General features: G+C 41.0%; 8 protein-coding genes and 3 long non-coding RNA genes across 14 annotated transcripts in view; 8 read left to right on the top strand and 3 right to left on the bottom strand.

The window, feature by feature from the left end:
- rab5c (RAB5C, member RAS oncogene family) overlaps nt 1–19,008 on the top strand; it is a 19,295-nt gene extending 287 nt beyond the window's left edge. Inside the window, exons 2-6 of the mRNA XM_076264968.1 lie at nt 10,627–11,024; nt 13,206–13,357; nt 15,572–15,694; nt 15,836–15,929; nt 17,110–19,008. Coding sequence (XP_076121083.1) covers nt 10,859–11,024; nt 13,206–13,357; nt 15,572–15,694; nt 15,836–15,929; nt 17,110–17,237 — 663 coding nt within the window. The 5' untranslated portion in view covers nt 10,627–10,858 and the 3' untranslated portion in view covers nt 17,238–19,008. The remainder of the gene's footprint in view (nt 1–10,626; nt 11,025–13,205; nt 13,358–15,571; nt 15,695–15,835; nt 15,930–17,109) is intronic.
- LOC143102992 (uncharacterized) lies at nt 3,721–5,589 on the top strand. Its single transcript, XR_012982681.1, has 2 exons — nt 3,721–4,223; nt 4,634–5,589. It is a non-coding gene; the product is annotated as an uncharacterized LOC143102992 (long non-coding RNA).
- Nucleotides 5,637–7,181, bottom strand: LOC143102993 (uncharacterized). Its single transcript, XR_012982682.1, has 2 exons — nt 6,739–7,181; nt 5,637–6,225 (listed from the first exon to the last, which is right to left on the bottom strand). It is a non-coding gene; the product is annotated as an uncharacterized LOC143102993 (long non-coding RNA).
- Nucleotides 19,009–20,830: 1,822 nt separating the features above from the next.
- kat2a (K(lysine) acetyltransferase 2A) lies at nt 20,831–33,803 on the top strand. The gene is made up of 18 exons (XM_076264967.1): nt 20,831–21,152; nt 21,949–22,072; nt 22,403–22,548; nt 22,743–22,832; nt 23,021–23,202; nt 25,577–25,768; nt 26,055–26,161; nt 26,421–26,534; nt 26,760–26,896; nt 27,134–27,342; nt 27,886–28,012; nt 28,339–28,449; nt 29,084–29,227; nt 29,585–29,699; nt 32,233–32,266; nt 32,494–32,557; nt 32,874–32,958; nt 33,572–33,803. Exons 1-18 carry the CDS (start codon nt 20,928–20,930, stop codon nt 33,763–33,765), a joined length of 2,400 nt encoding a protein of 799 aa, XP_076121082.1. The 5' UTR covers nt 20,831–20,927; the 3' UTR covers nt 33,766–33,803.
- A 4,868-nt stretch (nt 33,804–38,671) lies between these two features.
- Nucleotides 38,672–45,644, top strand: dhx58 (DEXH (Asp-Glu-X-His) box polypeptide 58). Its single transcript, XM_076264966.1, has 12 exons — nt 38,672–38,781; nt 39,941–40,117; nt 40,294–40,495; nt 40,956–41,146; nt 41,260–41,373; nt 41,665–41,797; nt 41,905–42,090; nt 42,258–42,547; nt 42,826–43,146; nt 43,357–43,544; nt 43,717–43,810; nt 44,452–45,644. The coding sequence occupies exons 2-12, from the start codon at nt 39,941–39,943 to the stop codon at nt 44,653–44,655; spliced, it is 2,100 nt and encodes a 699-aa protein (XP_076121081.1). The 5' UTR covers nt 38,672–38,781; the 3' UTR covers nt 44,656–45,644.
- A 3,021-nt stretch (nt 45,645–48,665) lies between these two features.
- Nucleotides 48,666–59,823, bottom strand: nsmce1 (NSE1 component of SMC5/6 complex). Of its 4 annotated transcripts, none has more exons than XM_076264964.1 (8): nt 59,729–59,823; nt 58,068–58,156; nt 57,769–57,890; nt 57,597–57,674; nt 57,329–57,475; nt 57,106–57,222; nt 51,246–51,372; nt 48,666–49,115 (listed from the first exon to the last, which is right to left on the bottom strand). In XM_076264964.1, the coding sequence occupies exons 2-8, from the start codon at nt 58,120–58,122 to the stop codon at nt 49,003–49,005; spliced, it is 759 nt and encodes a 252-aa protein (XP_076121079.1). In that variant the 5' UTR covers nt 58,123–58,156; nt 59,729–59,823; the 3' UTR covers nt 48,666–49,002. The 4 variants fall into 4 exon arrangements, with proteins under 4 accessions (XP_076121079.1, XP_076121076.1, XP_076121077.1 ...); XM_076264961.1 differs by lacking the exon at nt 59,729–59,823 and adding an exon at nt 59,081–59,192 and having other exon boundaries at nt 57,982–58,156; XM_076264962.1 differs by lacking the exon at nt 59,729–59,823 and adding an exon at nt 59,081–59,192.
- Nucleotides 59,824–80,381: 20,558 nt separating this feature from the next.
- On the top strand, nt 80,382–89,223 carry il4r.1 (interleukin 4 receptor, tandem duplicate 1). Its single transcript, XM_076264960.1, has 10 exons — nt 80,382–80,555; nt 80,678–80,723; nt 80,828–80,969; nt 81,062–81,213; nt 81,377–81,525; nt 82,906–83,059; nt 83,169–83,259; nt 86,960–87,044; nt 87,202–87,287; nt 87,565–89,223. The coding sequence occupies exons 2-10, from the start codon at nt 80,678–80,680 to the stop codon at nt 88,310–88,312; spliced, it is 1,653 nt and encodes a 550-aa protein (XP_076121075.1). The 5' UTR covers nt 80,382–80,555; the 3' UTR covers nt 88,313–89,223.
- Nucleotides 89,224–90,897: 1,674 nt separating this feature from the next.
- On the bottom strand, nt 90,898–108,389 carry LOC143101763 (UNC93-like protein MFSD11). The gene is made up of 13 exons (XM_076264958.1): nt 107,576–108,389; nt 104,722–104,777; nt 102,289–102,396; nt 102,031–102,110; nt 101,325–101,421; nt 99,502–99,560; nt 99,202–99,346; nt 96,180–96,229; nt 95,653–95,718; nt 95,442–95,567; nt 92,969–93,143; nt 92,615–92,750; nt 90,898–92,076 (listed from the first exon to the last, which is right to left on the bottom strand). Exons 1-13 carry the CDS (start codon nt 107,663–107,665, stop codon nt 91,930–91,932), a joined length of 1,335 nt encoding a protein of 444 aa, XP_076121073.1. The 5' UTR covers nt 107,666–108,389; the 3' UTR covers nt 90,898–91,929.
- Nucleotides 108,390–108,496: 107 nt separating this feature from the next.
- Nucleotides 108,497–112,037, top strand: ubfd1 (ubiquitin family domain containing 1). The gene is made up of 7 exons (XM_076264959.1): nt 108,497–108,585; nt 109,447–109,728; nt 109,876–110,084; nt 110,194–110,259; nt 110,682–110,787; nt 110,894–110,976; nt 111,172–112,037. The coding sequence occupies exons 1-7, from the start codon at nt 108,570–108,572 to the stop codon at nt 111,280–111,282; spliced, it is 873 nt and encodes a 290-aa protein (XP_076121074.1). The 5' UTR covers nt 108,497–108,569; the 3' UTR covers nt 111,283–112,037.
- A 3,081-nt stretch (nt 112,038–115,118) lies between these two features.
- LOC143101762 (uncharacterized) lies at nt 115,119–116,686 on the top strand. The gene is made up of 6 exons (XR_012982520.1): nt 115,119–115,262; nt 115,855–115,952; nt 116,097–116,125; nt 116,352–116,384; nt 116,541–116,565; nt 116,676–116,686. It is a non-coding gene; the product is annotated as an uncharacterized LOC143101762 (long non-coding RNA).
- On the top strand, nt 116,681–136,550 carry mslna (mesothelin a). Its single transcript, XM_076264957.1, has 41 exons — nt 116,681–116,685; nt 116,803–116,911; nt 117,105–117,307; nt 117,567–117,667; nt 117,850–117,962; nt 118,045–118,209; nt 118,869–118,925; nt 120,827–120,901; nt 121,120–121,379; nt 121,894–121,981; nt 122,227–122,358; nt 123,895–124,091; nt 124,516–124,613; nt 124,714–124,832; nt 124,969–125,124; nt 125,351–125,556; nt 125,748–125,833; nt 125,962–126,089; nt 126,348–126,473; nt 126,973–127,163; nt 127,628–127,719; nt 127,916–128,046; nt 128,155–128,279; nt 128,412–128,532; nt 128,647–128,859; nt 129,131–129,301; nt 129,457–129,597; nt 129,815–129,864; nt 130,463–130,595; nt 130,962–131,044; nt 131,203–131,332; nt 131,426–131,616; nt 132,620–132,710; nt 132,806–132,926; nt 133,375–133,562; nt 133,666–133,821; nt 133,941–134,077; nt 134,515–134,660; nt 134,779–134,873; nt 135,006–135,267; nt 135,884–136,550. Exons 2-41 carry the CDS (start codon nt 116,831–116,833, stop codon nt 135,955–135,957), a joined length of 5,433 nt encoding a protein of 1,810 aa, XP_076121072.1. The 5' UTR covers nt 116,681–116,685; nt 116,803–116,830; the 3' UTR covers nt 135,958–136,550.
- Nucleotides 136,551–143,274: the final 6,724 nt, after the last annotated feature.

The following is a 143,274-nucleotide window of genomic DNA, read 5'->3' as shown; positions in this document are numbered from 1 at the left end:
GTCAAGCAAAACTTCGATTTATTTTCGGTAGGAAAACGAGTAGATGTGAAAATCAGATGACAGATATTCTCAGAATATCGGTCTTTGGAAAGTGAAACAGATTGCATTGGAGCTCGTGAATGAAACTGGACCCATTACTGAATTGTCTTAGAATATTGAGTGTAGAGAGCAGGAATTGCTAGCCAATGTTAGTTTAGCTGGTGGCCACTGGCCTGCTAATGCTCGCAATAGTTATTGCAGTTTCGATGGTGAAGGCTTTTGGTGTCCTTATCTGATCTGAGTTTTCTTATTAAAGGATTATCTTAAGGTAGTGAGTATTGCCTATTTTGTTGTACAAGGCTCAATGAGTTGTCCCTGAATTATGCGCAGCGGTAGCGTTGACGTTAACGTTTAGATAGGCGAAAGCCTCCCTAACATTAACAAATGTTAGCTCTAAGTTACCTACGTTTACGTTTGATGTATGTGATGCTTTCCAGTTGATTAAATAATGATAACTGTGTCAGTGCTCAACGGACTTTAACATAAAAGACATGTTGCATTTTGTAAGCTTATATGTCACATATCTGTCCCATTGTGTTAATGATAGCTAGCACTGACCTGTCCATAAATGGGTTTGGCACACCAGGTAGGAATGACTTTACCACCGCTTTAGGCAGTCTACATCATAGTTATCAATTTAGAAAGTGATCCATTGGCTACGATAGTCGTGTGTTCATGTTATGATCATAATCACTCTTATCTTGATATAGCTACATTATATGTGTCGTGGACGGCGTAACGTTAGCCAGTTAGGTAGACTACAAATTTTATGGAAGCTTGCAAACTAGTTGACTGTCAGGTGATGTCGATGTCAGCAATCTTAAAACTTTACACTTGTACTCAAGCCGTTAACTTTACTTTGAACTTGGGCAAGGCACGTTGTCCAAACATTACAATACGCGTCTTTGACTGACATATTCCTTAACGTTATCATATTCAAGTTTCTTACAAATTCGGAAGAGCTTACCTTTGTTAACCATTTTTATTGTTATGAGTAAGTCTTGACAGCGGGATACATTATTACACGTTTTCATCATTAGATTAAGCGTTCGTTATGAAAAGGGTTTACGTCAATGTGGGTGAGAAACCTGTCACATCACGCCACTTTTCAAGCGAAACTATTCCACATTCCCGTTAACGTTAGCAGTTGGTTGCGTGCATTCTCACACAGCTTAGTCATCGGCCGGGTTTTCTCTGATTTTTGTAGATGGGATAATTCAAACTATTGAAACATCTCTCGTTCACAGTAGTGGGGGGACATTTCCGAAATGTATGGCAGACTGTAGGCCTTATATATATATATATATACATATATATATATATATATATATATATATATATATATATATATATTTTTTTTTTTTTTTTTTTTTTTTTTCCATAGCTCGTGTGAAAATATGAGAATTTGTGTCTATAGGTTTATCCTAAGTTTAACCTTTGAGATGAAAAGGTTTTGTAAAGCATGAACCTCAACTGCCTCAGACAGAGGACTGACTGTGTTGGACTTTGGCCTAGAGAAATAATTGCTCCGCAAGTTACAAGCATGAGCAAGAGGCTAGCAAGAGAACGGTGTGGTCAATATGCGCTCCGTGATGATGGACAGCATTATCTCACTTTTCCCAACTCTCGTGGTTCTTTCCAGCTTCCATTTTCTTCCTCTGTCGTTTCCTCTCGGTAGTACGTCCAGTGTCAGCAGGCCAGGCAGGGACGTTCAGAGGTGAGTCAGAGCTGGAGTGAATGGAGCCTGAATGGGAAAGCTACTGAACTAGCGCAATCGTCATCTGTGAATCATAAAGATAGCATTGGGACTCCAATGTGTGGGAAAGGTAGCTTAAAACATTTGAGTGCTAAGTATGATTAAATGGTAGCAAAAGGTGTAAGATCTATCTGTTAAGGTTATGAATTTAGCAGAGGGTCTATAAGAGTATAATAGTGACAACAAATACAGTGTGTGCAGTAAAATAGAAAAGTAGATGAGAAACAAAAAAATCTAATCTACTTTGCGTGCCTATGCATGTGTGCATATATGGCCGCATCTGCCAGATTAATGCTGCTGCTCATGTTCCATAGAATTGTAGTTAAAAGTACCTGCAACTGAGTTGAGTTACTTGTTAATGATCTGAGCTTGGCAAGCATCCTCTTTTTATCACTTGCTATCTTTTGCATGCACACACTGACAGACAGGCAGGCACACACACACACTCCTATGATGGAGCCAAAGTGGACATTTAATGACCACTTTGTTTTCGATTATGTTCTGTGACTTTAGGGTCAGGCTGCACGTTTACATGCCTTTCCGACTGAGATAAACAGATAGGGTGACCATTTTCAGAAACAGGAAATATCAAAAATAATCTTGTATAGCAGTCAGCTAGACAGACAACACCATAGAAACCTCACCGCTGCTTTAATATCCTTATTGAGTCAGATAATAGATACATGGCAGAAGCGCCTTCATTCTTTTAATAATAGCCTTAAGCCCAGCAGAGACCACACCCTGACTTGGCGGTTTGTGTGTGTGTGAGTGACTAATGCCACGCAGACCATTTTTGATCCTTGAAGATGCATTCTCTTATCACCTTGAGCCAAGCCTGTGTGTTACCAGATATAATTTAAGCCACTCTCTCTTTCACTAACTCACGTGTATGTACACACACACACACACACACACAAAGGAAATATTTTCTTCTGTACTTTCCCCCCCTGGCTCAACCTTTGCCAGCAATGGCATTTTTTTGGATATCTAAAATATATATATATTTTACTGTTTTCTGCCTGGCTCAAAAAGAGGGGGAAGGCCTCAAGAAGCAGTACCCAGACCAGTTTTACCACAATCTACTGAGCATTTTAACTGGGGTTTAGAGACCACAATAACGATCATTTTGTGTGGTTTACGTTATTCCAACCAACCTTTAATTGAACACCTATTCTACACACTTGCAGAGTACGTGTGTTGAAATTGGTCATCCTAGTTGGTTGGACTATGGAAATCTGCATTGTTGTGATGTCTATTCCCAGTTCAAATACTCCCCAGCAGGCCTATATCACTTGCAATGCTGGCTGCACCTCTGCATCTTTTGATTTCAGATAATTGCTGGCAGGGTTTTTGCTTTCTGTCACTCTTCGCTGTACTATCTGATTGAAGGTCAAAAGCCCAAAACTATACTTTAAAAAAGTAATTGTATTATCGGATTCGGCAGATATGAACATTTCTAGTGCTGCCACTAACGGCTAATTTTCTAACGACTAATTTTTCGATTAGACCTAATTTCGACCTAATACTGACCTTATACGGACGTATGTGTGAACGACATACACGCACATTACAGAATCTGTGTGGTTGTCGAGTGAGGGGTGGGGGCTTGTAGAGTTCACAAGATGCGAGATATGACGCAGAATATATGCGGCCGCTGCCTGTCACAGCTGAATTTTGTTTACAAAGTGTAGCCTATGCATTATGTAGGCTAAAGAAGAGAAATCTATTGTGTGTAGGCTAATACTTGAAGTAGGCTAGTCAAGTAAGCAAACAGTATTTGTATGTGTGCTTCGAATAAACACATTTATCTGTTTTCAACGTGTTATTGTCGTCAACGACGTCGGTGTAGGCTACTGCCTTTTCAGTAGCCTGGGTGCCATTCCGAACTTAGTCCCGCCCACAACGTTTGAGGTCGGGAAGTTCGGTCTGGCATTGATCAATAGTGGCACGAGTATGCTCGCCCAAATACTGGCGGGCCAATCAAATGGTCAGGGCGGGCTTTATACGATGATGGACAGATGCTCAACAGTAACGTAATCCACCACGTCACCAAAGAGCGCTTGGGTTGAATTCGTTTACAACAACGATGGCTGCCGCTGGAGAATTGAGATGTGTAGATTCTGCTATCAGGTCTGTTCTAGAAGATATCGACAGCGAATTAATTTTAAAAGAGGAACAGAGTAACGGGATCAAGGCATTTGTTGATAAGAAAGATGTTTTTTGCCGAAGCAACTGAAATGGGCATCATGGCGATGCAACTCGGCGTGCACGACGAGGTGGATATAGCCAGCGGTCGTTGCCAGATCCTTTTTTGAAGCCCGGAATCCTGGCTGCTGAACAACAAGTGGAGGGACATGCTAGGCTCCGATGTTTTTCAAGCCAACGTAATGGGTATCGTCATGGACGAAGTTCATCTAACTTACAAATGGTAAGAGAGTCTAACTGTCTGACTTAGTAAATAACTCCCAATGTCGTGATATGAATCCCATGTTGTAAACATAGTAGCCTAGGTATCGTTGTACGTTCGCTAACTCAGACTTGGTACAATCATAACGTTAGTGTGATTGTAGCGAACTACCTGTTAAAACATTCTAATGTAGGTTACTGTTTTATTTCTATCAGTGGTCAGGCTGCAAAAGGGCAGAAGGGCATTTGGGTGTTGCTTTATGTACTCAAGCACCATACCCATATTGGTAGGCTAGTCACTGTACCCCTTATAAGTGATGTATTCTTTTTAGATGTCAGTACAGTCATTAAAAAGTACTAAATGATACTACTCATAATTTCTTATTTTTACTGTTACTTATTGGTTGCTTTTTGTACTGCTATATATTCCAGGTACACCTGTGCTGACATTGACCGCTTCTGCTGATCGGGAATTCAGAGCCAGGGTTATGAAACAGCTTCAGATGGACAATCCAATAAATTTGGCCCTAAGCCCAAACAGAACAAACATCAGAGTGGGTCTGATTAAAGTACCTGGCCATACACTGGAGTGCCTACACTGGATTGTGAGGGATGTTAGTACAAAGCTTGACCCAGCAGTTAAGACGGTACTTTAATGGAGTCACTAGTTGTCTGCGGAAAGCTTTGTACTGCCATTTTGAGGAACACACCACATCTGTTGATCTAGGACATCTGTGCTGCACTCACTGCCATTCTGTTTGTTCTTGTGAACCTGAAGGTTGTGGGGAGCTAATCCCCAAATATGAACACTTTGAAGGGGAGGTTTCATCACACCACAAACACAGAATAGTCACACCTAAGGGCACACTTTTGATCAGGGAACTGTTACAAACTTACAGGAGTAGTTTACTTCAGGACCATAAAAACATACCACTTTACACAGTCGACACAGCCTGCACTGGTTTTGGAGATGAACTCATTGATCAGTTTTAGAACAGTGCACACAGATATTTGACCTGGACTTCATTATCCATAATCTCCCTACATACAAGCTGGAACATGCAAAAGAGATACTATGAATTATGCATGAGGTTTTTGATGACATCGAACAGAGTCAAACTAATTTGTTTGATGACTGTGTTGTTCAGGATGACCGTGTTCAGGTTGACATGGATTACACTGGTTACTTTGATGACGAGGATGAGGATGATAAGATACAATCATCCCCAAGTAACTTGGAATCAGGCTTGTCAATGTTGAAGATCTCAGGCTAGCTTCAAATTCAGGCTCAAATTTGTAGCTTCAGGGTCCTGTTGTTGTGCAAATGCCTTTTTTTTTACCTCTGTTACATTAATATTTTTGAATAAAATTAAAATGGTTTATACTTCTCTACTGGTTGGTGATGTTTCTGCATTTAAAGACAAACAATAAGACATTTCAATAAAGATTTTTAATATCTACACATAATAGGTAATGTTTGAAGATATACGCTGAACTTTGAACATACAACCAATAAGAAAACACAAAAATGTTTTCAAGAATGTGGATACTACTAAACTATTATATGAAAACAATTATTTACATTGTCATTTACGAAAACAATATTTACAAATTACCATCACCATTTACATTTCACATTTACTTAATTATTTAAATAGGCACATTTTGCCAGTCCATTATTTTCTCCTGGTAATTCAGCGTTGCCAATAAGTTTCTCTTGAAATTCGGGAATGCATGAGACTGCCTGCCTGGGTGATTTTTGTTGGGAAAGTTGTGTCTCCCTGAAAACGTTTACCAGTGTTAAAACGTCCTGTTCTCGGGCCACATGATGAATGCCAGCCGGCCTTGTCAGCTCCAGCTCTGTGTCCGTTTTGTCCATTAGCTCTTTGACGATGCCAATGGACCTACTGATTCTGGCTGCTGACATTTCTGACATGTTTGGTCCCAATCCTCTCATAAATGATTTGAGAAAATTGTTTAGGTGTTCCAGGTGGAGGTCAAGTGGATGGAAAATGGGTGACAACCTGAAATATAAGTGAACACATCAGTGTGAAGAATTACAGTATAGCCTAATAAGTATAACGTGCATTGACAATACATTGGAAAATACAGACTGTTAAATATGGTGACACCAGATGCAATTGCTGAGCAGGTCAGAGAAACACTGCCCACCCCCCACAGAGGTGCAGAGCACAGAAGTGGGGGTTGGATAACATGCTAGTCCATTACAAAATGAAGTTTCTACATATTGACAAAGTGACAGAGGCCAACTTACACATCAGGTACAAGTTTATCCTGGTAACATTTGCTCACACTACACTGAAATTCGGGCTGGCTTCCAGAATACTAGGCATCTCAAAATATGACTAGATGATTTAATCATAGATAGATTTCACGGAAATGAGGAGTGTGGGAATGCACAGTGTTTATCACATTGGACAATAATCACGACTCACTATTAACTCATGTGAAACGTGGCAATCGAGGTTATTCTCATAGTCATATCATAAGAAGTAGAAATGTATTAACAAGCTTACCTCTGTAATGCTTCTTCGCGTTTTTGTACCGGTTGGAGTTGACGGATTGGGGCAGAACTTCTTCAGAGTCCGGGGCGTCTCTGATGCCTCAGATGAACACGGTTCTTCAGGCTGGTCTCCTTCGTCTTCTGTCCATTTTTTAAACACGGGCATGTCGCGTTCCAACCGTGTTATAAAGTTCTGACAGGACCGACAAATGCGATGCGATTTGTTTGCAGTGTTGTGGAGTTGTAATCCTAAACGGATAACTTGATCGTATATGCATTCACCTTTACTGTTTCTCTCAAAAATGAGGTTCGTGTGTTGAAGAACTCCGTGTATCCTTACATTATTTTTACAACACCTGCGAAAATCGCTCACATTTTCTTCTTCTAGTGTGCAGTTGAGTTCTGTTGACATCAACTATGCGTCGCTTAACATACGTCACACACTCCGTTGCTCTGATTGGTTGTAGGTCTATCCAATTGAGTGCAGAGGCATTTTTTTTCCTGGTTCGTTTGAAACACGCCCCATAATCACAGCTCTATGGAGCAGTATCAGACTCAAATTCTGACTAGAATTGAGTATGACTACGTCAGGCTACCTTTTCAGCGCCTTCTGCTTATGGTGATTCAGTCTTTTGAATTCGTTTGGCCTTGCCATGCAGTTGTAGGCTACAACGTCTCTTGCCGTTCCCTTCATGTGTTCTATCAAAATGTTGTATGCCCTCATGGACAGTAGCTCCGTGATGTCTGCATCTTTCCAGGTCGGAGATTTTCTGGACAGCATTATGCCACTCCATCATAACACTGGCATTTAAGTCAGATCTAACCACATGGACGCACGAAAGAAACGTCACCAACACGCCCTCTCACTAGGTGTGAATTTTAACCGCATGTTCTACACCTTGTTCAGACACAGCGCATTTACATAATGTCCGGAGGAAATGGGGGGGAGTAGTAGAACAACCGGCTAAATTCTGACTTCCATATGACTGGTTATGTCGTTCAAATATACGGCCCCACCGTTTAAAGGGACACCAGGCAAGCCTGATGCTTTTTCTCTACGAAACTCCCCCTCGCTCGGTCTGAAGCTCTTTTCCTTTTCTTTGCGTCTTCCGTCAAGGGTTTTCGCTGCTTATTCGCCGGCTCTGCCATTATACACACGTTTGCAACAATCTCTAGCGTTTCGTTAGCCTGCCTCTGTGCTGTAAACTGATCCTGCTTCAGTCGGCGGGTAGGATACACCGAACTTGCAAGTGGGATATTCTTCCTACAGGCAGTTGGGGCGGGCGAGAGAGCCTTCATTCGTCCCGTAATGAGTCATTTAACCATATACCGACTTAGGAAGATGATTAATTAACACGAAAACGTTGCCTGGTGTCCCTTTAACATCGGCAGAACCTCCGGTCTTACACGTGTGTCTGAAAGCGCTTACATTTTCAGATAAACTCGCCGCCAGAACCTGAGTGTTGCCACTGGACTGCTGAAATGACACACATGCCACATGAGTCCTTATTTGTGTGTATCTTCAGTCTTCACCCACAGGCTCACACAATGTCCACAGTCCTCAGCGGAGGAGGAGCCAAACATTAATTTGTTCGTCTGTCTGTGTTTGTCTCCGCTAAGTGCCTCACTAAGTAGTAGGGGAGCTGAGCATACATTTTTCATTCTCTCTCTCTCTCTCTGTCTCTTTTGACCCACTTTCAGTGGTATGCCATTAATTCTTCAGCGGAGCTGTGCTGTGGTGCTTGCTGGGCCTATGGAGGACTGATTGAATCCTTTGACTGAGCGTTCCTGTCTGTAATGGCCCCACCGTTTCAGTCTTGAGATTATCATTAGGGCGAATCATGGACGGACGTTTGTTGTTGGGAGACTATTGCTCGACCCTGGCCCAGTGTCCATTCTTTTCAGTTCTGTGCTGAGGGCACTGCAGAATCACACTGATGTGAAGTCAACCTCTAAAAGACACACACACACACACACACACACACACACACACACACACACACACACACACCTCGTCTCATTACTGCAATGAAGAAGCACTGACCTGACAACAACAGGTACAGGATTGGTCCAAAGCATATGTTCCATTTCTCTTTTTTTCCCTTTTTATCTTCATCCCTTTTTTCTGTGGTTCCTGGCTTCCCCCTTTAAATAGTGGCAGCGCATTTCAAAGTAGCGCACCTGCTCATTTGTGTTGTACCTTCAGGCAGGGCACACACACTTGCATACACAAGTCACACATTCCATTGTGTCCTTCTCTACGGAGTGAGAAAAATTATGAGACAGCAGAGGCAATCTGTTTTTTTCCCTTCTTGAGATCTTTAAAGAAACACATTGACGATTTTACTTACAACTTACTTTTGAAAAGGTGACGCAAATGTTGAATGACATCAGTGTTTCCCATACATTGACTTATTTGTGGCGGCCCACCACAATATCAACATTGACCACCACACAATGATTTTCCAGGTTGTACTAAATTGTGCTTAAATCTGGTTAGCATCATAACCACGCTATGCTAATTTGTCAAAAACTGTTGCATTTAAGTTAATTCTGCAAACCAACCACCACAAATGGAATTCAATTCTCTGGGAAACACTGGACATCATCAAGTTCCTTCAGATGGGTTGGTCATGGGTAGGAATGAGAATCAAGTTCCAGTTCAGAACCCATTTTACATTTTTCAATCCATCAAATCCATTTAAGTGTGTGTGAATGTGTGTGTGTGTGAATGTGTCTGTGAATGTGTGTATGTGTGAATGTGTGTGAATGTGTGTGAATGTGTTTGTGTGTGAATGTGTGTATGTGTGAATGTGTGTATGTGTGAATGTGTGTGTCTGTGAATGTGTGTGAATGTGTGTATGTGTGAATGTGTGTGTGCATTGTCTGATACTCCTGATCTGTCACATGCAGTGGATTAGACCTGGCCTAAAGGCTTGCTGCCAAAAGCAAGTCTGTTCTACACTCCTTTTCTCTTCCTCCCTCCCTCCCTCCCTTCCTCCCTCCCTCCCTCCATCTCTCCCTTTCTTCTCTCCTGCCCTCGTCCGCCGTGTCACTCCACACATCCCTCCGATCCCTGTTTCCACACCATGCTTGTCATTTTTCTTTACCCCTCAGTTTTAGTAAATAGTTTTCCCTCTCTTTCCTCCTCTGTTCCCTGATCTCTCCCTCCTTCCCCTCCTCCTCATTCTCCTCTCCTCCTCTTTTCATTTCATCTGTTGTGTAGAACTCACACTCCTGAGGTCTGTGTGGGTATGTTATCTGCACTGGCCTATAGACCGTTTAGTGGTCAATCAGGAAGTAAACCCTGCGGCACCCCCCCCCCCCTTCCCCCCAGGCTATGTTTACCTTTTATCTCAGGTAAATATAATCAAATGATAAGGCCTCTTATTCCCCGCCAACCTACCTGTCCTAAGTGAAGCTGGTTAATGTAGGTTTCTGTGTCATCAGAAGTCTGTTATTGCAAACAGAACAGGGCATATGTCCTAGGAATGGCGCGGGGGTTGTCAGGTTGTATCCATCAGGAGCTTATGAGGTCGCCTCATTCCAGATAAGACCATGGGTACCGAGGGGCATTTAGCCAACCGGATTTGTGTTTATTACAAGAGTATGAAATGGCTAGTGCAGAGTTGATAGAATGCTTTGGAGAATGTGGAGCAACATGATAATTAGGATGACAATGATGTGGATAACATAATACTGTACTCTTCTCACATTTTTGTCTCCACCTAGAAAGGAAATTATACCGCCAAGATTTGCATATATTAAGTAAATTCATACTCATCCATTTGCAGAATAAAAGAAAATAGCTCAATGCATGTTTTCAGTCATAACACTTTGAAAGATGACAACCTGTTTATATGATATTAACATCATCCTGTGTTCTCTCCTTCCCTTCCAGACGGCCTTGCACTGCCCTTCTTCTCTTAAGACTCCATTGGCCCGGTCCAGCTTGGCACAGTACAGCCTAGTCCAGCCCAGACCTGTCCTGTCCAGACGAGAGACCCTTCTTTCTCACCCACGCGGCTCTTCTCTCCACACACACACTCTTCCAGATCCCTCGGACCCACCCTTCCGCCGGAGTTAGCCCAGCCTCCCCTCTCCTCTCCTGGGGTTAGCCCTGTCTGCACAGCATGGCGGGTCGCGGAGGACCAGCACGGACCAATGGGGCAGCCGCAGGCAACAAGATCTGTCAGTTCAAGCTGGTGCTACTAGGGGAGTCGGCGGTGGGCAAATCCAGCCTGGTGTTGCGCTTTGTCAAAGGACAGTTCCACGAATACCAGGAGAGCACCATCGGAGGTACTGTGTGTGTTTGTGTTTGTTTGTGTGTGTGTGTGTGTGTGTGTGTGTGTGTGTGTGTGTGTGTGTGTGTGTGTGTGTGTGTGTGTGTGTGTGTGTGTGTGTGTGTGTGTGTGTGTGTGTGTGTGTGTGTGTGTGTGTGTGTGTGTGTGTGTGTGTGAGAGAGAGCGAGGCGGGAATGGTGTGCTTGTTCTCTGTGGTATGTGAGCATTTCTCATGTCAGATGAGGGTTAGTTCAGTTCACTTTCTCAGCAGTGCTCTCAAAAGAGGAACTGTAATATTTGCTGAAGTCTTTGAGGGTGGTCCAGGCCGATAACGTCATCTCTGCCCACGTCAGCCACAGTTCCGATATGCATGTCTGAGCTGCCTATCACATGACTGCAACTTGAGCACACACACATGTGCACACAAGGAGTATGGAGGACATTGGTGTCAATAGTCTTCTCTGTACAAAGGAAGGAAACTGACTAACAATGGTGGCTTCCTCGATCCAGTCGACCAGCGTCAGCCACTGTCATTAGGCCAAAGTGTGTGTGTGTGTGTCTGGTTTCTACCTGCGGCTTCCTGGACAAAACGCAGCAGAACAACCACAGTATACGAGATTGCTAAAAAGAGCAGAGTGCAAGTCTGATAACTTCTGGGGTGCGCACGCGTGCTGCGTGCGTGCGCGCGTGTGTGTGTGTGAGTGAATGTTAGCAAGACAAAGTGTGCAATACTGTGAGTGAGGGGGAAATGTGTGACCCATAGGATGGATGGATGGGGCGAGAGCGACAAGGGCTACAGTGTGTGTGTGTGTGAGAGAGAGATGGGGGGGGGGGGGGGTATGGGCTTGGCTCTGAGAGGCAGGATATGGGATGCTTACAGCAGCATGGCTGAAGGAAAGCGTCAGCAGGTTTCCTTTTTTCCCCTCTTCCTCCCTCTCGCTGTGGTTGTTTCTTCAATGTGCCGTCGTCAGTGGGCTGGTCAAAGGCCATGAGGCTTTATTGGTTAGACAGAAAGAGGGGCGAAATCATGTGACTCTGAGGGCTGAGCAAGCACAAAACTCTCAAGTCTGCAGGATTACTCCATAATTCTCTCCCTTTACACCTCCCACCCCCTCCCTCTGTCTCTCTCACTCTCCCTATCTGTCGGACTTGTATAATACCAGTGCTCTACGGTGGGTTGCCTGCTGTTTCTAGTTTGTCTTTAGGCCAACTGGTCCTCTCTTTGGCCCCTGGACTGGACTGAGGTGCTTAGCCTGCCTAACACCAGACTGATCCTTAGAAGACAATTGAGCTGGGGAGGCTTCGTTTAGTTCCAATTTCCAAGGAGTGTAACCAGCAGGGAAATTAAACTTCCATTAACTTAAATTAAGGCCTTAACTCTTACCAAATCTTTTCGGAAGTCTAGCAAATACATCTTTCTTGTGAATGAAGGTCTTTAAAAAGCAGCTGTTTACTCAATTCCTTAAAATCTAAGTCTGTTCTGTAATACTGAGCCATCAGTAGCACAACCCTTGGTTTTGTTACATTACATTGTTACTACATACATTACATTAGCCAAAGCGATCATAGCACTCCTAAGCGTACTTCCCTGACTGTCCTCGTATAAAGTCTGACTGCCCCATACTGGATAAGCAGTTGTGATTAATTCCTGGCTTTTCAGGTATATTGGAAATTGTTTTGACTGTTTTGTCTGGGTTCACCCAGGCTATGAGGTGCTTGTTTGCTTTAGAAATGACTGCATGCTATGTATGCATTGACTGTTTGAGAAGATACACTAGTAATATCATGTGTTATGTGTTTCACTGTTGCCATGTCAACAAGAGAAAATGGTCAAGAGATGAGCAGCAGTATTTTGCATAAGTGTGTGTGTATGGGTAAGCTTATTATGTGTACCCTATATTTTTGTGGGGGGCTGCATTAATTAGATTTCCATAGTGCTTGGGAATCTTCAACTTGTAGCTTTAGTCTACAGTTAGTTGTCTCATGATTTCTGGAGGTCTGTATGTACACATGCTATTAAGCGTGTAGTGTTGTAAAGTATCAGAAGTGCTTTTCAGTGTATGTGTGTGGAAATGACCAGGTCACTGTTATTTTTTTTTTCTTTCTTTGCATGTTGCATGAGCATACATGTAATATATCTCTTTCTTCTCTCTGTCCCTTCTTTCTTTCTTGATCTCTCTTTTTCTGTCCATTCCAGCTGCGTTTCTCACACAGACTGTTTGTTTGGATGACACAACGGTAAAGTTTGAGATTTGGGACACAGCAGGACAGGAGCGCTACCACAGTCTGGCCCCAATGTACTACAGAGGTGCACAAGCAGCCATCGTAGTCTACGACATCACCAACACAGTAAGGAAAAAACACACACACACACACACACACACCTTATTATATAGAGGAATGCAAGAATTGTAAGCAGCCACAGTGTGCGACATAACTGAGCAAGACTCCTGCAGGTGTGACAGGTGTGAGGTAGACAACTAGTCAGTGGAGCTTAAGCAGCTGTTAAGCAACCATAATATTGGGGGTAGGTCAAAACTATAATAATATGACCTACCCCCATGTGTTCAGATCTGCAATCCCTTTATTTTTATGGAGCATTTGGCCTCTTGTCACACACATATTCACACACAGACTATTTAGCCATAGGCTTGTTAAAACCAACTCTTGTACACAGATGCATATCAGTCACCTGCAGGAATGTGATTCTTTAGTGCACTGACTACAGCTGGTAGTTAAAGTTGATGATTGTTTTAATAGCTACATCTCAGACTGGCCTTTGCTCCTTGTAAATGACCTTGCTACCGCAGCGCTCTCAGCACATGTGTATCATGAGTGCTTTCTCCTGTGACACAGCAACAAACCACACTAAAAAAACATAGTGCTCTCCTGTGTTAAAGTTAACACACCACACTGAAAACATAGTGCTCTCTCCTCTGTTAAAGTCAACACACCACACTGAACACAGTGCTCTCTCTGTGTTAAAGTCAACACACCACACTGAAAACATGGCCTCCTTGGTGGAGGTTGCTAGTTATCTTTACACTGCGCTACCTGTATCAAAATAATTAATGTCATTTACCAGAGATTTAGGTGTCAACAGACTACATGTTGGTGCAATATGGATTCGTGGCAAGACAAGCATGGATGCCCACTGTCCTACTCAGTCAATGTTGTTTTGCCATTTGACACTAGGGTTTTAATCTGCCTGAAGTTGTGTGTGTGGTCTAGGGATGGAAATGAGCACCTGCCACCATTTGGTAAACTTTCCAGCCAATAAATTCAACAATCTAGCCGCAAGCTAGCATACCACAAATATACAGTCAGTCCAGTCGAATTGTCATAGGTATTGACTGTTAAAAATAAGAAAGTGTCTGTAGGGATGTCATGTAACGTTACCAGCCTATAAGGGTAAATCACACTGATTTGGAGTTATCTACAATAGCTACCAGTGAGGGAGCCGCCACCCGCAGAATATAGGCACTGGCACAGAGCTTCACTTTCTACCACTATCTGTTGCTATGCTTTCATGTGCCACTGATACGCTTATTTCAGGATGACTGCATAAGCATAAACCTAGCGAGATCTGTGGATTTGCGTTGTATCTTCACAGGCTGATATTTTCACGCGAATAGTTCTCTTTTGAAGTGGCCCACATAGCCTAGGCTACTATTTTAATCTGGCCTGCAACACCTTCACGGAAAACTGTGACACGCAGCTATTTAGACCTATGAGGCAGGCGGACACACATCTCCACACCCATTCGTCGTTGTGGAATATCTCTCAGACTCTTCACTCGATTCATTATAAACCGTCAGAATAAACAGCAGAACTTACTGAACACAAAGGTATAAAGCATTTCCCTGTACAATTAGCCATTCCAGAGTAATCTGGTTTTGAAATTGTAGCAAATTTCTACATGGTCTCCAACTTTAGGCTTTTGTAATAGCCTACATGATTTCATAAAAGGCCAAATACCAAATAAATGTTAAAAATATCACCTAGATAACAGTAAATATTAAAATCAGAGGATATACAAGAGTTTGTCAATGTAACCTTAATGATTTATTTCCACAAAATGCTATATGCATGTATTAAAGCTGAGCTGTACTTATTGTTCAATGCATGATTTCATAACAGACCTAATAGAAAATAAATGCTAAATGTTAAATGTAGCCTAGATATCTGTAAATATTTAAATCAGATGATGCATAGTAGCTAGATCATGTTGGATAGTTGGATTATAGGATGCTCCAGAACTCACACAAACAGAGTTTTAAAGGAGCCACACCACTTTTATGACAAGACAGTATGGCATGAATGTGGTTCTGTTGACCTTCAGTTTTGTTGCTACTGTGCATAGAGCACAATCAGCACAATGAATTGTTTTCACAATAATTCTGATAAGCGTGACCATTTTGGTTACTATAATCACAATATCACATATTACATCAAAAGTTGAGTGGCTGGTAGATTTTGGAATCCACCAGCCACAGTGGCAGGTGGACAAAATATTTCATTTCTGGTGTGGTCATGTACACGATGTGTGGTTGATGTTCCCAGGACACATTCACTCGTGCAAAGAACTGGGTGAAGGAGCTGCAGAGACAGGCTAGTCCCAACATAGTCATCGCCCTGGCGGGGAACAAGGCCGACCTCGCTAACAAGAGAGCTGTAGATTTCCAGGTACAGTTACTCTTTTCCTTTTCTCTCTGTGCTTTCTATGACCTTATCTTTCTCTTGCCCTTTTGCCTACCTGACACTTGCTCTGTTTGCCTCACCTCCATTTTTTTTCTTCTTTTTTATTTTTGGCCTTCTCGACCGCAGGAAGCACAAGCCTACGCAGACGACAATAGCCTGCTCTTCATGGAAACTTCTGCAAAAACTGCGATGAACGTCAATGAGATTTTCATGGCCATAGGTAAGGCACACAAAAACATTGCCGATATCTAAGCTCGCTGGTATTCGGTTATTAAGTGATGATGGAATAATGGGATAATAAATCTCTTTCCGGGTCCCACGGCTTTTAGAGCCGCTCATTTTTCTCCATAGACAGTAAATTAAAATAAAAAGTCCGCTATTCAGAGCAGCCTTTAAGAAACTTCTCATGCTACTACTCGCTTGTTGCATCAACCTAATAAAATTATATTTTTTGCGTAAGCCTGGACATTACCCTTGATTGTATCATCTGGCTGCACAGCTACAGTAATTACTCTGTTAAAGTACAGCGATTTTGTTTTACTCTTACTAAAACGGAGGTGATGTTGACAAGGTTGCTGTCAGGGGTCTTTGCAACAGGCAGTATAGCCTTCTCAAGTGGAGCACTGCGCTTCACACGTGTGCAGATAGCAGGATGGAACTGAAGCAGTATGCCAGTCATGCGTGTGCAACAGGTTGTCAGTATTTCAGTCAAGTATCAGTACGAGGGTCTATGCTAACCTAAGGCTATACCTCTTACTTCGCCACCAACAGTCATGCGTGTGCGACAGGTTGTCAGTATTTCAGTCAAGTATCAGTACGGGGGTCTATTCTAACCTAAGGCTATACCTCTTACTTCGCCACCAACAGTGCAAGCTGATCTAGTAGGCCTTTCCCAAACCTAGTTGGCAGCGAGACAACAATGTCTTTGCTCTCTGAATAATTTTCACATTCTATTAGCCCTGGCTTCAGTAGCACTGCTAATACTGTTTGTAACGCTTCGTCTGGCTCTAGCACTGCTGCCATTGTTGAAACTACATTTCAACAATGTCCTCATACTTTACCACCCCCAGATTGCTGATTGGTTGGTTCATCATTTCGTCTTGCTATAATCTCAAAGAAATCTGACCTGGGGGCAGTAAGCGGGTAAAGCAACAGGCTCTTGGATCTGATTTAAGTCTGTTCTGAGGCTCCGGTTTTAGCTTAATTGATTATGTGTGTAGCTAAGCAAGTACGCTGGACAGGGATACATGCATGGTGCAGAGAAGGCTTCAGGTTGCAGGTCTGAGAACACTTATAACTTTGACTTTGACTAAAGAAAGACAGCAGAAAGATTGTTTCTATTGGGGTGGGATGCTTTCTGTGCATCGTTCTGAGACGGACCATGTTTCCCTCCCCTCCAGCAAAGAAACTGCCGAAGAATGAACCACAGGGCGGTGCCGGAGCTGGAGGACGCGCCAAGGGTGGAGTCGACCTTCAGGAGGCGGCCCCTCAGAGCAGAAGTGGCCAATGCTGCAGCAGTGGGAACTAACTCCTCGACCAATAACAGGCCAGCGATAAACAAAATGACCGAGAGTATCAAGAGGCACACCAACAGACAGTATCAGTGGATAAACACATACATACACGCATCCGTGTGAATCATCAGTTTGAAATGACTGTCAATCGAGTCCACAAAAAAATTACCATTTTGTAGAGTAAAACACATATCTGTACCCACTTAATGGCCATTTATTCCAAACCCAAATTTCTCCATGTGCAGTGGGATATAAACCAATAAACTAAACGACTGGGCTTATGAATTGATCTTTTGATATCGAAAGTGACAGTGTCTGCATAGTCTGTGACTGTCCAGGAAACAAACACATAAACCAAGCCAGCTGACTGTCTGTACAGAGCACACACACACACACACTTTCATACTCCCCTCACACACACACACACATACATGTGCACTAGATATAGACCATCAACAAACAAACAAACAAAAATGAAACACAAGTCCTGCTCCACTGGGTATGTGAATAATTGGAACCAGTCGCACTTCAGGGCCTCCTGGTCTTCTCCATTGTCTGTGTCTTTCCTTTTAAAGAGAAAAGAAAATCACAAACAACACAGCTGAAAGGAATAACAGACACCCTCCCTTCCTTCCTCCCTCCCTCCCTTGCTCTTTCTTTCTCCATCTCAGTCTCTTGGCCTTCTTTCATTGGTTCAGCTTCCATTTTGCCACAGTATTTCAATGATATTTTAAGCTACCCTAAGATCTTCCCACCCATCCCTCGTTTCTCCTGGGTGGGTGCATGTAGCCAAAATGATTGCGCTTTCCCTTCCTTGACCCTCTCCTCTTTTTCTTTTTCTATACTTTCTCATGCGGGATGAGTAGAATGAGGTTTATCTTTTGTTTGTTTGTTTTGTTTTGTTTTTGTGTATATGATTATTCTTGAGAGAGGGATGGACGATGGTGGGGGTTGGTTTTTTTTCCTTTCAGGTCTTGTAGATTCTGTATTATTTCATTGTCTTTATTAATGTTGTTATAATGATTATCTTTGTCATATTATTACTACTACTACTACATTTCTGGCACAAAAATTTGGAATATGATTTCATAGGCTAGACCCTCTTTATATTTTTGTGTGTTCTGTTTTTTCCCCAATCATGTACCAGATATGAAACTATATGCATAGTGCATTAACAGTTGTTATTACACAAATGGCATTTTAGCATTAATGAATCTTTTTTTAATCATTCAGATATGAAATTACAGATGTGAAATTGAAATAACATAGTCAGACCAGATTTCATCTCTCTTTGACCAAAATCACGATTATGTGTATTGAGAAAAAAAATATGATGTTGTATTTGTACAATGTATTTTTGAAAAGCACTTTACACCTGAAGGGCCCAGCCACAGAGTACTGAGGCCTCCATTGTTGAGCTTCACCCCGCACCTTCATAAGATCTACTTAATCATTAAAACAGTGATGACTGACTATGGACATGGGGTGCCAGGACATTTTTAATGTCAGGAAAATAAGGCCCTTTTTGCCAGTGCAGTTTGACGTAGCCACCATTGTTCATGTTCTACCAATGAACATGCACGTTATTGCTTGACAATATATAGCATAGCTTTTGTGTCGGAGACGCCCTTCAAGTAAAGTGCTACTGTATTTTCTTTCTCCTCTTCATACATGTAACCAATCAGTAGTAATTGTCAATACAGTACCTTCCCAATATAAAATACTGTCATCCTCAACTTTTTTTCCTATGGAGAAAAGATTCCTCTACTTTTGAGGTCTATGGTATTGAGTGGTCTTGGTCTATCAGTCCCGCCATGGTTTTGTTTTGATTTTTCTGTTTGTCTTTTTTTTACTTTGGTTATCTGTAGGGTTTCTTCTGAATGGTGTTGTCTGTCTCTTTAGGCATCTCAGACTAACACAGAGTCTGCTGCCAGATGGACAGCTATTTGTTGTTTGTTTATTTTTTTTTGGGGGGGGGGTGGGGGTGTGGCAGAGAAGGGGTATGGGAGATGTCATAAAAACAGCTAATTGTAATTTTACCAATAAACATGGGGGAAGGTAAGTCACTGTGGCTCTGTCTGGTCACTAACATACGCTATATGGACAAAAGTATTGGGACACCTGGCCATTACACCTGCATCAACGTTTAAGACATCCCTTTAGAAATCTGTTGGCATACATAGCTATAACAGCTTCCAGTCTTCTGTGTAATCTTTTCCACAACATTTTGAAATGTGTTTTGCCCATTCATCCAGAGTAACATTTGTGAGGTCAGGCACTGATGCTGGTTGAAAAGGCCTGGCTCGCAACCTGCTTTAGTTCATCCTAAAGGTGTTCGATGGGGTTAAGGTCGGGTTGACCGCTCTATGCGGGACAGTCTTCAACACCAAATTCCCCCAACCATATTGTTATGGACCTTGCATTGTGCACCCTATGACAGCATAGGCCTATAGGAGTAAAATGGGAGGCATCTTTTCATTATGTATAAACGTAAGCAGACCAGCTTCAGCCTTGACGCCGGTATGGGTTTGGCTTGAATATTGCATGTGAAAATCAAGTCCAGGATGAGCCCACATGACTCGATTTGACATCACACATTAAGCCCAGCTGGCAGCCCAGAGCTGTGTGGTTTGCTCTCTGGTAGCCTACACAGTGAATCCTGTGTCTCCGATTTTTAAGTCCTCATCAGCATTTGAGGAACAGCGTCCTAAGCCGGAAGCCTGCACAGACAGCAGTGTAATGAAGAGAAAACCATATAAGGCTTGTCTGGAATTCGACGCATTCTTCCTATTTTCTCAGTCTGAATTTCTCGATTCATCTGACCTCACAGAATACGTGTAGCCTTCTGTGAAAACAACGCTTTTCATTAGGTGTCTTTACAAAATACAAACCACACTTCAGTATGCATCTTAACCAACATTTAAATGAGTTTAATATATATGTTCATATAGTCTAGCATAGTGTATATGTTTTGATATATGTGAACTTTTATGCTCAATATCTTTAGGAATCACGCACATTTTTATATAATTTAAGAGTACTCCATATGGTTTTACCTGTGGGGTATTCCACAAACAGAGGTTTAACAAACTTCGTCTTAGAGAACTAAACCCCTCGCTTAGGCTACTCTAAAACCATCCGCGTCTTAATCTGGTCACGTCCTATACATACAGGCCAAAACAAACATTCTTCCGAAATTATGACACTAAGGAAGGACTGCCACTTGATATTTATATTGTATCTTCCTCGTACACAATAGTTGCGTGCACTGACTCAAGGAAGACTACAACGTGATGGTCGCTGGATATACATTTTTAAATAGGTCTATGTCATAAAATATGAAACAGTCGCTGGAAAACGGAGACAAACTAGAGACAACAACGTCAAACACGTTTGTTATGTTGTTTAATATTGTTTGCATTGGGTGCCTCATCACCAGTGGCATTTTAAAACATTTTGTCAACGACAAACATTTAGAAACTGACAGAACCTGAACCGATTCTCCGATAGGCCTACTCCTTTTCGTTTGAGTGAAGTAGGCTGCTACTACTACAATTCCCAGATATCCAAATATAGCGAGTGCGCATGCGCTGTAATGTCAGCTGCCGTGTGGAGACGTGAACATCGGGAAAGCGTCAATAAACTTTATTGGTACCCAAAACAAGGAGGGGAAGTGTGCAGATTGCGGGAGTGAGGGCGCTGTTATGGCGGAGCCGGCGTCTCAGGCCTCCATGCAACCCCGGCTACAGCAGGCTCAGTCTGGTGGGACGTCTGGGTCGAATTCGACCACGGGGTCCGCGTCCGGGAATAGTGACCCAGCCAGGCCGGGTCTAAGTCAGCAACAGTGGGCAAGTCAAAAGAAAGCTCAAGTCCGGGCTTTTCCGAGAGCGAAAAAGCTTGAAAAACTGGGAGTTTTCTCAGCTTGCAAGGTATGGGAAACGGCTTAATGTTACGTAGTGCTCAATTTAGCTACCTTGGCAAAAATCCGTTTGCGTTTTAATATGTGTGGCAAACGTTTATGTTTTTAAACAGCATGTATGGATAACATACAGGATCCCTGAAAGATTTAGCAAGCTAGCTGCAATTCTGCCGTGCTAGCATCCATGATTGTTGTGAATGAGATGGCTAACTAGCTATAGCAGACTAGCTGTTTTATTAGCTAGCTACATTATACTTAAAACAACAACTACATTACCACTAAAACGACTTTCGTGTCAATAACGTGTCTGTATAATTAATGGCCGTCAAGAAATGGTAACGCTGAACATGTGCACCTTAGTCGGAGGACTGTCAAGGCGAAATGATAATGATCGTCAACTATGTTTTCTAGCTCGTTTGCTAGCTAGCAGTCACGGCAAAGCTAACAATATTTTGTCGAGAACTTGAGGTATCTGTCTGTCCACGAAACAGATCACGAAAATATTAATTTCTGTTGTTATAGCCTTTTTGTTATGCATTGAGTGTGGTGTTGCCGAGTATTGTTCACGAAAGGCAATGTTCAAGTGCACAGTTAACAGGATAACGTTACTCCTTGCACTTTGGCGAATGACCAGTTGGCTTTGTAGTTGCGAGATCTAGTTGATGCACCTGCAACGTCAAAATCAGTTTACGTCGTTAATGTTAAATACTCCCTAAGTAGTAACATTGCAGGTCACAGCGGTGCCTTGAACTTTAAGTGATCCAATAACGCAGAAACGTAGTCATGACAAACTACTTTCACGACAGGCAAACGATGCTTGCAAGTGCAATGGATGGAAGAATCCTCATCCTCCAACCGCATCTCGGATGGACGTTCAGCAGCAGGCAGCAAGCCTCACGGAGCCATGTCGCAGCTGCAGCCACGCCCTGGGTATCTTTTCAATCTTTCTGCTCATAGTTACAAGCACACACTCCTACAAGTCATCGGTCAGTTTCTCAACATGTACAGTCAAAGTTGCTGACTGAGTATATCTAGATAGATATGGTCTACATAATGGGTCTTAGATGTGGAGGATGCAGGAAAGACTTGAAGATTTGAATCTCTCTCTGGCAGTGGATGTTGACATGAATTAACCTGCTGCATGTTGGCACACCTGCAGAACTCAGTCATTTTTTATTCTGCCAGGTCACGTCTAGGTTGCACATGGTGGAATCTGTTCGGTGATGGTCTAACATTACTTTTCTCCCTCTGGTGATGCAGCCGACCACGTGTCTCACCTGGAGAACGTCTCTGAGGAGGAGATGAACCGCCTGCTGGGGATGGTGGTTGATGTGGAGAACCTCTTCATGTCTGTGCACAAGGAAGAAGATACAGACACCAAGCAGGTGTACTTTTACCTTTTTAAGGTAATCAGACAACACATGCTTCAAACACTTGTCATGATTGTGTTGACGGCTTGTGCTGGGGAAAACGTTGACTGTGTGTGTACATGTACAACAAGCACCTTTATGAATGGTTGACTCAGCATTAACTGTGGTGAAGCCGGGTTGCTGTTTATGTGCTGTACGGTGTAGCAGTGTGTTTTCATTTTGCTTTTTAGCTCTTGAGGAAGTGCATCCTTCAAATGGGGAAGCCCATCGTGGAGGGCTCCCTGGGAAGCCCCCCCTTTGAGAAACCTAATATTGAGCAGGTTTGTATTGTATTGCTTCTTTCTCGTTAATTCTTCTCATGGTGTACAATCGATTTATTTGATGTTATAGGCTAGACACTTAAAATGACCGCAGTGTAGATTACACTATCGCTTGGTGTTTTTTTTTTTGTGTGCAGCACGGTCCTCATTCCCTGCTTGTCACTTTGCTTCTATTTCCACGGCCTCAGGGAGTGTTGAACTTTGTGCAGTACAAGTTTAGTCATCTACCCCCCAAGGAGCGCCAGACCATGTTTGAGCTGAGTAAGATGTTTCTGCTCTGCTTAAACTACTGGAAGTTGGAAACCCCGTCCCAGTTCCGGCAGCGAGCCCAGAAAGATGACGGCTCTGCGTATAAAGTGGACTACACAAGGTGCCCCGAGGAGTTTTGTTTTGTTTTGTTTTTGTTTGCTTGTTCTGTTTGTCAGCTCTTGAGTCTGTTGGTGTTGAATTGTTGGTGTTGCAAAATTGTCCTGTGGCAAAGACATACACTCTGTCTTATATGGCGTACTTCTGTCAGTGCACATTAATGCAGTGTGCAATGTTTGCTTACTTGCATAGTGTGTGAACTTCAACAGAATAGTGGCGTCTCATAGCCATTGTTTTCAGATATTCATTTCCAATGAAGTTTGATTGAAAAGATGTTATTTTGACAAAACATGAATGAATTTTTTCATTTTAGGGCTGAAACGATTACTCGAGTAACTCGAATAATTCGATTACAAAAAAAATTATCTTGGAAAATTCTCTGCCTTGAAGCTTTGTTTAATTCCTATCACTTGTGTTATGTGGCCTGCTCAGCTCAGGGATTATTGCTTCACAAGGACTGTTATTACTGACACGCACACCACATTCAGAATTAGGTTTATGCGCAATGACAGAGCAAAAAAAACATCTGTAAAAGGCAGACAATGTCCAAAGTTTTGGGATCATTTCAAACTTAGAAAAGAAGACAAGGTGCAATGTGTGCACTGCAAAGCAGAACTGGCGTACAACAACAGCACGTCAACGATGATTCAACATCTGAGCCGAAAGCACCCAGTTGTTAACACCAGTGGGGTATACTATGAATCTCGATTAGTGGGTTAGCGAGGTATGTTGCGCTCAAAGCCAGGGTAGGCTGTGACACGAAAGTGGATCTGTTTTAGCGTCGCTATATCACCATGGTATCTTATGCTCGCAACTAAACCTGGTCGGGAGGAGGTTATGTGCTAAGTTATAGCTCAAATCGTGTAATCTACCACCCACTGACCAATCAATTGTTTTGAAAAACGAAGTTATCTCACGTCTAGGATTCTGTCATATATCTTACAGGTGGAGCTCCGCCTCTACAAACACTTTGGATCTCGATTGCGCTTTAATAGTTTTGTGTGTGCAAATATGCCACTATGGACGTGCATACCATACAACATCTGATGACAATCGATTTATTTGATGTTCTAGGCTAGACACTAAAAATGACCGCAGTGTAGATTACACTATCGCTCATAAATGCAGAAGTAATTTTTTTTTAATATAAAAAAAAAACGGTCTTGTGTCTCCATATTTCACGATTGGCCAATGTCATCCCAACACCGAGAACGCGCACAGATCTGAGCTCAAAGCCTAGTTTGACAAAATCACATAACTGCTATCGTAGTATCACTTAACGTATACCCCTGAGTCAAGGCTTTGTGAAGCCTCGATATGTCTACATAGCCTAGATAATGTCTAACGTGCTTCGTAGTATACCCCACAGCTCACCAAGCGTAGCCGACACAAGGCAGCGTAAACATTGATCTTAGCAGATTTAATGTATTAGCTAGTTAGAACGTACGGCTGTAGCCTAATGTCATGAGTCGATATGATGTTAAGTTGTGGACATTTTTAATTAGTAAACTAATTCATGTAAAATTGCAAGTGAACAATACACCAAAAAATTCATCACACACGCTCGTCTCGTCTCTCTCTCCCACACACACACACACACACACACACACACACACACACTCCCAGTGTTAGGTTAGGCTACCTCACCAATTGCCTACATCAGTCATTATTATTATATTATATTATATAAGAAAACAGCATTACATTAAGTGTCAACTGCTGTTTAAGAGGAAATATTTGCAGTTCTTTTGCCGGAAATACAGTATTTGGACACAACAAAACTGCATTGTACTGCATAGTAGCCTACTGTACTGGTACTGCACTGTATTGTAATATAACTGCACTTTAAAAACTGCAGTTATTTTTTGTGGTTTGAGGTTATTTGGTAGTAATGGTAAATGCTGCAGATGCACAAATCTACATAAAACAGATATATATTATTTTACTTTGAAGTGACTATGGCTAGTTTACAGCATGGCATTTGTTGTGCATATGCAAATTACACTTAATTACGCAAAATAAGTTTTTTAATCTCAATTCCAAAAGAGAATCGATAGCTGCAGCCCTAGCGCATTTCATTATTTCTATTTATTTGTTTCTACACTGGCCCTAAACAGCCCATGCATTCTGATTGGACTCCTGAATAGATTTCACATAGAACAATGTGTTGTGTGGTGGATGTGTTCTGATATAAAATGATACAGATGCATCTTGAGATGGTTATGTCTTCAACATGACTCATCTGTGTGACTATGTCTGTAGCTAGGTTCTCTATCGCTGCTTTTATAGCAGGGTCTACATTGCACTACTTTAGCCCAGAACTGGAATTTTTAATTGTGTGTGTCTGTGTGTGTGTGTGGGTGCATCTGTGTGTTTAGGTGGCTGTGTTACTGCCACGTCCCTCAGAGTAACGACAGCCTACCGCGGTACGAAACTACTCAGGTGTTCGGCCGCAGCCTGTTGAAGTCGATCTTCACGGTCACCCGGCGGCAGCTGTTGGAGAAGTTCCGCATGGAGAAGGACAAGCTGCCCCCTGAGAAGCGCACCCTCATCCTCACCCACTTCCCCAAGTAAGACGCACAACATCTCCAAAGTCAGCTACAATAGTGGAACGTCATGTGGTACATTCTTTGTACCAGATGCCTCTTATTTGTCTTATGATATGTAAATACATTCTTTTACATTTTGTTTACTTCATCTGACTCTTCCACGTGAAGGAACTGTGGAGTGTCCATCATTGTACAGTGTAAATGTTAAATATGTTCTATATGATCATTTGAGTTTTGTAGTATTCTTTGGCTGTGAAGCCACCTGCCATCTAAATGTGGCAATATAATCTGTGATTGTGGGATGCAGGTTCTTGTCTATGCTTGAGGAGGAGATCTACGGCGAGAAGTCTCCTATCTGGGACGCTGATTTCACCATGCCAGCACCAGAGGGGGCACAGCTGGGACATCAGACAGGTGAGACGGCAGGCACAAGCCATCCTGTGCCAACTTGCAGCTTTCTGAAACACTCTCGTTGGTTTGCTCTTTCTGTTCTGTTTTTTTTTTGGGGGGGGGGGGCAGGCAATGTAAGATAAATGTTCAGTCCATAGTTCTGGGTTTAGTGGAGCAGTGAGCGATCAAATGCATAGACATAAAAAAATGTACATACAAATCCAAAAATCTGATCTGTTTCCTGTCTTTATCATGTGACTGTGCATGTCCATGTCATCTTTAGTGTTGAGTCCTGGGGCTGTCTCAGGATCTCCATCTTTTACCAAGAACCTGAGCAGTGGTGTCTCTTCTCTTGGGAGCATGGGGCTTGACTCTGCTGTGTCTGAACCAATCACAGGTAAGCATCCCCACACCTTAGTTTAACTAATGGTATGCTTCCTCCTTTATTTCTGCTGAACTGCACTTGTACAGCATCACTCTATATGTGATCTAGGTGTGTGATCATAGTATGGCAACAGGACATTGTGGAGGTCACTGATGGTGGGCTTTTTTGTATGCAAACCTGCCCCTCCTATTTTCTTTCTGTCTCTCTCTTGTTCTCTCTTTCTCTGTCATGGTTCAGGAGAGAAGCGTAAGCTTCCTGAGGCGCTGACCCTTGAGGATGCCAAGCGTATCCGGGTCATGGGAGACATCCCAATGGAGCTGGTCAACGAGGTCATGATGACCATCACTGACCCTGCTGCTATGCTCGGGCCAGAGGTATACACACATACACACACACACACACACACACACACACACACACACACATATACACAGCTCTGAAAAAATTAAGAGACCACTGCACATTTTTCTGGTGGCATCCTATGTTTGCTAAGTGACATTCAAATGAGTTGACATATTATATTACATTTACATAATGTCATATTACATTTTTTCTATAGAAAAAACAAACACATACATTCAGAAAGTCCATTTATGTTTGTCCATCTCCAGACCAGTCTGCTGTCGGCCAACGCGGCGCGGGACGAGACGGCCCGTCTGGAAGAGCGCCGTGGCATCATCGAGTTCCACGTCATCGGCAACTCACTGTCGCAGAAGTCCAGCAAGAAGATCCTCATGTGGCTGGTGGGCCTGCAGAACGTCTTCTCCCACCAGCTGCCCCGCATGCCCAAAGAGTACATCACACGGCTTGTGTTCGACCCGTAAGTGTTCCACCCCATGTCTACATGCTGACCTCTGACCTGTCACTCTGAATCACCAGATGTGCTAATCTGCACTCCTGACACTAAACCAGTCGTGGCTATAAAATTGGATTTCCATAGTCTGGCACACACACTAGCTCACCTTGACCGGTTCAGTCACACATACAGTAAACAGAATAAGACTAAGCCAGAATTTGGATGTTATCTCTCTCTTTTTTCCTGGAGTGCATGAGTTGCTATGCAACTGCTATCAGTGTTCACAACTATCTTGAGTTCTTCTTGTGTTCTGACAATGGCTGCCGGCTGCAAACCCAGCAGTTAGACATAGTTCATTGAGGTCAATCGCTGCTTCAGTAGCAGTAGAGCAGCTTGCATGCTTTGTTTGGTGCAATTGAGTACCCACATATTATGTTAGCACATTTATTTATTGTGTTGTAATTTATTGTACCTTCATGAACTGAAACCCAGCAGAGAATCGAGCATTAATTCTGAATGTGAATGCGTGTTGGTTACACTTGCGTTGTGCCATTTTGCTGCCTTCAGGAAGCACAAGACCTTAGCCCTGATCAAAGATGGACGCGTGATCGGAGGGATCTGTTTTCGAATGTTTCCCACTCAGGGATTCACAGAGATCGTCTTTTGTGCGGTCACTTCAAACGAGCAGGTCAAGGTGAGGTATTCACACACTCACACCCACACATGACGAGGACACAGTGTTTAAAGTGTTCTAAAGGTTTCCAGTCTGTAAAGGAAAATATTACATTCACTTTGGTGATGCGCGTGAAGACAATTGCACTCTATATGGCTCAGTAAACCATATCAGATTGTTTGTTTGGACATAAATTTTATGTTTTGGAATTTGGAAGACACAAGATGGCTGAAGAAGAGGGTGGATTCTAATTAAAATCCTCTTCAAACTGCACTTCTGAATAAAGCCAATACAGAGTACAGGTTGCATTATGCAATTTTACACTCTGTGTGTTCCTTCCACTGCAGGGCTATGGAACTCACCTAATGAACCATCTGAAAGAGTACCACATCAAGCACGGCATCTTGTACTTCCTCACATATGCAGATGAGTACGCCATCGGCTACTTCAAGAAACAGGTGGGTCAGACCCCTCTAGCCCTAACCAGTGTGCAGTCATGCTCCTCCTGTTTTACTTCCTCCTTCACCCTATTCCCTCCCATAAGGAATTGTGGGTAAATGGATGTGCTTTTGTAAAGCTCTTCTTGAGTGTCTCTGTGGCTGTTAAGAGGGTATGCTGCCACAGACACACAGCCTGATGAGACAGACCCACATTAAAATGTAAGGTCTGGCGACTCGCCATGCGCAGTGCTCAGTCCGAGGGGCGAGTCTTTCAATTTCCCTTTGCACGCAATAGGAGAGCACTACAACTCATGAGTTCCATGCGTTTTCCCACCAGCGGAGCTAGTTGGCTATGACTTTTGCCAACTTAAAAAAGCTTAACTCGTGTCACGCTATTCGCCAACAGCAACATCCACCTTCTTTGTTTTCAAGTAGCAGGGAATTCACGGCGAACCGTTTCAACTCTGCCATCAATCATTGTTTAAGCCCGCCTAACAACTCTATACACGATGTGATTGGCCCTATCAAAGTTAAATTTTTCAAGCTCGCAAGCCAACGGAGAGTTACTAGACTAGCTTGGGCAGCAAATTAAATTTGCCATTTGGTTGATTTGAACAGGTTTTGTGTGGCTCCATTTGCGTTGCTCTTGCAGGGTTTTTCCAAAGACATCAAAGTGCCCAAGAGCCGTTACCTTGGTTACATCAAGGACTACGAGGGTGCCACCCTCATGGAGTGTGAGCTGAACCCCAGAATCCCCTACACCGAGCTGTCGCACATCATCAAGAGGCAGAAAGAGGTAACACTTCACCCATGGCCAAACACACTCACACACACACACACGTGCGCACACACCCGCACACACACCATGCCCTTAAAGCATCAAATACACATTCATTCATTTAATTTGATAATTCCAAAGCACATTCAAACGCTAATATGAAATAACATTGCCCTGAGCACAAGTTTGTGTTCTAAATTGATATTTTCGTTTGGTGCAGTACAGAGCCTGTCAAGGTAATACATCTATGAAAAGGCATGCCTGTCTTCACTAACTCTTAACATTTTGTTTTAAAGTTTGTTGACCTGCAGTTTTGTGTGTGTGTGTGAGTGTGTATTAATAGTGAATCTATGTGTGGTTTGCTTTCTGCTGCAGATCATTAAGAAGCTGATTGAGAGAAAGCAGAGCCAGATTAGAAAGGTGTACCCAGGACTGACCTGCTTCAAGGAGGGGGTGCGGCAGATCCCTGTGGAAAGCATCCCTGGCATCAGTATGTGTGGCTCATGATCTTGTCGATACCTTGTCGATTTCATGAATGTGCCTCACAACCAAGACCTGTAAAATAATCTGTTCAAATTCTATGTCTTCATATTTTTAAGCCCTTGATATTATTTCAGTTTTACAGCCTGTAAGCATGAATGTCTTGAAAAGTATTCTTCACAGCCCAGACTTTGTTGAACGGAAGACGAGCATGTTCTCAGTATTAGTGAACCACTAAAGTTTGTACAGCATGCTTATTGGTTTTCTATAATGCTGTAGATTTGGGGGATGAAGTACAAAAAGAGTGACATTGATAGTATTATAAATTTGTTTTGTTTTTTTGTACCCATTTGGTATCAATCATTACTTTAATTTTTATATATATATTTGAGGTCTCCACATATAATTGGCATGAAAATCTATGTGGGAGAAGGTTATTTACATTATTTTACTTTACAAAATGCCAATGTTTTACCATACATATTATTGTAGATAGATAATTACTCTTTTTGCTCTGTTCTGAATCTAGGGCCTTATATAAAATCAATGGGCATGGAGTAAAATTTTTTAATGATTAAGTCATATTGAGAACATGTTTGTCCTCCATCCTAAAGTCCGACTAGGCTGCTTTTTAAGACATTTAAGGGTGATTAAAATAAAATGAATTCGTTTTTTTTCTATATCTGTTTCTAAAACCAAAATGAAAAACACGGATAACAAGGCCTTTCATCCACATGAAACTCTTTTTCAGAGTTTTTGGATTGTGATGGGAAGTTTTCCCTTTTCCCTTTTCTTTAACACGTTGTCAGATCTCCGATTGGCCATATCTTTGATTGACGTGCTCAGCCTTCAACAGCTGTTTTTGCGTATCTGTGTGGATGGAATTATTTTGCAATACGAAGGAACAATCTCCGTTTTTAAACCCGTACATGTGGACATAGTTATTAAACAACTTTGGATCAGTAAAATAACTGATTTGCGGAAAAAAAAGAGAATTGGGCAAATTAACTTTCTAGGCTATGCTTTCTATTTGAGGACAACGGTGACTTCGGATCACAGCAATTGTGTTCTGGCAAGTAAACAAAATGTTTTAATGTTAAGATATAACATCGGAAAACAAAGATTTACATTATTTTCCATCTTTCCCACTGGTTTCATGTAAATAGCCGTAGTTGCGGAAATGGCCTTAAATTAACAAACACTGGTTTCATGTATGAAATACAAACAGCGAAACCACTCTTAATTTTGAAGATTCACAAGCCTATTTAAATTTCAATAGGCTAAAGATATAATAGTTTATTAGGGGCCCCCGCCCTTCCCTTCCTCACAAAACAATAGTTTTCCGTTTCTTCAACCTTGTGCACCAGCACGCACCTGTTTGACATTTTGTGTGTGGGTGCACTACTGTGTTTGTTGAGCAGGGTTAGGTAGCCTACTAGCACTAGATGTTTGTGTGTGGGTGCACCACTGTGTTTGTTGAGCAGGGTTAGGTAGCCTACTAGCACTAGATGTTTGTGTGTGGGTGCACCACTGTGTTTGTTGAGCAGGGTTAGGTAGCCTACTAGCACTAGATGTTTGTGTGTGGGTGCACCACTGTGTTTGTTGAGCAGGGTTAGGTAGCCTACTAGCACTAGATGTTTGTGTGTGGGTGCACCACTGTGTTTGTTGAGCAGGGTTAGGTAGCCTACTAGCACTAGATGTTTGTGTGTGGGTGCACCACTGTGTTTGTTGAGCAGGGTTAGGTAGCCTACTAGCACTAGATGTTTGTGTGTGGGTGCACCACTGTGTTTGTTGAGCAGGGTTAGGTAGCCTACTAGCACTAGATGTTTGTGTGTGGGTGTAGACACACAGACTGGACAGTTATTCCCTTAACGTGACATAGTGTATAGGCTTTCTATTGCCAGTAGATCTCCCTTTAACAGCCTTTGCCCATGTGTTATGGTTGTGCGAGTGTACCAGGAAGGTCTATGATTTTTGCTTTAGGAAACGGATATGAAGAAAAAACAAGTGCATTTTCGTTTTTTTGATTTTTGTTTTTAAATGGAAAAATGAATGAACGAATGATACATGGACCAACATGGAATGACTCAGTTATTTGGCAATACAATTATTCTCAAATCAAATGAATCACAATGCAACTTGTCCTTCATGCTTTTCATTTATAAATGGTACACTCCCTTTAAACTTTTTATTAAACACTTTAAAATTAAAAAAAAAATAATAATATATATATTTTTTTTTTTATTGAAAGACTCCCAGAGCCATAGCCCTACTATGTCTAAATAGTAATTAAGCCTACGGGATGATTCCTTTCTAATCTCCTGCTGGGACTCAAGAGGAAGAGGTCTTGTGCCATCTTGTGAACTTTAGAAGCAATGTTACTGGAGTGGACATATGCGCTAACTATGGAATTAAAAACCTATTATTAAATAAGTGTCAGTGAGTCATCACTCAGCCAGAGTATCACTCAGTCAGAGGCATTTGTAATGTCCCAGCGTAAGTGTTCCTTAACCATGCTGCTCCTTGTCTCCCCTTTTCCCCAGGAGAGACGGGTTGGAAGCCTGCAAAAGAAAAAGGGTGAGACTCCTTGAATGAAAACCTTTGTGAATTACACTTTTAAATATGACCTAGATCTGAATGACAGCTAGCTAGTTAACCCACTCATGCCACCATTCATTTATGGTTTGTTGGAAATCTTGGAAACTTAATAATTATTCGGACACGCATGAGCAGCACATTCATCAGTGTGTTTGTTGAGATGTGATGTTGCAGCTCTTTTACGCGTGTTATCCGTGATCCTGCAGAAAGGAGCTAAAAGACCCAGACCTGCTTTACAACATGCTGAAGAATCTCCTGGCCCAGATCAAGGTATGAACATCTCCTCAATAATGTAGGGCTCTACACTAACAGTGATAAGGACATACATGGTCAAAATCACGTCAGTGTATATAGTGCTAATTAAATGGATGTAATTCAAACGGTTCATTTCAATAAAAACAGTCAACAGTCAACATCACAACTAGGAAACACTAATTAGATTAATGTCACATTTCAGTTATTCACAAATCCAGTCAAATGGTGTGTGCCTTCATCATGCGTAATGTGTTTACATTTTGTTTAAAATAACTTTTAATTTAGCATATCACTTATATATATATATATATAGCATGTGTTTGTGTGACAGACCCATCCTGATGCTTGGCCCTTCATGGAACCAGTAAAGAAGTCCGAGGCTCCTGATTATTATGAGATCATCCGGTTTCCCATTGGTGAGCATGTGCTAGCCTTTTTTTGTTTGTCTAATGAAGTTGTGAAAACTCCACAAACACAGCGGTGGACACACACAAACATCTAGTGCTAATAGGCTACATAACCCTGCTCAACAAACACAACGGTGCACCACATTCACACACAGGTACACCCCCCCCCCCACACACACACACACACACCCCATTACTCCCCACACAAACACACACACCCCACCTAACCCCCATATACACACACCATTTCATCAGTCCCCAACCCCCCCCCCCCCACACACACACACACACACACACACAGGTACACCCCCTCCCCCACACATCCCATTAATCCCCCCAACACTCATATACACTGCCCCCCCACACCCCATTACTCTCCACACAAACACACACATACCCCACCTAACCCCCATATACACACACCATTTCATCGCTCTGAAAGTGATCCCCAACGATATCGTTCTTCATGTCGTTACGGATTGGGATAAATGCAGAGACCAAATTTCCCTCACGGGATTCCCTACGGGATATACTTATACTTACTTATACTTACTTAACCCATGGCCTTGCCTTCCCACCCCACTCCCTCTCCCCTTCATGTTTCCTGCCCCAACCCATGCAGATCTGAAGACCATGACGGAGCGGCTGAAGAACCGCTACTACGTGACCAAGAAGCTCTTCATTGCCGACCTGCAGCGCGTCATCACCAACTGCCGCGAGTACAACCCTCCCGACAGCGAGTACTGCAAATGTGCCAACACCCTGGAGAAGTTCTTCTACTTCAAGCTCAAGGAGGGTGGCCTCATTGACAAGTGAGGAGAAGGAGCCCTGGGTTGGGGCTGGGTTGGGGCCAGGTTGGGGCTGGGTTGGGGCCAGGTTGGGGCTGGGCTGGGGCTGGGTTGGGGCTGGGCTGGGCATTAGATTAGGCAGGCGAGGGTGGGATCAGCGGTCATCAGTCGCTAAAGAGGGACCACTGAGCTGCAGCAGAGGAGTACTGTTTATGACCACAACACCACTTCAGCCACACTTCGGCAGACACAGCAGTGCTGACACACACACACACACACACACACGTAGATCTTTATCAACTCAATGATGGAATGCACTCTCTCTCTCTCTCTCTCTCTCTCTCTCTCTCTCCGTCACACACACACACACACACAGTGAGACACACAGGCTCTAGGAAGTTGATCTAAATGTGTTTACATTTGTTTATTTAAACAGATGTATCTTTGGGCATATATCCATACGTGTGCATACATGTTAAGATGTGTGCACACAGACACAAGTGTAGAATAAATAGGCAGTGTAAAAGACGGTGAATCCCATACGAATCTAAATGGCCAGGGTATTGCCTGTGTGTGTTCCATCTGTTTCCTCTTAGGTCACTTCGTATAGTGAATCGTTTGGTCTTGTTTGTTTTTTACTGTTTTGGACTCCTGATGCCAGGCTACCAGTGCTGGACTTAAGGAAAAGGACAGTCACCATCTCCCTGTACATCATTTTCTTACTACTTTACCATTCTTGTCTGTCACTCACACACACACACACACACACACACACACACACACACACACACACACACACACACATATATACATACATACATACATATATACACAATATGAGTACAAACATGTTTACTGTCTTCTACAGTTTTCACAAATAACAACAATACACACCACACACTGGTTGTTAGATTATCAGGTCATCTTGTCTTTTATGAAGCTGTCATTGTCAGAAGCATCATCTGTGTCCTACACAAACTGAAAGGGGTTTATACTGAGGAGTTTAACTCATTAAGACTCCTTAAGGCTGTTGAGTTAGAGGTTGTCACTTGAACACTGGACTTTGGAAAGGAGTATCACTTTAATAGGACAGAGAAAAAGAAAAGGTAAATGGTATGTTTTTCCTCCCTCTGTATGAGGAATTCCAGGCCTTCTGTCTAACATCCTAACGAAATGTTATCCCATGAAAGGATGTGTGTTGTCCTGCTAGAATAGACCGGTGTTCCACTCAGTAACAGAATTGTTACTCAGAAAGCAAGACCAAGAGTGCACACATTTTTACATATGTAGCTCCCAAGAAATATAATTTGCTTCTTTTGACCTCCCCTTTGAATTGCATTTCAGACCTAGTTGTTGTAACCATGTGAAAAGATTATCATGAAAGTGAAAGGACATTTAGTTAGTCTTGTTTTCCCTCTGGCACTTTTGGTTTTCTTTCCAGTTCACAAGCATTGTTTGCTCAGTAGTGCTGCTAGCATATGCTACAGCTATCAGTCAGGATGCTGAGTAGTGCTGCTAGCATATGCTACAGCTATCAGTCAGGATGCTCAGTAGTGCTGCTAGCATATGCTACAGCTATCAGTCAGGATGCTCAGTAGTGCTGCTAGCATATGCTACAGCTATCAGTCAGGATGCTGTCATTTAGGTGTTGTGCTCTTCTCTTGCTACGACAGTCAGGTGGCACTGGAGTGGTAGTAGATAACGTAAAATGGAGTTTGTTATTTTTCAATAGTCTCACCATGTCTCGTCATCACGTTGGCTTTTCTTACTATATACGGACCATTTAATTATTACAAGTCAAGCACTTGTTCATTCAAACGTAGTTCATTCCATTTCATTATTGGTGTGGTTATAGTTATCCGTCACAATCAGATACTGTAGTTGGGAGAGCACAGACGATGGTTAAACCAAACGCATGACTCTAATAATGCCCACCGCCTCTCAAAGGAAGGTGTTCCACTCACTCTTCAGTCTGTGCCTTGTTTAAAAGCCTTCTTCCCACTGCTATTTTATAGTCAATGAATACTTGTCAATGAATACTTGTCAATATTAAGATTCGTGATTCTGCCCAACTACTATGTATCGATTTCGTTTTGTTTCACTTCTGAACGTGTACTTGAATCATGGCAAGCTTTGAGGAGCTGTTCGGTGGGGTTTTCAGACCTTAACGTTATTTTGTCAGTTCTCCTCATGGTCTCCTTAAAGTATGCTGCATTTCTACTCTCAAAACATGGTTTAACCGTCTCATTGATGAAAAACAAATTAGGAAAAGAAAAATTCCTTTTCCTCAGTTACATTTGAAAGATGCCTGTGAATTGCTACAGCTTGATGTACTGTACCTCTGTTCATTCAAATAAAATGTTTTATATTAAATATGTGAATTTTCTTTTATTAGACAAAATGAGCTGTCTTTTCCTGTATGTAGAGATCAGTGGTTTTGTAATTCTGTGTACACATTTATCAATGTTATCAGTGCCAGTCCTTCTATCTATTGATCTGTACGCATGCACTTATCTTGAGCTATATGGCAAGATCCTTTCAGAGTGGACTTCAGTATGGGGATTTCTCAAGTGTACCTCACTGAATAAGGTATCAGGGGATTGGATATGATCTACAAATTAACCTCTGCTATGGGGATATGATTTACAAATTAACCTCTGCTATGGGAATTTTGAGTTTTATCCTCAGATTTTATTTTTATCCTCCTTGCTGTCTTCAGACCCAATGTCCCCCAGCTGCATCGTATCCCTGGTGACGTATTCTCGGATGGTAGCTCCTGTGGCGTTGGCCACGGTGCGGCCTTCCTCCAAAGAGAGAGTTTGTGGTGAAGTGGGCAATTCCCCTCGTTGTTTCCCATAATTGATTTCAGTGAAAAAGATCTGTGGAGCAAGTGTGAAAGTGGCAGTGATGCTTATAGCTTTGTTATGATATTCTATACAAATGAATTGCAATTAGAAAGCATCTTTTGATGATCTCATGGTACAGACATTTAGTTAACTGAAAATATTCAAGTTTAAAGAAATGTTTTGGTGCTTTTCATAGAAAATTACACAAACGATTACCAAAATAGCCTGTGATTTTAAGTTATTAGTTAATTCCTTTAATAGTTAATTTCCAAATCAGTTCCTTTTCCTCTGACTTCTTTGTGTAACCTTTGCATAACCTAATGAGTATATTAAGTAAGGCAGGTTTCCGCCTGTTCTCTGCTTGTGTGCACATTCATTCACCACTAGCCTACCTTGCCTTTGTCTAGATAGATAGATGGATGGATGGATGGATGATCCCCAAGGGTAAATTCAAGGTCTCCGTAGCATACAGACAGACATTACATACAACATGCACAATAGCCACTGTACAGATCCCCTTGTTCTCCAGCTCTTTAGGAATCCACCTGCAATTTTCACCAAACGAATGGAATGTAGAAGCAACCATTTCGTTGTCTGTCAATAATATTGTAAGCAGTATTGTGTGGGCATCACTCTCTGCCCAGTGTGCCTGACACGTCTCACAATGCCAGTATTCATCTCTCTATGTTTGGCCAATATAGAGCTTCTGTGGCTTGCCATTTTGACTTCTCCATTTCCTGGATGTCCTTTGTGTATCTGCCAGCAGTCATTATAAGACAACAGTTCACCTAACTCAAGAAAAATGTTAGCCGAATGCTTTTAGTCAGTGGTAAAATCTCAGGAGAAGACTTAATGAGTGCACATTATTCAAAAGATGCAAAGTCGCCGAACGATGACTGCACAGAAAAGAGTTTAATTTGTTCTCTTTTTCAATGTGCTTTACACCATAAGAAAACAGAACAAAAGATTATAAATAAAAGCATGATGGACAAATAAAAAAAGAATTAACTACTGTCCTCATCTCAACTGAAATCGGAATCAATTGGTCAAACTGATGATTACTGTCCAAAGCCCATTTTGTGGTATTGCATAATGCATAGTATGCTTCTAATCTGACCATTGTGCTGTGCGATGTTGGGAGGGCGTTCTAACTCATGGTCATTTGTGAGGTTGTGTGCTAATATTGGCTAATCCCACAATAGTCCTTGAGCCAGACCCCCTCATTTTGGTCAATTGGTACCATTCAAGTGTAATGAATCTCGTAGTGATTTTTGGCAAGGTATGCCAAAATATGTGATAGCATTGCATTTGGGGTAGCTTTTTGTGTATCAGCCTCTTTATGTCTATGGAGGGATATGTTACAGATCAATAGGCTAAAATATTTAACAAATAGATATCCACACAAAACTCCCACAGCTGATTATTTACAATAAGTATTGAGTAAATATTTTTTTTGTATTGCGACTTTTCTGAAATTATGTATAAGTATGTAAATGACCCATCATTACTGAAATACACAATAACAGTTACAGTTTCATTTTACTTTGATGAAAGGAGTGATTCTAAGTTTCCCTTTCCTTATACGACGGCAGGCCAGAGTGGGGCCCTCTTAGGGCTCCCTCTGGTCCTCAACAACAGGCTTGTTTTCAATCCCTCTCTCTCTCTCTCTCTCTCTCTCTCTTTCTTTCTTTTCAGCACTCGAAATGTTCAGGTAAAAGAGTACAGCTTTGTACAACATGCATGCACCAATCTCTGTAGTAGCTCTGTGTTTGCATTTTACTGCAAGACTCAGAATCAAAGTGGTTCTGGAATCCTCACCTCACACAGAGTCACTGGTCTGTGTTTGTGTTTGTGAAGACAAAAATATATATATATTCCCAACTGTCCATAGGCCAGTACCATATGTATTATATACCAACCTCATGTAATCATTGGTGGGTGTTTAGCCAGCTGGCTCATGAGTGGATAACATCTGATGGTCTGCAGCAGAACTCTGTCACTTCCTGGTGTGACTCAGCTCACTGGCCGTCCCACTCTCCCCTGCAGGGGCCCCTGTGTGTCATTACCAGTTTCGTTTTCTCTGACAACCTCGAGCAGACGGTCCCTATAAAACACACAAGGAAACCAGCTTGGTCCTCAAGCCTGAGAGTCCAACTGGCGATCCGAGTCACCTCTGTTCCATCTGTGAATCAGAAAGGGTAAGAATATCATTCACAGCGTAACACTGACTGACAGTGAACTAGGATCTGGGTGCATGTGAGAGCTCATTAAGGCAGTCTTTTGTTTACTAGTTTGGCAATCCAGCTGTGGTTCTTTCAGTGTGACAGACAGAGTTTATGACTAGAAGTTGGTCAGTTAGTATTGGTCAGTTCTGCGACCCTTGCTGCCATTGGTGTCAGCATACAGGTTTTTAAATCGCCTGTTTCTAATGGGGTTCAGAGGAATATATCTGACTTTCACAGCAGCTTGGTAAGAATCAATTGTGGGGAATTACAGAAACAAACTGTAAGCTTTGTTTATGAAAACATTATGTGTCCTGTGATTCATGTTGTCATCACTTGTATGTGTTGTGTTCTATGTAATATCACTTCAGGATTGCAGGATTTTTGAGAGTTTTGTTTATGGTGAATAGAAAACAGAATTATGACAGGAACAGGATTTGACATGTATCCTCAGATCAGACATCACATTTATGAATCAGCTACATTAGGTGATTATTGATTGACGTGTCTTTATAATCATGGTAAATGGCTTCGCTGCTTCCAGTAGTCTGCTACCATTTATTAGATGCCTATACATCAACAGTGTATATGCACTGAGTGGAAACTCCCCTGGGAAAATGTCATGGCACCACAGCCACCTCTGATGGACCTAACTAAGTGGCGTATCCTGCCATGGGCGTTCCTTCTGAGCTCGTCACAACCCCCTTTCCTCTGATGTGTCACGAACCTCTTGCTCAGCTGCAGAGACATTTGTCTGTCAAATGTGTGTGTGTTGTTCTGACAAATTGTGATTTGAATTCAGAAGTTACTTTTAGCCATTTTGAATTGAGTATTTACTAGTTATCCTATAACATGGCCTCCTCATCTCTCATGCAACTTCATTGCATTGTTATTTTTCAAGCTGACTTGAGCTACAATTTATGTATGCTTGTGTTCTAACCAATACTTTGCAGGCATTCTCACCTGATGATCTGTGAGGGATTTTTTTAGACTCCCTCAGCAATTCTTATAATTAAAATAAAATTGTTAATTATGAAAAATTTTGTTGACCATGAGATTTGATTCCAAATGTCAAATAATACTCCCCCTTACCCAACACACATGCATTAAGAGCATTCCCTGTGGCCCGTGACAGATGGAAGATTTAGGGCTTCGAGACTATCAGCTTGAAGTGGTTGAGAGGGCTGTGAGGGGGGAGAACATCATCATCTGGCTGCCAACAGGAGGAGGAAAAACTCGCGCTGCTGTTTTCGTTGCTAAGAGACACCTGGACACCACACCCAATGCCAAAGTGGCTGTCCTCGTTAATAAGGTATGAATTTCAGGCTAAGTGTCCTACTTCTCTTTCCTCATCCGTTCTCCCATGCAGCACTCATTTTTACAGAAACACTTTTTCAAGATTGATTACTGGAATAAAATCCTTGCACAACATATTTCTGAATCAAAAAGACTGGACACACCAGGGCATATGTTTCTGTTCCTGCACAGGTGCACCTAGTTGATCAGCACTATAATAATGAGTTTCGCACACCCCTGAACAAGTACAAAGTTGTGGCCATCAGTGGTGACTCAGAGGAGAAGAACTTTTTTGGGTGCGTGGTCAGGGACTCGGACATGGTCATCTGCACAGCGCAGATCCTCCAGAACGGCCTGAGCCACACTGAGGAGGAGAAACACGTGAAGCTCACAGGTTAGAGGATGAACGTTACTAGTGTGATGTATTTATATGGTGTATGTCAAACATATGGAATCACATATCACAATCACATGGTATACTGAATCTGGCCCATATGACGCATAAAGGAGTATTCCTGTCACACATAGACACACATGGGAACTTAGGTATTTGATATTGTCTTGACTAATGATTTAAACGACAAAATGATGGCATACAGGTTTTTCTTTTTACATGGTCTAAGACAGAATAAAAAAACAGATTGTATTTCAGGCCACAAATTATTGCTAAATTAAAATGGGAACAATGCGTTTAAACCCTTTGGTGTATAATTCTGATTTCCTATAAAGCCACTACACAGATCTGTGATTGGAGGAGTGCCAGATAACTGTAGATCAGTCATTCAGGCTGGATAAAGAGGAGGCAGCATGTTGGTAGATGTTTGATTTCTAAGATCTTGTTCTTCTGTGTGCAGATTTCACACTGCTCATCATTGATGAGTGCCACCACACACAAAAGGATAATGTGTATAATAAGATCATGGGCCACTACCTCAAGCGCAAGATCGAGGGCGAGAGACGACTACCCCAGATCCTGGGCCTCACAGCATCACCAGGGACAGGAGGTGGAAAGATCCTCGACAACGCTGTAAAACATGTACTACAGGTGTGTGTGTGCGTGCGTGCGTGCGTGCGTGCGTGCGTGTGCATTATCCCCTCTAAACTGGAGCTACTTGCCTCTTTGAGCCATATAACTTTGTATTCCCTTCTCTCTTGCAGATATGTGCAAATCTGGATTCAGTGATCGTCTCAACAGAGAACTACAAGCCTCAGCTGAAAAAGGTTGTCCCCAGGCCAGTGAAGAGATACGATATTGCGGACAAAAGATCTCAGGTGTGCCTCTCCCACTCTTCTCTTCTCTCTGACCTTCACCTCTCTGCATCGGTCATCCTAAGTGAACCCAAATCCTGACACCGTCTATAAGGGCTATTCGCACCGGAGGAACTTTTTGGAGTTTTTTTGTTGCTGTGATTCCTATCATTTTTGTTTGTTTGCATGAGTGTTCCTATAACTGTAGTTCCTACAGCTATAACATCTACCTCAGGGTAGTGTCTTTTCCCTGCACACAGGAACTAAGCACAACACCCAACTTAGCCAAGTCTGTCTGTCTGTCTGCTGCCCTAGGACCCCTTTGAGGAGCATCTGAAGAGCTTGATGTCAATGATCCATGAGTTCATGTCTGCGGAGGAGCTCATCACATTCCGGCAGTTTGGAACACAGGAGTACGAGGGTGATGTGGTGCAGCTGGAGAAGATTGGTGAGAGGCACATCTCATTGTGACACCTACAGTTTAGTTGGAGTTTGACAAACAATGCAAAGTGACTGAATGTGTGTGTGTGTGTGTACATCTGTGTTTGTTGTCAGGTGTGATGAAAAAGAACAGACTGTTGTCTCAGTGTGCAATCCACCTGCGAAAGTACAATGATGCCCTTCTCATCAATGACACCGTTCGCATGGTGGATGCTCTGAGAGTCCTTGAGGAGTTCTACAACTCCAAGGAAGGTTTTGCTCTGGATGGAACGGATTTGTTCCTGTCTGGACTATTTGAAGGTCAGAGCAATAACTTGGTCTTGGAAACTGACTCAAAACGGAATAAAAAAACCAAATTGTTTACACATTGGAAATTAGTAATTAGTCTTAAAACAAAATAGTACATTGTCTTCAGTTAAATTAGCAAGGAGTTGATTGATGATGACCATGTTTCTGATCCTCCTCAGAAAACCATGCAGAGTTGAAGTTTCTGGCAGCTGACAAGCGTTTTGAAAACCCCAAGTTGGTCCGCCTGGAGCAGACCCTCCTAGATCAGTTTAAAGCCCTCAAAGAGGATAAGAGTGATCATAGCCCCCAAAGAGAATCAAAACCCCCAAAGTGCATCATCTTCTCAAAGACGCGCCAGGGCACCCGCTGTCTCTTAGACTGGGTGTGTGCCAATGCCAAGCTGATGAACGCCAACATCAGGGCTGCCATGCTGGTCGGCGCAGGCACTGGCGATACTCACATGACCCAGGTACGAGATTCGAGATGCCACAGGATTCCTTTCCTAGGAATTGGTCAACTAACCCTGCTCACGAGTAGTACTCCCACTCCACACCTCTAACCATTAGCACTAGCAGAATTGAACATGTTGTACCGTGTATGACTGAAAATAATTTGATAACAATTCTTTTAATATTGATCATTGTATATGATGGTGGAGATATGGAGGTATAGTTTGTTTGTCTGTTTCCTGTGTATTTGCTATCTCTACAACATAGGAGTGACTGCCGTCTGTAATTGCTTCTGCAGAACAAGCAGAAAGACACCATCTCCATGTTCAGAGACAACGTCTACAACATGCTCATCTCCACCAGTGTCGCCGAGGAGGGTCTCGACATCCCAGAGTGCAACATGGTGGTCCGCTATGGGCTGCTGACCAATGAGATTGCCCAGCAGCAGGCCCGGGGCCGAGCACGAGCTCAGGACAGCGTTTACTCGGTGGTGGCAGCTGAGGGAAGCCGTGAGGTCCGCAGGGAGATGATCAACGAGTACCTTGAGGAGCTGACCAGCAAGGCTGTCACAAAAGTGCAACTCATGGAGAAAGTGGACAATCTGGAGTATCGGCGCAAGGTCAGTCCACTATCCTGAAGTAGTGCTGGAGGAAACAGGCCTGGGTCATGATGTCCGTTATGGAACATTAACCCCTCTATATTGATAGTAAAATAAGAACTCGTGTGTGTTGACAGAGAGTAAATGTGTGTGTGACAAAGAGTAAAGTGATGGAGAAATAAGAGATAAGTCCTTAGCCCCGTACATTAGTCTGTCTCTTTCATGTGTTAGATAAAGGAGCTCCAGCAGGTTGCTGTGTTATCTCGTGTGATGGAGCAGACGAGGGATAAGGCCAAACGTCGCTTCGCGGCCAACCAGGTACAGCTCTGCTGTCGGGAGTGCTTCACTCCGGTCGCCCACGGAAACGACGTCAGAGTCATAGAGAACTCACATCATGTCATTGTCAACAAAGCCTTTGAGTGAGTACACAGGAGAGTGGGTCATGCCGAAGAGGTTTAGGAATCACTTCAATAGCATTTCAGTCTTTGTACAATTTATTTGACAATGTGTAGTTACAGTGCATAAGGTATGTGGGTGTGTTCAATTTGTGTCATTTTGTGTTTTAAATGTGTGTGTGTGTGTGTGTGTCAGGATGTACTACAAAGTGGGAGGACAGATAAACTTGGGAAAGCAATTTGAAGACTGGGAGCCTGGACGGAAGATCTTCTGTGCTAAATGTAGAAAGGTACATCAACGGTTGTGTCTGTGTGTGTGTGTGTGTGTGTGTCTGTCTGTCTGTGGGCGTGCGTGTGTGTTTGTAAATCAGTTTTAAATGACTAAGCTATTCTGATACCATAATTTCTTTTTTCTATTTTCTGGTAAATTTATGTAAGAAATATTTAGAAATTATATATTGCAGTGGTTCTCAAACTTTTTTTTGTCATTTCCTTGTCATTTACCTGACCCCATCACCTCGGTAAAATGGTAATGTTAAAATATTATTTTTGCATTTTGGTTCCATGCACATTTCCTTTCTTGGTCCGCAGGATCTGATGATTTCATACGTCGGTCTGTTTATGACTCCAATGTTTGTGTGTGCCTATTTTGTTTTGAATCTATGATCTTCCTTGTCAAAAAAGAAAGGCATTAGGCACATATATGCGCCCCACCTGTCATGTCTATTCCCCACTAGCGGGGCCCGCCCCCACACTTTGAGAACCACTGCTATATTGTATATTCTATTATGCATTCTACCCCATTCCCCCCTCACTCACTTAACGTGTGTCTAGTTAGAGGTGTATGTGAATATTTGTAGGTGGAGGCTGGCATTGACAGCACTCTTCCATAAACAATAAATCCAACCCCATTTTCTTTTGTCTGCCTCAGGACTGGGGAATGGAGATCAAGTTTAAGAAAGTGGCTGTTCTTCCCTGCATACAAATTAAGAGCTTCTCTATCAAAACACCAGAGGACAGTGATCTCAAGTCTTATAAGAAGTGGAAAGATGTGCCATTTCCAGTGGAAGAGTTTAACTTTACCGAGTATGTCAGTAGCTTAGGCTTTGGCTTTGACCTAGACTCAACCAGCTAATGCTTTAACACCATGTTTGCAGGACTGGTGATTTGCACAGCGGTAAAATGCGTGGCGTAGTTTTTATGAAATGTTGAAATAGGCCTAGTCTTTTCTGAAACCCAGCACCTTATCAAATGAACATTACACTCCAATCTTTAAAGTGATTACCATTTATGCAGTTGTTATATATAAGTGGTGGTCTTGTGGCTGCATCTGCCACTCTGACCACTAGGTGTCTATGTTATGCTATATTATTGAATTTTCAGCAGTTTCCTGTTCATCCAGTAGTCTATGAGATTGTACCAGAGACTTTCTAATGTAGAGACACAGCACTCAAAAAATACTCCATAGAAATGCATGGGGCTAGTTTGTCACGCCAATATGGCCGTTGTCTACACATATCCCACCCCTTCCTCGGCAAAACGTCGACATGTGAATACATTGAGCCAACCATGTGGTGTGTTGTGAAGACATCGTGCCAATCATGTGTTGTGATCTCGCCGCTGGAGCAAGATTGGAAGCGTGAAGCCTTGCGCACGCGCAGTTCGACCCAAAGACTGTGCCCGATGAGTGCCCATAACACGTTGGTATATGGCCGCCGAGTGGAGGGACTTGCCTAAAAGGACTTTGATTGTACTGATTGAATGTCAGTTCGTCTAAGATCATGACTGTCAGCTCTGTTTTTATTTTAAGTAAGTGGTATCTTAAGACATGCTTCAAAAGCAGGAACTAGCCTATTCATTGAGAATTTGTATATATTATCCTAATGGATTTTTACATCCAATGCATTTTGCATTAATGCATCAACATTATAATAATATCAATATCAATCATGGGTATAACATATGTTTTGAAAAGATACTGGACAAATGTCTTTGTGTCTGCAGTGCGACAATTACTGTCTTTTTATTTCATGAATTTAGAAATGCCTCACTATGTAAAATCACTGATCTATGAGGTTTTCTCTTGAAGAATAATGTGAATAAAGTGTATTTTTTTACCTGTGACTCTGGTGCTACAATGTGGTCTAACTGGCTTTTGAAAGGAAATGTGCACTCTGCTGAAACATGTGTTAAATATTGGCTATAACTGGCTTTGTAGTGAAACTTTAGCACACAAATGAACATCAGACAGTTTGAGAACATTACATGTTGCTGTGATATATTCATGAGAGTATGTTTTATATTTATATTTTATTTTGTCTATATTTTCTTTAATCTTTTAGGTGAATTTCATCAAATCCATGCACATTACTATTGATATACTGAAATTGCTATAATATTGTGTGCTTTAGTGCTGCACAATGTTGCTAAGCAACCAGTGTTTACAGCAATCCTCAGTTGCAAAGTGGATGCTGTGAGGGGTAAGCCACTATTCTTTTCTCCCGATAGAAACAGCATTAGGCTACTTATTTATTTAATAGTATCAATAAAATACACTACTGGTCAAAAGTTTGGGGTAACTTTCCATTCCACTCCATTATAGACAGAATACCAGCGGAGATCAGTTGCATTGTTTTTTTAATCAGGGCAGCACATTTCAGGTTACATAATATGCTTACATAATTACAAAAGGGACCTCGACTGTTGTAGAAAGAAATTGAATATCTACATTGCCCATTATCAGCAACCATTCATCCAATGTTCCAAAGGCACATTCTGTTTACTAACCTGATATTTTAAAAGGCTAACTGAAAAAACATTGAAGAACCTTTTTTTATTCTGTCTATAATGGAGTGGAATTTAAATTTCTAAGTGACGCCAAACTAGGGGAATAGAGACATGACAGGTCGGGCGCAAAGGACAAGAGGAAATTAGTTTTTTGTGCCTAATGCCTTTCTTTTTTGACAAGGAAGACCATAGACTCAAAACAAAATAGCCAAACACAAACACTGGAGTCATAAACAGACTGACATCAATTAAAACATCATCAGATCTTGCGGACCAAGACAGGAAATGTAACATGGAACCACTATTTTGCTGGGGTGATGGGGTCAGGTGGGGCTTGAAAATTGAAAAGTGGGGAATGACAGAAAAAGTTTGAGAACCACTGGTGTGAGGAATGGGAGAGACCGCTGTGCATGCGTACATTCTAAACCGCCCCATTATGTGTCCTGGTATGAAATGTCTAACAGTGCTTTTTAAAATAATGTTGGTTCGGTCACTTATTTACATATTGTATATCAGATGCCACTATATATATTTTATTATATTCTTTATTATATGCATTACATTTTGTATTTCTATAACTCATTCTATGTATGATCTATGTGTTAAGCCTACGCCTATGATAAAGGCATAGTGTAAATCTAGAAGGCCTGCCTATATGAACCTCTTATTATATTTTATAACTTATATTCTTGTCACTCATATCTATTTATTGTTGTTAATGTATAACTCATTATTTACAATTAATGATAACTGAGTTGTAAAGTGAATGTTGTAAGAAGAATGGGAGAGAGACCGCTGTGCGCGCACACATTCTAAACTGCCCCATTCTGTCCAGTAAGCAGAGCTGCAGATACCCCATCCTTCTCTGTGTGTGTACTGTATATCTTTCATCCTGGGGGGTATTCCAAGTATGTGGTTTAGTGATTCTCTGTGTGTGTACTGTATATCTTTCATCCTGGGGGGTATTCCAAGTATGTGGTTTAGTGACAAACCTGGGAAAGGTGCACACTGTAGAGCTCCCATTTGAGTATTTTTTATTTACAAAATAAAAAAATACTCAAATGGGAGCTCTACAGTGTGCGGATCTTCACTCTGTCTTGTAACCGTATCCTCGATCCTGCACCTGGATGAATTTTGGATGTGCGTGATAAAACTGTGCTTTTTAAACCTGGGTAAGTTAACTCAGAGTAAGTGGTAAACCTCTTAATAGAAGAGTTACTGTATATGACTTCATTCTCTTAACAAAACAATGCCATAGGGCTTCTGTTGTAGGAGGTTTACCTACTCTTACTTACTTTTGAGGGGCAGCCGTGGCCTACTGGTTAGCGCTTCGGACTTGTAACCGGAGGATTGCCGGTTCGAACCCCGACCAGTAGGAAGTGGCTGAAAGTGAGCTGCCTGCTGCGCCAGGCTCACTGTGCAGAGTGTGTTTCACTAATTCACAGATTGGGATAAATGCAGAGACCAAATTTCCCTCACAGGATCAAAAGAGTATATATACTTATACTTACTCTGAGTTCATTTACCCAGGAACCACATATTTGGAATAACCACTACACATCTGCTACATGAAACTGGTGCCGTGACAATGCAAAAGATAGTAGCCACTGGAATTTTGGTATGTGATTATGTAGCATGCATAACTTGGACCTCATTCAACAAGTGTTACATAAAATATGTGAGTGGGTGGATCCAGTACCCTCGAGGATGTTTTCTGTGTCTGGTTTGTTCAGTTAATATATATGGTACAAGATGCTACTCGCAAAGATTAGATTACCGTGGCGAAGTGCCATCATCCAGCTAGATGGAAGAGATACACCCAACGTTACGCAGAATATCAGAGATCCTCATGTGTCAGACCTAGTCTCTCCAGGTGTGAACACTATATTCAGTTTCATTTGCTGAAAAAACTACAAATTACCATCTTAAACATGTCAGTATGGTAAATACTGAACTGTCTGCGCCATAGTGTAAGGCTGTTGAAGACTGATGATTAATGTTATGTTGGGGGATTTTCCCTTGTACATCCTGGTAACTTGAGAACACAAATTGGCTCACCTGACAAGGAAAGGACAAGCTGATTTTGTTTCTAAACCGGTTTGAGTGGTGTTCACTATTTTCAGTCCAAAGATAAACAAATCCTCATTATGTACTGCAGACATCACACGTCTATGCACAATGCAAAAATCAACCGCTGAATTTACCCAACAGGGAAAAACAGGCCTTCTAGGATAAATGTTTCTTGTGTTCTAAAACTCAAGCTCGGTTTTGAATGTATGCAAACATCGGGAGAGAGAATGTAAATCAGCCATGAGCAAATTTTTCCCAATTTTTTTCATATCCGTGTACACACAAGAGTACATTCAAAATAATGTTTATTTATTTTAAAACTACTTAAAACATGAACTGCCTTGTATCAAAACAATAATTAAAGACATAAACTGATTTAGATTTGTAAGCATCGGAATGATATAAAAACAGTCAAATTGTCAAACACAAAACCTCCACATTCAAAAGTGGAACATCACAATGTACTGCACACAGATTCACTGCCTGGAGGCATTTAACTCCATCATGTGTCCATGTTGGTCATTTTGTCTGCCAACTTTTATGCCGTTTTACCGAAAGAAAACACAAACCAACATTCAGGGCCACAGTGGTGCAGTAGAGATGTGTGGTGTTGTGACAGATGAGGCTATAGCCGTCTGCTGGACCTGCGGGCCCGGGACGTCGAGGGTGTGGAACTGGGCGCTGTGTTCTCTTTCGCAGAAGGGGGCTGACTTTGAGAGGCCGGAGGCCTGTGGATTTCTAGACACCAGAAAGGACACAAGGACAGCGCCAGCAGCAGAGTCAGACAACCAATATACTTTCCTTATCAATGCAACAAACTCCCCAAGTTAAGCAAGACTCTTTTATATGGGCATCAGTTGAACGTGGGTGGTACATGGTACACAACTGAGAGGAGGAAAACCCATTAACCAGCAATGGCCTGCACAGTACTATAACGCAGACACTAGGGGTGCACCGATCCGATATTAGGATCGGATATCGGCCCGATATTGACAAAATAGCTGGATCGGGGATCGGAAAAATGAGCAGATCCATGGGCCGATCCGAATTTAGGCTAGGCCTACTTCAACTTCAAAGACTGAGCTGTGACACGCATCCAGACACTTGCCACTAAATAGACATTTCTTCTTGTGTTTGTCATCACGTCATTGTCTTTACAGTCTGCCCGTCATTATATTTGTGGTTTACTATTCATTATTTTATTAACTACCATTTGTTATTGATTAATTACGATCTTCATGCATTTTTGCTGCATTTTTTGTCAACACGTTTAATGCGTGACAACCAACACAAAATACTCAAACCACATTGTCATTTTCATCTCTTATCTGTATACTGTTCCTGGTATCAAGAAATGCAAATGTTCACACTAGCTGTTAAAAACTTCTCATTTATTAGTTAAAACTTACAACTTCATATACCATTTACCACCATTGAAACTCCCGTGTCAACTTCTTAGTTCATCGCGCAGTCTCATCGCGGGGAAACCGAGGGACCATACCACTATTTGTGGGGCAGCCGTGGCCTACTGGTTAGCGCTTCGGACCTGTAACCGGAGGGTTGCCGGTTCGAACCCCGACCAATAGGCATCAAGTTCCCTTGAGCAAGGCACCTAACCCCTCACTGCTCCCTGAGGACCGCTGTTGATGCAGGCAGCTCACTGCGCCGGGATTAGTGTGTGCTTCACCTCACTGTGTGTACACTGTGTGCTGTGTGTGTTTCACTAATTCACGGATTGGGATAAATCCAGAGACCAATCACGGGATCAAAAGAGTATATATACTATAGTATACTATACACTATGGGTAAATAGAGGGGTTTCGCGGGTAAAACCATTTTGGCAGCGGTGTTTTAATGTATCACTAATATGGGATTTTTGTCTACACAAAACTGGTTTTGGTGGGAGAAAGTTGTTATGTATTTGTGTGTTTTATGTTTGCTTGTTAGATTTAAGTTGCTGCTGGTGCACAATTGTTTTTTAATAGTATAATAATAATAATAATAATAATAATAATAATAAGTAAGGGATAACGCCCGCCGGGGTGTCCTGTTATACAGAATTAATGGACAAGGGCGAGGGGCAAACAACTCCCCTCCGCCCGAGTCCATTAATTCCGTATAAATGGACACACCTCGAAGGCCGTTATCCCTTACTTATTATTATTATTATTAATAAATATTATTATTATTTAATAATTAAATCTAAGCCCACTAGCTTGTTGTACAACTTTTGTTGGCCCTATAACAGTGATAGCATGGACAGTTAGCTTGTTTACAGTTGATTCCATTGATGCCTCCAGGCTCAACCGTCGTCTTACTATGGTTGTTATAGTTACCATTCATAAGCACTGATATGGAACGGTGATTAAACTTTTTTTTTACCAGATCTACTTCATAGGTGTCCCGTTATTCAGAATTAAAAGCCACCCCGCCAGCCAATCAGAAAAGAGTATTTCTTCTCTCCGGGTAATAATATAGTAATAATACATTACATTTTTACCTAAGTGTTATTTTGTTAGATTTTGTCCTAGGAAAGTAATGTTTAGTAAGGGAAAGAATGTTTAAGTCAGGCCTGATGCCTTTAGTCTTTTCCACACGGTGATTTATTAACTCAACAATGGATACACAAAGCCCAGGCATCGGTATCGGGAATGAAAAAGTTGGATCGGTGCATCCCTAACATGCACTGTGAAATTATTGTTGTTAGCATAGCAATAATAATTTCACAGCATTTTTCAAAGTCAATCTTAAAACTGCATATTTATGTTATTCTCTATATTACTTCAGGAAAACGCAAAAGCAATCATGCACATTTGAGCACACAAGTGCACCAGTACTTGTGTGTGTCTGTTTCTGTGTTTCTTTCACCTGGGATCTCGTGGGGCCAGAACTCGTTGCAGGCGGGGCAGTGAGGGTCGCTGCGTCCTTTAAAATAGCGGGCCACGCAGGGCAAGTGCATCCTGATGCCACAGTCTGGATTCTCACACATCTGGCACTGACCACCACAGGACAGAGAGAGAGAGAGAGAGAGAGAGAGAGAAATCATCAGATCGCTGCTGTTCAGTCTATCAGTATAAATACACTGCTCAAAATAAATAAGGGAACACTTTTTCATAGGTGTATAGCATCAAGGTTATCAAACTTGTAAGCTATTGGTCTGGCCAGTAACGTAACAGAGGGGGTTGTGAATCAGTTTCACCTGCTTTGGTGTCATCAAAGTTAACAACAGGTGCTCTAGAGGGGCAACAATGAAACAACCCCCAAAACAGGAATGGTTTTACAGGTGGTGGCAACTGATCATTTTTTCATCTTTATCCTTCTTGAGTGATTTTTCATAAGTTTCGCATTTGGGTAAGGTCAGTGTCACTACTGGTAGCATAAGCCAGTACCTGGAGCCTACAAAGGTTGCACAGGTAGTCCAACTACTCCAGAATGGCACACCAATACGTTCCATTGCCAGGACTTCTGTGTCTCCCAGCGCAGTCTCAAAAGGAGATTCCTGGAGACAGGCAGTTGCTTTAAGAGAGCTTGGCAGTGTGGTAGAAGATCCTTTACCCAGCAGCAGGACCAGTATCTGCTCCTTTGTGCAAGGAGGAACAGTAGGAGCCCTGCCAGAGCCCTACAAAATGACCTCCAGCAGGCCGCTGGTGTGAATGTCTCTGACCACACTGTCAGAAACAGACTTAATGAGGGTGGCCTGAGGGCCCGATGGCCTCTAGAGGGACCTGTGCTCACTGCCCAGCACTGTGGAGCTCAATTGCCATTTGCCATAGAATACAAAATTGGCAGGTCCGCCATTGGCGCCCTGTGCTTCTCACAGATGAGAGCAGGTTCACCCTGAGCACATGTGACAGACGTGAAAGGGTCTGGAGATGTCGTGGAGAACGTTATGCTGCCTGCAACATCATTCAGCATGACCGATTTGGTGGTGGGTCAGTGATGGTCTGGGGAGGCATATCCTGGGAGGGACGCACAGACCTCTATGGGCAAAACAACAGCACCCTCACTGCTCTTAGGTATCGGGATGAATCTTCAGACCCATTGTCTGACCCTGTACTGGTGCAGAGGCCTCTGGGTTTCCTCTGGCGCACAACAATGGCCGGCCCCATGTGGCTAGAGTGTGTAGGCAGTTCCTGGAGGATAAAGGAATTGATACCATTGACTGTCCCCCACACTCCCCTGACTTAAATCCAGCAGAACACCTCTTGGACATTGTGTTTTGGTCTAGTGCTGGGCGGTATGACCAAAAATGTATATCACGGTATTTTTCAAAATTCTTATGGTTTCACGGTATATGACGGTATTTTTTTTTCATGCATAATCAGATGTTCACAGCATTTTCTACAGGTTGAGAGAGGATTGCTGCAGTACATTGACTAAGGATGATCTATTTTACTGTCATGATGTAGAATAACTCCACACTAGTGATAATGCAGTTTTACATGGCTCCAGAAAATGATGCTGTTTACAAAGAGCCACTCATGATTCTAATGAAGAATCTAATCAGAATGCAAAGACAATTGCAGTCAAACAGAGAACTTTTACTGTGCAAATTTCACAAACATCTTGTATAAAACCAATACAAAAAGTAGTGCAACTTGCAATAATTATACTTTTTTGAAAATTATACAATTTAAAATAAAACCTCTCTGCTAATATGCTTACTCTGTCAAATAGGCCTATCAGAAACATGCCTTATTGTTATTGTGTGGTTTGCATGACGTTAGTGGTAGGCTAACGTTAACTTCATGTGGATGTGGATGTCTTGTTAGCCTGCCATGAGCTTCGGTTCGGTTCGCTAGGCAAAACATTAACAAAAAAGTTTGTTTTGGTGCACTGATGACAGTCAGGATCATTTCTAACTAGCCAGCTAGTATTGCTCAGTTCATGTCTATAACATGCAGCTGTTGTTTACTTGCTACCTGGATAATTTCAGCGAATATTCTTAAGGTGAGATGAATGATAAGATCATTAAACTTCACTGTGTTCGGTGGGTTGCTAACTAACGACATCACCTACTAGCCAGATAGTTACAGCTGTTGAACAATCTCAATAGAATTTTCGTGACGGTAAATCCCTTTCAATGCAGTATCCCTTAACGTTTTTCCTTAACTAAAGAAACAATTTAAGGCATTCTGTACAACACCCTTAAATAAACCCCTTACCAGGGGTTCAGAGTGCGACCAATTTGGTCGCATGAGACCTAATTTTTCAAAAGTGCGACTAAAAAAAATCGGAGGTCGCACCGGTGCGACCAGCTATTCGAGAGAGGAAAAAGTGTCCGCATTGAAACTCTACCTTTGGTTCAATAACAGACACATATTTGGCCAATATCGTGGTTTAAACAAATCACAGATAGTGAAGGGCGGGACCTCCCCTCTGATTGGCCGTGGCCCAGTGCCTGTGTGTAAATTTAAAAAGAGAGAGAGAGAGAGAGAGAGAGAGAGAGAGAGAGAGAGAGGTCAGAGACCCGTCAGATAAACTGAGTGGATGTAGTTGCATTACAGTGTGGTCACATAGCCCGAGATAAATGTACCCTCTCCCCACTGCCTTTCGGCAGCTGGCAGCAGCAAACCGATCAGACGAGCCCGAGATGATGATCAAGTTTATCGTTGCCTACGATAGGCCTAGTGAAACTTCCCTTCACCAAGTTCAGTCCGAAATAATTATTCACCAGAAAAATAGTTTGGACGTAAACCCGACGTACAGGAATGCCACTTGCACCAAATTTATAGGAGTCATTGCAGATGAAAAGACGTCTTAAAATTGCAAACAATGCATACAAGGCCATCCTGAACGACAGAGATACAGATATCGCCGAAAAGCAGTGAGTCATTGACCGCAGTTACATGCAGGGAGTAACCCGGTTTTCAACAGCAATATTCATATTGCACGCGAGTTGTGTAAACTCATTCTGATGGCATCAATCAATTTAATCCGGTATTTGGCGCAAGCCGAATATCGCTGCTACATTCAAAGCTCGAATATTCCCTGCATGTATAACTGTGGTCATTGTGTACGGTGAATTGAATGGACTCATTTAGATCGAGCATGGCAAGTCATTGCAATAGCCTATAATAATAGGCCTACCATTTCGTTACTGCATTAACCATAGTGATGTTCTTATTGAAAATGTAAAAATACTAAAATTAAAAAGTAAATTGCATTGTGGGGCTGTCAAATGATTATTGCAATCATTGCAAAATCACATAAAAATCCCCCAGGCTACTTGGAACATCTCTTTAAATTGTGCTCAAATACATTTCTATGGAAGATGCTAGCATGGCGAGCTGGTTTAGCCAAGGCCTAAAGATCATGAAGGATAGTATGTAAGACATTGAGCCATGAGATGTTCAGTTTGAAGCCCTTAAAAGACATGCACTGTTAATTTACTCACTGTTATTTTTATTTAATTCATCTTGAGATGTTTTAAGTTTAAATTTCAGCTCAGTGAAGCACTTAAAGCACCAACACTTCATTAAGTTACTTTTCTTGTAGAATTGTAAATCATAAGTCATAGGACAACCTATATAGGACAGTAACTAAGGAAAAAAAGTGAACCTGCTGCGGTGTTAAATGTGATGTGGTTGAACATTTGGGTGCACCTAACTTTTGTGCTGGTGCACCTAAGAAAAAAAGTTAGGCGCACCAGTGCAACCAGTGCAAAAAGTTAGTCTGGAGCCCTGCTTACTTAAGGAGAAATTAAGCCTTAAGGGTCATACTTCAGGGGAAAAACTGAAAGTGTTTTGTGTTTACCCTCACTATGCCTCGCAGTCGCACCATGCGTGCGTGTGAAAAAAGTGCCGTCTGAAACACTGTCACGCGGCGCAGCGTTCCAAACGTTGTGTAATCAAATACAGCGGTATGGCGGTATATTAAAAATTAATATCATAATGAAAATATACACCGGTATACGGTGTGAACCGGTATACCGCCCAGCACTATTTTGGTCCATCCAACACCGGCAGGTTGCACCACAGACTGTCAAGGAGCTCAATGATGGCCGTGTCCACATCTGGGAGCTGACCCCCAGGACACCATCCGCCATCTCATTGTCAAGCATGTGGGGTCCATACGAACTACGGAGTACCATTTTGAGTTGCTGCAATGAAATTTAGGCAAAATGGACTAGCTTGTCGCATAATTTTTTCACTTTTTTCATTGATTTTCGTGGGGATCTTTGAATTTGGCCCTCTGTAGGTTGATCATTTTCATTACCAAAAAATAATGTGCCATCCTTTACCCAGTACACATTACCCAGTCCATATCAGTATAGATATCCAGCATGAGTTTTTTTTCCCATTGAGATCTGATGTTTTTTCAAAGTGTTCCTTTAATGTTTTTGAGCAGTGTATATTTTGTTCAGTCAACCAGTTTAAATAATACTAAACTACTTCAGCTACATCAGTGTTATTAGGGTTGTATCTATGCAGCTATGTTGAAAAAATGTACTGAGTCTCATTTCATTCCTCTCTACTATTAGCCTGGCTAACACCAGACTGCTTATCAACTTGAGATTGAGAATGGGTCTTGGGGGCCCTTCATTCACTTCCGATTTGTAAGGGGCGTAACCAGCAGTGAAATTAAATTTAAACTGGTACATTAGGGCCTGTGTCCACCAATCGTGTTTTTTTGCGGTGACAGCGCCTTCAAGCTCATTTTCAGAGCGCTTCGGTCAAGTGATTATTGTTGCTATGTTACCAAAACCGTCTGCCAGCACGTCTTTTTGGAACGTTGCCTAATGCTAACTAACTAGCTAACTAAAAAAATGGCAGCAATCGTTCAGGACTCCGTTTGCTAAATATGACTTCGACCGACAAAAGGAGTTAATTTGGCATTATAATAGAAAAGATTATCCCTCTAGGCTTTGTAATTTGCGTTTGCAGCAGTGGTTTAATATTAGTCACGATAGGACTTGGCTGATTGAGTTTTCCTCTGCCACTACCAATATTGTTGAAAGTGTAAGTCCCGCCCCTTCCTTGATTTCAATTGGCTAGCAAGAGAGAAGTGACATTGACAAGCCCAGCGCTGTTCTAAAAGTTGAACAGATTTCAACTTTCAGCGCTCAGAGCGCCGCGGGAAAAGAGTCAGCACTGAGGGCTTTTTTTCCGCCAAGGGCGCTGAGCGCTGTGAATGCTGAACTTCATAGGATTTGTATAGAAAATAGCCACCGTCGGCGCAAAAAACGTGTTTGGTGGACACAGGCCCTTTGGTCTTTTTGGAAGTATAGCAAATACATATTTTATGTGAACAAAGGTTTTACATGCAGTTGTTTACTCAATTCCAAAGAAAATACACATTCATATCACATAACGCTGATGCCATAGACGCAGTCATTACAGTGCTGCTAACTATACTCTTCTGTCTGTCATATAAAGCCCGCCCTATGCCAGGTAAGCAGTTGTGATTGGTTCCTGGGTTTTTGGTGATTTAGAAATCAGTTTCAATGGTCTCCAGGCGCGCCTGCAGAGCAAATAAAAATTTGCAAACAGGTCTGTCTGGGTTTAATCAGGCTACTCTCCTACAGTTTGACAAATCAGAAATCAATTAACAAGTGTGATTTTTGGTGATTTCGAAAACTGGATACAACTGGATCCTATTTTGCAAATGGGAATACTGTGGCTGCTCAAACGTCAATCTGTAACCAAACAACTGGTAATAGCTTAATGCATGCAGCTTCATGCAGCATGAAACACCATTTTGATTCAGTGCTAGCATTGTCACTTACCTGGAAGGCAATGTTATGACAAACATGACAGTCTTTGATGAGATCCTGGTATAGGGTACGCATGTACTGTTCCATTTCCATGATGCATCGAGTGCTCAGTGAATATTCTCCGTGTTTCTGCCAAGACAAAGCACAACTGAAGTCAGTTTATAGCACTTTATTGCGTTGTGGTACGCTTTTTAGAACACTAAATAGGTACAAAATGCCTTTCAGGGAAATGTACCTCAGTCAACCACTTATTTTGGACAAACTTATTCAAAACTTGTTCGGTCTCTTTTTTCTTTAGCTTTTTTGACAGAAGAGCATCGCCACAGTTCAGAATGTCAGTAGACGAGGCCGTGCCATTCTCGGACTCTGCAACCAAATCCATCTGAGAAAGCAGGACGGCAGTTCATAATTACAGGTGGGTTTCCACAGATGGGTGCAAGTGCAACAATCAGAACGCAATCAATAAACCATGTGGTCATGAACTAAATAAACACATAACTTACTATTTTCCTAAACAGCTCCAGCTCATTGTCAGCATAATCAGATGACATGCGGGTCACATCCGTCTCCGCTAAATTTACCTTTACGAGAATGTCAACAGATTTGAGAAGATCAGTGGTCACATGCACACGTACAACCTACCAAACACAACACATACACCACTATTTTACTTACCAAAGCATAATACTGAAGACCATCTTCTTCTGACATTCCCTTTCTGACATGCATGAACATGGGCTGCAGGTGCATGTTAATGACATCTATGAACTCATCCAATCTGTCCTGACTATAGTTGGCTTCATGAGTTAGACAAAGAGAAGACATTGAATGGATAGTATAGCAGACTAAGGTACACTATTTTTTGCTGGGGGGGGGGGGGGTATTTACCACCAGCAACTTCACAGCAGTGTTTATGTAAGGCCTTGGCCTGAGAGCCATCAATAATGCCATTGCTCATCATTGTTTGTAAGAACCTGCGGTGACTGTCCCCCATTGGCCGTGCCATGCCCAGCCAGAAGATAAGGTCATATGTTGACCTTGCTGTATCTAGAGAAAATTGAAACTGTTCACATAGCAACGCGGTTAGTAAGACTTGATATCCTACCCCCCCCCCCCAGCAGTCAGCAATGCAAGTATAACAGTTGAAGCACATTAAATGTATGTTACACATTAAATAGCGGCGAAAATTGTTTAATGGTTTGCCATTAATATTTAACAATATTCTGCCTGTTAGCAAGGTCTGTCAACGCGTAAAGGTCTGTCCAAGACTCGAGATCAGCTATGAGTCTCTCTTGTTGGGGGTTTCACTGAGTCGTTCGAGTTTGACGTGTCCAAAAGTCTTTCTTTTCAATTAATGTCTAGGCTGTCAAACTGCAAGTTGGTTTTCTAAACATTCTACAGACTGCGACAACCACCAGTCCTGTTTACATTAAGCCGAGTACATAATATGCAGTAGTACTCCCGTGTTAGCCTATTTTATACAGTCTAGGTTTTTAGACCTTCCGTCCACATAAAACCAGATATATTCCGACATTAAAAAAAGATACTTTTCGAGAACGATCTGTAGGTTGATACTATTAAAATCATAATCTTTTAATCGTAGCTACAGAGTGCGCCAGGGTCATTGTTTAGTTCAGTTGTGCCAGATGTGGTATACAGTAGTAGAGCTCTACACATGGCTAAGTTAGCAATCTAAACGGTTAGCAATCTAATCTACAGACGGGACAAAAACCTAACTTCTCGCAGACAGTTTCTTTGTCCCGTAACGTTATTGTCATAATGCATTTTAATAAGCAATAATGTTAACTCATGCCACAGAGCTAACGTTACAACAACTGACTTGACAGTAATCTTAGCTAAGATAGCTAGCAGCTATCAGATATATCTCCCCGCTGCGCCCAGGGACAACTGAAACAACAATATCAATGAAAACATGTCGCCAGCCGTGTTGTAACGAAGAAATGTGGCATTCGTCAAACAATCTTACCGATATTTGCTAACTAGCTGTGTGACACCAAAACAAGACCTGGTAATCCCTCTGTTTTAGCACCGTCTATGGTAGCTAGAACTCCCCCTCTCTATTTGAAAACTCTTCCTGTTTGTCAATCCCGCGCGCCAGAATTTGTACCCCCGCCTTTACGCGCGAACGTGACGTAATTTCCCAGTTTGTAGCACTCCTAGACTGTATATATAGAACAGTCTATGGTAGCACTAGTTCAGTGGTCCCCAAACTTTTTCTTCCGAGGGCCAGCTCACTATGCCTGGCTCTAAGAGAGGGCCAGAGACTCGGAGTATATCAGTAACCATAAATAGCTTAGGCAGTCTACCTAAGTTGAATATTCCATTACATTTAATCTTTAGGCTATTGCAATTTAATACCATTGTTATCTGTGTTTATATTGCCATCATGCCATATCAGTGTAAAATGTAGCTCAAATGAAATAATAATAATAGCATTCTCAAAACTATAAGCAGGGAGTCCCAAAAGTATATTTTGAACTCTGAACTTGGCATAGGCTACACAGCTGTTGTGAACAAGCAATATCCTACAAATAATTTAAAGTTCCCAAACTATGAGTTTTATGAAGTGGTGGCAGAAACATCTGAAATGACCACCATTCTAACTTTCACTCACCTGATGAGAACTTTGTGACACAGGCAGGCCAGCAGGCATGCAGGCAGGCATCTGAAGTCTTTCTCAGGTGTGTGTGCTGTGCTCCTTTCGTGAGACAGAAAGAAAAACTGAATAGGCTATCCCTCCTGCATGCGGGCTTTAGCGGGCGGGAGCGGGACATCATGTTACAGATGCGGGCTGGAGCGGGACTAAAAATGACACATTAATGCGGGAGCGGGAAAGAATATTGAGGGAGCGGGCGGGCCCACACAACTAAACAGCTACGTTGCCTATAAGTTGCCAGTTGGTCACGGCCAACTAACCTTCTGGCAACCTTCCTGCAACGTGGCCACAACTTTGCCACTATGAAGTGGCCATTTGGTGACTTGAGCAACGTTGCCACAACGTGGCGCTAAGGTAATTTGGTAATGTTGCCGTTTGGTGGTGTAAATAATGTGGCCATAATGCAGAGGTGGGACCAAGTCACTGTTTGGCAAGTCACAAGTAAGTCCCAAGTCTTAGCAGTCAAGTCCCAAGTAAATACAGAGAAGGGCAAGTCGAGTCCAAGTCCAAGTCACATCAAAGCCAAGTCGAGTCCAAGTCCAAGTCCCAATCTTTTTCAAGTCCTAAACAAGTCATCAGGTACTCTTCACTTATTGCCATTATTAGACTATCGATCATAATTTTAGCACTTACATCTAATCCACAGTATTTTTTTTATAAATACAGATTAAAACATGTTCAATGTTTCTGTCTTGCAATCTTTTACGACATGCGCATACCTGTGTAATATACACATGTGCATACCTAAGTAATCTGTACAAAACGTATAGCTACGTATGACACTCAGCACAACTGCAAATATATATATTGTTTTTCCAAATTGCGGAGCCCACTGTAAGGATGAGTAATAATTTGACTGATGGCATTTCACTGCGCTATGCTATAGATTTGCCTGCAAACAATTATTATTATTATTATTATATTATTATTATCGGTATTATATTATTATTAGGCTGTCTGCCAGTGGCGACTCATAAGGGAAGCCAAGGTCAACACTTTTATATTATTTAAAAGATAATAATGACAGTAATTTTGTTTTAAAGTATTAATTTCTTAAGAAATACTACACATTTGATGCTGTTTATCTCATTTGTAAATGGTGCACTGTCACTTTAAGCCCATTGTGCCACTGTCCACACGTTCTCATAATGATCTTTTTTTACCAGCTCCATTCAGCCTATGGCTAGTCCATAAACTCAAACATTGTTTGTGCCACATGTATAGCACAATATTAACAATGATAAGCATGATATTAAGTTGGCACAAACAGCTTTCATTCCTTTGGAAAGAGAAGCATGTATGACATGACGCTTGCTTGACATTTTCTGTTTGCAATTAAAAGTGAATTAGCCTATGAGCCTGGTAGCCAGTAGCCACCTAGCTACAGTAGCTGAGTGGAATGCGTTTCAATCTGCATATCATGTGCTTCATGTAAATAAATTATAGAATACTTCAAGACTCACCAGTTCCATTACACAAAGGCAAAGACAACTCTTCTTGTCCACTTTCCAAATCACAGTGAGTGCAGCTAGTATGTCATAGTGACCTGGATCTCATAGTTTAACAGTAGGCTAGTGAGAACCGGATAAATTCGCAATCTCCTCTAATCTCGTATTTGTTGCTTTCACGATTTCCTTTTATACGTTTCTTATATTTAAAAGAAAATATCAATTATCATCAACAATGACAAGCCAGCTGGAACCTACTCGTTTTCTCTCCCTCTCGTGCGTGCTTAGATGCGTTCTCAATTGAATGCAGTAGGCTAGCATAAGTTCAAGTTGGATCTTCATGGAGAGGTCTCGAAAAGTATCATCTTTATGTAACATGCTGTTGGTGCATTTTAACATTAAACATTCTCTAACAAGAGTGCAAATCAGTTTGCAGTAAAGCTACTATTTATTGGCTAAATGTTGGTCCTTCCTCGGTCTCTTGGTGCCCTACACACAGTGCGTAACACGTGTGGGTGTCAGCACTGAACTGTGCTCTGGCCACTTGTCTCCGCTATTTTTATTTTTATTTTTATTTTTTTAGTCGCGGAGGGAAAGCGTCTCTGGGGTGACTGGTCCACGATCAGGAAATTTAGTTTTTGATTCGAGACATGTCAAGTCATCACAAGTCAAAGAGGCAAAGTCCGAGTCAATGTCAGGGAGCCTATAGGACTGGTTGTTTTTGGCTCCCTCTGGTGTTGATCTATGTTTTTTGTTTCACATTTCAGTTTTTTCCTGTTGCCACACCCTTGTCCTTATTTGGTCTGTTTCCTGTCTTGCCTATTATCTCCCAATTACCTTCCCACCTGCATTTTATCTCCATTCGTTTGTTGAGTATTTAAACCCTGTGTTGTTCATTGTTCTTTGTCTGATCGTCGTGTCTGTGTTTGTGAGACCTGCTTAAGACTGTAGACCTGTACCCGGCACGTAAGCTCGGCTGACTTCAGTTTTTTGTGCTCTGTTTAGTTTTGAAACTACCCCGCCTGAGAGGTCTTTTGTTTTCAAGAGCCTGTTTTTGTTTGATGACCAAGTTTGTCGAGTATTGGCTATTTTCACACCAATAAACCAAGACTGCAAGATATTCAGTAATCTGCATTTGATTCCTCTGGCCACCCTGACAGTCAAGTTTCGAGTGAATAGTATTCAAGTCCAAGTCGAGTCGCAAGTCATGCAGAATTTTATCAAGTCAAGTCTGAAGTCATTAAAATCATGACTCGAGTCTGACTCGAGTCCAAGTCATGTGACTCGAGTCCACATGTCTGCCATAATGTGGCCCTATGGTCATTTGGTAACGTTGCCATTTGGTGACTCGAGCAACGTGGCCATAACGTGGCCCTATGGTCATTTGGTAACGTTGCTATTTGGTGGTGTAAATAACGTGGCCGCAACGTGGCGCTTTGGTCATTTGGTAACGTTGCCATTTGGTGACTTGAGCAACGTGGCCATAACGTGGCCCTATGGTCATTTGGCAACGTTGCCATTTAGTGGTCTAAATAACGTGGCGCTATGGTCATTTGGTAACGTTGCCATTTAGTGACTTGAGCAACGTGGCCATAACGTGGCCCTATGGTCATTTAGCAATGTTGCTGTTTCCCAACACCAATTGTTAGCTGAGGTTATATCAAATGCAATAATAATCAGAGATATTATTTATTTATTTTTCTTTTTTAAGTCAAACTATCTTCCAGCCAGAAAAGCGAAGCTAGCGAAGCGGTCATATAGGGATTTTTTTTTCGTCATCTACTTCCTGAAATTTTGGTCAACGATACCCGGGGCACCGAAACACTGGGGCACATGAAATTTGGTGGGTATGTAGCCCCACTAGACTTTTACGGAAAAATTTCGTTTGGTCCCCGGGGGCCACTCCCCCTCCGCGCTGGGCCCCCCGAAACCCAAAAAATGCAGTTTTTCCTAAATAACTACCTGAACCGTGGCACCGAGGATGAAGAAATGTTTATGGTATGTTGGTCTCAATGGCCCACATCAACCTAGCCCATAATCACTCATTTGTGATTTGCACCCCCCCGGTAAAAAATGAAAATGCAATATCATTCTGCTTTAATCGCCCCTCTCTTCAGTAAAGACGTTCAGAACTGCACCAAATTGTATGTGTATGATTAACCTGACATTCTCTGGGGGTATGCCAAGTTTCGTAGAATTTCATCCATGGGGGGGTCTAAAAAATTAAGTTATGTGTACATTTAGTGACTGTACACTCATTGGCCTGTAGATGGTGGTGCACACATATACACATGCACACACACAGGCACCCACATACTATCGGTATTAGAACGGCCGATACATAATTACAAATTCAGTAGGATTAAAAGAAAGCCAAAATAAATATTCATCATTATCATCATGGCTGCATTTCCAGTATTGGCGATAAGTAGTCGTTTGTCCACTAGATGGCGCATCGTTGCAGTGAGACGTAATTTTGTTGGAAGTTAATCTAAAGTGGGTTGGAAAGACACTACGCTTCCTACAAGGACAAGACTGTAGGCTACAGTAGTTTACCGCAGAGAACGTCTAAGGGTAGGATGATTTCTGCATGACATGTAATTCCCATTTCCTCTTGAAGCCGAAATAAATCTGAGAATGTTTATCGGACATGCTTGTTTTTTACTGCAGGTAGGCTACGTTAATCCTATCAATAGCAGAACATAGGTAAAATAATGTTACCGTTAGCATGGTTGAGTGATGGAGGCCAATTTGATTATTGATGTATTTGTAGAAAACCATAAATGCGTTTATAGGCTACCAAGCAAATCGATAACAGCACTAATTGTATCTTTCGACTGTCATCTCATTTGCTTATGACCATAACCTAGGCTACTAACAGGAGCTAAGTGAGCTAGCCACAACACGTTCGCTACGTGATGGTTTTTTAATGGAAAATATATAGGCTACCTGAAAGAAAAGCATGGCCCAAAGTAAAGTAACTGAAACTACATAAATTCGTCAAAATGAATAATTTGTTTCAACTCGCCGCAATGTAGATTTATTAACGCACCCGTGATGATCTACATCTCCATTTACAGTTTTTTTCAACTGCTTACACACTAAATCTTTGCTTGTCACACAATTTTCTAAACATGTCCTCCAAACATCATAACCCGACACCAAATCTGCAAAACCATACACTAATTCTCAGTGTTTGACTCAGTTTTCAATTGACTAAAAAACATTTTGCAAAACACCACACACAATTTTCTACCTAACACACAAAAATCTAACAGGAAGTAACTTGATTTCGTTCTTCAAACACAACCCATCAAAATGCCACACTAAATCACCAGTGCTTCACTCTTTCTCTTCACATGTGCAAACACTCTTTACTTTACTGAACACCATCCAATCATTGCCTTAGTATAGGTCTATGAATATATATACTCTATATAGGTATAGACCCTTTCAATCTGCTCCTAGAGGATTTTCGGTTGAAATATTCAGAACCAATGCAGATACTTTGAAAATTACAGTAATCGGACTTTAGCTTACAGTAATGTTCTACAAAAAGTTGACTTTATGTAAAATTTGTCTTTTTACTCTATTTCTGTTTGTCCCCATGTTACAGTACCATTAGCTCAATACATTTTTCTGTGCCTCCAGAAATGCCTTAGGAACGCTTACTGTAGAATTGTTTGTTTCTGCAGTTGAAAGGGTCTATAGGCCTATGAATACATACTGTACACAACCCCCCCCCCCCCCCCCCAACACACACACACACACACACACACACACTTGTCTTTAGAAAAAAACAAAATCAGTGTTTTCAAAACTCCATGTATATCTGGTGGTCACTGTATTCTTCTTTGCTTTTTTTTTGTTTGCTGTAAAATACTGTATTCACAACAACAAATTATTTGGGAAAAATCACTATTTTTGGTTTCAATATTGCTTGCATTTTTACTGTGTATTTCAACTTCTCTTTGTTGATACCGTTTCCATTCAATCGCAAAATTAAACAATATTTCTATCGGGCGCCTACCATGGACTAGGCTGGGTGAAAATCAAAAGATTGTGTCAAAAGATTGAGCTTAACCATGGACCTCATGGTTGCAAAATGCAAGGGAACATGAATCAGCATATTATTTGCACAAACAATAACGGACAGTAGCTCTTCAACTTTGCCCGTTAAAATGTGTATGAACAGTCTCGCAACGCATTTCATGAAGGCCCTTTTGGACATGTCAGTTATTTGCACCACTGGGTAAAACGGCATTTTGTTTTAGACTACTGGTATTTAATTTGTGCATTGACAGTAAAGCTGAATATCATTTGAACTAGATGACTAAACTTATGCATATGTAGAAGAAGAAACATTCACAAAAATCCATGACATAACCTCTCTTCTTGATAGCTGTTGAAAACTGCATGGAACTGACAGGGATTGTTTTGTTTAATAATAAATAAATACATTATGCTGCTACCTTCTGCTTTTCCCAAATACAATGTAGCCAGGTGTACCTTTCATCAGTCCAGTTGCAATGGATGGACTTTGATGAACTGCCCTACTTGTGATTGTTTAGAGATTTTAAAGGTTTTATAACAATGTTACAGATTTTTTGGCCCAGAAACAAATCTATTCACCTTTGCAGCGCCAGTAGGCTTTGTGTGCGGAATGTGTGCAAACACACATTCCAAACACAAAAGTTTCAAGAGTGGAGGATGGAGTAGAAGATGGAGACAAATTCATTAATATGATTTATTTTTCGCGGAATGGATGTGCAGGACTGAGCGGCGGTCATATTTTGTACCGCTATGCGGTACATCTAGGTTTAAATGCATGTAGGGAACACATTAATAAATCACACTGACAATTCTTTCTATTAACATTTGAAGTAAAATTCATGTGTTTCATGAATTCAAGTGATGTGTACAAACAAACCACGTTGCAGGGTAGGCATTGGTCAACCAGGAGAGAGCATAAAGACCTTGGAGAGGCTGAGATGGAGAGTAGCTAAACCACTGACTGCTAATCAGAATCCAATCCAAACTATGCTTTATAGTCCAAATTTAACTTATAAGAAAATAACAGCAGTGCACATGACCCACAGGATAAGACTGATAACTGACAATCAACCTGAGTTTAATTTTAGTATTCAGTTACCAAGGCTGAAATGAGGTTAAGCAATTTGAAATTGTGTGAGTAGGAGTGTTGGGTAATGATATAATCACAGGTGTTTTGTTTGGCTGTAACCTTGAGGTTCTGAGGCCGAGTGGCGAAGGTAACAACCCTGCGATCACAAATGCTGTGTTGATTCAATACATTAATTCTGCCGCCGACTAATTAACCTTAAAACACCAGATTATTCTATTGACCTGGGATATTCCCACTTTTGGGAATAGCTGTCTCCTGTCCAATAAGAAAACAAATAATTCCATAGAACCCAAATGTTGTATGAAATCATAGCATGAGAAAATAATTCTACATTACAACACCAGCTTAATTATAATTCAATTATTATTGTATTCACCAAATTATTCGATCAGCAAGTAGGCTAAGTGGTGCCAATCCAACATCAGTTCATATGTCAATTAAGTGTTGCAGTTCTATCAAGCTGAAGTTGTCCTTAAGCCGTGGAGATGCTGGTTCTGCTGTCGCAACTGAGTCAGGGTTATCAATGTTGCCTCCGGTTGTCTCCAAAATGGTGGATCGATCCCTCTTCAGTTCGGTCCCTGGAAAAGAAAAAAAGGTAAGAATGTCTTAATACTTTCTGTTCACACACTCACAGTTTAATGAAATATCAAGCGAAATGAAAAAGTGTGCAAAGACGGCTATACAAGAAAAAATTTGTCTAGCTAGCTGAGTTTGACTGATCCAAAGTCCTTTTAGGCAAGTCCCTCCACTCGGCAGTCATATTGCAACGCTTTTTGGGTACTCATCGGGCATCCTATTCGGCAGAAATGCGCGTGCACAAGGCTTCACGACACCAGTGTGCTCCAGTGGCGAGTTCACAACACATGATTGGCACGTTGTCTGCACAACACAGCACATAATTGGCTCAATGTAGTCACATCACACCACATGATTGGCTCAATGTATACACATGTCGACATTTTGGCGATATGGGATATGTGTAGACAACAGCCATATTGGCGTTACAAACTAGCCCCATGCATTTCTATGGAGGATTTTTTGAGTGCTGTCTCCTCATTAGAAAGTCTCTGACTGATCTGTTTTTATGCCTGTAACTCTACTCTACACCAGATGTGAGGAGTACCACCATGCTGCCCTCTGCAGCCTGTGCATTGGCAATGAGGAGACCAAACATTGTTAATTCGAGCTTGCCTTTTAGATGTAACGCGGGAGCGGGACTGAAAAATCAGTCCCGCGCAGACCTCTAACCCAGAATTGTTTACAGATGGGCCACAGAAAGTCTCCCGTTTAATAGGCCTGCCTTTGGTTCATTTGATTCGTTTTTCTTGGATAGCCTAAGTCTACCAAACATCAAATAAAAAAATGACTTGTTCACGGTTGCAAAACAAATATCTTCACGTTGTCTAGCCTAGGCATTTTCAGAGACGTCACTGGAGCTAGTTCTCTCAGCACCCCAACTTTGACTTCCAGCGTCCTGGCTGTAGTATGTTTTAACTTGCCTGGAAATATTGCTCTCTATCAGGCTATATGCCTGACCAATAATGCTATCCTACCCTTTACCTCAGGTAGTTGACATGCAAATAAGCTGTTATCAACTGTTAAAACCATATATCTAAGTATTTCTCACTTTTCAGGCCACTTAACGCAACAAATTGACCCAAAGGGCTTCATATAAAACAAAACAAAAACATAATAATAGCCTAATTGGAAAATGGAAACCTATGGCATATCAAAAGCTTGGGGAAAAAAGAAAATTATTTTGTGGTAGAGGACTTACAGTTTTTTCTGAATGCTTAAACACAACTGTGATTCTTATAGCACAATTTCTAAAACTATTAATACTTATAGCAAAACCACTCACTGAGTTCGCAAAACTGAAAGCACAAACACTGCTTTGCACACAGTTTGCAATTTTGTAACACACACTTTGCACAACTGTAGGCACAATTCACTGCACAGCACTCTTTTTGCGGAACTGTAAACACAACCCATGCTTTACACTCAATTTCCAAATGATCGACAACACACTCCTAGCCAAGGCCGTAGTCATGATGTCAACATTGGGGGGGACCAAATCTGTGGTGGGGTCTGAGGGACCCCCAAACAGAATTTCAATAAATTTCTTACCATGCAAAAATATTATTAAAAATCACAAACAAGTCGTTAGTTAGGTCAGTCAATTAGGTTATTCCAAACTTTTGACGGACCCCCCCTGTGAAAAGAGAAGGGTGGAGAAGAAGCAACTTCACTGGTCCGTCCCTGGACCCGTGACTCCATTTGTGTTCAAAATGTATACTTTAAAAGAAATTACAAACTAGAGTATCTTATGATAACCTCTATATTACACAGAATGTGGTTCTTTGACTTATTACTTACACCTGAAGATTTTTTTAAACTAGTAGGGGGGCCTATGTGTCTAATTTGGGGGCCTGTGGGATTCGCATGTTAATTTTTGGAGAGTATTATATCTTTGTTCTAGGGGTTCTTAAGAGTAAAAAAAAACATGTCTCCATTTTTTTTGAAGGTTTTGAAGGACCCAAATCAAAGGTCAAATTCAGAAAAGGTCAAATATGGTGTTTTGTCCATAAACCTCACATTGCTGGTATTATAGCATAGGGTTTGGTGCCTACAAGGTGTGCAAAAGTGGGCCACATAAACAATACAACATAATAAAACATTTTTAGGCTGATGATTGATCTCTTTAACAAGAAATTGTGCCTAAAATTCTCGAAATTGTCCGCTAAAAAATAATACCGGTACTTCAATATCAATACAATCAATTCATGCCTATTAGTGTGCTTGAGTGTAGGCCTAGCCTGCTCTGTCAGTTCTTGTCTACACCCATTCAGAGCACAAAGTGCAGAGATCTCTGTTAAATCAAGTGTAATAGACTTAATAGACTTTTACATAGTACCAGCTGAAGTCTGTGCCTTCCGTAGCTTATGTAAGTGTGATGAAAAGAAAGGCTAAAGGATCAGATAGACAAACAGACAGGTGTGTGTGTGTGTGTAACAGAGAGAAAGAGAAAGAGAGACACTACCAGCATGGATGGATTATGAACTTTCAGGCCCCTGGGCCCAGGTGTATTAAGGGCCACCCACTAATTGTTTTGCGGGGGACATTTTTAAAAATGTATTTGATGTGATTTCCTATATTCTGGTGCATTTTGGGGATGGCCAATACTTTAATTCAATCAGATTCATAGCCTATATGTTGATATGATGTGTTGATATTGAGGCAATGATTCCATGCAATGGCTTGGGCCCCCTGACTCCTTGTCTCCCCTGGGCTTGGGCCCGGTAGGCCCATGCAGTAATCCATCCCTGACTACCATTGACAGTTGGCTGATGATAGCTGGCAGTGATAGAATTTAGAATATCGAATAACCTGAAGCACATAGTGCTCTGTTCTTCATGATTGGTGATATTAGTGACCTTCTAGCCTTCTACATTTGAGCAAGCACATTTTCATAGTCCATGGTGGCACAGTCTAGTTAGGTTATATTCTGAGGTGTGTCTTTCTGTTAGTCAGGTGATGGCACACATATTCTAAAAGAAACAGATTTTGGGCTATGTATCCAGTGGCAGATATGTGTGGACTGGTGAATAAACCATCACTAGAGACATATGCCAAATGTCTTGTTTTTGTCCATGAGAGAGTATAGAGATGGGCATCACAGATCAGCCAACGATTACATTGTTACAGTGCAGTTATCTTACAAGAGAACAAAGCAGTTTGGCACAGGAACTGCTACAAATCCACCTGTAACAGTGAGCATCTGCAGCATGCTAAGATTCGCTACTAGAAATCATGTGAAGCAGGCAGGACTCAGTGTCTTCAGAAAAGACGTGGTAGACCATCTTCTAAACCTGCAGCAACACCTGCAACTGCATTAAGTCCATCTAGAGGGACTTTGTACACTTGTTCAGCAGCAGCTGCTGCCAGCATAGATAAGTGCTTCTTCTGTCAGAAGCAGACAAAAGAACGTCTTCATGAGGTGTCCTCTTTCAATGCAGGCAACCAACCAAGAACTATAAGTAATATTTTGAAGTCAATTACTTTTAACAGGTAGCCAGTGTAAAGATGCTAGGATGGGGAAAATATGTTCATATTTTTTGTGTGTGTGAGCAGCTGCATTTTGAATAAACTGTTAGCTCTTTAGACAGGTATTATTACAGCCAGCATAATAGCATTGCAATAGTCTATCCTTGAGATGACAAAACGTTAATTTCTTGGCATCTGGTAAGGAGAAGGACTTCCTTATCTTTGAAATGTTCCTTAAATGGTAAAATTAAGTTTTGGTGATCTGTTTTATGTGATTACTTAGTGCTAGGTCCTGGTCAATTATAACTCCCAGGTTTTTAACACTTGTGGATGAGGTCAGTGGAAGATCACTATATGTAGCCTGTAATGTGGATAGGACATCCCTCATCTTTTTGAACCTAAAACCATGACTTCTGTTTTATCTGAGTTCAAAAGCAGGAAATTATTCGTCATCCATGTCTTTATAGCTCTTATACATGAGTCAAGTTTGGCTAACAGGGTTAATTCATCAAGTTTTATGGAGAGGTATAGTTATGTATCATCTGCTAAACAACAGGGGCCCCAGTACTGAGCCTTGAGGCACTCCATATTTTACCATAATATTGGTAGATGGTTTATTATGGACCTGTACAAATTGTTGACGGTTAGGAAGGTATGATCTAAACCAAGCGAGTGCTGAGTCTTTGATGCCTATCAAATTTTCAAGCCTAAGTAGTATCTATGCTGTCAAAGGCAGCGCTGAGGTCCAGGAGGACCAGTATAGATACAAGGCTAGGTTTTTTTGTGGGAGAGCTTAATAACAGATGTCTTAAACGACTGTGGTACATGCTCTGACAGAATTATTTATAATCTAGAGCAAAACATTATCCAGGAAGGGGAGACCAGTCTTAAGAAGGTGAGTACAAATAGGGTTTAGTAGACTAGTTGTAGATTTTGATGAGGACATTGTGGAGGTGAGATCTAATATGTTGTGTATATGTAAATGAATTAAATGTTGTTTGAGGTCTCATCTGTGATTCAGTGATTTTGCTATCGTTCAGCAATGGAGTATGTGTATTTGGTGAAACTGATTGGTGGCATACAATCATAATACTGACATACAATCATACTGTTGAAAATAATAAAATAAATGTTTTATGAACTTTATTCAACATAGCCAATGATTTAGGCAATATTTATGGTGTTAATTATAGTGAAATATACAATTTAACAAAAATAGGGTTAAAACAGGTTTAAAAAAATGGAGACATAATTTTTCTCCATGTTCAATGACCTCTAAAGACAGTCCAACCACTCTCCAAAAATTAACATTTCAATCCCACAGAAACCACATAGGCCCCCTGACTATAGACTCATAGGTTTGAGATTTTGTCTTTTAATTTAGATTTTATTATGCTGGCGGCTAATCACACAATTTTAACATTTGAAAGGGACAGGATTCAGGAATAGACTACTAAGACAGGCCCCTCTTCTGTCTGACTCACCTCATGTTACCCCTGTATGCATTATAGACTGGCTTCTGACAGAAATGACGTTTTGTGCCAACATGTAGAAACACTAGGCCTACTTAAGCCTTTAATTGGTGAATGGAGTAGTCCATGGGCCAGATGAGATGTCGGTACCACTCAAGGTGGCAAAGGTTGCTTATACTTTTTGAAAAGATACATGTCTGTAGTTTGCATTTTTGTATGATAACCCTTCTGGAGTCACAGCTAAATTAGTGTTATCAGCTGTTAAAGTTACCCTCCCCCATTGAAAAAACACATTTTTGACGCAGGTGCCTATCTTGCTATTGGCCTTTGTTAAAGACATATTTGTATATTTGATTTTATTATGTTTGGTATCATTTTAAAGAGGACAACCTGGGCTTTCATTCAAGTCCTTTTGTGAAAACTTTGGACAAATACAGCCGACCCTGGAGCTCTTCAAACTCTTAATCACACAAATTTTCCTGCCATTTCCGCCTAAATCATCTTTTTTCTTTTAATCCTGTGGCATCGGGGAGCATCAGAGATACAAAATACAAACACTGCAATACTGGCATGGCTCTAAGGATTCAGAAAATGTATGATTTACCCATATTATCTCATTCTGAGGTGGTGATTTTCAGCTTTATATCAGGCATGGCGTTTTTTCGAAGAAAGATAGTTTTGCCAACCTCTGAGATTTCCTTTGCTATTGGACTCTGACTTTAATTTATACTCAACCATCTTCTGGGCTTTGTGATTTTGTAGTTAATTTCGCTATTGCTGGTCCTGTCAGTACTGACTGACCACTTCTATTTGATCTGAGCTTCAGACAGTGACAAATGTATGCTTGTTTGTGTGAGGCCAAAACAAGTGCTTGAACATAATTTCTTGTCCATGAAGGAGTTGAGACCAGACCAGGGTCAAACCGGAAACCAAATCTGATCGGGCCAATGGGGGGCTATCAGAATCACTTCGTGCCTGCCTCTCCTCACTCTCTTCAACATCGCTGGGATCAATGCCTTCGGGGGGAAAGCATACAGCAAGGCCTTCGGCCATTCGTGTGCCAGAGCATCCACTCCCAGCAGAGCATCGCTCTCGTTCAGGGAAAACCACTTCACACAGTGTATCGTGTCGCGCGAGGCAAAGAGATCGACATGAGCTTTCCTAAAGCGCTGCCACACCCCCTCCACCACCTGTGGGTGAAGACGCCACTCCCAATGTGATAGGGTAGCCTGGTCCTACCATACTCTTGTACATATTTCATAATGTACAGAGAGTCTGTCCACTTCCCATTGCTAAGCATTAACTTCCTTGAATGCGGGTACTCTGTTGAATTTCAAAACTATTGGATCTGCCCAGAGCCACTCTGGATCTGCCATAACCAATCGCTAACATTTGGTCGTAACGTATGTCATGCTCAAACTAGCCCACAACCTCAACATCATCGTTCTCAGCTACTCCCTCTGTTTGCTGATTGGACCTGCAAAATTTTGGCCGGAGAAAACCTGTGAATATACCGCAGACCCAGACGTCTTACTGAAGGGAAATTAAAATTGAGCGGAAGTATGTAGGAGGGCGGAGACAGGCTAGTGATTGGGGGCCCCTCGTGAGCATATCTGCCGCCCTGTTCTGTTCTTACGGAACATGAACTGCGCGGACTGAAAGGTGACACCTCGCCCATAACAGCAACCTTTTTGCCAGACTGCATAGCTGAGGGGAGCGAATGCCGCCTTGGCGATTGATATAGGCTACCGTCGCTGTATTGTCTGACCTCACCAATATATCACGCCCTGCGATAAGCCGGCATAAAATGCTTGAGTGCTAGATGCACCGTTAAAAGTTCCAGCGCATTAATGTGAGGCCGCTGCAGCTGCTCTCTCCATGTCCCTCGGACCGCTCGCCCCTTGCACACCGCTCCCCTCAGGAGGGAGGCATCCGCCCTGCTGCGGGAAACTATTCCTCTGATCTTGGCTGCTGCTGCTGCGGGTGCTGCCTGCGCCTCTCTGTCTCTGCCGATGTACCGCCATCGGAGCTAGTGGGGAGGCGGGATGGGTGATCGCCTCCCGCCGGGGCAGGAATGTCTTGTCTATTCTGCGGCATCTCAAAATGCTCCCTCATACTCTCCATCGTCGGTCCGAACAATCCGGAGGGGGAGATAGGCGCATCCAGCAATGGAGTCTTCTCCCTGTCGGGTAGCTGGGACAGCGTGAGCCACAGATGGCGTACCAGCCCCACCAAATGGCCCATTGCTCTGCCCTGTGCCAGGGCTGCGCACGTCAAGGCCTGCAAGGCCAGGTCCAGAGCTCTCCTCCATTCAGGAAGTGGAGTCGGGGCTTTGTCATCCTCCACAGCCAGCCTCATTCTCTCCCCGGTGTAGACCTGGAGGAAGGCTGTGGTGTTGAGGGCACGGCATGCCTGCCCCACACAGGCGTAAGCCTTAGACGCCTGACCGGCAGTGGTCCTGCGCGGCTTAGATGGCAGAGTGGCCGGGCTACGGGCTATGCTCCCTGGGGGGCGAGGTAGGCAGCTGCAGGGCAGAGAAGGGCCCGAAGCCCTGGACGGGTGATCGCGCTGAATAGGGTTTCCCCCAAGAGCGCATCGTCCCCTACACTCTCCTCCCTGGTTCTGCTCCAGCGAGCTACTCTCGGACGCCACGAAGGACACCTGGTCATCATCATGAGACCCCAGAGAGCTTCCTGGAGTGGGGGACTCTGCAGCCAGCCCAACTGGCAAATTTGCCTCCCCCTGCTCGACCAGCAGCCACTCAGGAAGTGCGAGTGGCTCCCCGAGAGAGGCGGACTGGGAGGGGGGCCGTTGGCTTCCATCTCCTCAAGCAAGCGAGCCCGGAAGAAGACAGCCTTCGGCCCCAGCCTCTCGCAGTGCGAGCAGAATTGTGGGACCGCCAACTCTGTCCGGGCCTTAATTACACCCAGACAGTTTATGCAAATGGAATGTGGGTCCAGGGCTTTTTTATTTTATTATTATTATTTTTACTTTTTATTTTTGATTTATTATTTTCAGAGAAAATGTTTATTCTGTCTTCCATCAGTTGTTTCAGATCTTATTCTTCCGTTCTCAGACCAGTGGCAATAGACGTTCCTGAAGAATGAAAAAGGACTTTCAGACATAACCTCCAGAGTATAAGGTTTGTCAAACCGAGGTCTGACCCTTCGGCTGATTCAGATATGATGCTAACCTGCGGACCTTATACTGACCTATGTGTGAACGACATACACGCACATTACAGAATCTCTGTGTGGCTGTCGAGTGAGGACTGGGGGCTTGCAGAGTTCGCAAGAGGCGTGTTATGACGCAGAATATATGCGGCCGCTGTCACAGCTGTTGTTTTTGTTTACAAAATCTATGCATTATGTAGGCTAAAGAAGAAAAATCTATTGTGCGTAGGCTAATACTTGAAGTAGTCACGTAAGTGTGCATAGGCCTACTTGAAGCTGACCTACAGCATTTGTTTGTGTGCTTCAAATAAACACATTTATCTGTTTTCAACGTTATGTAGCAGAATTACTTGGCTATGGAACCCAAATCTTGTTTGCGCTGGAGAGAGCATGCACGAACTTGTAGGCTTTATGGTACCAGCCAATTCAGTAACTCAAGACTTCAAGGCCAACGTTTTTAAACAACAAACAAAATACTAACATAATGGTGAAGTGGTTCGTTTTTTCCTGGTTTATTTTTCCAAAAGCATCTCCCCTGTCCCAATGGCAGGTGCCTTTTGTGGGATAAGCACCTGCAAACAACAGTCCATCAAAGTGTGCCTGCATTTCGTTGAGTGGCAGCCTAAATGATAATCTGCCATTCACATGCCTTTTGTGTACTCCTGCAAACTAGTCAAATACTGTATGTGTCTATTGCATTTACGTAAGGTGCTTAGAATAAAGTTGGGTTTTCTTCTTTTCATTTTCTCTAGCTAGGCATTATTCATTCTCAACAAATATTGGGCTCAGCAGTGAGGTCATGAGAAGGCTATCAATAACAGAAAACCGACTGTGTTGGCTGACAATTTATTAAATACTCTTATATTATACTGTAATACTGTTATTGTCATCAATGACGTTGTTGTACTAACATTTCAGCGCCTTCTGCTTATGATGATTTGGTCTTTTGAATTCCTTTGGCCTTGCGATGCGGTTGTAGGCCTCCATCAATGTGTCTCTTGCCGTTCCCTTCATGTATTCTATCACAACACTGTCTGCCCTCATGTAGCTCCGTGATGTCTTCGTCTTTCCAGGTCGGAGATTTTCTGGACAGCATTATGCCACTCCATCATGGTCATGACCCTGGCATTTAAGTGCTCCTGCCACATGGACGCACGAAAGAAACGTCATTGACAGTGACAGGTCATCACGTGGTGTGAATCTTAACCGCATGTTCTCCGCTTCATTCAGACATAGCTCATTTACATAATGTGCGGAGGAAATACTAGGAGGGGAGCAGTAGAACAGTCGGCTAAGGTCGGACTTCCATATGACCGTTTATGTTCTTCAGATATACCGTTTAACATCCGCAGAACCTCCGGTCTTACATGTATGTCTGAAAACCCTTAAAGATTGTTTGCCATTGGCCGTGCCGGCTAATATATAGCCAAGCCGTTTCGCGCCAATAGAACCTATTAGAAGACTTCAGTGGTGATCATGTGATCGAGGAGTGTATTCCCATTGATTAATGCTGAGTAGTTCAACTGATAGAGAACCATTAATTTTCATGTGAAGCACCAGGTCAGTGTTTGTGGCCCTGCCCTAAGGCTTTTTAAGTTTCAGGTTTGACCCTGGTCTGGTCTCAACTCATTCATGGACAAGAAATTATGTTCAAGCACTTGTTTTGGCCTCACACAAACAAGCATACATTTGTCACTGTCTGAAGCTCAGATCAAATAGAAGTGGTCAGACAGTACTGACAGGACCAGCAATAGCGAAATTAACTACAAAATCACAAAGCCCAGAAGATGGAGTCCAATAGCAAAGGAAACCTCAGAGGTTGGCAAAACTATCTTTCTTCGAAAAAAGATTTAGGCGGAAATGGCAGGAAAATTTGTGTGATTAAGAGTTTGCAAGGCTCCAGGGTCGGCTGTATTTGTCCAAAGTGTTCACAAAAGGACTTGAATGAAAGCCCAGGTTGTCCTCTTTAAAATGATACCAAACATAATAAAATCAAATATACAAATATGTCTTTAACAAAGGCCAATAGCAAGATAGGCACCTGCGTCAAAAATGTGTTTTTTCAATGGGGGAGGGTAACTTTAACAGCTGATAACACTAATTTAGCTGTGACTCCAGAAAGGTTATCATACAAAAATGCAAACTACAGACATGTATCTTTTCAAAAAGTATAAGCAACCGTTGCCACCTTGAGTGGTACCAACATCTCATCTGGCCCATGGACTAGAGGTGCAAATTCCTTGGTTATTGTCCGCGATTCACATTAACTGTAGGCTGTCACGTATTGTAAACGTCGCCACATTTGATCACGTTTTGCCTGCATGGATGCGCGATTGAGTGCGCATCTAAATAATATGCAAGATGCAACAATCATTTCTAAGAGGCCTATACACGGTAATTTCTGGCATTACTACTAGCATATGAATGCACTATTTATGTTGAAAGACGTGAAAGAAATGACACAGGCTTGCACAAATTCATAATTTAAAATAAAACGTTTCACTTTCGCTATCATTGCGAGAATAGGCTACAATATGGAACATTTTCCCTTTCAGTCTGATTGGCTCCAAACATGTATGGGATTTCCTTAGCCTGTGCTACACCTTTCCAAGAAGTTTTGTGAAAAGTGTACCAGTAGCTTTTGCGATATTGTTGACAGCCCTACCTCACTCACCGCAGTAGGGTGCAGTAAATGGAAGCTTTTGATAGCGCACGCCACTAACGAAAAACGGAAAATCACCAGGACAAACCACTCAGGGGTGTAGGCTACTCTGGAACCATAGGTCACTCATTTGTGCGTTATTTACGTTTGATTACATTTCAGATACGTGTTGGTTTCCTGTAGGCCTAGTATAGCGCTTTATTCTTTCTTTATTTTTCTATGTCCGAATATTGGGGGGGACATTTTGGTCATATTTGAATATTGGGGGGGACACGTCCCCCTCAATGTCTATGGTGACTACGGCCCTGCTCCTAGCAAATCTATACACATGTATGACTATTATTTTCACTATTTTGCCAACTCTCTGGCACACTTTCTCATGTGAAAACTGTTTTAGATAATTAGTTAACTTTGCAATCAGCCGAAGCACTATAAATAAGCCACAGGTAATGTACAATGGGTACAATAGAGGGAGTAGGAAGAGTAAGAAAAGTAAGAATTAGAGGAGGCTGAAGAATAGGACGTGGAGGTGAAGAAGTAGGAGGAAGAAGAGGAAAAGGATGCGGAGGTGAAGAAGTGAGAGGGAAGCACAAGGAGGTGAAGTTAGAGGAAGAGGACAAGAAGGAGCAAGAGGAGGATGGGGAAAAGGAAGGGTAAGAAGAGTAAGAAATAGCCCTTTACAGGCAAAAAAATCAGTCTACATGTGGGGATATTGTCATGTCAGGCCTGGATACGGCATTCCAGAATATATTTTCCCCGGTGCCTTGGACTAGGACATTGCATGTGATGTAGACGAAATGTAGACGAGAGAGACGACCCGATGTAGACTGATTTGTTTTGTCTCAGTGAAATGCTATTTTGTGTTTTGACTTGGAAAAACACTTGTGTTTGTTTTGATGTGTGTAAATAAACACTAATACTTGAAGTTTGGATCCCTGTATGTTTACAGAACTATGACAAAAGTATGACCTCAAACTGACAGTCTACCTTGTGCACAGAGAAAGCAAAAGCCAGATGTGTTTTTATTCATACCATCAGTGTGTTGTTGGCACATTGTGTGATTGTGATGGCTTGTGTTTACTGTTAGATACGAAAACACCATTTTTAAGAAGGTGTGAAGAGTTAAGTAGGGTGTGTTAGCTTTTGCAAGAGAACTACAGTGTTTTGCTGATTGGGTGAGAGGTTTTGCCATTTGTGTGTAGAGTTTTGCAAAAAAAGCCATAGTTACAAAAAATGTGCTTACAGTTTTTTTCAACAGCTTACACACTAAATCTTTGCTTGTAATTTTCTAAACATGTCCTCCAAACATCATAACCCGACACCAAATCTGCAAAACCATACACTAATTCTCAGTGTTTGACTCCGTTTTCAATTGACTAAAACACATTTTGCAAAACACCACACACAATTTTCTACCTAACACACAAAAATCTAACAGGAAGTAACTTGATTTTGTTCTTCAAACACAATCCATCAAAATGCCACACTAAATCACCAGTGCTTCACTCTTTCTCCTCACATGTGTAAACACTCTTTACTTTACTGAACACCATCCAAACATTGCCTTAGTATAGGTCTATGAATAGATGTAGTCTCTATATAGGTATGGACCCTTTCAATCTGCTCCTAAAGGATTTCCGGTTGAAATATTCAGAACCAATACAGATACTTTGAAAATTACAGTAATCGGACTTTAGCTTACAGTAATGTTCTACAAAAAGTTGACTTTATGTAAAATTTGTCTTTTTACTTTATTTTTGTTTGTCCCTATGTTACAGTACCATTAGCTCAATAAATTTTTCTGTGCCTCCAGAAATGCCTTAGGAACGCTTACTGTAGAATTGTTTGTTTCTGCAGTTGAAATGGTCTAGGCCTATGAATACATACTGTACACCACACTCTCCCCCCCCCCCCCCCCAACCACACACACACACACACACAAACACACACACTTGTCTTTGGAAAAAAACAAAATCAGTGTTTTCAAAACTCCATGTACATCTGGTGGTCACTGTATTCTTCTTTGCTTTTTTTCTTGCTGTAAAATACTGTATTCGCAACAGCAAATTATTTGGGAAAAATCACTATTTTTGGTTTCAATATTGCTTGCATTTTTACTGTGTATTTCAACTTCTCTTTGTTGATACCATAACTTTCACTCTTGTATGGAAATACATATAGAAAGCCTAAGACAGAAGAGCTTTAGGTTTTGAGCAACAGTGTGTACATGATGTATCCAAAATGTCATATTATGACAAAAGTGTTTGTAATGTGAGGCGAATGTTTGCTTTAAAGATGTGTTGACATTTGAATGTTGTGTGTCATTTTGCTGCAGATTTGAGGCATTTTGCATTTTGTGTGAGCAATTGTGGGTTTTGTGTGTGGAGTTTTGAAAAATAGACACAGAGTTTTGAAAACGTGTGTAAACAATTGTAAAAAACTGTAAGCAATCAGAAAAAACTGTAATCGTTTTGGTAGTCTGAAAACCAATCAATATTCGCTCATTCGTTTGGTCCCCAGGTCAGGTGTCGCTTTCGTGAATCTAGGCATTTTGTCGCTACACTTCCTTGTACGGACGTATGTGGTGGGTGCAACTTTTTCCACGGAGGACTGCCTGGGACTGAGACTTCCAGTAAGTGTTTTGAAACACGCCCTTTTCACTTCAGTCAGTGAGTATATTTGAGATGTAGAAGGGAGAACAACGTTGAGCGCTACAGTTTCCTTGACGGGCTCTACGCAGTCCGCACACTTCCCAAGAAAATCCAACATGTTCGTGATCTTTGTAGCTAGGTTAGGCTGCATATCCTAAAACATCTACCAGCGAAGATAACACACAGGCCAAGGTAAGGAATTGTTTTCGCCTACTAAAAAAAAATAATAATAAGTTGGGTTAAAGCGTTAAACTGGCTTGTGACATCGTTCAGGCCATTCTTATTGGGAAGTAACTTTACGCCATTCCTTATAGATGCTGAAACTTGCTTTCGTAGTGATTGTCCTGGTTTTGATTGAAGGTAGGCTATGTCTTTATTTCTTCGAACTTGTTTAAATAAGTAGCCTCGATAACTAAAATATTACACAAGGCTACATATTTCGTAATGACTGGACCTACTTACAGGATCATCTTCTCGGCACATTGATACGTGCGTCAATGACTTCGATAGAACAATGACGTGTGAATTTACACCGGAGCAGTCTACCAATTGCTCGGAGTACTCTCTAATAATAGAGTTTAATCCAGACGAACCACTACTAAAGAGGTTTGTAATTAAATCCATTTATTAATTCAGTGCATCAGTCCTTATCCTGTTATTCTACAACATGATCATTTTATCACTCCTTATGTTTACAGAGTTTACGGCTGCTGTCTTAGTAGTGTTGGTTGCGACAAATGTTGTTGCACTATTGACGTTAAGGTTGGCTTTTTGCACGGTGAAGACAGTAAAGTTACCCTGGAGAGAAATGGAACACATCGGAAACACATTATCAACACCTCAAAACACAGTGAGTGTACTTAACGTTGAGATGGGCCTATTATTGATTGATATGAGTGTGCTGTGCTATAGCCTACTGTATCTGTTAATTAACATGAAGATGGAAAATGTTTGCAAAGAAAGCTGTTCATTTCAAATGCTCATGAAAATATGAATGCATCTCTTTATTCCAGTAAAGCCCAAAACTCCAACAATCATAAGCGTGAATCTAACAGCAGATGGGAATACAAATGTGACATGGCTGACCCACTATGAAGGAAAGTCTTTTTCAAAAGATTTAAAGACTGAACTTGAATTTAAATCTATGAAGGCTGGCGAATGGGTAAGACATTTGAACAGCAGCAACATGACCTGTACAGCGATACTTTGGTGTTTTGTTTACCCTTATTATGACCGCCACGCAGCGAAGCGGATTCCCGGGACACTGAGAGACCGGGGTACACGAAACTTGGTGGGCATAGCCCCACAAGGATAGCATGGAACCATCGTTTTTCGTTTTGATCTGTAGCAGGGTAGGGCAGACACAGTTTTCTGTGAATATCTCGAGAACCATAGGGTTTAGGAGGACCACCTTTTTTTTGTATGTTGATCTTAACGGGCCATGTCAACCCATTCCATAACCACTCATTTCATGTATAGCGCCACCTAGTTAAAAACAAAAAAGTAAAAATTAGGTGTTGTAATCGCAGGTATCTGTGACCTAACATGGTCAAAACTGCACGAAATTGGAAGTGTAGGATCATTATGACACCCTCTGAATGCACGCCAAGTTTCGTGGAATTCCGTTCATGGGGGGCCACACAATAAATTAATTTATGTTACTGTACACGAACTGGCCTGTAGGTGGCCGGAGACAGTTTTCTGTGAATATCTCGAGAACCGTAGGGCCTAGGAGGACCACCTTTTTTTTGTATGTTGGTCTTAAGGGGCCATGTCAACCCATCCCATTACCACTTATTTCATGTATAGCGCCACCTAGTTAAAAATTAAAAAGCAAAAAATTCGGTGTTTTAATCACAATATCTCTGGCTGACATGGTCAAAACTGCACGAAATTGAAAGTGTAGGATCATTAGGACACCCTCCGAATGCATGCCACGTTTCGTGAACTTTCGTTCATGGGGGGCCATACAATAAAATAAGTTATGTGTACATTTAGTGACCATACACCAACAGAGTTTTCTGTGAATATCTTGAGAACCGTAGGGCCTAGGATGACCAATCTTTTGCGTATGTTTGCCTCCAGGAGTCATGTTAACCCATTCCATATGCACACATGTGCATAAACAGATACACACGCACACACATACATTCACAGTAATCATACGTATGACACATACTCACACAGTAGACATATGTACGCATGCATGCACACACACAGACATTAACATAAACATGTACACGCACTCATGCACACAATTCAAGAATTTCTCAGAATTATGAACAGGCAAGATGGGGGTGGGGTTGTATAAAATGTATTTTACATGTGAAATCTATGAACTAATCATGTTTTGGTACTTGTTGTCTAGCAGGTACCAGTGAGAATTGAGTGTGCATAATGCAATTCAGTGAGACAGTTAGAATCATATATGCCTTTCAGCGTGACTTATTTTTGTGGAAAAAATGTGCTGGACTGGGCGGCGGTCATATTTTGTACCGCTCTGCGGAACAACTAGTTTCTTATTCTTATTTTTTATTTTCAGAACAAAGTTACTGAAGAAGCCATTCATAAAACACATTATGAATTTAATAATTTAGAACCAAACACAGAGTATATTGTCAAGGCCAGGGTCAAGGCCATAATCAATGACGAATCTCACTTCAGTGACTGGAGTCAAGAGGTTCCATTTCTCAGTGGTAAGTAAAAGTAACTATAAAGAACATACAGAAACTCCAGCCAGTAATATATTAGAGTAATGTATTACATGTTAACAATACCGTTAATTCTTTTTTATTATTTGTCTAGGCAATGTTGAAAATGTTACTAAGAAAGTTGTGCCAGTCATATGTCTGATCCTGATCGCCATCGTTTGTACATTAGTCTGCTGCTATGTTAAGTAAGTACTAGATTGGATTGGTTGTTTTGACCAATTGAGCATGTAATAATAATGGTTATGGTTATTGTATTTAACAGACACTTTTGTCCAAAGCGACTTACAGAGTAAATATTACAATAGTTAAAGGGGAAGGCGGCGATTTTACGCATTTTGAAGTCCATAACATTTTTTGTCACATTCAGCAATCATCTCCTCATGACCACTAGCTGCCCCTTTCCGTGAGTACACTGTAAAACCTTGGTCCCTGTAGGTATCCCAGGCTCTGAAAACTGGAAACAAACAAAGTAGGGGCAGCTTGTCCCCCTAACAAAAACAAAACGTTGCGTGGAGTTTCTCTGGGAGCACTGAGGGATGAGATACCTCTCTGGCATGTTCTGTTTGGTCCTTGGTTCAAATATAATGTACATTGTTTTGGACAAAAGCATCTGCTAATAAATGTAAATATAAACACAAACACAACTTCCTGCGAATTTGCTGACTGAGCCTTTAAAATAAACAAACTTTAAAATATATCAGTTAAAACCTACATTTAACAAAATAATACCAATAACATCAATATAATGTAAAATATCAAAAAATGAAAAAAAAAAAAAAAAAAACATCAATGTACAAACCATAATAAGTTTTGACCCCTCTTGAAAGACCCAAAACTATTGCAGGAACGCAAAATACTAGGCAACTCATTCCACCAACGAGGAACCACTGAGGAAAAGAGTTTTGAATTGTACAAGAATGTACAAAAAGTTGTGTGGAATCTTGTGTCATACAAGGTCTGATCTTCCTAATGTTGTAAAAGAGAAGCTCAGAGAAGTTTAGTCGGTCATCAATTATGATGCCCAAGTTACGTTGTAATTTAGTTGGGCTCAGTGAAGATGAGCCGAGTTGGATGTTAATCTATTGGGGAATAGCTGTATTAGCTGGAAACACCAAGAGCTCTGTTTTGGGGAGATTAAGCTGGAGGTGTCGATCTTTCATCCAGACTGAAATATTCTTAAGGCATGCAGAAACAGTACAAACAGTACAACAGTACATTCTGAAACGGTATTAACAATAACAACTACAATAACAACAAAAACAACAATTCTAATATTTTGAGATTGTAGATTTTTGATTTCCATGACCTGTAATCCATAATCATCAATATTAGAATAATCAAGATCAAAAAAGGCTTGAAATATTTCACCTTATGTGTAATGAATCTAAATCAGTGGTTCTAAACTGGTCTGGCTTTGGGACCCACAATTTCCCATGTTCATCAAGTCACGACCCATATAGTTTGTAGTGTTCAAGACAACAGATATGGTGAGCTACATGCTAAGACATTCAGACATTTTGCCTGTAGGCCTATCTGTTTGGAACATGCTGATGTTTGGCATTACATTCATGCTCTCATGTGCCAGCAATTCACCGCACACCACACACTGGGTGAACTTTTGTTTACTTGTGTTTACCACTAAAATTATTTTTAACGAAAAAAAGATCCATGACATACTATTTTTTTAGATGCACCTGTAATAACTAGATGGACCTCTGCCAAGGTGAAATTATGTAGTTGTGAATACTAGATCAGCTAGTTTAACGCGTTTGGCTCAGTGTGGAGAATGGACTGAACTCTGTCATTTAATTCACCAGAATGAGTGATGAGAACATTTCAACAGTAGCTGCTTTCAGACATGAGTCAACATGTTCTGCGGATGTCAAGCAGTTGGGCCCTATATCTGAACAACATAACCAGATATTTAGAACTCCAAACTTAGTCAGCTCTTACACTACTCCCCTCCTAGTATTTTCGACCGACATTATGTAAATGAGCTCATGTCTTAGCGCAGCGTAGAACATGCGGCGATTCTGTTCATGTGCGTGTTCAACCATGTTTCTCCTGTTCAACCACGCGGAGATTCTGTTCATTTGTGTCGGTGTCGTTCACACATAATATCCGCATGTTAGCATTATATCTGAATCACCCGAAGGGCCGGACCTCCGTTTGACAAAGATCCGCATATACTGTCTGAAACCAGCTAATGTCTTTCCTTGTTTCAGAGAACTCAAATATGCAAATTCACACCAACATTCTTCTTCGGAACCTGATGGCAGGTTCATTCATTAATGCTACATGGTTAAAGTCTCTCCAGCTGTGGAGAGACTCATCCCTCTTCACCAAGGGTACACTTGTTACTGTGACAGTCAGGAAGGTTGTGTCAACAAATGCATCCCTGTTAGATCTTGGGGGCAACACAGAGGGGAGATGCGTGAGTGGCTGTTGAGGGAACCCGCTGCACCAGGAGTGCATGTGCTTTTACGAATTTGACAGAGATACAAGGAAGACACCATAGATCTCAACATAAGGAAACATACTTTGCCCTCTTCGCTTTTTCCTAAAAGATGACAGTGCGTCATTAGGTGTGCTCACACATGGTGAAACACTCAACTTTAACTTCAAAACATAAAAGGGCAATAGTAAAAATAGTTTAAAAAGTAAAGTACATAATAATTAAAAAGAAAGCATAAAAGACAAGGGAGAAAAATTGAAAGACAAATTCAGAATTTGTAACTCAGTGATAACTGAGTAATAATAATTTAATTTAATTTAATAATAATAATCATAATAATAATAATCATAATAATTTCCCTCACGGGATCAAAAGAGTATACTTATACTTAACAGGGAGTGCACTGTCTACAGTTGGGGCCTTTTTGATGTCATCCGAAAGTTGGTTCCAGAGCTGAAACACATAACAACTAAAAGCTTTTACTAACAAGTTTTGCTCCTGAGAGGTGGAAGGTGTGTACTGATGTCTCTTAAGCCAGCTAATTTATTTCAGGTGGAGCCAGGTGTGACTTAGGCCCGTTTTCACACCGGGTGTCAGCTGCGTGGCATGTCCGTTTTTATTTCGGCTCCCATGTTAACAGGTTAGACCTTGCGCACCTGCCTGCGTGATACGCACGTCTCAGGCGCGCTGAAAACGCATGCATGCTAGGAATAGGACTCCACGTCACACGCAAGCGTGTTGGACGCGTTTCCATTCAAAACAGTTAAGAAAAAAAATGACGTGAGAAAAAGAGACTTTTTAATTGGCAGAGAGGCCGCTGCAGTGCCGCATCAGACACGCTTCTGGTGAGCAAAGACATAGAAAACGCCACGCAGCCACCACACAACAGACACGGCACGTTCCCAGTGTGAAATGGGCCTTACACACCCTTACGCACCAGGGTTAATTTGCCACTATGTGTATCTTTGGATGTTGTTTTTTTAAATGGTTCTTATAAGATTTTGTCCGAAGCAACTTCAAATAACATCAATAAACATCACATTTAAAATTATTAACTCACTTTTTGAAAACTGTCACTTGAATGATGAACGTTAGGTAAATCATTCCACCAAAAGGAATCACAGAAGAAAAGAGTTTGACTGTGACCTTAGTGTAGATGGAAAAGCGACATAGCAGTTCCTCAAGGTTTCTCAATGAAATAAGTCATGCAGAATTCATATTCAGCCATTATTTTGAAAATAGTCTATGTGTAGTATGTGTAGTCTAACAGTCAAACAAACCACCCCAAAAACATAACCTCCTTACAACAATAGTTATAACGCAACAATTATTGTTGAATTAAATTATTGTTGTATTAAACTAATATCTGCTTTTTAGGTAGAATTGTAACAATGTAATGACATACAATTCAAATTGCATTCCCTTTTCAGAATCAAGAAAAACAAGGATAGTAAGGATTCATTTTCTCCAAGGATTGAATTCAATTCAATTTATCTCATCGGGACAGAACATAAGGTAAATGTGCAAGATGAGAGGAATATTTGTGAAGTACATTCTGCATATTTAGACAGTTCCATTGATTGCAGCCATTGACCCAACCACCACCACCATATTTTTTGTTAATAATGAACTCATAATGAAACCGTCCGTAATGTATAATTTACCTTTGTAGGTAGGCCTACTCTGTCCAGAATATACTTCAACATCCAGGATGGAAGTGTTTATTCCAAAACAGCACATCATTGAAGAGGAGAAAAGGTAATTGTACTTTAACAACCGATGTCTATTTTCTTAAAGGGCATTTTGGGTAGTAAAGACTGACAGGAAGCGAGTGGGAGAGAGAGATGGAGTAGAATTGGGAAATGACCACGGGTCGGATTCCAACTCATGGCCATTTGGACCCAAATGTGGTCTGGATACTGCCTCTTAAGCCACAGTTCTCCCCAGGGGTCTATTCTTTGACCATCTTCTTGATCATTGTATTCAAGCTGAATTTAATTATTTCATTGCAAAATATTGTCTCTTTCATCAACAGCATAACCTCCATCTCAGTTGGTAGTAGTGGAAACAGCAACCTTATTGAAAGCATAAACTCCAACTCAACTTCAGTGGATTATGGGTTCGTTGAAAAGGATCAGAACCAGATCTTGGAACGGCTACTGTCAGCTGTCCAGCAAGATTTGGAGCGAGTGCGCCAGGCCCAGTCAGCTCCAGGGACAAAGCCCTTGGTTTTACAAAGCCTCTCTGACTATGAAAGTGTCGGCATGCAAGAGTCAAAGAAAGCCTGTAGCCCCTGCTTAGCCTCACAGAGCAACTCAGGGTCGTCTTTTGACAACCGGTGCTACTCCGTCCCCACCAGCCCTTCCCCTTGCGAGTCCTCTTTTTTTGTGCCGTCATTGTGCTGTGACCTTGGCTACCAGTCAAGTGAGAGTTTTGGCCAGCCGGTGTTGATGGAGATGGAGGGAGGCGATGTTCTTTTGCCCCCACTCGTCCAAACAGAATTTGCCTACCGACCTTGTGATGGCCGCTTGATCGGTGAGGCAGAATGTCCCCCCCGGTCAGAAAATGTGGAGGCTAACGGGAGCTTTGTGAAACCCATGGGACAGGGTGTGAGCATTTGCATGGATCGGACTCTGCAGGGCATTGAGGAGGAGCAGGGCTGTGCACAGCGGTTAGTTTGTAGCAAGACCCTGTTTCAGCCCTGTCCTCTTCCTCTTGGGGAGTGCGGCCCACTCCCATGCGATGATGAATATCGGTCTGTGCCGAACTTGATTCCAAGCTGAGAGGCACAAGCATGCACGTGGAACAGCACCTTTTATGGGGAGGTACTCAATTTAAGTTCAGAACCATTTTCTGTATGTGTGTGTTGTTTGTGTATGAATGTTGGTGTGTGTGCTAGTGTGTAAACATCTGCGTGTATATACACGTGTGTGTTTGGAGGAACCTGTTTTCAGCCCTGTCCTCTTCCTCTTGGGGAATATCGGTCTTAATTTCAAGCTGAGGAAGGGCATGAGGAAGAGAGTAAGACAGTCGACTAACCAGTCTCAGTCTTTTGTACAGACACCAGCATGCATTTGTGCCAGCACCTTTTGTAGAAGCACTTAATTTAAGTTTAGCACTGTTCTATGTTGAGGTCACACTCATGCTATCAAACAATTGTATTTTTGCACTGCATGATCGCCAAGCATTAACATGAGGTGTGTTTAACTTTGGATTGTAACTGCTTAGTCTGAAGTCCATATCAAATTAGAGCAGCAATTATTTTGGTGAACACTTTTGTGTTTTATCCACTTACAATAAATTCACAAGCTCCTGCCCCATTGACTTCCAATTCCTTGTTGCCAACAACCCCTCTAGGTCTAACAGTCAAGTACATGTACGAAGTACAAAGCTTGTTTTCAACATCTGCTCATGGAAAATAGTGATCCCTATCTCAAAAGGATTGTACCGTGACTTGTGATCTGAATAATTCATCTGTGACATTACCTGCGTTCCTGCTGAGATGAAGAAACCAGTTTGAGTTGCCTGAGTACTGTTGTTCTGTACACACTATTGCTATGTTTGCCAAAGCCATATATATAGTTTGATAATATCTGATATGATGTTTACCCACTGTTGAGAACTATCTGTAAATATGAATCTTTTGTTTGTGTTGACCTTCATACATAAACGCAGACAGCGTCTCTTTGCCTCACTAGTGTCGTTGCATTCCTTATTACAGAAGATACACATTTGCAGCTCAAGAACTTTAGTGTGTTTAATGTGTAAGGACACAAAGACTAGCCACGGTTACTGAATGCAAATGGCAGGCAATTTATTATCCTCTGTTTGACTCATACCTAGAAAATGTTTGCACATCATCATCGGTTCTTTGGAAGTCCTACCTCTTGCACAGGAGGGGGTTGGCCTTTCTCTGGGCTTGTTTCAGTCTTCTTTTTTTAGTGTTGTGTAAGATAAGAGGAGAAAATAAGGAAGTTAAAGTCAGTGGAGCCCTTAGGCAATTATAGGACCTAAAGATAAGACAACGTCAACCAGTTTCAAAACAATGTTGAAATGCAGTTTTGCGTGTGAGAACTGTACATGTTTTGCTTGACTGACTGATTTGCATTCCCCTTTGAATGATCAAATATCACACATCGCTTTATTAACACTGCTCCAAGTCTGCTGTTTATCAAAAAGTCTACTCAACACAAACAGTGCCCTCCATATTTATTGGTACCCCTGGCAAAGTTGGGTAAAAGAAATCCAACCTTGAAGGGAAAACACATTTTTATTCTGAGAACAAATCCCTTTATATATAAACAAAATATTATGAAATTTCAAGTAGTATTCCATGATTCCCTGTTTCATAAAATTAGTCGCACATTAGTCAACACCTTCTTCAATCTTCAGCATGGGAAAGGCAGGAGAGCATATAGTTCAAATAGCGAAAGTACTGACCATGGTAAATCAGGAAATGGGCACGCCTGATAATACCCATTTTGCAGAAGTTCCAATCAACTGGAACTGTCACAAACCTCTATTTTACCCCTACGCACAGTGATGAGGATGGTAAGAGAGGCAAAACATTTCCTAAAGAGCAGTTGGACAGATACAGAAAAAGGTATCTTGGGGTCACCAAGTCTAGAAAAAAATATCAGAAATGACCTCCATGTTTTATTTAAAAGTTATTGGAAGAAGTGTGGTCTGCACACTGCAATTGCTCCAAAAATATAAACTTTATTACTTTAAAACCATAGCAACGTTTCGATCACCCTGGATCTTCGTCAGGCCTGCACCTGCAGAAAACTTTTCTTTGGATGTGCGCACCCACTCTTATTTATTCATTTACTACTTATTTAAAAGGCATGCCAGAAAAAAACAACTTTCTTGTCATTGAACTACAAATGTACATGGCTGGTGTTGCTAAATGATACTTGGTCTTTCCTTTGAATCATGTTTTATGTTCTTGTCCAATCAAAAGATAAGAGCTTTTCACCAACATTCAAGGTGGGTTTGGCGTACGTAGAAGAATGACTATACTGAAAAAAAGTAATTTTCTTTCATAGGGCACAACGTTTCTAGCGGAGCCCCTGACTTCACTTGCACTGTTACACCTGGTTGTTGGGTATTCATAGATATTGGACATTTGCAATGTCACCTGAGGCAAACACTCACCTCCTGATGGTTATCCTAACGGTCTCTCCCCATGGCAAATGTAGCTGGGAGGAACATGTCTACCGGTATATCTTCTTCATTCTACCCATATGTACCAGCAAGATGGTTTTCCATACAACTTTAATGCACATATGAATTATTCGAATAAGAAACATTAGCATTGGCTTTATGTGCCTAATTTTTTACATGCCAGTAAACCAAACTATGGAGGTAAATGAAAAATGAATGCTTTTATTTATGCATAATACAAAACATATAAAATTAATGAAAAATGTACATAATTAAAGATTAATTAATTAAAACATTTTAGAAATGGGCAGCTCTGAATCAGAATAAACGTTAAAAATAGACAAGTATAGTTTTTAAGAAATGTATGGAAAATCTTTTGATGTTTGACATTTCTTGAGAAACTACACTTTTCTTAAAAGGCACACTCATTAATAATAATAAAAAAATGAAATAAAATAAATGCAAATAAAATGACACTCATGATATGACTATGCCCTTGGTGCATAGTTTCTTTGTTTCTATCACCTGACTTAGGGACAGCTATGGCTTCCAGTCCTAATACCTTCTGTAGTGCATGTGTCTGTGTGCAGCATAAAGTCATGCTTCTGGCATAAAAAACACAAAACAATTACAGTCAAATTAAATTATACTGTGACACAACAAGATAAATATTCATAGTTAAATTGTGCACAAGCCTACAGCCATTAGTAAGGTATGAATAAAACCCCTGAGAGAAATGCGAAAGCACGACAGGAAGATAAAAAACAAACAAAAAAAACCCACAGAAAAGAACCAACAAACACCTATTCTGAAAGGTTCATCTCATCATAACAATAAAGAAAGAAAAAACAAACAAGCAGGCCCCAGCTTTGGCGCGCTTGGCTGGAGCACCTGCACTGTACGCCGGCGACACGACCTGGGTTCGATTTCCGGTCCTTTCCGGATCCCACCCTGACTCTCTCGCCCACTCACTTCCTGTCTCCATTATCCTATCACATTAAAGGCATAAAAAGCAAAAAAAAAAAACAAGCAAGCCAAACCTCTGAAATGGCCAGACACATAATTAGTGGTTCACAAAAAAGCTATACGGCTATGTGATTCTGCTATGTACAGCAAGGCTACTTTATTGAATTAGCGCAAGTGTTCTTTTAGTGTGACACAGACTCCTATGACTTCATGTCCTGTATACTTTGGCAATAAGCTGGATGGGCACTGGGATTGAGTTGCTACTAAGTTATTCCTGCAGCTCCCCAGAGTTCTGCATCCTCTCCACCATGAAGAAGCAGAGCGTCCCAGTGAAGCCCAGCAGCACCATGATCAGCAGCTGCCAGCTTAGCAGGAGGTAGCCACTGTAGAAGAAGGCCACAGCAGCACAGATGGACTGGGGGTGGAGGACAAACGGAGTTAGTCTGGGAACCAAGCTCCAGAACTCAGTACTGAGTTTTAATTATAAGGTTACATTTATATCGTTTGTCTCCCATGGGAGAAAAATGGAGAATAAAGGGAACTGCTTCATCAATCAAACATTGAAGACAATCAAGACGTTACCGGACGCAGAATAAAGCAGAACACAAAAGATAGCCTACATCATAAACAGAAACAAGACACACAGGCACAAATATGAATTGAAATGAATTTAATTGAAAATATCATATTTCATGTGACTTCTGCTGCTCATACTATTTTGACAACATCAGATATGCATCATATCAAGTGAAAAATATGATATGGCCTGGTAATGTGACCCTAGCCTTAGATGCATATATCTAGTTCCCCATATGTGAGCTGTGTCTCATGTCTTGAAGAACCGACATTTTGCAACATAGTGTGAAATTGATCTGCTACAACATGCAATTTATGCACATTGCAGTTGCAGCTTAAAATGCCTCTAGGCTATACAGTCAGTGACTTTTATTTACCTGAATAAACTTAAAGATGGCAAAAGCAGGGGCGCTTTGCTCTGCATACACACGTCCAAGGATGCTGTACAGCTGAGTGTTGAAACAGCTGTCTCCCAAGCCCAGTAGGAAGCTACACAGCAGGGCAATAGACACACTGGAGCAAGCAGAAGCACACCAGTGTCAGTTGTACTGAGTAACATGTGAGAGCCCTTATAGATGTATAGATAGCCTACATAGGGTTACAGTGTGTTAAGATAAATAAATAAAATACATTTCATAAACAGTCCAGAAAAATAACTACCTTCTTTGCGTTTTACACGGGAATTATGTGTACGGGAAACTGACCCAATAAGAATAACAGTGACCAAATACCTGGGCGATAAATAAGGTCGGTGCTGTGAGGTGGTTGAGAAAACCACTGGAGCATCGTCGGGGATGTTGAGGAAGATCAGGTAAAACGCCACAAAGTGCACGACCATCCCGAGGAAGACCACAGAGGTGCGTCTGAAACGATTGTTCTTGCACACCAAGCCGAACAGGCCTCCGCCTAAGGGATGAGAGAGCATCTTAGGTCCACTCAAACGCAGAGAGGTGTAGAAAGCACAGGAGAGCACTGGCCTGCAGTCATGCTGCTCGTGGCCATCCAGCATGTTAGTGAATCTACTGAGTTTACTACGTGTTCAGGTAGTTTGGAATGTGCCTGTGTAGTCATATGACTCCACCATGCATTGGCTATTTTCCCCTACTTTACATAAGCATGTTAAATAATATGCATGTAGTCTTTTGAATGACAGAAGCAAGTCTGTGGAAATCTTGGGTCTCAGAAAACCTTACAGAATTAGATTAGATTCAACATTGAATGACTGTGTATATATTTATATCTGGTCAACCCACAACAAAGATACTTTAAGGAGTGACAGGAAAATTCTCCAGTCATCAAAATAATAATCCGGAGAAAAATATAGAAACAGATTCAAAATTCAGATGTCAACCAATGTTTGGCAGGTAATATGAGCTTGTAATATGGGCAGGTGACATGTAACCTACAGTGTACAGAAAAGCATATTATAGTGTGATGTACAAAACATTTTCACAGATGCACAAAATATTTCTACAGCAGGTAATATGAGCTTGTAATATGCAGTGCAATCTACAGTGCACTGAAAAAGTATTTGCATATTATACTGTAGTGTCATGTACAAAACTTTTTTTCACAGATGCACAAACTATTTCTACAGCTACACAACACATTTGCACATGTGCACATCATTTGCACAAACAAAACTTTACACGTGTACACATCATTTCACAAGCTCAATATTTCTTCCATCACATGATTACACTAGTGGGGAATAGAGACATGACAGGTGGGGCGCGAAGAACAAGAGGATTTCTAGGCGTATACTAGGAATTTGGTCTCTGCATTTATCCTGTGAATTGGTGAACACACAGAGCACACAGTGAACACACAGTGAGGTGAAGCACACACTAACCCAGAGCAGTGAGCTGCCTTGCTATAGCGGCGCTCGGGGAGCAGTGAGGGGTTAGGTGCTTTGCTCAAGGCCGTTCCTACTGGTCGGGGATCGAAACCAACAACCCTTCGGTTACAAGCCCGAAGCCCTAACCAGTAGGCCACGGCTGCCCCCAAGGACAAGGAAGAGCATAGATTCAAAACAAAATAGCCAAACACAAACATTGGAGTCATAAACGGACTGACATATGAATTAAAACATCATCAGAACCTGCGGACTGAGACGGGAAATGTAACATGGAACCAAAATGAGGAAATAATATTTTAACGTTATCATTTTGCCGGGGTGATGGGGTCAGGTGGGGCTTGGAAATTCCCCACCTCCAAAGTGGGGAATGACAGAAAAAGTTTGAGAACCACTATGTTGAAGTTTGAGAACCACTGTGTTAAGTCGTCCAGGTCCTCAAGCAGCAAAGCAGCTCTAGATCATCACACTAGCACCACCATATCTGACTGTTGCTAAGATGATCTTATTGTGGAGTACTGTGTTCTCTTTACACCAGATGTAGCAGGTCCAATGACTTTCAAAAAGTTCTAACTTCTAGATAAAAAGTTTTGATTCATCAGTCCACAGAACATCCTTTCAAAAGTCTTTTGGGATCATCAAGCTCTTTCATTGGAAAAGTGAGGCAAGTGAGGCCTGCAGTTCTTTGTTAGTGGTCAGTCTGCGATCTTTCGTGACCTCCTGGCTGAGTGGAGAAAGAGCTCTGGGTAATTTTGGTAGGCAAGCCACTCATGGGAAGGTTGACCACTGTTCACCACCACCACAAGTTTTCACCATTGGTAAATGATGGCTCCCACAGTGGTTTGTCACCAATGGCTTTGTAACCCTTTCCAGACGTATAGGGTTCAATGACCTAGTAGGTTTTGCATCTGTTCTTGCTTTCCTTTAGTTCGCAGCACCATGTGTTACTGTTTAAGACTTTTTAGCCTACCTCACATTGCTATAAAGGTTCTATTTAAGTGGTGTTTACACTGAACAAGTTAACCGTAACTGTTAAAAAACAGCACTCACTGATGCACTTATTCTTACTGTACTCTACCGTTTTTTTTTAAATTGTCCAAAAATTGTTGAGAATTGCTTTAAAACTTAAACTGTTTACCATGCGTCAGCCAAATGTAATGTAATGTAAATGTAATGAACAGGTCTGGATGTAATCATGCCTAGATGTGAAATTGAACTCAAACTTGGCAACTGATTGGCTTAAAATTAAATTACTTTTTCACCAACTTAATTATATATTAGTTAATCATTTGTGATTAAACACATTGTGCCTCTCCACAAGGAAGGCTTGCCTTGGACCATTCACCTACCCACAATCTCTCCAACTCCGACCACTATGCCAGAGAGTCCAATCAGGCCTTTAGCTTGGTCTTCAAAGTGTGTGGTTGAGCCGAGGCATGTGCCATACACACCACTGTAAAAGGAAAGCTCCAGACCTGCAAAGGGCACACACAGGCTATTCACGCATGTGGTGTGTGACATACTGAAAACGTTTAAAATATATCAACGTGAGGTGCTTACCGCTGTAGGCCATGCAACAACTCAGGAGCAGAATGGTTTTGCTGCCAAGGAGAGACAGAATTGTCCCTGTGAGGGCAACAGAGTGTTTTAATGAATACAAAAGACATACAAAAACAGGCGAAAAAGAGATACAAATAGCAGACAGAACTATAAAGGTGCAAACCTGAGGACATATGTCTTAAATCACATACATGTTTCATTCCATATTATTTCATATCATATTATCAACTGTAAACTTGTCTTTGTCTCTGTCATCTGTTGTGGATGCTTTGCTTTTGTTGTGATGTTCCTTCTGTTTTGTTCTTGTTTTGTTTTCTGTCAATGTAATGTCTGTCAATGATTGTCTGTTATTAATGTTCTTTGTGTTTTGTTTCTGTTGGTGATTGTCTATTTTTGAAGGGCAAAATGTAAAAATGTTAAATAGTAGTGCAGTAGAAGAAGACCTGTCATAATGATTGGATTGTAAATGAAAGCACTATATTTAAATAAAGTAATAAAAAAAAAACTGTAAACTTGTAGTGACTCACTGAATTCTGACTTGGCCTCCTTCACAGCTGAGTTGGCTCTTTGTTTGTATCTATGATGGACAAGACAGGATAGGAGTTATTTACAAAAAGAATTGAAAGAATGTAAAAACAAATGGAGTCGCTGGTTAGAGGTTAATATCATTAACTGTACAAAGAGTATGCACACACACTTTCTCTTTTCAACTCTTTATTAACCAGTAATACTGTTTGTACAGATTTATTAGTTTAGCTTACAGTACAGTCCAAAAATAATCCGCTGTTTAGTCAGGGAAATTGACTGAGCACTATTTTACAGTACTAAGCATACATATAGTTGTGTAGTCAAAAGGAGATGGACATAGGTCAAATTAAATGAAACAGGTCCACACACATTACAGAATGACAGTGTTACAAAGCAACTGTGAATACTACAGGGCTTGAAGCAGGGAACATTTCTGTGCCTGAAGTTATTGTTGGTATATATATTACATTACATTTTAGCAGACACTTCTTGACCAAAGTGACTTACATATGTCAGCTATATTACAAGGGATCACATTGTCCCCGGAGCAACTTGGGGTTAAGTGCCTTGCTCAAGGGCACAACGGTGGAAGCCGGGAATTGAACCGACAACTTTCAGGCTACTGCACGCTAGCCCAGCTCCTTAACCACTACACTACCACCGCCCCAGTATATAGTAGTTCTTTATTTTGAAATCTTACAAGGCTTGGTTCTCAGGCACTCTGCTTGAGTTCAGAACTTTAAGCCTTGCTACTGAGAGGGATGGCCTTATGTAGCTAGATATGCCTCCCCCTTGTGGCTTGTTGTCCCAGGATTGTTCCCAGGATTGACAGATGTATTATTAATTGTGGGGCGGCCTCTGGCCCTATGGTATTTAAGGAATCCGTCCCTGACCTGGTTGTATGTAGATACGCATTGAGTGGTAGTCTATTGATTATGTATATTGAAAGTTTGTATGACGTCTATTTTTAGAATGAGCGACAAATTGTAATTTTAGCTTTTACTATATCTACAGATCGACTGTGCTCGTGCTGGTCTCAGGGCTGTTTCCATGACCTATGAGTCTGCTGCTTTGTTTCCACAGTTTGTTTATGTTCATTTGACTTCTGAGGGAGGTCTTGTCAGCCTGAAGACCCATCGTAATTTCCCCATCAGTGCCTCCTCACGGTGAATGACCTGGTTTGTTTTTAAATGGATTGAATAGTCTTTAATGTCCCCTAGTGGAAATTTGGTTGACAGCCAGTAGTCAGCACAAATACACTCAATAAACATAAAACATCGCCCCTGTGTTAGCTGAACTGCATTGGCTCCGTTTCCTATAGAATTGATTTTAAGGTTCTGTTAATTACTTACAAACCTCTGAATGGCATAGCACCTTCATATCTCTGAGCTTTTAATATCGTATCAACCACAAAGGAACCTTAGATCTTCCAATGCTAATCTTTTAATTGTGCCCAAAGTGCTCCACAAGCAAAACGGAGAAGCTGCTTTTACCCATTATGCACTGAAGCTATGGAACACCCTGCCTCTGTACATCAAACAGGCGAGTTCTGTAAATATCTTTTAAAAAGATATCTTGTATCTTGTAGCCTATTTCTTCACATTATTTTACATTCTACTGCTGCTATTTACAGGGTCTTTCTATTTCACTGTAATGGTTTTACTACATGTGTTGTTGTATCTATCTCCATACCATCCTGTGAATTCTCATCTTTACTTAATTCTAAATATCTGATGTTTTATTTATTGTTTTGTTTGTTTGCATTATTATTATATTGTTATTTTTTTTACTTTTTCTCTACTGCTAGATTGGCCACTGCTCTCTGTGTGGCTCTGACCTCATACACATACCCAACGCTGTTGAGGTCAGTACTAGTGATCTTCCGACAGAGAGTAACAATTCTACCAAGACTATTTTTGTTTGTTACGCTCAGGTTGCCAAATCAGCAGATCATAGCAAAAGTTCAAACTGATTCAGCAAATGAGATGAGTAAAACATTTTAAGAATTGATTCGTCAACACTGAATCCCTTCAACTTCCTCAAAAAGAACAGTCTCTGATCGGCCTTTTTGCAGATGGCGTCATTTTGTGTTATTTGCATTTCTGGCTCTGTTACTAGCCAAACAATTGCTGTGGTGCCCTATCTGTAATGCATGTGGAGTGCTGACTGGGCATTGGTCGTTTTGATTATTGTCAAGGTGTGTGTGTATACTGGTGCATGCAAGTGTATACATGTGCATGTGTGTACACTGGTGCATGCTGGGTGTGTGTGTGTGTTTATGCTGGTGTGTGTGTTTGCATGCTTATTTCACATCTGTTCCCTGTATGCTGCACCGTGGCAGCTGGAAGGAGAGCTATTGTGTGCCCCCTATAAAAAGATAAGTCCTTCTTTGATGGTGAACAAACTACAGTAGCACCAGTGTATTTGTGCTGTATGAACCATGCATAGTGACTATTGACTTATTCCCTTTTTCCTCTCTCTCACTGGGCAGGAGCTGTGAGTCCAAGTGGTGGCAGGGTGGTCCCAAGGTGGTGGAGTCCCTTGACTCTTCCTGCTGTAGTACACTGGGTGTTTTTCTTTTGGATTGACGTGTTGACATGTGGTGTGGATCTTCCGGATCCTCTCCTCTGTGATAGCCCCTAGCCCCCCGCTAAGCTCCAGCCCTGCTCCTTAGTGGGCCACTAGACCCGTACAGCCTGGTGCGCGGTTAAAGGTCACTGTGTTGTGGGAAATTAATGTTGTTCATTGTTGTATTGTCTTTACTATGTGCGCTTGTCTATATCAGCCAGAGTTGTGATTTGCTGTGGGTTTTGTTTGCCCTTTTTGGGGGTTGTGTGCTTTTTGTATATTATTATTTATTGGATGTTTCTTTTTTTTGGACTCCCACCTCTGGTTTACGTGGTCACAAACCTGTGTTGCCTCATAGAGCTTGACGTAGTTAACCCCCTAACTATTAGGCCTACTTAATGGAGTATATCCTGTGAAACTCCTCAGGTGGTGTAGTCGGTTACTCTCACTTACATCATGTGTTTGGACAGCAAGCTCTGACTCTCCTCCTCAGAGATGACCTCCTCAAGACGCTGGGGAGACCTTAAGGTCAGGAAGCACAGCGTGCCAATGACAGAGACCACCAGCAGCGATATGAACATGGTCCTTCTATTCTCATCTGGAAAAAACACCACATTATTCACAGGGGATACAGAACACTTATTCTAACATATTTTTTTGTTGTTTAATGTGTTCATGTGTATTTGAAAAAGAGAAGCCCTGAATGCGTTCATATGAAGAAGAAATCATACTAAACCAAATGCTATATCTTACCTGTGATTTCATCTTTTCCTCTCCAGTCTAAATAAACATACAAATTTCCAAATATCATACTGAAAAAAGGAGATGAAAGAGAATTGTTTGGGTTACTCAGACATTGAAAGAAGTGTGGTCTGCACACTGCAATTGCTCCAAAAATATAAACTTTATTACTTTAAAAACTTAGCAATGTTTCGATCATTGTATGCATGTAAACTTATAATGGGCCTTGATTTAAATTACAGGGCAAAGTGCAAGGTCTAAAGTCTAACTAAAGCTAGTTTGATACCTATAAAATGTACTTGCTCATTTAATACTATGTGCCAAGTCCTAAGCACAAACATTGATAGGTCAGCTCAGTGCTTTCCCCTGCCACATAATAGTTTTAGTTCAAACACGAGACACTTTGTTCTTTGACTGGCTTTGCACTTTGTCCCTGATTTAAATTAGGGCCTATAATGTAAATAAGAATTCTAAAGGCTTTTGATACTTTACCTATTCGATACTATTCTACCTTGTGTCTTTTATTTTGTCTTTGTAATTATTCTTTATTTTAAAATGGTTTTACCTTGTGTGTTTTTTTGTTATGATCTTTACCTTTTAAACTATTCTTTGACTATTGCCCTTCTATGCTTTTATTCACTATTACTGTTTGCTTTTGTCTTATGTAAATCACATTGAATGACCTCTGTGTATGAAATGCGCTATATAAATAAGCCTGACTTGACTTGACTAAGGGAAGTTATTATGCAAACAGTAGCATCAACATCCCTTGCTATTTTTGGTCTAGGTGTCCATGGAGACCAGAGGTTGGCCTCTGTCATTGGTCAATCCCGCTCCACATCTCTCTCACACTCATTTCCTGTCTCTCTTAGCTGTCCTATCCAAATGTAGGTGCTTTCCAAACGGACAGCGGTCACCGTTCTCTGTAGGGGTGTAAATATTAATCGATTCGTATCGATGCATCGATTATGCAGCCGGCGATTCAATGCATCGATTCGTCCGCAAGAGTATTGATTAATGTGTTTATTTTGCCGCCTGTTTGTTTGCCTATCTATTTTCAGCATCAGCTCCGACCTTTCTTTTTCTGTCTATGGCTCCGAGGGTAAGCGCACTACCTACTCCTAAGCTGCGGGTGGTTTTTTTTTTTTTATATGCAAAGACATGAGGCTGTATAACGAAGGCTTTAGATACCTGCTCCTACATTCCGAACTTTTGTTGATTTATTTGAAACTTCATAGATATCATGTACAAATATTGAGTATTGAATCGTATTGAATTGTATCGTGGGGAATTCTAAAGTAGCGAAAATAATCGAATCATTGGCTTAAGAAATCGATATTGTATCGAATCATCATGAAGACTCCGATTTACACCCCTAGTTCTCTGCCCAGCTGGTCATCTAAATAACAATTCAAAACTGAAGTGCCCTCACCACCACCTCAAAAGCTGATAAGATAAAAAAAAATTCTTTATCTTGGAGGCGGGCAGGCGTGTTCTCGATTTGTGCACGTAAGTGGCAAGAATGTCAGGACTGCACCCGCCTGCCGTAACGCCACTCAAATAACCTGCTTGCCCGCTTTGCCCACCCGCTTCTCATTGAAAAGCCCTTTAGGCTCCGAAATAATATAAACTTTAATAAAGGCATGTGATACTAGAAGAGGGAGGTTTGAAAATGGGACACAGACACATTACTAAAACTCAAACATCAAACTTGTAATACTACTAATACTACCACTACTACTAATAATAACAATAATAATGTTACTGTATGGCAATGTTTTGTTTTGGTACACTAAAACAAGGCAACTCGAGTTAATGTTTACCGTCATCCATACCTGCACTGCAACAGCGCCCAGAACACTCCTGTGTTCCTATTTATGGTTGAGGCATCTGAGTTGTCAACCAAGAAGTGTCCTTGAGCAGTCCACAGCACTGAAAATGTTCAGAACAAGTTTACTGATTACAGAGTTATGAAGAGAGTGAGAGAGACTATTTATGACAAATGACTAGACTATGACTATTTCTTCAGATGACATCTAACCCACTGTACATTTCTGGGAGATGATGCAGAGGGGGATTACTAATAATATATATAATTACTATTTCATGACAATTTTGTTTTTGATGTTTGTTTTTTTTCAAATACAAGTGAAATAACTATATTTCAGCATGTTATTGTATAGAAGGGGAATGTATAGTATGGTTTTGTTCCTCAAAATAGCCATTTTAACTACTGGTACTAGCTATTTTGCTACAGCAGTTACATTAATAATAAAATGAAAAGCGGTCATCACTTCAATGACTTCACTTCCATGCTGTAAGTCCCCACCTGGTACTTCCTTTTCATGTTACTCATAAACAAGTTCCTTCTATTCAGGTCTGAATAACCTATTGGCCAAAGAGCTGTTTAACAATAAAACCATAAAAAGCACATGTTGATAAGGCAAGCTATGGTTTTAATACAAACGGGTTCCTTTCCCAAGTACCGACGCAACAATGTATTGTCGTTGTTGTTTCTGAGTTAATTTTAAGTAAACTTACTAGCAGCTCCCATGCCGATCAGCACTGATGTAAAATACAAGGACCATGTGTATGGAGTGATGAACACTGCTATGTAACCGCTGCAGGGACATACAAATGAAGTGTTGTTTTTTGGTTTGTATACAGTAGTGTTTTGCAATCCAGTCCCAAATTCACAGTTGTATTTATTACTAACATTTGCAATCATATTTTTGAATTAATTATATATTAAAGAGATTTGTTTTTTAACTAATATTACATTGATGAAGATATGTTTACCTGTAGAGTATACCACTTAAAAACATGGTCAGCTGAGGTCCGGTGATGGCCACAACTGTAGGTGCCAGCAAATTGGAGAATGAAAACACTCCATAAATTATACCCAAACTGTAAAAAACGAAGAAAAAAAACTTTTTGTCACATATCAGTTCATTCCGATGCCTTGCTATGTGAGACATACATGATGTTCTAAAGGGCAATCAGATAGACAGATGCTAAACACTAACTGTAAACAGCAAGTCCATTAAATGCTGTAACATCCACCATGGACACATATTATTTGGTCAACTTCTTCCCAGTTACTAAGCCCTCATGTGGAAAACCTGCTAATTCAGCTCACCCAAAGTCAAACTCCTCTCTCTGAGAGTTTCGGAATAAAAAAATCATTTTCATCCCTACAACATTGATACTGAAATGGGGATGGGGTTTTGTTTATAGATGTCACAGACAGATAATAATAATAATATTTATTTATAGAGCACTTTTCTAAACAAAGTTACAAAGTGCTTTACATATATAAAAGAATAAACAGAAAACAATTAAATGTCTAAAAACAATACAAATAAGACCATATCAACATTGTCAAAAAAAAGAGAAAAAAATACAATGATTAGACAGTATACAAGGCAAAACAAAAACAAAACAAGACAAAACAAAAATGAAACTTAAATAAACTCTTTAAGGAGAGATTTAAAAGATGTCACAGAATTAGCTAACCTTATTTGCTCAGGCAGTGCATTCCAGAGCTTTGGGGCTAACACAGAAAAAGATCTGTCCCCTTTAGTAGCAAGCCGGGACTCAGGAATCGTTTGCCTACAGACCTTAATGTGCGTGTAGGACTATAAGGAACTAGCATACATCAAAAATGTAACCATTTTAAAATCAATTCTCCACCATATTGGGAGCCAGTGTAGTGATGCTAGAACAGGAGTGATGTGTTCATACCGTTTGGTCTTATTTAGGAGCCTGGCAGCAGAGTTTTGGACTATTTGAAGCCTGTGTAAGGACTTTTGAATTAGGCATGTGAAAAGACTGTTACAATAACGCAGGCGTGAGGAGATAAAAGCATGTAAGATGGTTTCTGTGTCTATGACTGATAAAAAAAGGTCTTATTTTGGAAATATTCCTTAGTTGGCTCAAAGGCTCAAGGCTCAAACAGGTTTTTTTTACCCAACATAGGCCTTATCCCAACCCCCTCATCACCACTATCTACACATACAGTATCTGGTGGCTCTGTGATACCATATCTACTTAGTTCCACTGCTCTCAGAATAAAACAACCAACACACTCTTGGTTAAAGGGACACCAGGCAACGTTTTCGTGTTAATTAATCATCTTCATAAGTCGGTATATGGTTAAATGACTCATTACGGGGCAAATGAAGGCTCTCTCACCCGCCCCTACTGCCTGTAGGAAGAATATCCAACTTGCAAATTCGGTGTATCCTACCCGCCGACCGAAGCAGGATCAGTTTATAGCACAGAGGCAGGCTGACGAAACGCTAGATATTGTTGCAAACGTGTGTATAATGGCAGAGCCGGCGAAGAAGCAGCGAAAACCCTTGACGGAAGACGCAAATAAAAGGAAAAGAGCTTCAGACTGAACGAGGGGGAGTTTTGTAGAGAAAAAGCATCAGGCTTGCCTGGTGTCCCTTTAATATATAATTTCTGAAGATAACCCCTTTTCTTGCCCACCTGTTATCCATGAAAACAAGAAGTGAAAAAAAAAAACATTTCACAGAAAAGATAATTCTGTGGTGTGGTGCCTGGCCGGTTCTCTTGAAATACCACATTTTACCACTTGAGGTCGCTGTATGTAATACATAGCCAACTCAAATACACCCTTAAACTATGTATTTTCTCTAACCTAGAAATCTAGACGCGCCCCTAGCGGCAGCAAATTACATTTGCTGCCAGGGCTAGTCTAGCAACTCTCCGTTGGCTTGTGAGCTCCAGAAATCGAAACTCAATCAGGCCAATAAAATCGTGTATAGAGTCGTTAGGTGGGCTTAACATAATGATTGATGGCAGAGTTGCAACGGTTTGGCTTGAATTCCCTGCTACTTGAAAACAAATAAGATGGATGTTGCTGTTGGCGAACAGTGTGACACAAGTTAAGCTTTTATTAAGTTGGCAAACGTTTGAACTAGCCAACTAGCTCAGCTGGTCGGAAACGCATGGGACTCATAGCGCTGCCGCTGTCCTATTGCGTGCAGAGGGAATTTGAAAGACAACTGATTATCCCGCCCCTCGGACTGAGCACTGCGAACGGTGAGTGCCCAGACCCTACATTTTAATGTGGGTCTGGCTCGGCAGGCTATATTTTCTCATCATAAACCAGCAAATCCAGCTACACAGATGTCTTGCCATAATAGCCAAAAATACCACATTTTTTAAATGAAATGTTGTATGCATGTGATATTGGGTCTTTACCTGTGGTAGCCACTTCCAGCAAATGTGTCATTTTGAATGCTCTTCAGCACAGTTTGCTAATATCGGAGAGAGAAAGAAAGAGAACATTAATTTGAAGATGTTTGTGATTTTTTTATCTAAATGCCAAATATTATCATATAGTCTTGGCTAAAATTGTTTGTGCCCTTTCACTAAAAAAGCAAAAAACTCTCATTTTGTTCTCTGAAATAATGTCAAACTGACAAAAGTAATCTGCATTCATTGTTTATTCCATGTTCAATGCAAATCAACAAATGCTTTCTGGTGCTCTGAATGACTTAATTTAAAAAAGGGTGCCTTCACTGCCTTGAAGGTCTGCCTTCAACAGACTGCATATTTCAGCTCTTTCCAGAGATGTTCAATGGGATTCAGGACTGGACTGATAGAAGGTGACTTCAGAATAGCCCACTGTTTGTTCCTTAGACATTCTTGGATGTTTTAGTATCCTGTTGGAGGACCCATGACCTGAGACTGAGATTTTTACACGGGATGTATGTTTCACTCCAGGAATTCAGCCAAGACTGTATTGCCAGTGACTGACGAAGTGCATGGTTATATATTATAAGTACATTTACATGACATGAAATCATAATCTTACAAAAACAACTTCATTGTTTGCATATAAAGTTGGTCTAACTTAATACAGCTCTATTTCCCTGTGTCAATGCTGCCACATGGTGGAAGTACAGAGTCCAATGCACATTCTCTCTCCTTATTCTAATTCTGTCGGATAGGAGTTCACTAAAAGCAGGGCATGGATACAATATGGGTATAGTTACTGTCGCCTAGTGGTTTACTTGTGTGATTTCAGAATAGTATCTTAATGTTTGGTGCCCCATGGCCAGTGAACCACTACATTCTGAGTGATTTTCTCCCCAAGCATTGTTAAGTGTTTTGTCTGCGTCTCTATCAATGATTTCCGCTGTCCCACTTAAGAGCCACAATGGGCCATTATTTGGAAGTCCAAGTAAGTTTGACAAGGGCCCTTTTCTGACCCCCTGGCAAAAATCATCCTTAATCACAAACGGTATGCTCATGGGATTGCTCTCTGTGAAGGGATGTTCCTAGATGACATCCAACTGAACACCACGGGATGCCCAAACAGTGGGCTTGCCCCATCAAGTCATGAGATTGGTCCTCTGGTTAGGACAGGGCCAATCCTAATGGTGAGCAAATACTATGCCGACTTGCTTTGTTTGGTAATATTGTGACAGTATTGTGATGGAGTCAATGATGGTAAGTGCTGTAAGGATGAAAACACATTGGTGAAAGCATTGTTCATGCTAACTCCCTGGTAATAGTTCATAATTAACTGCATATTATGGACATCATCTTTAATCCACTAGGACAAAAATCAACCTAGGAAGGTGTGTAATAATGCATATGGATTTAGGCAAAATAATTCTGCCATAGAGAAATGTGCTGACAATCAATACCTGACTCCACTTTAAGCTATAGCAAAAAATGCAATTAAATCCATGGACCTTTCTTGAAATGGTGGCATTAAAACTATTTTTTACAGTTGCCACTTTTATGACTTAACTAAGCTACATGCAGGGGAGGTCCTGATAGTGTCAATTATGACCTGAATACAGAACAAAGGTTATGGAAGTAACCTGTTTGTTTTACCAGCAGAGGGCTGCTCTCCAAAGTCAATTAGTTTTCTCTTCAGATGTTCATATCAGGCTATATCCCAGCTCACATCACATGGTTTTGACAACAACAATAATATACCAGTTAATAACAAATCAACACCAGTTCAGTCCAACTGTGCAGCACTAGTAACACAAATGTAACCTTTGAGAAGATCACTTGACACCTTTGAATCCTAACGTCAGTTTTCCTCCAATCATATGACATTTACATAAAATGTATTGCTAATATATGCTCTATTGTCCATTTAGTCTAGCTAAATATTGGACTATGCTGTGTAGGCTGCATACAGGAGGTAGCTATATTCAAAGGGGTTTCTCACTCATAATGAATAGCCTTATGATTAAATTTAACAGATAAAGATCAAATCTCAAAAGAAATTCATTCAATCCATCCGAAAGTTTAGAAATGTGTAGCCGATCTATGACCGCCCAGGCCTATGCATAAGTCTTGGAGCATGCGACTCGACGACGGCAGGCTATTAATTGTAATGACTGGATGTAGCCTAATGGAAGCGAATCCTATCCAATTTTCCAACCGTAACGTTACTTAACTTAAACTCCGTGATCAGACCAGACGCATAGGGAAATCAAAGCCCCACAATGCGTCGACTTACAGATACCAACAGAACAGTGTGACATTTGAATTTTCCAGTCATTCGTCCTGCTGTATCGAGCAAATTCAAAACACGAGATGCGCCTGACCCATAGACAGTAAAAGAAAGGCCTGACCCAGTAACCATTGGCAAGCCTTCACAGACTAACGTTAGCCTACTCCAAAGATACAGCATGAAGTTAAGTAGCCTACCATTGGTCTATATAACACTTAATGACTTCAACTGTACTGGTCATGATCAACTGATCCGATGCTTCACGAACGACACGACACAACGTTAGCTAATTTCCCTGACTCACTCTGTTGTGTTGTGCAAGTTGTAGCCTTCAAAGCGCGAAGGTAATGTTATCTGATCATGAAGCGGTCATAGGCCTACTAAAATAACATGTAACGTTAACGTTACATCAACTAGGTTAGCCTATGAAGCATAATAATTAAGTAGGAAATCTGTGGAAAGCTTTTAGATCAATAAAGGCCATGCATTTATATATATTAGATCACATGTCAATTCAGACAGCGACAGCTGTAACTTATCAAAGTTAGTTATATATAGTTCATAATAACTTACTTCGATGTTCCCAAGTGTTGTAAAGGCGGTAAAAAGAAAAAGAAATCCTATTCCAAGAACGACCACATTAAATGTCCTGCGGTCTGCCATTGTAAAACATTCAGGACCAAAATATTTGCTATCCGATATGTAGACTAGTCACATTCCGGGAGTCCCATAAAAATAGCTGTTGATGTCGAAGTTAAGGCAAAAGTTTTGAAACAACTAGTCTACGGAGGTGAGTATTCCTGTCCAGATCCGATTCCACATCTGAGTTTCCAGTGGTGCCCGTAATAGTGGTCCTTGGAAAACACACACGTTGACCACAAAATTGAATGTTTCTCGTGACCCACTCAGACTAGATGTTTTTGGTTAAATGTCATCAGCACCATGTGATAAGTACACAGCACTGGCTGCGGTGGTGAAAAAGCTCATTTTCAATAACGTTGTATTAGCTAACTTTAGCTCTACTTCAGACTTCACGTTATATGACCTATGTTAACGTTACATTAACGTAATATGAAGTTTGCGATGATTGGTTTGGACCTACAGAGTGGACTTCTGGATAAACCACTCAACGTGGGGAAAACAGAATAACTTAAGCCATCGTAATAACTTGTAAAACTATCGAAAGTTGAAAGTCACGTTAAAGTTACTTTAACCTGTTAGCTAACGAGCAAGTGAGTTAGCATTAGTTTGCAAAAGTAAATAAACTTGACTTTTACGCTTGGGTTCGTTTGCGCGATGCCACAGTTAACGGAGCCTGGATAGCATCTACGCTATCCAATCCAAACGTGTGGCGAGCTGGTATCAAAACATTTTTGAATTATTTCAGAAACCCTCCAAATCAGCAGACCAAGGTAAAGTTGTGAAAATGACAGGTGATGCTTGACTACTGGTAGCTAGCTTGATACGAGTTGTCTGTACGCGTTTGGGAAAATTTAGAAACGCCTAATTTGTACGGATACCCTTTAGTCCAATTGGTTATAGCACGTTCTTGTTGTACACAATCATCATGGCGGCGCAGGATGGTGGGTATTTGGAAACTGTATCTTGTTATGTGCTATTTTGACTTCGTTTGAGGTGTATCCTAAGCATATATGTATTAAATTACACAAAGTACTATATGTAATTGTTAATGTGGAGGCAAATTCAACTTGTCAATCTGATTTGAGCATGAAACCACATCTTTATTGGTTAACATCTAGAACATACCATACCCCGCGCTAGCTGGCAAGCTTGGTAGTCAGTGTTAGCATGCAAGCTAATGTATTGCTGCTGTCCTAGCTAGCGCTTTCTGTTTTGTTGTTACGCCAGTCATATACAATAGGTCAATTGGATTTAGCAAACTACACAAAAGGAACAAATAAAGTAATGGTTTGATCCTGCCTGTCTTGTGCCGTGACTTACTTTCGCTGACCGGGCAGGTAACGGTACTGTTGGCTATCAGAATGACAGTTTAGGTGTTAGCTAACTTGTAATCGTCAGCTAATGTTCTCCATATGATGACCACAGTGAAAATACTTGTCAGGTCGTTTTAAAGCCAATACCGTAGTACTGTAGTAGTGTATAATGTCTATACCCACCTGAGATCTTAGCCAAGCTGTACAAACATGTCTACATCATACTTGGCAGTGTTTGTGTCTTCTTTGAAGGGAATGTACTTTTTGAAAATCAACTGACTTGAAGGCTTCAAATATGTTACATCTTCAAATGTGTTTGGGGTGAAATATATAGGATTTAGTAAATTACTTAAACAATTTCTGTAGCAACAACATGACTTGGCATTTATTTTCCAGTGTCATCAGGTAATTGCAGGCAGCCCTACCTGACAGATGAGAATCTAGGATACTGCAGTAAAGCCTAATTCTTTCCCTTCTATTCCCTGACAGAAAGTGAAGGTGTAGTCATGGAAGCAGAAGTCAGTCTCAAGGACCCAGACATCTGCTGTCAGGATGATGGTAAAGGGGATGAAGCAGGGACTGAACAAGCATCTCAGACAGATGGAGATAACTCTTCTGCTCTGGTCCCCGATGTTAGTAATGGAGATGACTCTGACGAGGGGAAAGAAATGGTAGAACTGAAAATTATTTGGAACAAGAACAAATATGACCTTAAAATCCCTCTGGATGGAACTGGAGCCAAACTCAAAGAGAAGATTCATACTTTGACTGGTAAGTATATTCATATGTATGTACACTGTTTAGTTTTTCCCTGGATTGGGTAGAATGGCCTCTGAATTTAATACAGATTTGTCTTAGGTTGGTGAGCAAAATAAACCAGATGTTTATTTGTCAAACCCTTAATTTGATATATTTTAGGTCTTCCACCTGCTATGCAGAAAGTGATGTACAAGGGACTGCTACCAGAGGATAAGACGCTACGTGAAATCAAAGTAACAAACGGGGCTAAAATAATGGTGGTTGGCTCAACTATAAATGATGTCCTAGCTGTAAATACGCCAAAAGAGGTTATTCAGCAAGAAGTGAAAGCTGAAGAGAATAAGAAAGAGCCTTTATGTCGACAAAAAGTAAGTCATCCTCAGGTTTAGATTCAGCCCAGCCTTTATAATCTTTCCTGTTGGATGGAAAATTATGTTTTTTAGTGACGTGTTTGCAAAATGACTTATTCTGTTTCAGCAACACAGAAAAGTGCTGGATAAAGGCAAACCTGATGATATTATGCCATCTGTGAAGGGAGTGAAGGTATGTGAGCATGATCAATTGCTTTAGGGTCAGTCATGTTTGGTGGTTCCTTTTTGCCATATCTGTTGTCAAGGGCAATTCCTTGATGCCCTGTTGTTGGGTTCATCCTTATGTAATCCCAATTTCTTCTGTCTTCTATATTCTATACATTAAACGTTTACAAATGACCTCAGCATTGACCTCCAGTTTACTTCTGATCCTGACCCTGACCCTTACGACTGCTGTCTATCTTTCAAAGTGTAGATGAACATTACATTATGCAGAACCAATTTTTCATTCCTGCAGTTTTTTCCACATTTGCGTCTGCTTGAACCATCCTCTTTTCTCTGTCCGTGCAAGGAGAGCCAGTGGAGGGGCCTTTCTGAAAGGCTCCTTTGTTGTCCCACTAATGACCAGCGAGTGATGTCTCATTTGTTAAATAGGAGCGCTTACCAACGGTGCCTTTATCCGGAATGTACAACAAGTCTGGAGGCAAAGTGCGGCTCACGTTCAAACTGGAGCAGGATCAGCTCTGGATCGGAACGAAGGGTGATGCTGTGCTATCATGACAAAAAGTCTTAAATCTCAGTGCCATCATTGTCAACAGTCATTGCAAATGCTGTCTCTGACTTCTCTCTTTTATATTGTTTTACAGAACGAACAGAGAAAATTCCCATGGGTTCTATTAAAAATGTGGTGACTGAACAAATTGAAGGCCACGAGGACTATCACATGATGGTATGTCATGTTTGTTGTTGAAGCACCACTGTAGTTCATCATGTCCATTGTTTAACAGTAAATATATTTATATTTCAAATAAATAAGTGTATCTTACATTATGTGTAAACGAGGACATTACATATTGCATTTTACATATACACACTGAACTTTACACTTCACACTTTACATTTTTGTTTCTTGTTTGTTTACCAGGCGTTTCAGCTGGGTCCAACAGAAGCGTCTCAATACTGGGTCTACTGGGTGCCTGCACAGTTTGTTGATGCAATCAAAGACACAGTCCTAGGAAAGTGGCAGTATTTTTAATGTGCCTCCTCAACTGACACTGAAGAACTGGGATCCAGAACAAAACTGAGAAATCAGAACTGGAGACTATAACATGTCCTGAAGAACTTTAATTTTTGATGCATTCAAGAAAAAGAAAAAAGCAAACTGAAGGATTGCTGGTGGACAAAATCTTCTTCTGGGTTTTAACTGCACTAAGTGACAGCAACCGTTTAAAAAAAAAAAAAAAAAAGAAACCCAAGGAAACCCAAGGAAATCCAAGAAACAATTGTACAAATTGTACAATTGTACATTTCTCCCAGATATCCTGAAATGAATAAAAGTTATTTAAGGAAAACACAACAATGCACAAGGACATAATCAATCTTGTATTTTCTTTTTGTGCAACAACCCAAGCAAGCTTGCCAAAGTTGACCGCCGTTTACAATACCCTCTGCTAAAGGTTCAGCTTTTCCTGTAATGTAGAATGTGTACATGTAAAGACTCCCTGCTTACTATCATATTTGATATCAAGTCAGTTTGACTTATCTGCATCAGCCATTTAACATTATCTTAACAGTTGTTAGTCACTGAAATATATGAGTAACATACTCTTACAAGTGTCTTGATTATCCCATTTCATTTTCACTGTTTCACTCGGATTTCACCATACAAAGATATATTTAGTTTATGTTTCATTTGCCTAAATGTCTTATTTTAAGTCTAAGGTGCTCCTAAAATGAGTGAAAAAAGACCACTTTGTGTTTTGTTTTTGCACATATACAGTAATTGCATTACCTAGTTGTGAGCTGTTTTTTAGTTTATCGAGTGCCTCAGCATCAGTTCTCCATGCCATGCTTTTTGTGTATCAGGGGATAGGGTATACCCCCTCTAGCACAAATGTGGGGAAACCCAATGCAGGGGATGATTAAAGTGCACTCATGCTGGAAAATGCACTTCAATACTAACATGCAATTTTTGGGGGTCAAAAACAAGTTTGGACATGACCTGAGACATGTATTATATTCCGTCATTTTATGATTGCCACTGCATTAATATCCCGTGATAGTTGAGAACTTCTGACGATGTCTGCTCTTAAACCAGATCTCCTGTAGCAAATTATTTTTGCCAGGTTCGTAGGTACACTGTTACATTTGAAATGTTAAATTACTGAATTCAAGCAAGATGTTTGCCCTTAATGCCAAGGATTTAAATCACTGATTTGGGTGATTTGATTCCCTTTCATCTTAGAATTTGGCAGTCCAGCCTAAATAGATTACTAATGAGTGTCCACAATCAGTTATGTAAAAAAGCATTTGGTGGAATTATAAAATTAGATTATTATTCATGACACTTTGCTATCACTACTTGAAAACAGCAAAATCAGCATTAGTAGAACAGTCAAATGTGAGCCCAATGACCCATACAAATATGGCTGTTATATGCTATGTATGATTAGTTCCACAAGTCACTAATTCTCAAAGGTTGAGTCAAGCTAATGGTAGTGATGGACTGAGTCTCAATGTCCCCCTCAGACTCAAAGATAGATTTTGATGTGTAACCGCTAAATTCTTAGGGCTGTGAAATTGTGAAGTGCAGGGCAGGGCTCACTCGCACCCTTTCTGTGCCCTTTTCGTAAATCAGCATTCATGCAGACTTCACCCAAGGCATTTACCAACAATTCATAGCGTTGTGACGTAAAACAGGGTTACCCAAAGGGAGGCCAGAAGTTTGAAAAATCATCAGTAAACAACTGGCATGAAACAGAAAATGTTTGCAACACATTTTTGATGCTGAGAATTTCGATATGCCGCAGGTCCTGACCTGTCCCATTCCTTTTAATAGCATTTTGAACCCTTAAAGCAATTACTTACTTAATCACTTATCAATGGCTGTTGTTGTTGACCCTCTCTGAGAATTCAGGGCTTAGACCTTAGGGGGCACATTGAGATTCAGCCATGGTCTCCTTGCCTTAAAAGATACTCATAGCAAATATTTATGCTAGAACTTGTCACATGGTAGCTAGGTCATCTCTGTGGCCTTCACTTTCGTTTCACTAGAATTTGAGCTTAATGTTTTTAGGTGCAGCCATGAGCACAAAGCTCAGATGATTCAGCTGCCGCTATTGTTTGTTGTGCGGGTTCTTTTTTTTTAGGTGCATTCTTGTTTTCTTTTAAAAGGCGGACCAATTTGTTGTGTACTAATGCCCACATATTGTGAAGCATCAGTGCACACCTGGTCAGGTAACCATGGCCACAATCTCTGGAGTATTTCTCATCAGACCTTTGCACACTAAAATTACAAGCTGTCCTGGAAGATCCAATTTGATTATATGTACATGTCACCGCCCTCTGGCTGCATGTGCGACAGTCAAGTGAGGACAGGGCTCAGTGAGCCATAACCACATGCCATAACAACACCATCTCAAACAGGGCATGCCTGCACGTGCAGTTTTAACAAATTATGTACACGACACACCTGTCCCAACGATGTACATTTTTATGTTATGACTCAGATACAGGGTATTGGATTGGATATTATGTCAAATGCTTTCATTATGACACAAATAATGTGAAAGGTGAACTTGTGAAGGATACCTTGAAACTTACTTGAGTGTGAATGGACCTTCCTTCGACCAAACAAATCCTCAAATCTTTTGAACATGGAGGTGCATTTTTAAGGTATACTGTAGGGTCCAAATGTTTGGAGTCCAAGTACATTGATCAATGTAGCTGAGCCATTGAAAGTCAAAGGGAAAGGGAAAAGTGTAAAGTAGCATACCATTTTCCACAGTTTCAACCTCACTGACACCTTTGGGAACACTGAGAAGGTAAACGGCAGACTCCTCAGTAGCATCTCATAACACTCCCTAGAATACAGAGAGATTCCTTGTAAATGCCTAGGAGATGAATATAGGTATAGCAAAGAGTTAACAGTTCCATTGAAAATGTGACACTAAATGATACAGAAATGAATGATGTCTTTCATAAAAGCCGCTGATTACAACTAATAGTTTTAGTAGTCTAAAATATATTTGCCTCTAGTTGTTCATTCTAGCAACAACACAGATAACCTTAATCTTCTCTCTAATGTGGAATCATGACTGACATGTCTCCTGATAGTGGTTCATGTGGTTCAAATACATCCCTCTGGGCCATAGTGCTTAGAAAAGACTTTTTCAGACAAAGAACCACTTAACCAATAAAAAAGAAACGCATGGACCACCTAGCTTTAAAAAAAAAAAAAAGATTAGACCTACTTCAACAGTATAATAGCCTACACAATAGGCCTACTCACTGAACCACTTTGCTTATTGTGTCAGAGGATTCATATGATTTAAACTACATCGACAGTGTGGCAGAACTGTTTGGATTTACATACAAGTTGGTTCAATATGGCAAACAACTCATATTATATTTTTCCACGTCTGCTTGCGGACCACTTGGGATAGCTTGCGGACAACTGCAGTGGTCCCCACATTTTGAGAAACACTGCTGTAGTGTAATAAATTAATATCTGTTTATTTTGTGGTATGTTGAAACTAGCACCTCAGGCTATTGCAGTCATTCTTTAGCTCACAGCTAAAGAAAAAACATAATCCTCTTAAAACATGTCAGTCCCTTTATTTCTTTGTATTCACTCGGTAACTTCGTCAGTGTCTTAATATTGGTTATATTAATAGAATGAAGGTGGAATACATCAGTGTTGTTCTTACCTCTTAAAGGTAGGAAGGTTTTATTTTGTCCATGACAGTATATTCACACCCAAAATAGTGATGCATGGGAGCGTGGAGGATTTTGATGACATTGGCTCCACTCCTCTGGCATCTCATGTCATAGGTTATGAGAACTGGTTGGACAGGTGGCTTGGACTGGCCATCATCATCAGATGAGTGGTTTTTGCCATGTTAAGGCGTATAATACATTCTCCCACCCACATACCTTTAAAAAGAACTTCATCCTGTTTTGTGTCACTTGATCTTGGATACTCAGAGGTACCAGGAGTAATATCATCAACTACAGGTAAGCCTCTCAAGCAACCTTTGTTGTTTCTTGTTTTAGATAAGTAGTAGCTATTAAGTCTATTTAATGTGCTGACACAAACATACCCAATATTCCATAAAAGATAAAACACTGCACAAATATTGGGGACAAATATACATGTTTTTAAAAGAATATAAACTTTTATGCAACCATTATATATTCATCAGAAGATAAAGATAAGATCTCACAGGACATGTTTTCATGCTGAAAGAGCATTATTTCATAAGGACTATTACAAAAACCAAAAAATGAGAGCCATGGACTCACATTTGTGGATGTGTCAAGCTTTGTGATAACTAAAGGGTGAAGTTGAAGTATTCAATATACGTGTCTATAAAGTAAGTACTATACTGTACAAGCCATCATGTGTATTGAAAACTCTACTGTATACTTGCCGGCTTACAGAACACACACAGTACTTAATTTTGGCATGTAAAGCATCCAGATCATCTCTCCTAATTAATGTCCTGTCACATTTCACAAAAACCTTCTCCAACCTCTGTATTTATTATTTACTTCAATGCTCTGCAATATATTTAATGCACTGGTCTTTGTATATGTTACTTGGTAGATTGTGTGAAGGTGATTCCTGGGGGAATCACTGGCATTGTGTCACAATGACACACAAACAAAAGTACGCTCTCCTCGCTTTCACTATCTTGGGATTGGGTAGGTATAATTTTGTTGTTAACAGAAATACACATTTTTGTTTTATGCAATAATATCATGAAAGGCTACAGAAAGGCTACTGTTACCTGATATTGTAAATATATCAAATGTGTTTTCCTAATGTTTCATTTGCCTTTCTTTTAGGTTTGTTTTACACCGCATCTGCCCAGGAGGTAAGCTTAAGTGAATTCACTTCATCACTCTATGTTTATGGTACCCTGACTGCAAATTACATTTGCTGCCGGGTGTGTCTAGACTTCTAGGCTATGTTTATGGTGAACACAGTCCAGATTATGAACCATATCCAGAACACAACAATCCCAAACAAGTCTTGTTTGTATAATTCATATACTGTAATGTGGTTGAATAAATTTGACAACTTTCATTTCCGTTTTTTAGTGCAGGAACAGTTCAAATCCAGATCAACCCCAGGTTTGTTTCAGTCTCTGATATTATGATTCATTTCAAATACAATGGGCATAAAATACATCAGCTACTTAACAGAGCTTTAGGACAAAGGAGATGCATAAATGTTCTGAAAGGGGTCTGAAGCAGTGGATGCTAATTGCAAATATTTTTGTATTTTAGAGAGACCCTGAGGAGGTCAGGAATGGTAAGAACAATTTTGTGCAGGCTACTATTTTGGCTACTTTTTGTATTGTGCAATTCTTAATATCAGAATTATCTTCCCCCTGCTTTTTTCTTTCTCCGCTTTGGATACAGCAACACAAGGGTAAGAACCATTTACTACTTATTTAATATTTGATTTGATATCCTGTAATATCCTGTCAGTATGTTAGAAATGTGTTCTGTGCTTTAGTGTCAGTAAGATACATATCTCATTTGACAGCTTTCTAACTTGTGCTGGTCTGGGGTCTATGGACACTGCGTTCTCTCCGGAGAATGCTCAGAAACTCAGGGGACTGCTGGATGTTGGATTCGATTTTTACAACTTTTTGGTAAGCTAATGCTCAAACTGTAAATAGCATGTTTACAGTATGTGCCAGTTTGGTTACATAGCATGTTACAGATTTACAACTAATAGAATGTATCACCTGTCTATTTCATTTATTTCCTCTTAATAATTATAGTAGTAGTAGTACCTGCACTGTACTGGACTGATGAATGCTTTCATTGGGATTGATTGTACAGAGAGCCAGTAGATCCCCTGGGCCTGTTGAGGACCTGATCCGTGCCATCAGAACCAACCATTCCGCTGTGGGTGATCTCCGCGATCCCCGCTTCATCCGCGCGTGGTTCCATGTCAGGCTTAGGCCTCAGCTTGCTTTCCAGTCCAAAGACCTCCTCTCCTGCCTCAGTCAGGCCAACCTCAGCTGTGAATCCTACCAGGCACTGTGCGTAAACCACGTTTGTTGTTGTCTCTGGTCACATTTTCAGCCACATTTTAAGAATGAACATAATACTTAGCATAAGTTTTGAAGGACCTGCTTCTAACTTGTTTTTGTTGGTTTCTGTGTTATTTTTCATAAAAAAAAAAACTTCAGTGGATCATCTGAAGTTGACTTTCGGTTCTTGTACTGTGCTATACCCAGTGAAGAAAGTGCTTAAAGATTCAGTTTTGAAGTTGAACCGAGGCTGTCCTTGTTTTACTAGGGTAATGGAACTGAGTGAATATAAGGAGAGCATGCATCCTACAAGACAGATGATGGTCTACAAGGAATTCATACTGCCTTTCCTGACAAATTCATCAAAAGGTAAATGGCCTCTGTTAATGTAGTAAAAGCATTTACTAAATGTAGCCCCTATCAAATGTTGACATGGTCTTGGTGAACTTTAGGACTTGAAAAATTGAATATCTAAAAAAAAAAACTTATATTTGCACTGTACTGTTACTGTACAGTACTCTTACTTACATTTTGGTAATCATCTTAAACAGGTTGTGTTGAAAACAGTAACAGTAGTGGGGACTGGCTGATGAAGAACTTCCAGTCATTTGCTTCCTATGCCCTCGTCCGTGACTTGATCAAACTGAACATGAACTTCAGTGCCGTAAGTTTCTTAGGGAGCAAGTTTCGTATATCATCCGATATCATCTTTGAACACCGCCGTAACCAGTTTTATGCCTCGCCAGCTGGAGGTGTTGGACAAACTCACGCCCGAGCAGAAGGTGGAACTAATACTCTACCCAGACACGTTCAACCTGAACAATCAAACCATCATCCTGGTCCTTCAGAATCTGATTCAGCCACTGCTGGAGAATCAGCATTTGAACCAGTCAATGCTCAACATGACCACAGTAGGTGCCATGAATAGCACAGTCTCCGGGAGACCCCATGTACTTATAAGATTGTCAATTGGTCAATTGCATATAAAGTAAACTATTACCATGCATACAAATGCTCTGCTATATTGTTAGTGGTGTCTTTTTCTTCCTCTTCTTCTTCCTCTTCCTCTTCTTCTTCCTCTTCTTCCCACTCTACCTCTGATTAACACCTCAAACCGATTAACGTACAAATTTCATTCAAACTTTGTTACTTATCGCTACCTTAGAATAATAAGGTTCTATCTGACATTTTTGTCAAAATGGAGTTATTTACATATTTTTATTCTTTGAAAGTTCAGATGAAGTGTTTCTTAAAGTTCTGTACATATTTGGACTTTATATCAAAAAGAACTTGTTCAATTTACCATGTAACTCTATGGAATTCTAAAACTTTGAAGCTCAATATCTCAGAACTACTCAAAACGCAGATAGAACCTTATTATTCTAGGGTAGCGTTATGTCTTGTAAAGGACACTTCAGCTATTCACAAAAAAAACAAAACATTCTGCCCATAGACTTACATTGAGCTGTGATATGACAGTAGGACCATTAAGCTTTCTTGCACATGTGTTCTACTGCAAGTTCAAAGGTTTCCTTTCTCTGTCTTTTTCCATTCAATATCTACCATTCAGCCTTCAAACCAGACCTCCATGAACAGCACGAGCTCCAACAGCACTGAAATTCATCCAGTAAGATTCTCTTCTTTATGTATCTGATAAAAGCTTTTTATTCTATTATATATTATATATTCTATTATATAAAAGCTTATGTCACTTATTCTTGATTGGTCAATTGCATATAGAGTAAATTATTCTTATTTCTCCTTCTCCTTCTTTGTACAAATTTTACCTAGAAGCACGTATTGTACAAACTTTGTGCAAACTTTGTTGCATAGGTCTGCTTATGTGAAATTGTGTGTACTTTATAAGTGTTTTACAGAAATAAAAGCAAAGAATAAAGTAGAAAATAAAATAAAGATGGATATGTTTAATGAAAAGTATATAGGATAGAAAAGTCATTAAAAGATAAATAATTTAATTAAGTGCTACACCAGAAGAGAGTACAGATTTTAGAGCTCAATTATTGACAAATGTAAAGATAAATTATTGTGTAACAACTTGATTTAAATAGTTTTTGAGGCATATCTGCTTCTATAGCTAATGTGAGGTCATTGGTCAGCCTTATTTGCAGAGATATTTTCTGGGCCTAAACTATTCATTGATTTAGATCGGAAGAAGTATTTTGAAATCTATTCAGTAGCTAAGCAGGTGTCAAAGTGTAAGCAAGTGTCAAAACTCAATGTGGAACTGGAGTAATGTGCTCTCTTCTCTTGATCCTGGATAAAAGTCTAGCAGCAAGTTTCAAACTTATGTATATGCATTAGATACTTTTGTGTGTGCAGCAGAACTTTCTTGTGTTCACCAGAAGCTCAAAGACATATGCATTTTTCCCCCCTTTTGTACATTTCTGGTGCGCACCAGATTGTTTCTCATGCTTATCAAAAACTTTTACATGCACACCAGAAACTTTCTCATCCAGAAACTTTTGCGTACGCACCAGGAACTTTCTGGGGAAAAAAATCTTATTTTGGGCAAGAATGGGACAATTCATTTTCAAACATGCCCCTTTTTTCAAACCAACTTTTTTGGTGCTGGCATCAAATTCAATTAAAAAAGAACATTTATTTTCCCAAACAATGACATTTCTCAGTTTTATCAATTGATATCTTGTCTTTGTTCTTTTTTAACTAAATATGAATGAATCTGAATAGCAGATTATCGCATTTTCTTTTTATTTTATTAAGATGTATCTGAAATGTCGATGCAGCTGTGTCATGAACACTGCTGGGAGTAACGGTTACAAAAGTAATGTAATTACTGTAATATATTGCTGTAACGTGGTAATGTAAGGCATTTAAAAAAAGGGTAATATTTTACTCCGTACAAACTTCAATGAAGTGGTGTTTTGTTTTTTTACAAATTCACCAACACCACGAGATCATCAGAGAAAAAATCTGCGTAAATAGTAGGCTAGAATGTTATCTCCTGTTACTGGTTGAAGATGACTGTAGCTACAGCAGACTCAAAGTCGGACTCTACATTTGCAAGATGGACATAGGCCTACCCTTAGTTTTGAGTTTGTCAGAGACAAGGATACGAAAAACATAGGCCTAATAGTTAAATGCACTTTGTGGAAACCGAAAAATCTCTCTAAAACCTCGCAAAGTAGCACAACTAATTTAATGAAAGATCTAGAGCGGTGCCACGCTAATCTTTTGATTCTTGATAAAGCATAAACTATATGCTCTTCTAGTGCATGCCAGCTTTGTGCTGTGAACTTGAATTAAAGAGAATAAAAGGATAGAAATGCGTAAAAAGATTGTGTAGCCATATCTTGACATGCCTTTAAGCTGTATAGGCTACAATATAGTGGGCTATAGTAGGCCTGGGCCTAAGGTTGTAACAAATTACTTTGAAATGACATTAATAAGTACTGTAATACATAATACATTAGGTTTTGAAGAAACTTGCCGAACACTGGTCATGAAGCATCATAAATTATTTGTATTGATTTGTAATGATTCTGGCAGAAACTGCAAGCATTCCTGATCTTTCTGAGACCCCTGGGAAGTTTCATCCACCAATTTGTTTCAACTGTTCAAAAGGTAAGCTGCATGTTTTAAATACATAAATACAATATGACTGTTCTATCATGTTCATTTAATTCAACATTAATCAGCAAGTATACACATGGGGATTCAAAACTGTGTTTATTTGCCAATGCATACAACATATTATAATATATACTGTTATATGCAAATATGTGCTATAGTGTATGTATGTAGTAAAGTCTCTCTTACCCTCCCGTTTTGATTGTCCTCAGAGTAACGAGTCCTCCATTAAAGGCCACGTACTGGCCCAGGTGGTGGTGAACTGGACCCTGTCACAGCTGGCGGGCCACTTCTCCCAAAACTTCACTCTGAATAACCAGACATTTGTCGGAGCGGAGCCCACATCTCAGATGTTTAATGTCACAAACTTTGAAGACTGGTTCCAGCACGTGGTGGTCCCCCTCTTGAAGCGCTTCTTGCCAGGCAACACCACTATTCCCCAGGACCTGACGGCCATTTTCAACCATGTTTTGTAAGTGAAGCACACAGACAGACAGACACACACACACACACACGCACGCACACACACACACACACACACACACACACACACACACACACACACACACACACACACACAAAGAGTTACCATGAGAGCAGCACAGCAAGGTTATTGTTGCTTATTATGACAAATTCCTCTGGTTAATCTTATCAAATCATCAGACAGTGCTCTGGACAAGAGCTCAACAAATGCATGTGTCTTTACTTAAAACCATCACAATTTGTGTACCATGGCACTCATTTTTGTTACATTTTGTATCATCATTAACTCATTTGTATCTTTCCGTTAACAACTTATCCACTGATGGTTTTATATATATATATATTTAAATATATTCTACATTGCAAACAGAATGAACATTGTGAGTGATAGGTTCTGCTTCATATCTTATATGTAGTGATAAAGCTATGAATGACTACCGACAAATTTGGGGAGTTCATTTTCTCTATTTTCATAATTTACATAATTTTTGTAATTTTCTCAGTAATTCAAATAACGCCATGGTTCCTCCTGAACCATCCGACCCCCCTGAGATCTGTAACATCAACCACAACAGCAGCAGTACCTGTTTGGTGAGTTTTGTTGCTTTCATGCATACCAGACACTCCCTGCCAATATGCTATGGAAAATAACGGAGTCTAATTGTAACCTTCTGAACCATTTTAACAAGAATGCTTTTGCTCTTGCATAGTTAGAGAACAGAAATCTAATACAGTTCAGAGATGTAAAAAAATTCTTTCAGATATTGGGTGTCCCCTAATCTTATAATGGGTGCTTACTGAGATGAAATGTTCCTGTTCTGTTCTCCTCTGTGCAGGTGCCTGAGACAACTGTGAATCTCGCTGTTGTCTTGAGGTGTGTGACCAACACCACCTCCATGAATGTAACAGGAGAGAAAATAAAGTCATTGGTGGCAGGTCTGGTTGGAACCCTGAGAGATCAAATGAAGGTATTTCTCTTTTTTTTGGCCAATTAGTTACCTTACATTTCTGACTAAGTTTCACTGGTCCTTGACATCATATGGCATGTGCTCCTTAAACCATCTCTAAGCCACAGTGGCTTATTCTCTATTGAATTCACATACACTGTAAACAAACAGAACGCTCAACAGAACCCAGTTAAGTCATCCCCAGAGGAACGGAACATTCAAAATGAGATCTCTCCTCTGTCTATTTCTCTCTTTTTTTGTTCCCCCTCTAAAGTCTAGTAGAAGTTCAACTTAAGATGCTTGTTTTTTTCTCATTCCACTCCTATTTCATTATATTTAATGTAACAGAGGTTTGGAAGAACATGTTTGATCTCAATGAGGGCAGTTTTCTTTCTTGTGCGACAAAGAAAATACATTTTTGAGACTTTTTTGAAAATATCTTTTGACCATTGTGACACCACACATAGACATAACTAGATCTGTCAGTCCATTTCTGAAGCACGTTTAACAGAGGAACCTGTTTGCACCATAAAAAATAAACAGAAACTTAAATCAGCAACACCACACCCATCCTGTCAACATGTTTTAATACAATGTGTCAAGACCTCAACAATACTTCAGTGTCACTCTTGTGTCAGTCAGGCGCAGTGATTTATGCAAATAAAAAAAATAAAATAAACACGTATTAACTGCACCCATGTATTAACTGCAGGGCGTAGCCCAAAAAGAAATGCATTCCTATAGAGCCCGCCCTGTGCATTGACCTCATAGCTGAAGACATTTGGCAAAAGGAATGTATAAACCTCGGTTAATAGTCAGGAAATAACGGTACTGTAAGGAGTTCTGGCCCTGATCTGGTATCGGTTTTGTCCAAACTCTGATGCAGACTAGTCTTCAGTCCAGTGGACACCATGAGCATGTCACTAGTCTTCAGTCCAGTGGACACCATGAGCATGTCACTAGTCTTCAGTCCAGTGGACACCATGAGCATGTCACTAGTCTTCAGTCCAGTGGACACCATGAGCGTGAGCATGTCACTAGTCTTCAGTCCCAGTGGACACCATGAGCGTGAGCATGTCACTAGTCTTCAGTCCAGTGGACACCATGAGCATGTCACTAGTCTTCAGTCCAGTGGACACCATGAGCGTGAGCATGTCACTAGTTTTCAGTCCAGTGGACACCATGAGCATGTCACTAGTCTTCAGTCCAGTGGACACCATGAGCGTGAGCATGTCACTAGTCTTCAGTCCCAGTGGACACCATGAGCGTGAGCATGTCACTAGTCTTCAGTCCAGTGGACACCATGAGCATGTCACTAGTCTTCAGTCCAGTGGACACCATGAGCGTGAGCATGTCACTAGTTTTCAGTCCAGTGGACACCATGAGCGTGTCACTAGTTTGCCCTCCGTGGCTTACTTGTAGAGGCTGTTAGGCTGCAGTTTGCCGCAGTCTTAAGCACCATAAAAGGTACAAAGACATTAAAATCCAATATGCACCACACCCATCCAGTCTATATGCCTACTATGTAATTAAAGATTACGTCTGTCTGACTTCAAGAATGCTGCACGGCCAAACGTCACCTATCTGTCTGGACGACTTCCATCCATCACCCTCAACGCTGAACAGCTGCGTGACGCGGACGTGGTTGGACTCTGGGCAGGCGCCCGGCTCGCTCCTGCCCAGTCCATGCTGACCAAAGAGTACAGATCCTGCCTCAGCGCCCGAGACTTCAGCTGCGAGGCCTTTCAGGCCATGTAAGTGTTCCTGTAGATCCTTTAATATTGTAATTCTATTGCCTGTCTGTTGTGACTTTGGCTTTGTCATTGTGGTGTACTTATTGTTACTGGACTCCCTTGGAAAAGAGATTACAATCAAAATTTCAGTGGAACTTACCTGATAGGTTAAAAGATGAAAAGGATAGATGTAAAGGATAGATGAAAAGGATAGATGAAAAGGATAGATGAAAAGGATAGATTGATAGATAGAAGTGCAGCCGAGCATGACTCTTAACTCAACCTTACATGACCTCATATTGTCCCCATTATCACCCTTAACTGAAAGTATGTGAGTTCTCCTAAAGACATAGAGCATGATCAGGGGTTAGATGATGATGACTATGATGAACAATGAAGATGATAATTGAAGAAGCTGTTTTTAACTGTCTCTTGTGTTTTACAGAGTGCGTATCCTTGGTCAACATGTTATGGACAGACGTGAACAACATCTGGTCTACACTGAATTCATTGTACCTTTCCTGTCACGTAACAATACCCGAGGTTGGTATTTCTAGAATGCTGCAGTTTTTGGGAGTGCCACCAATGAGGCATTTCATTTCTGTGGGGGAGTGATAACAAGCCTAATACTGTCTTTCAACAGATCCTGGCTGTGTCCGTAGTGTGAATGACAGCAGACAGTGGCTAGAGAGAAACTTTGGGCCATTTTCTGTGTTCGCCAATCTGAGTCAATTCAACCATCTGAACCAAAACTTCTCAGCTGTGAGTTTTCCAATCCCTAATTTTTAGAGCGCCATTGGCTTCAGTATCTTTGGCGCAATCCACCAGGAAGAATAAAATGATCCATTATTTTACTCCTGTGGGACCGCACTTACTGTAACACCTTTCTTTTCATTAGATGGATGCTCTGTGTCTGTTGACTACAACCCAACTGGCGGACTTTGCTCTTTCTCCAGGGCAACTCAGAGACCCGCAAATTGTGCAAAAGATTTTGAGCCATGTTGGGCCTGACGAGTTGGGCAATTTCTTTGATAGAGTGTCCCCAGCTATTCCGGTATGTGATAAATTATTCTTACCATGAGAATATACACATGCATGCATACTGTGCAAACCTATTTAAAATATCAATACTTTACCACACACCATACTTTGGTGGGAGGGGAGGTTAAAAGTAAAAATGAATAAATAAATAAATAAACAAACAAACAAATAACTAAATAATTCAGAAAAACTCTGCTAACCCCCCCCCCCCCCCCCCCCCCCCAATTTCTAACTTCTAGACCCTAAACCTGACACAGGATGTGAGGTCGGCCATACTTAAGCAGGTGTTTGACAAAGCCAACCTGTCTTACCCTGCTCTTAATGACACAGATGTGTTGGTCTGGCTGGACAGACTCAGTCCCTTGCTACCAAACATGACAGAGGACCAAGTTAAGCCTTTTTTCGCCATCGTAAGACTCAGAGACTGCAGTACAACTCAGAGAGGGTAAGAGCCAGCCGGACCTTCCCTATGGAAAGGAACTTTAGATAGTGTAAATAGTCTTGTTTACAACAGTTATTTCTAAAACTGAAACCAGTGGCATTCACATGATACTACATGTTTTTATTAAAACACGACAAATGCGAGTTTGATGTGTTTGCTTTTTTTGCTGAGGTACGTTTTGTCTTAATCTGCAGAGTGGATCTGCTCAATTCCATCCGTCCAACACTAATGAAGAACACCCAAGAGGAAATTCAGAAACAGATTGAACAGACCCTCAAAGGTACTTATATGATATATGAATATAGACACTGTACCAACACTGTATCTAATTACAACACACAGTTGAACAGATGCAAATGTGACTTGAGTAACATGAAATTCTGATATATTTTTTTCCTTTTTTTTCAGAGCCATCACCACTACGCTGCTATCAGAACAACAGCTTCCTTGGATTTCTGAATGATACATTCCGTGGTTTTGAGCTCCCAAAGCTGACCGGCGTCCTCTCTCTGATTCCCCCAGGAAGACGTCCAATGGTATTGACCCTTTCAAGAGAGTTCCATTATCAGCATCATAGTTGGCCCCACAAGGCTTCCGTTTTAACATTCCATATGTTATCTTAATGCAGAGGAAGTAGATTGGGGCCCAAATAGAACGTTCAAGCATTGTTTAAGTTTTTATTGTTGAAAGGGTCTATAATGATCTATTTCATAGCAATGCACTCCTTGTCCCAAGAGAAAGCAAAACGTTAACAATACAGTAATGTTTTTTTTTCCCGTTTTTTTCTCCCAAAGGTGATCAGTTCAATCCATCCCTCTGAGCTGGGAGACTTTCTCAGCCGTCCAGACGTGGTGGAGAATGACACAGAGCTTTGCACTGTTTTCAACAACTACAACCGTACCCCTGAGTTCCTGGAGCAGGTAAGTGTTCTTGGTCATTACTGGATGGCCACCCCTGTCAACAAATTTATATCACCCTGTGATTGGAAAAATAATATGTATAATTTTGCAATTACATGATTCAAAGTCCATGGTTTGTGTTATTTATTCATATATTGTATGGTTAGATTACATTTATACTGTATGTAAATAAACTGGGCTTCACAAGTGCTTGAGGAGAAAGTCATGCACATCCCAGGCTGAATGAAAATACTACTTGAAAATACTATCTTCTTCCCAAGTGTTTTTTTTTATTGATTCTCCACAAAAGTGCTTCTTCAAACAAAAGTTTGTGGTTGATGATACATTTATTTTTGTTACATTTTCATCATCATCATCATCATCATCAAATGATTACTTAACAATCTCCAGTGAAAATAACTTTCAATAAGAAATTAATCCAATTAAGAACAATCAGCTACCAAGCAATAAAAAACAAATCCAATGAAATAACGGCATGAATGTTGTGACTGGTGCGCAGGAGATGCTTCCCGAGGATGTAAGAGGGCCTGTCCTGCCCTGCATCTGGCCTCTGGCACTGGCCGCGGAGAATCAGAAGGAGGCTGACCAATGGTTTGACGTCAGACTGAAGCCCTACCTGCCTTTCCTCAACAAGACGCTCCTTACCTCAGCAGACACACTCAATGCCTCCTGCCTTCCCTTCCGAAAGCTGTAAGTGTCTATCATCTGATAGCAAAGCAGTTCAACTGTAAACAAACAGACAAACAAGCCTTTAATAAGGACATATCATGATAGATAGTATGATGAACTGCAATCTAGATGTACTGTATGCATTAAGAGATGCATAGCTCACACTTTGACTGGTACAGGGGGGTATTCCAAGTACATGGTTTGGTGACAAACCTGGATAAGTGAACTCAGAGTAAGTGGTAAACATCCTACAACAAGAGCCATATGGCATTATTTTGTTAGGAGAATGAAGCCATACAGCTCTTCTATTAAGAGGTTTACCACTTACTCTGAGTTAACTTACCCAGGTTTGTCACTAAACCACGTACTTGGAATACCCCCCAGATCATGTATGCATCCTGCAGTAACACAAATGGACAAATGGTGCTCTGTGTCTCTTATATTGCATGTTGTGACATAATTTTGAAATAATCTCTTTTTAATAGTGTCGGTTTCCTTGGCACAAATTTCTCCTTCAATGGCTCTGACTTTACCAAAAAGGAGGCCTTTGACACTGTCAAGACATACCTGGAGTCAGGTGAGGACTGATCGAAATCAGAGTATCTGATATAATAGTATAAAGGCAACGTGTACGTCATATGAAACCACAGACATTCTGGAGAGACAAGTGCAAATTTGCAGAACAAGTTTGTGTCAATTATATTTCACATGGCAGTTAGAGATACCAGCACATTTTTTTTACTATAAACGGCCTTTGAATGACATTTTTGTAGATTCAACACCCAAGTGCTACAGCCCCACTGACCCAAAACTGAACTCCACGGCATGGTTCGTCAACTACATTGGAGCGTTTGTCATTTTTGTGACCTCAGATGATCTAGACACGTTTGGCTCGACGGATACAGTATGTTGTCTTCATTTACAGATACATACATCTCTCTTATGTCTTTGTGTACTTGTATACAGTAATTGTTAAACAAATAACTTATTGTTTGCTCTTGTTTGTTTCTAGCTGCAAACTTTCACCGTGAACCCTCAAAACATACAGTTGTTTTCCGAGAACAATGTCTCACAGACCGCCGTAACTAGTTACACTCAGCTACTCTTCCTGCAAAATCCCACCTTCAACCCTATCACGTAAGTTCTGAATCCAGAAAAAAGGGACTTCAACCTCTGCAATGCTGCTCTATTCTACCCCCTTTGTGTCACTTCAGTTTCATGAGTCTGCCACGCTGGCTGTGTGGAATTAATCTATGATCTTCCCTCTAGTCTCCCCCCAGTTTTTCAGTGTCTTGTCCCAGGCTCAGTCTACACCACTCTGAATCAGAGTGCCTCCCTGACTATTTTGGCAAATCTAAACCAAATGTGTGTATCAAGTGTAGATCAAGAGGTGAATATTCAATCATGGTACAATCTACATGAAAGTGAAACACAAGTGATTGTTGACGTGTAGTTGTGCATGTTGTTGGGTTGTCTAACTGTCAGAGGCTGCCTTCCCTTTAAGATATCCTCAGCCCTTGCTGGAAACATCCAGACTGTGAATGCAGAAACCATCGGTGCCTTGGGGCAACAGAGTGTGGGCCTGACTCCCGCACAAATCACTAAGGCACCTCCGAAAGTCATTTTTGACTCCATTTCGACATTTAGCAGTATTTCTGGCTGGAGTCAAGGGCAGCTCTCGTCCATTATCACCATCCTCTTTCAGCAAAACTATCAGGTAATGGAAATTAAAGTTACTGGCTACATTCAAAACTGTTTAAAGTCACTTGAATATGAACAAGCGATGGCTGTTTAGGACATATATCTTTTTATAGTCTATGGAACAAGCTCAATAGTTTCCACAATCTCCACCCACAACTCTTTGATGTCTTGTTAGGTTGCTGTAAGAGTTTGGTTGTGGACCTCATACCTCAGTTCAGCTTGTCATTCAAGTTTGCTGTTGTGTGACAGGTTGGTTTCTTTTTTGGGACTCTTGTGTTTTTCCACAGGTTAACAGTGCTGAGAACCTGCTTAATCTGGGAACACTGGTTGGAGGACTTCCCTCAACAACCTTTACCTCAATTCCTGCTTCAGCAATTATCCAATCGGCTCAAAATCCAACATTCGTCACTAATCTGTTGAGTGCCCCCCCCATTGTGCAGCAAACATGTGTCAGACAGGTATTTACACATTGAAAGAATTATCTAAGCTTAACAGTATGGTGTTATTTAGACTGAAAGTGAATAACTGCAAGTCTACCTGAGCTTTATTTCAAACATTTGATGATCATTCATTCATTCTTCCTTTTTTCTTCCTTTCTTTTTCTCATCCATAGATAGTAAAAGCTGATTCAAGCCCATCCGCACTATTAGCGATTCCAAGTGACCTGGTCAACCAAATCCCAAGAAACCTGGTGCTTTTCCAGAGCACTGAAGATGCCAAAAATATCAATAAGAAAAAATGGAAGCGGGAGCAGGTATTATGCATGTCCTCTTCTGATCCTTTCGTGGATGCTTGCATACTTTTTGTAAAGAACAGTCCTCAATGATTTATTTGAGAGAAATGCAATAATAGTCTATGGATCCTGCTGTGGAACATTGCAAGGTCTTTAAATGTATATATTAATTCATTCATTCATATATTTTATATGGTATAAAGTGCACAGAGTGAACATTTTCTGTTTCTTTCTCTAGGCGGTGCTGTTCTTTGATACAGTTGCAACTGGAATTCCTGAGCCTGATGAGTATGTTTTAATTGCTTCTCAAACATATGCCATACCTGTAATGCATTAGAGAAAGAGGCACAAATCTATGATGTGTGTATGAAGTCCTTCAGTAAAATAAATGATACCTGCATGCCAATGTGACGGAGACCAGCCAGTCACGCTGTGTTGTGGGTAAAACTCACTCCCTTAAGAGAGGAGCTCGCGACAAACACTAGCAGCCATGGTTTCTGCTTCCCTCCCATGCCTGAGGTTATTGTTATTGGTCTGATCCCAATCTGGTCCTCTACTTTGCCCGTGATACAAAACACAAGTGCTACATAAACAACAATTAGAAAGGATTTAATGGAATGAATCAGAATCAGATTTACAGCCAATTTGTTTCCAGTTGATGATGTCACTCTACCTTTACAGACCATATAGACAATGTACCCTACAACATATACAATTATAGCCAATATACATAATACAATATACAATATGCAGTTTATAGACAACATACGTATTATTTAGGGCACATTATATTACACATATAGGTAATATACAACTGTAACCAAGACAAACAATATACATCAAGTGCAAGGAAAAGGAAATAAGACCATGTTTTTGTCTCCACCAGTCTCTCGGTGGACGTGCTGCAGGGCTTCACCTGCTCCCGTGTGAGGACGTTCCAGAAGACGAAGGTCCGACGCCTCATCAGGGCCTGCCGGCGCAGGGGGAACAGAAGAAAGGTGGTCCTGCGGCAGACACAGGTGAGTGTGCTGAGGGGGATCTAGGAGATTCGTCATCATCTACGGTACTCTGTAACTAACTCCAAAACACATGGCTGTGGCACTGACTGCAGCCTCCTGAGCACATCCTGGTCCAAGTCACCATGGGGACCACAAGCTCAGTTCTGACCCATGGCATCCCATCTCTATCCAACTTGCGTCCTGTCACTTTCAACTGTCCTATTAGCCTAAAGGCAAAAGCCCAGAAAATGTCACAACATACTCTGCTTTTCGGATACTGTTGGCTGGTTCTGACAGTTGATCTCCAAAATGTTGACGTTTTTCTAAGAAACTTTTCTCACTTACAAATAACTACTTAACGAGGCCATGCTCTCTTTTTGCATCCAGCTAACATGCATGTACAACTTGATCAAAGCTGAAAAGCCAACAGACTTTGCCAACTATTCCTCAGACATGCTACTGTATTTCAAGTAAGTTGCACCATCTTGTTGCTCTCTGCATAGAGCCAGACATACATTTTAATTTGTATGACAAATATATGTTGTTGTTTGGTTGCCCAATCAAATATTTGGTTAAGTATTCTGCTTTAAAAAATGAATGGTGTAACTGTTTTGTATTATTTCTAAAGCTATGCAGACATTCCACAAGCCAACTGCAAGTCATATTTCACAGAGGCAGGCAATGCCGACTTCACCGTTTTGAACAGGGCACTAAGTAGGAGAAGAGCCCTCTTGCTGAACAATGCTAGACAATGCTTGGTAAGATGTGTTTGAAACATTACAAACAATCCAACATCAAGTTCAGAAAATGTCTGGGTTTTCCTCACGGATGTCATTATGAACTGCAAACAGGGCATCACAGGTACGAACATAAACCGTGAAAACGTGGAGGTGCTGGGAAACATGGCCTGTACCCTGGACCAGTCTTACATTCAAAACTCAGACCCAGAGATCCTAGAGAAACTGAAGAACTGCAACGACTTCACAGATGCACAGAGTTCTGCCATGCAGACAGTTCTAATTAATGGCAATACCAAATATGGGTGAGTGTTACAAATGGATGAAAATATAGCCTAATAATAATAATAATAATAATAATAATAATCGGTAACACTTTATAATAAAGTGCCATAGTAAATAGCAAACTAGTCATTACCTAACTCTTTGTTAATATTTGTAAATTGTTACAAAAATATCTATTTGGCACAAGTTAATAGTTTTCTGTCTTTATTGCCCCCACAATCCAAACACCCACCACCCCCAACACTCACACACAATCTCTACACAGCCTAATCCACAACCCATCTCCCCAATCCCTCAATAATCCCTCCCCAATGTCAAATATGCACTTAACATGTTTACAAACACAATTTCATTGCATTTCTTACACCAGTAACTATGGTGTAACTATTAACTTGTGGCAAATATATATTTGAGTAACAATTTACAAATATTAACAAAGGGTCAGGTAATGACTAGCTATTTATTATGGCACCTTATTATAAAGTGTTACCTAATAATCATAATAATTGTTTACAAAGTATGGCTAAATACTATATAATTACTATATAGATGATGGTTATAGACTTCCTCGCCCTCTAGAGGGCCGTTATCATCAGATGATCTAAGTTGTGGTTATGGTTTTCACACTTCTTTATAGTTGTTATTAAGTGTGTGAAATTATTATTAATTAGTGTACATAATATGCAATACATAAGATGGTTATTATGGTATACCAACCATTATTGTATTTTAAGACAATTTAACTATGCCTGGTATACAGTAATGTACGAACATGCAGGGCAATGTGTGTTTTCGATGCATGGAAATGTTAAATTATTTTGCTACACTAAAAGGGTAGTAGACTCACCCACACACCTACACCCACTACATATCCCCATCCAACACCATCATGTTTTGAAATGATTGACAACCTGAGACATTACTCTGAAACTCTTGTTCATAGCTTCACAGAGGCAGATAGAGTCACTCAGATATATTGGTTCTGAAGAAGCATAAACCAAATCCTAATTTCCTCCTTTTCAGACTACCAGCCAGGTGGAGAGAGAAGACCCTTGATGATCTGGGAATTCTTCCACTGTACCTTAACAATGATTTCTGGGGACGATTCCAAACGGTAGACTGGCCATTCAATCAAGTTGTTGGTTTGGTTTCTGTTCAGTGTGCCTTTATCAGTCTGGATATTTATCCAACCTATTTTCTCCCCAACAGAGAACTAAGGAGAGGTTTTTGAGAAGGTTCCTGAGAAGACTGAGAAGGGGGAAAACTCAGAAAAGGAAACTGAAGAGGCTCTTCAGACAGCTCCTGCGAGGAACGCGCAGCAAAAGAGGAGGTAGGTGTACAGTAAAGGTGGTTATTACACGGCTCTTCAGAGTGCTGCAGAACGTTCCATTCACATGAATGGGCCTTCCCAACGTTCGGGCCTGTTAAATCTACATAAATCACCGGCAAAGCATTTAATCACCGCTGTCAATGGCAACGGGTTTTGTGCTGTCAATGGCAACGGGTTTTGTGTTTTAAGTCCCTTCAGGGCGGAACAAGACCCCTCCGCTGCGCGTCGGGGTCCGGTTCGCCCTGTCGGGACTTATTTTCCCAGTAATGAACGGCGTTCTATACATTATCCCTTACTGATTGGAAGGTACAGTTTTGCTACATATAGTACAACCATAGACAGTGAAAAATAGTTCAAAGGTACAATGTATTTCTGTGTAATGCTTGGATACGATCATATTTCCACTTGTGAGTATTAATGTTTTGGTTCATTTTAATTTTTCCCCAAGCTGATCAATGCACTGTTGGCAACATCACCCGTGCCACCATAACCGATGACTCTTTTCCATTTGGATATGACGAAACTCAGTTCAGACACTGTTTAAGTGCTGAGGTTGTAAAGGAAAACCTTGCTAGCCTGACTGAGAAAGTGGACGTGGATGAATTCCAGAGAGTCATCTTGGACAGACTGAATGAGGTAGCTATGTCGCAAAGAGATCAGAGGAGGCATGGTCTAATAACATTACAAACTGATGTTTGTTAAAGATATGCATTGTTCACTTACTATGTTTTTTTTGTAGGCATACCCATCAGGCCTGTCAGACCAGCAGGTTCAGCTGCTTGGATCGGTCTCACGTGTAGCCACCACCACAGAGATTAACAAATGGAACATCTCATCAGCTGATAGCTTGGCTGCACTGATGAACTCAGATGATGGCGAATGGGAAGCTGAAAAGGTAAAGGAAAAAGCACTTTTCAAAAAGATGTTTCCTTCTATTGACAAACAAATGTGTTGCTGTTGTCTTCTTTCAATGCAAATTCATTTTTTGTTTTCGTTTGGGTCATTTTCTTTCAGAGTAAACTTATTGTGACAAAGTTCTTGAGTGTGACCAACAACATCCTTGGCACCACTGAGCTGAACTTTGTGGGAGGGCCCAACCTCTGTGCACTGGACACCAGTTCTTTGAGTGCCATCAGCTCGGAAAGCATTGAGTAAGAATAAACATCAATCTCTTGACACAACCACTGGCAGATGTGAAACTGAAAAGTCCTACTGCATATTTGTTCCAACCATTCACTTATCTAGCAGATTCTAATCAGCACAATTCTTTAACCAGGTAGATCAACTAGTTAGTAAAATCACATGTTTTGAATCCACAGGTAGCACCAATACATGGTAGGACTATTACTTTCTGAATCCAGCGTTTCTCACCTCTGACCACCGCAACTAATAGCATTACTAGTGAGAGCTACTGCTGTTATTATTGCTAAGTCCAGGATAAAAGGAAAAATAGCACAACTAACTTAATGTGATCAAGTCTGATAATCATCAGATGATTTGGTCAGTCAGACCCTCATCAGAGATTCTTTTTAACTCCCGCAATTAACTCTACAACCTTTAATAAAATGTTTTTGTCACAAAACCACAGACAAGCAGACGCTCTGGAGATTTCCAACTGTACCACTGAGAAGAAGAGGGCGCTATTTACAATTGCCCAAAAGGCCTTCCCCATTAATTTCCTAAACCGGAACAGTGATGCAGTGACCAAGTACCAGCTCATTCAACCTTACCTTGGTAAATAAACATTTGTGACGAATCTCTTTTACCTTACCATGGGTTGGTAATGCTGAGATCCTTTTCTTCAAAGTTTCACTGTTGCTCCCTCTTTCTTTTCTATCCTTTTTGTTTGTAGGAGGTGCCACCTTGGACTACGTCAGAAGTTTGTCTTCATGCAATGTCAGCATGGACATCGATACTTTGATCGATTTGGACGAAAGTGTACTCTTGGTATGTAACACACATTTTTGACACAATTTTATTCAACTGTGTTACATCCGTTTCTGGAAAAAAAAAACTATTAATAATAAATAACTGAAAATAAATTGATTATTCTTCCCGTCCCCCAATTACTTTCCAAAGAACCTCACAGTCTCCGAAGTGTCCGGCCTCCTTGGCAACAACCTGGCAGACCTGGAGAGTTTCCAGAACGAAACCGTCATCCAGAACTGGATTTCCAGACAGCTGCAGTCTGACCTCAATACCCTGAATTTGAACCTGACCGGAGGGAGAGCAGACGTGACCACAGCCTCCACTAACACCACAGAAGCAGCGACCACCACAGCTGCCTCAAACACGGCCACTACGGCTACAACTACTACCGTTGCCACCACTGCATCTGCAGGTAAGATGCTCTTAAATGGTGGAAAATCTTAGAGGCACATTCTGGGATTTTTCAGCCTGGGCCCTATGTTTTTGAGGGACAGTCAAAAGCAGCCTGGTACTGAATCTAAAATTACACTAAAGCCAGCAACTCTACTTAATTAAAAAAAACAGAAAATAACTGAAGTACAGAAATTATAGAAATAGTAATTTTATACATTTATACATTTAGACTTTAGGCAAAAAGACACGGGGCTATCCCATGGGGTCTAGTTTGAGTGGCAATAAAAAAGCTGTTTACTTAAGCTTTTAACTTAGGACTAATGTAGGATGTTATGCAGTTGTCAGTTTTAGTATTTTAACACCATAGGACAGATTTGAATCGTTTTTGTGAAAGTATGGAAAATATCTAGAAATTGGGCCCAGGGTGACAAATCGCAGACTCTTCCTTTAATTCCTTTATGGTTAAATGCAAATGCTTGAAAGAAGAAATGGGCAATGCTGTACATTATCAGTTTGTATTATAAATCAAAGCCTGGCAATTTAACAAAGGTATTTAAGTCTGAGTATGCTCAAGTACATTTGATGAAACAAATTTGACAAAAATTTATAATTTTTTCTTTTCTCTTTTTGTTTAGGGAACAAAGGGAGCTCATATTCACTTCTGTTCATCTTCCTGAATTTGGTATTCATCAAAATGTATTTTGTATAATAGTGCATAACAATTGTGCTGTCGGAAATATCTAAATGTTTCTATTAATTTAAAGGGCTTTTTGTGTATGCAGACTGTTCCAATACCTAGTACAGCATGAAGCAATCACATACTGTATTATCTATGCTTATATTATCCCAAAATCTAATTTTATACTAATGACTTGTCTGACCTTGTAACTATTAAAAACAACACATTTCTTCATCCTATTTGTTATACTAGTACTAGCGGTGGTGATATTCATGAACCCATCTACCTACTCATGTATGCAACTGTATCAATGATGAAATTAAAAGTTTTAGCCCACTTGTGCCCCTCCAAGTATGATATAAACAAATTTCCCGGTGGTTTGCTGTAATGAAGTTGTAGTCAGGGGGCCTATGTGGTTTCTGTGGGTTTGAAATGTTAATTTTTGGAGAGTGGTTGGACTGTCTTTAAAGGTCATTGTACATGGAGAAAAATGATGTCTCCATTTTTTTTACCTGTTTCAACCCTATTTTTGTGAAATTGTATATTTCACTATAATTAACACCATAAATTTCGCCTAAATCACTGGCTATGTTGAATAAAGTTCACAAAACAGTTATTTTCAACAGTATGATTGTATGTCAGTATTATGATTGTATGTCAAACAATTAGAGATAAGATCAATAACCAAGTTTCACCAAATACACATACTCCATTGCTGAAAGATAGCAAAAACATAACAGAATCACAGATGAGACCTCGAACAACATTTAATTCATTTACATATACACAACATATTAGATCTCACCTCCACAATTTCCTCATCAAAATCTACAACTAGTCTACTAAACCGTATTCCTACTCACCTTCCTAAGACTGCTCTCCCCTTCCTGGATAATGTTTTGCTCTAGATTATAAATAATTCAATGCTATCAGGGCATGTACCGCAGTCGTTTAAGACATCTGTAATTAAGCCCTCCCTCAAAAAACCTAGCCATGTATCGATACTGGTCCTCCTGGACCTCAGTGCTGCCTTTGACACCATAGACCATGACATACTACTTAGGCTTGAAAATTTGATAGGCATCAAAGACTTAGCACTCGCTTGGTTTAGATCAGTGGTCCCCAAACTTTTTCTTCCGAGGGCCAGCTCACTATGCCTGGCTCTAAGAGAGGGCCAGAGACTCGGAGTATATTAGTAACCATAAATAGCTTAGTGCTGTGAACAACAGCAGTATACCTTAGTTGAATATTCCATTACATTTAATCATAGGCTACTGCAATTTAATACCATTGTTAGCTGTGTTTATATTGCAATCATGTCATATCAGTGTAAAATGTAGCTCAAATGAAATAATACTAATAAAAAATAGCATTCCCAAAAGTGTATTTTATTCAAAATGTCTGAACTCTGAACTCTGCGTCTTTGCATACACAGCTCAAGTTGTGAACAAGCAATATCCTACAAATAATTTGAAGTTCTCAAACTATGAGAGTTTTATGAAGTGCTGGCAAAAACATCTGAAATGACCACTTTCACTCACCTGATGAGAACTTTGTGAATTTGTATAAACATTTGAACGAGTGAATAAAATATAGAAACAAATATCCCAGCAAGTCCCAGAAATATGACTTGAATAGAAGTTAGTTAGTTATTAACAATTAATTGATAAACTTGTAGAATACTTTGAGCACTGATGCAGTCAGCATAGGCCTCTTACATTGTTTGCAGGTAGGTCTACATTTCATTCCGTTTTTGATGGCAAACGCGAAACAGTGCCAAAACAACCACCAGTGGACAAAAAGAGTATTACATGTGTACTGTTAAGACTCGCCATAGAGAATGAATGGGGGAAAATACGGAGGTTATAGTTTGACGATGTCGTACTCCCATGCGGGCCAGATGCTATATACCACGGACATGTTTTGGGGGGCCACCCAAAATGAAGTGGCGCGCCGTATCCGGCCCGCGGGCCCTAGTTTGGGGACCACTGGTTTAGATCCTAACCATCAACAATTTGTACAGGTCCATAATAAACCATCTACCCAGATTATGGTAAAATATGGAGTGCCTCAAGGCTCAGTACTGGGGTCCCTGTTGTTTAGCAGATGATACATAACTATACCTCTCCATAAAACCTGATGAATTAACTCCGTTAGCCAAACTTGACACATGTATAAGAGATATAAAGACATGGATGACGAATAATTTCCTGATTTTGAACTAAGATAAAACAGAAGTCATGGTTTTAGGTTCTAAAAAGATCAGGGATATCCTATCCACATCACAGGCTACATATAGTGATCTTCCACTGACCTCATCCACAAGTGTTAAAAACCTAGGAGTTATAATTGATCAGGACCTAGCACTAAATAATCACATAAAACAGATCACCAAAACTTAATTTTACCATTTAAAGAACATTTCAAAGATAAGGAAGTCCTTATCCTTACCAGATGCCGAGAAATTAATCAATGCTTTTGTCACCTCAAGGATAGACTATTGCAATGCTATTGCAATGCTATTACGCTGGCTGTAATGTTACCTGTTAAGAGCTTACAGCTAAAACAAAATGCAGCTGCTCACACACACAAAATATGAACATATTTCCCCCATTCTAGCATCTTTACACTGGCTACCTGTTAAAAGTCATTGACTTCAAAATATTACTTATATCTCTTGGTTGGTTGAATGCATTGAAAGAGGACACCTTATGAAGACACTCTTTTGTCTGCTTCTGACAGAAGAAGCACTTATCTATGCTGGCAGCAGCTGCTGCTGAACAAGTGTACAAAGTCCCTCTAGATGGACTTGATGCAGTTGCAGGTGTTGCTGCAGGTTTAGAAGATGGTCTACCACATCTTTTCTGAGTCCTGCCTGCTTCACATGATTTCTAGTAGCAAATCTTAGCATGCTGCAGAAGCTCACTGTTACAGGTGGATTTGTAGCAGTTCCTGTGCCAAACTGATTTGTTCTGTTGTAAAATAACTGCACTGTAACAATGTAATCGTTGGCTGATCTGTGATCACCATCTCCATACTCTCTCATGGTAAATGTAAAAGGCTACAAGGTCACTAATATCACCAACCATGAAGAACAGAGCACTAATTGCTTCAGGTTATTTGATATTCTAAATTCTATCACTGCCAGCTATCAACAGCCAACTGTCATTGGTAGTGTCTCTCTTTCTCTTTCACCAATCTCTTTTAGCCAATGAGGCCTACATCACTTTCAGTGCAGTTGAAAATATGTGCATATTTAAGGGTAATGCAAAGATTTTGTATTTAATTAGGTGTGCCCGACCGATTTGAGGGCCGCTTGGGCCAAATATGCCAGGGCCGATTTTTGGTCCCAGTTCACCCCTGGTGTTGAACGCCGAGCTGAAGTCCACAAACAGGATCCTGACATACTGTAGGTTCCTGGCTGGTCAAGGTGTTGCAGGATGAAGTGCAGCTGCATGTTCACTGCAACGTCACTGCAAAATCTAAATATCCCGCGAGTCTAGGGGAGCTTAAGAGTCGCCAAAATACCCGAAATGGCATTGGATACCTTCAAGTAGACCTTAAAGGCCTGATAGAATGATTAAGTATTCAATGTAATAGGCTAAAAGGTCAAGGTTGAATGGAGTCATACATGGTATATTTTGCACATTGTTTGCACAATATCTCCGCAGCAAGTTCAAGGATTCACCAAACCAGCAAAGTTCATCACTATGGCACACTAATAAAGATGTCATTGTTCCTGGATCAAAGGTCATGGGGGTCACAGACAATCAACTATCGTACTGTTTCAGCAATTTCTACATAGCTTTCAGAATAATATAGTAAGCAGTGACAAATTAGGAAAAATCCAACATTCAAGTAAAGAAAATCTGACACTACTATGATTGATGATGTTTTTCTGGAGTTGACCAGGGAATGAGTAAAACCTTATATGCAGATGAAGAGGCATTATGGGTGAGGGAGCATAATAGAATGCAAAACGAAATCGGCTAGATCAGGTTGGAAAGTGGTCACATGAATGTGGCTTTCATTTATCTGTGAAAAAAACTCAGTATGTTTCTCTAAAGCTAGATCAGCTACCCAGGCTCTAGCCAAGTCTGTGCGGCGGTTGCAGGGATGTCCCCGCCGATCCTAGTTATGGGTGATTTTAACCACTGTCAACCAGGGAAGGCATTTATGCAATTTCTCGCATGCCCGACCCGTAATGGTAAACGTCTGGACTAGAGGGTGACACGGGAAGCAATTTTCACTCCCGTCCCATCCCGAGCCCGCACAAATACTCCCGTCATATCCCGATCACGTGACAGCCCCCCCAAAAAAATTCTGTCCCGCAAAATCCCGAGAGAAAGACTCCCGAATCCCGTCCCGCTCCCTATGTTGATGTCTAAAGTTATCCGACTGTTAGGCTACAGTAGCGTGCGGTGACCATACATTTTGGTAGGGCAGAAAGCCTTGTCTAACTTTTCTTTAATAGCCGATCATTTTGGGCTATATTAAAATTACATATTTTACAGTACTTTGCTGTAGGCTATGCTTAAATCATTTCATAGTTAGATCTCATCCCATCAGTTAAGTTTGCACCGTTCTCATCACGTGGGGCAGCTGTGGCCCACTGGTTAGCACTCTGGACTTGTAACCGGAGGGTTGCCGGTTCGAGCCCCAACCAGTGGGCCGCGGCTGAAGTGCCCTTGAGCAAGGCACCTAACCCCTCACTGCTCCCCGAGCGCCGCCGTCGTAGCAGGCAGCTCACTGCGCCGGGATTAGTGTGTGCTTCACCTCACTGTGTGTTCACTGTGTGCTGTTTGTGTTTCACTAATTCACCGATTGGGTTAAATGCAGAGACCAAATTTCCCTCACGGGATCAAAAAAGTATATATACTTATACTTACTTATACGTTAAACCAGCGAAGCATAGCAACGTTGCTATGAGTAAACAAAACAATTTTTTGTGTTCCGCCAGGGTTATGCGATAAATATATTGAGGAATGCGATCGTCAAGGTGTCATGCCCCAACATTGCATGACACATTAAACTCAACGAGAATCGCTTTCCCGGACAGCTCGTGCAATTGAATAGAGTTGTCCTTTGCTGATACTTTCGCCTGTAACTGTTTCTTTGCATCCATTTTGCCTTAGGGCCTATCGCTGAAGCTGATTGATTGTGAACAGGGCAGCTGCTTGTCTTGCTCTGATAGGCTACCAATCAACAACAAACGTATTGTGGGTTGTAATTGGTTCTCTTTTCTAAAACGAAATGCCTCACGTCTTTGGGCGCACTCACTGCATTGCAGCGTCATTTTTTAAGTTAATAATCTCTGGCTTCCCGCCAGCTCCCGTTTATTATTTCCTGTCCCGTCCCAATCACGTTACCAACAGTGAAATTTACTCCCGTACTGCGGGAAACCCGCGGGAATACCGTGACCCGCGGGAGTCCCGAAAAATTGTCACCCTCTAGTCTGGACCTCTCCTTTGGTTCAGTAAAGGGTGGTTATAAGTCGGTCTGTCGAGCTCCGTTTGGCTCGTCGGATCATAACACCGTGTACCTTCTTCCTTCCTACAAGCCGGTCCTGAAGAAACAGAAGCCGTTGCGACGTTTGGTTCTGGTTTGGTCGGAGGAGGCAATTCACTGTCAGCAGGACTGTTTCAGTTGCAAGGATTAGGATTTATTCAAGGACGCTTGCAGCGACCTAGATGATCTCACAGTCAGTCTCAGGGTACATCACTTTCTGTGAGGACTTGGTCATCCCCCGGAAACTTATTTCCACCTACCCCAACAACAAACCTTGGGTGTCTAAATCACTCAAAAACACAATTAACCATTAACCATTATCTGTTATAACCAAGGCAATATCACTATGTACATAGAGCTACAGAAACAAGTTAAGAAGGAACTTAAGCTTGCCAAATGTAGCTACAAAGATAAAGTGCAGACAATACTTTGTTCCAACAATTCCCGTTTAGCATGGGATGGGGTAAAAAAAAAGAGGAATTCAGTCCAGGAGGGCCCCAATAGCAGAGAACAGGCCCCTTTCAAGGTTGTGACATCGGAGCAGAGCCCTGTACATGCCAATAAGGTAATGGTTCAGAGGCTTATCAGGGCCACGAAGGACAGGAAAAAACCCAGGCCCTGATGGCATTGGTGGCCGCATCCTTAAGAACTGTGCCAACCAGCTGGCAGAAATTTTCTCTTTTATTTTCACTTGTTCACTCAACCTCCACAAGGTCCCTCGCCTATGGGGAGACTCCACAATTGTTCCAGTGCCAAAAGTCAGTGCTCCCAAACAGTTAAATGACTATAAACCTGTTGCACTTATTCGCTAGATATGAAGTCTTTTGAAAGGATTGTGGAAAAAACGCTCTGCTAAACACTGTAAGAGCGAACCTGGACCCACTCCAATTCGCATACATGTAGGTGCACATGATGATGCACTATGCACTTTATTGAATATGGTGTATGCCCATTTAGAGGGGGCTAAGACGTTTGTACGTCTCATTTTTATTGACTTTTCTTCTGCTTTCAATTGCATTCAGCCACACATCTTAGCTGAAAGGTTAAAGAGCTTACATAACATTGACCTGGGAATTTAATGCTGGTAGATGGATTTCTTAACTGTCAGATCCCAACGTGTGAAGGTCAATGATGTTTTATCTGATGCTCTTATCTCTTCCACTGGTTCACCACAGGGCTGTGTCCTCTCACCTCTTTGATTTGTTCTAACAAATATGTGCCAAAGTCAACATCCAAACGACATAAGTTTTCTGACGACCATTGTGTCTCTTTTAACCTTTAAACACTGTTTGTTGCTACCCCCCTTAATTTACTGTTCGCGGTCAAATTTGACCGGACAGTTTTAACTGCTCTTAAATACCAATACCATGACAAAAAGTATTATTTTATAGAACATTATTGTAAACAGACCCTTATTAGAACATTAACATCTACATCATGTGTGTTTGTTTGTGTGGGTGTGTGTGTTTTTGTATGTGTGTGAATGTGTGCAAACATGAAAACATGATCTGACAACATGAACTGTGTGTGTGTGTGTGTGTGTGTGTGTGTGTGTATGTGTGTGTGTGTGTGTGTGTGTGTGTCTGTGTGTCTGTGAGTGTGTGAGAGAGAGTGGGTGTAAATGTGTGTGTGTGTGTGTGTGTGTGTGTGTGTGTGTGTGTGTGTGTGTGTGTGTGTGTGTGTGTGTGTGTGTGTGTGTGTGCGTGTGTCTGTTTGTGTGTGTGGGTGTGAGTGTTTCCATGTGTGTACAAACATGCATATGTGTGCAAACATTGGTTGTTTTCCTGCACATGTGGCAACATACATGAACTGTGTGTGTGTGTGTGTGTGTGTGTGTGT

The sequence above is a fragment of the Alosa pseudoharengus genome, unplaced genomic scaffold (genome assembly GCF_046254945.1).
Source record: "Alosa pseudoharengus isolate Yale_2024_CS ecotype anadromous, Long Island Sound unplaced genomic scaffold, YU_APseudo_1.1 YU_APseudo_1.1_scf_4, whole genome shotgun sequence".
NCBI classification, from domain to species: domain Eukaryota; kingdom Metazoa; phylum Chordata; class Actinopteri; order Clupeiformes; family Clupeidae; genus Alosa; species Alosa pseudoharengus.
The sequence above is the reverse complement of the archived record's forward strand: the minus strand, read 5'-3'. Positions and strand labels throughout refer to the sequence as shown.

Excerpts from the sequence above, each read along its gene's own strand:
- kat2a (XM_076264967.1), top strand. The coding sequence starts at position 20,928 with ATGGCGGAGCCGGCGTCTCAGGCCTCCATGCAACCCCGGCTACAGCAG. Across the intron at positions 25,769-26,054 it reads ATCCTCACCCACTTCCCCAA|GTTCTTGTCTATGCTTGAGG; the intron begins GTAAGACGCACA and ends TGTGGGATGCAG. Across the intron at positions 26,162-26,420 it reads ACAGCTGGGACATCAGACAG|TGTTGAGTCCTGGGGCTGTC; the intron begins GTGAGACGGCAG and ends TGTCATCTTTAG.
- dhx58 (XM_076264966.1), top strand. The coding sequence starts at position 39,941 with ATGGAAGATTTAGGGCTTCGAGACTATCAGCTTGAAGTGGTTGAGAGG. Across the intron at positions 43,147-43,356 it reads ATCTGGAGTATCGGCGCAAG|ATAAAGGAGCTCCAGCAGGT; the intron begins GTCAGTCCACTA and ends TTCATGTGTTAG. Across the intron at positions 43,811-44,451 it reads TCTGTGCTAAATGTAGAAAG|GACTGGGGAATGGAGATCAA; the intron begins GTACATCAACGG and ends TGTCTGCCTCAG.
- nsmce1 (XM_076264961.1), bottom strand. The coding sequence starts at position 58,099 with ATGGCACGGCCAATGGGGGACAGTCACCGCAGGTTCTTACAAACAATG. Across the intron at positions 57,476-57,596 it reads TGGAGCTGTTTAGGAAAATA|ATGGATTTGGTTGCAGAGTC; the intron begins GTAAGTTATGTG and ends CTGCTTTCTCAG. Across the intron at positions 51,373-57,105 it reads GTCATAACATTGCCTTCCAG|TGCCAGATGTGTGAGAATCC; the intron begins GTAAGTGACAAT and ends TGTGGTGGTCAG.
- il4r.1 (XM_076264960.1), top strand. The coding sequence starts at position 80,678 with ATGCTGAAACTTGCTTTCGTAGTGATTGTCCTGGTTTTGATTGAAG. Across the intron at positions 80,724-80,827 it reads TGTCCTGGTTTTGATTGAAG|GATCATCTTCTCGGCACATT; the intron begins GTAGGCTATGTC and ends ACCTACTTACAG. Across the intron at positions 83,060-83,168 it reads AGAGGTTCCATTTCTCAGTG|GCAATGTTGAAAATGTTACT; the intron begins GTAAGTAAAAGT and ends TTATTTGTCTAG.
- LOC143101763 (XM_076264958.1), bottom strand. The coding sequence starts at position 107,665 with ATGGCAGACCGCAGGACATTTAATGTGGTCGTTCTTGGAATAGGATTT. Across the intron at positions 96,230-99,201 it reads TTGCTGTCCAAACACATGAT|ATACAAACAAAGAGCCAACT; the intron begins GTAAGTGAGAGT and ends TGTCCATCATAG. Across the intron at positions 95,568-95,652 it reads TTGTTGCATGGCCTACAGCG|GTCTGGAGCTTTCCTTTTAC; the intron begins GTAAGCACCTCA and ends TGCCCTTTGCAG.
- ubfd1 (XM_076264959.1), top strand. Across the intron at positions 109,729-109,875 it reads GAAGATTCATACTTTGACTG|GTCTTCCACCTGCTATGCAG; the intron begins GTAAGTATATTC and ends GATATATTTTAG. Across the intron at positions 110,260-110,681 it reads CATCTGTGAAGGGAGTGAAG|GAGCGCTTACCAACGGTGCC; the intron begins GTATGTGAGCAT and ends TTTGTTAAATAG.
- mslna (XM_076264957.1), top strand. The coding sequence starts at position 116,831 with ATGGACACTGCGTTCTCTCCGGAGAATGCTCAGAAACTCAGGGGACTG. Across the intron at positions 127,164-127,627 it reads TGCCTTCCCTTCCGAAAGCT|TGTCGGTTTCCTTGGCACAA; the intron begins GTAAGTGTCTAT and ends TCTTTTTAATAG. Across the intron at positions 128,280-128,411 it reads CCCACCTTCAACCCTATCAC|TCTCCCCCCAGTTTTTCAGT; the intron begins GTAAGTTCTGAA and ends TCTTCCCTCTAG.